Raw genomic sequence first — 144,179 nt, forward strand, 5'->3', positions numbered from 1 at the left:
GACATTCAATCTCAATCTGTGCTAAACCCTTCTTTTTCCAGAACCAGGATTTTCCATTCCCAATCGTTGGTGGCATAGAGGAAAAGGCTGTGAGGAAGATGGAGATGCCTGTCTTAGGTTGCAAGATGTAGCTGGGGGTTTGTCAATTCCCATCTGTTAGAAGTGGGGCAGGTATCATCTGTTAATTGAGCAGTTTTCTTTATCTCTTCTACAACCAATGTCCCCTCTGGGAAATATCTTCTCTTAATGGGCCATTGAGTGTCACTATGACTGATAAAATTTCCATCATCCCATTGTGAGATGCTCTGCCCAGGGGGAGGAGCCAAGCATTCCTACCTGGATATAAGCTCGGCCTTGGAACTCCACAGCCAGCCTTTCCCAATGGATTCTCACAGAAGCAGCTTTCTTATCCCCAGGGAACCCCCCAGGATATCTGGGCCAAGCTCCCCCCCTCACCGGTCACCTGCGTGATGGTGGGGATGAAGATCTCATGGGTGGGGATGTGAATTCGTGGAGTGCTTGACCTCGTAGTTCCTTCTGCTTTCTCTGATCCTCCTTTGTCCCTCATCTTCCTCTTCCTCCCATTCCCTCCCTCCTCCTCCCCCAGCAGCAGCCGCACCCTCAGTGCCCTGTTCCCACAACCCTCGCAGCCTGCGGCAGGAGCTAGGATGGAGCCGGGACAGGTCGGGATGGGCAGCGCGGGGTTCTCGGCTGCTCCCAGCCACTGCGGGTGGGGGGAACCCAGCCTGGGCCAAAGGAGAGGCAAACTGGGAAAACTGGGGGCTGAACATCCAAACTGGGTCTTGCTGGGGACCCTGCCTGGGCGCTGCCAGCCCTTGGGGCTCCACTCAGGAGATCCGGGAGGGGCGAATGCAGAGAGGGCTGGGGGATCCCAGGAGTTTCACCACTGGGAGGGTGTGAGCTGTACTGGGATCATACTGTGATCATATAGGCAGTGACTGGAATTGTACTGGGTTTGTACTGACATCATACTGGGATCATACTGGGAGCAGCTGGACTCCTGCTGGTGGAGACTCTGATCACAATGAGGTGAATGGGATCATAGTGGGATCATACCGGGACTGAGTAGGAGCCTGCTGGGTGCAATTGTGGCCCTGTTGAGGCAAATGGGATATACTGGGAGCAAGTGGGATCATGCCAGGAGCAAGTGGGAGGAACTGGGATCATGCTGGGTGCACACTGGGGGTCATTAGAAGCAACTGGCCTTCCACTGGGATGAACTCAGATTATGCCAGGAGTGACTGGGAATATGCTGGAAGGAACTGGGATATATTGGGAGAGACTGGAACAAAAGTCAGGGTGAAAGGGAGAAACTGGAACCATGTGGGGCACAAGTGGTTCATACTGGCAGCAACTGGGACCACAGTGGGCTCATCCCTGCATCGTACTGGGACTGACTGGATTAACACTGGGAGTTTCTGAGAGTGACTGGGAACACACCATGCACATCATCCCTGGACTGGGGGTGACTGGGAGCAACTGGGAGCACACTGGGAGAAACTGGCATAATCCTGGGACTGACTGGGTTGATCTAGCTGCAGGTAACTGGCACCATCCTGGGAGTGCTTGAAAGTAACTGGGATTATTCTGGGACCATACTGGGAATGCTGGCATGTCACAAAGATCATACTAATACATAAAATTTCAATAGTCAATGCGAATTTTATTTCTAAATCTTTGATTTGAAAGAAGGTGGGCAAGCAGCGCTGGGTGGCTGAGGAGTCACTGCTCCACTCACGGCACACACTACTTACAAATTCAGTAAAGTATATATACTGTTTTTAAGCTTATAAAGCATTTTCCAATGTGCTTGGTTAATAGAAATGAGTAAATATCAGTAAGCTGGAATCAGCAATTTCATCATCTTTCCAGGTGGTTGTTGGCTTCCTGTCCTTCTTGTGCTCGTCTGGAGGGAGGCCCCTTCACCGCTGTCTGCTACAATATTTTGTTAAGCTTTTTATTATATATAAGCATTTAGTCACATTGCAGTCCCTTTAGCTTTACAACAAGTTCCTCTATTCTAAGCACCAGCCATCTTTCTACCTCATCTCTTTACTTTACCATACTTCCCCTATTTCAAAGCTTTATTTGGCTATAGAAGGTTTCAAAACCCTTCTTTGTATCTATCCCAAGGAATGCATCCATTTTCCACACAGCAGATACAAGCATTTGCTGATTCCATTGCAGATTGACACAAATCACAAAAACATTTTTCACAATATTGCTCACCAAATTGACGATGTGGCGATCTGCTTCCCTTTCCCGTAGGGCATGTAGAATGTGCTGCTGGCTTATGGTGTCAAAAGCCTTGGTGATGTCCACAAATACAACACCCAGGGGTTTGTGTTCTCCTTTTGTGACTGAATAATGATTTTCAGGAGTTTCAGGTTTTCAGAGCATCCCACTGCTCTTATAAAGCCTCTTTGCCTTGGATTGAGGGTCAAGCCTTGGTCAGTGTGGCTGTTAAAATCCTGGAGAACAGTCTTAGCAAGATGGAACTGATTGGGATAGGTCTCCAGTTGTTAATTTCCTTAAGGCGATCTGGTTTGGTTTACTTGGGAATCAAAACAGTCCTGCAATCCCTCACTGTTGTGTTGGGTCTGTATAAGTTGGACTGTTCTGTTCCGCCCTATCTTGTAATGGTTCTGCCCTGGTTCTCCCTTCCCTCCCTTGTGCTGCCAGTTATCCCAACTCCTCCCCAGTTGCCTTGGAGATAAATGTACCCTGTCTCAAATCCCTCCCCCGTGCCCTGTCCGTCACTTGGCGCTCCCACCCTTCTCTCTGGAACTCTCTAGAAACATCTAACTAGAGCGTCGAGTGACTGGCTCAGGGGCCGAAGCTCCACCCTCAAGTTATTCCCATTGGTGTTTTCCCTAAGTCAATCTTTGGTATCCCACTCCCCTCTGAAACCCTATTCGTCCAAGGACTGACTCCTCCCCTGTGTCCCTCCCTCCTTATAAGCTATTGCAAGTTCCCCCTCTTCCTCTTTGGTTGTCGGTTTCCCCTGGGACTCAATAAACCTGGATTCACCACGGCTGGAGAGCGCTCTCTTCCTATTTCTGCTGACTGTAGCCATAAGCCAAGCCACGTCCTACCACAAGGTACCGTTACTTTCATAGCACAGAGCGTTTGCCTTAGGTGCTGTCCCAAGCCACGGAGATTGGGATAGTGCCCACCTACTGCTAGCGGTGCTGGAAAGCTGGCCGGGACGTCCGAGAAGGACCATTTTTCTCCAGCTGGACCGCTTTAGTTTTGGCGCCCAACGTTCCCCACTGCCTCTGTGCTGGGGCAGAGATCGATTGGGTTACATTGCACAGGGTATCCAGCAGGACCCTGAGGGGGTGCAATCTATGCACCAATGCCCAGTTTGTAACTATACTCTCAAAAACTGCCTTAGGAGAGTCATAGTCGCTCCTGCCACTTGCCTGCACTTCATTGAATTTCTTCACTTTGACATTCAGAGCACTGGGTAGAAATCCCATTGCATCAACACCCATCTCAGGCCTTTGTGATGCTTTATTTTAATTAAACAGTCTGATTCCCCTGGTTTGCACCAGCTCTAAGCTGGCTGCTGGGTGCTGGCCAAGGCGGGGGACCTGCCTGGGGACCCCCCTGGTGACCTCCCCCGTGTGAACCGCTCAGCAGACGCCTTTTCACAGCAGTTGACAGCAGGACATGGAGCGACAGATACGGCTTGATGGTAGCCAGGTGTTCCACAGCAGCTGGGAGTCTCCCAGCAGCCGGGTACAGCTTGGCAACAGGCACGGGCAGCTCCATAGCAGCCAGGAATGGCTCCTCCGCCAGGCACCCCTTTACAGTGCCAGGGCGCTCTCCTGCCGGGGCCGGGCACTGTCTCGCTGTGGCTGGGCACAGCTGTAGGGGCGCTTTCAGTCACAGCAAAGCACAGAGGTGGTTCCACTGCAGGCTGAGATGGCTACAGGGGCAGCCGCATGGCACAGAGGAGCTGGAATCTCACAGGGGCCAGGCACTGCTTCTGAGATCTCAGCTGGTATGGCAGGCCTGGTGGAGGGGCAGCAAACCCCGCTCCATGGCCAGGCACTGTCCTGCAGGAGCAAGGCATCTCACAGTGGTGGCAGCTGGGTGCCTTGCAGTGGCTGCAGGGGCAAAGTGCCTCGCTGCTGCTACCAAGTGCTGCTTCTGGGGTTCCAGCTGTGGCAGCAGGGCACAGCAGAGTGGCAGAGTGTCTGTTCAATGTGACTCTGCAGCATGACATCTCTCCACCCTCTGGATCAGCAGCAGCGCACTCCATTGACAACCCGTGCTGCTCTTGGGCGGTTGTGGCAGTTTCTGCCAGCAGGGCAGAACAAGGGGCAGCAGAGGGCACAGCAGCAGAGCAGCCAGTGCTTTCAGGAGTCTTGGCAGCCACAGCAGGGCCTGGAGGGGCTGTAGGGTGCTCATTTAACACAGCCAGGCTGCTCGGGGCACCTCCAGCACTGACCCCAGGGACGGCACATTCAACTGACTGTGCCCTCCTGCCTGGGGCAGTGGCACAGCCCCGGGTGACCAGGGGACATCCTGCTGAGCAAACACCTCTGCCAAGGGTGGCAGCACAGTCCTTGGGGGCAGCAGGGCATTCCCTGGGCAGGTCACCCTCACCTGGGGAGGCTCCACGGCTCTGCCTGGTGGCCTCCTGGTGGGCGGTGCCTTCTGCACTCATCCTCTTCCCTCGCTCACCCAGCACAGCATCTGCTCTCCCTGCTGTCTCCCCCAGTGCCCTGCTTTCACCGTTAGCCTTCGTGGAGAGCCAGTGAATGCCCCATCCTTGGAAACATTCCAGCTTGGATGGGCTCTGAGCAAGATAATGGAGTGAAAGATGCCTCTGCCCGCACCCCACAGGAGGCTCTGTGGTGTCAGCTACTGGAGTGGTTGGGGTCTCCTGTAGGATGCAGTTCCCCCAGAGAGCACAGAGAGACCACAAAGCACCACAGCTGGCAAGAACACCCTCCATGGAGATGGGAATATTCTGGATCAACAGGCTCAAGCTGCTGAGTTTTGCCCCCTTGTAGATGGAGACAAGTGTCAGAAATGACTGAGAGCCAGGAGGCCCCACAGTGTCTCTGAGTCCCCTTGGTTCCCTGAGATCACACATTGTCCCAGTGTCCCTTTGGTTCCATGAGGCCCCACAATGTCACAAAGATCCCTGGACACCACAAGGTTCTGGGAGATCCCAATGGATTGTTGGTTCCAACTGGCCTCACTGAGTCACAAGGGCCTCTGGATTCCATGAGACCCCACAGTGTCACAGTGTGCCTTTGGTTCCACAAGCCACAGTGTCACAATGGTTCCTGAGCATCCTTAAGCACCAGAGTCTCAGAGCATCCCCTCAGTTTCATGAACTCCACAGTGTCACAATGTCCCCTTGGTTCCATTTAGTTCTGCAGTGTCACAAGGATTCCTGGAAAGAATGAGGCCCTGAGGTATCACAATGTATGGTTCCATGAAGTCCCAGAGTTTCAGTCTCCTCTTGGTTCCATGGATTCTACAAGACCCTGGAGTGTCACAGGGCCCCTATAGTCCCATTGTCACAATGTGACAATGTCCCCAAGAGGCCCTGCAGTGTGACAATGTCCCCAGGAGGCACTGCAGTGTCACAGAGGAGCAGCACTGGAGTGGGCACAGCACCAGGGGAGGTTTGGCAGTGTTCCCATATCTGTGACACAACAGTGGTGGCAACACCAACGTTCCCCTCTCTATGATACCACAGATGTTCAAGACCGAGCATTGTCCTGTCAGTGACATCCCAGTGGTGGCAACCTCAAAGTTCCCCTGTCTGTGACATGACAGCAGTGGCAATACCAATGTCCCCCTGTCTATGACACCAAAGCAATTGCAATCCCAGCGTTCCCCTCTCTGTGACACCACAGAGGTGGCACCCGCAGCGTTCTCCTCTCTATGACAGCACCACAGTGGCAACCCCTATATTGCCCTCTCAGTGACACCACAGGGGTGGCAGCCCCAAATGCTCCCCTGTAACACCACAGTAGTGACTCCCCCACATTCCCCTCTCTGTGATACCACTGAGTTGGCAGTTCCAACATTGACTTCTGTAGGACACCACAGGGGTAGCAGCCCCAAGATTACCCTATCTTTGAGCTCACAAGGATGGCAGCCCAAACATTCCCCTCTCTATGATACCACAGCGGTGGGAGCCCCAGAAATCCCCTGTCTGTGGAACCCTAGCAGTGTCAGCCCCAACATTTCCCTCTCTGTGACATCATAGTTGTGGCAGCCCCAAGTCCCCCTCTCTGTGACACCACAGCAGTGGAAGGCCCAGATACCCCTGTCTGTGACACCGCAGCTTTGGCAGCCCCAGCATTCTCCTCTCTATGACTCCACAGCAGAGGCAGCCCCAATGTTCTCCTCTCTATGACTCCACAGCAGAGGCAGCCCCAGCATTCTCATGTGTATGATACCACTGTGGTGGCAGCCACAACGTTCCCCTCTCTGTGACACCTCAGTGGTGGCAGCCCCAGTTGCACCTTCTATGACACTACAGCAGCAGCCACCCCAACATTCCCCTCTCCACGACATCAGAGCTGTGGCAGTCCCATTGTCCCAGTCTCTGTGACACCACAGTGGTTGCTGCCCGAACGTACCCCTCTCTGTGACACCACAGCTGTGGCAGCAGCACTAGGACAGAAGCAGCAGCTGTGGAACAGCAGGAGTGCAGGGGAGGAGCAGAGAAGGAGCAGTGGAACATTGGGAAATGAGCAGTGTTGGAGCAGCAGTGGAGCAGTGGTGCAGGAGCTGAGGAACCATGCAGAAACAGCACAGCACAGCTTTTGAGCAGCAGTGGAGTGAGCATGGAAAAGGCGGAACAGTGGTGGCACAGGAGCTACAGCCATGGAACGGTGGTGGCACAGGAGCTACAGACATGGAACAGTGGTGGCACAGGAACTACAGCCATGGAATGGTGGTGGCACAGGAACTACAGCCATGGAAGAGTGGTGGCACAGGAACTACAGCTATGGAAGAGTGGTGGCACAGGAGTTACAGCCATGGAACAGTGGTGACACAGCCCGGCAGCTGTGGAGCGGCGCCTGAGATGCCGCTCAGACACACACCTCAAAATGATTCAATCCCATTGAAAACACCTCAATTTTACCCCAAAATTGACCAATCCATGTCAAAATGCCTTATTCCCACCTAAGAAAAACTCAGTCCCATGACAAATCTACTTGATTCCACAATGTCCAGGGTGAGATGGGGTTGGAAGGAGATTGGGAGAAGTGGCATCCAAACTTGAGGGTGTGGGATTGGGATTGTGTGGGGCTGGATGTGTGGCCTGCATTTTGATAGTAAATAAAACATTCAGAATTACTGATTTCTGTCCCATTAATTTTTTGTCAGTTCCAGTTTGTTTTTCAGAGTGCCACCTTCGCAGCTGATTGCGTTTGTGCCCTTCTTTCTCTCCTGCCTTTCTTTGCCTGCTCTGTTTCTCTCTCAGTGTCTCTCTTGACCCAGGGCAGCTCCCACCAAAGACCCTGCCCTGATTTAATTCCCACTCCAGGAGTTACAACAACCACGGGTGAAGCTATGAAGGCTGGCAGTGAAATGTCACTGTAAGATCTTGCTCCACTTGGCCTTTTTCTCCTTCTTAAGAGCTTTGCCTTCCAGGGCAGGAACATCTTTTCCTGGCTGGAATCTGGAATTCCCGCCCCTGGGAGTGTGTGCCATGGATCCCAGAGGGGCATTCCTGAGGCTCCCAGGGTGCTGCTCCTGCCATGCCTCCCAAGGAGCTGTGCAGGGCCAGGGGACAAGGTCCAGCAGCTCTGTTGGTTCTGCAGTGCCACAACGGCTCCTGGTTCCATGAGTTTCCATACCGCCAACAGCCGTTCCTTGGTTCCCATGATGCCCTGCTGTGTCACCATGGATATTTGGTGTCATGAAGTTCTTCAGTGTCACAATGGCCTTCTTGGATAGGCAGTGCCACCATGGCCCATTGGCTCCATGCAGCCCTGATGGGTCACCATGGACTCTTTGCTTCCATGAGGTTCTGGGGGTGTCTCCATTGTCTCCTTGGACCCACACTGTCACAATGGACCACTGGATCCATGTGGCCCAGCTGTGTCACCATGGCCCCTTGGTTCAATGGGTCACAACTGACTCCTTGCTTCCACGTCACCTCCTCAGTGCCAAAATGGCCCCTTCGTTCCATGAGGAACACAAAAGTTTTGTAGAAACTTTGAAAAATCATGCTTAATACACCTGGGAATATCTGTTTGCATTCAAGAGAGAGGTAAAAGGTGAGGATGGCACCAGTAGCTTCATCTGCAACACAGATCCATGGAAAGGACAGGGATAGAGAATTCAGCTGCAAGACTCAGAGAATTTTGCTCCCAGAGATCATTTATGCTCACACTGTCCCTTGTAGAAGGGTGACATCATTCCAGGCAGCCTGGACTGAGCAGGTGGTTTCTGAGGTGAGTTTGTTTTTCAGGAAACCCACTCAGGCTTTTCCATTTGCTCTGGTTTGAAAGCAAAACCAGAGAGAGATTCAAAGTCAGAAATACAATTTATTAGGAAAAAAATCATGCAACAATACAAAACAAAAAACACTGATAAAGTCAGAATATAACCTGTCACTCTGTTGGTCAGGGTGTTGGTAGCAGTCCTGTTGGAATGGTGGCTGCAGTCCTCCTGGAGTGGCAGATGTGGTAATGCTGGAGCAGCGATCCTGTAGTAGGGTGTAGCCTACCTCTGAAGATCCAGTGGAAAAGGTAGCTGTTGCTCTGGGGAATCCAGTGGAAAGGCAGCTTGTTTTGTCCCAAAACCCAGATAATATCCAGGGGGGCATGCTTAGCTCTTCCCCCCTGGGTGGAGCATCTCACAATGGGCTGATATCATTCTATGAGTCATGAGGTGGTCCATTAAACAGAAATGGCTCCTGGAGGGCATTATCTCTGAGTCATGCAGAAAGGCATTGATGGGTTTATTAACAGGAGATAAGGAATGAAACAATGCCCCTCCTGTTTCAACAGCTCTTGAGGATGGGAATAGAATACATCTTTATATTGTAACCTAGGACATCTCTCACCAATGGAAGGGTGAGACAGAATAACTTCATATTTGGTGTCATTTCATGCTCTGCTGGGAGTTTCCTGAGGGCTGGTAGTGCTGTTGGCTTCAAGAACAGTTTGGGTAATGGCTGTGGGAAGGAGGGCTGGGTAAAAAACCAGAACAGTATTCTTGTATTTACAGTCTTTTGCTACATGTCCAGTTTTCCTGCAGTTATAACAGTTTCCACTGCCTTTATTACATTCTGTATTGTGGGGAAGCACATTTGCTGCAACCAGCATTTCAATTGCACCCTGACTGGTGGTCTTGGCTAGGCTGGAGTCACAGTCTGAGATCGCCTGGCAAATGCAAGCATCAACCATCTGAGCAATGGTCGGCTCAGGGTCAAGGGGGAGGCTGTGAAGAACCTTTCTGCAGTCAATACTGGCATTACAGAAAGCTAATTTGCTAATAAGATAATCCTGGACCTTTTGATCATCTACCTGTTTTTCCAGGGCTTTCATAAGGTGCTTTATGAACTTGATATAGCTCTCATCCAGGCCCTGGTGAATGTAAGTGAAGTCAGTGTGGTGTGTAGAAGCATCAGGTGTTTGGAGGAGGGTGGACCGTGCGGCGCCTTTGAGATCTTCCAGTATTGACTGGGGGATGACTTCAGCCTGATACTGCAGTCTAGTATAGTCTCCTTCCCTGGTAATGTGGTCCATTGTGAGGTGTTGTCGCCCTTCTTCCTGAACATAACCTTTTGGTAACTCATGAACTTTATTTATCCAAACTCCTTTCCAGAAAATAAATTCATCAGATGACAATATAATTTTCATACAGCAGTTTAAATTTTGTGGCACCATTATGTGGGTAGTAAATGGCATGTCCAGCAAATTGTTAAAATAGGGAGAACTCCTCCCATAATCCTTGGCAGCTTTTACTAAGTCCTTCATTTCCCTATGGAGGTAGGGAATCCAAGATTCAGGTGGCAACTGTGCAGTATAAGAAGGGGCCAAAACCTAAATGGGAATCTATTCCCTATGGATTCCCAGGGGCCAAAACCTAAATGGGAATCTATTCCCTATGGATTCCCAGGGTCCAAAACCTAAATGGGAATCTATTCCCTATGGATTCCTCACTCTCAGATAAGCTATCACTCTTTTCCTTTGTAGAGGAGGCAGGTCTGCTGGCAGAGGCGCAGGCCTTTCTGCCGACCGGCAATGCCTGGCGTTGAAGGCCTTTGGTAGCCAAAATGGCTTCCTTCCAGTTGGCCCCATGTCCGGTTCCAGTGATGTGGGAACTGGAAGAGGCTGGACTGGAGAAGGGGCCTGGAAGTGGAGAGGTGCAGCCCGCATTGGGGAGAACCTTTCTGATGATAGGGGAGGGACCCAATGCAGTGGTGGAATTCAACATTAAGGTAGGACCTGACACAGAGGAGGCACCTGGAGCAAAGGCGGGAAATGGGGATGAAGGCGGGAGGGTATCTAAAATGGCGGTCTCTCTGACAGGAGTATTGCCATCTTGTGATTTATAGGAAGGGGGACTAGAACTAGGGAATGAAGGAATGTGGGTGAGGGAATATCTCAAGGCAGCATGGCCACTGCCATCCTGAGGAGAGGACAGAAAAGGAGGGGAGATGGCAGACAGCAGATGGCTTGTCTGTGCCAAAGGGCGGGCTCCATCTCCCATCCTGTTCTCAGGGAACCTGGGTTTGGGAACGTGAAGGGTGGGTTGAATAAACTAGGGCAAAGGGTTGGAACCATGAACTCATTAAATGATCCTATAAATTGAATGAAACAACAGATAAAATTTCGCAACTTTTAAAACCCCTTGTGTTTATAAAATATAAAGATTTTCCCCGAAAGCATCCCAAAATGGTAACTGATAGATAGAATCAACAGAGATATCAGGAAGCTCCTCAAATAACCATGAACAATAATTTTTAAACTCCCTTCAGAAAATTAACTCCCCTCTAAATTTAAAACTCACGAAGACCTAACAAAAGCATCCTTTTCAGCTTGGAATGAGTATTTCCCATAGCTGCCCCCAGTGGAAGAGGAAATGCCCACCCACAGGAACAGAAAATCAAAAGCCCAAAGCCCTGGGAGCTCTCTGCCACTCAGTCACTTGCTCTCAGTCTCACAGGCACAATCTCCAGCCAAAGTGGGGCTTATGGGGCTGTCAGAGAAGCTGGTCCCACGGCTGTTGAGGGGATTGTCAACTTCTTCTTTAGCGACATTAGATAAAACTGGAGTCTCACTTCAGTGTTGTGGCTGACCCGAAGGGGTACAGCTTCCAGTGATGTCTGGCTGGCAGGATCACTGCTGGAGATGCTCACAGGGACCTTAAGGAATCTGGTTCTTCTTCGGGCGCCATGTGTAGCATCATGGCCCTACTGAGGCCCTTGGAGCGTCCAGCACTCATGAGCCCAAACCTCACTGCTGCTTAGAAAGCTGACAGAATGAGCAGGATGGGTCTTCATATGATCTCCAGCAAACTGGGTTTATTGGTACAGGAACAGGCTACACAGCTGAACAGGGTCCAGGGATGAAGACAGGGTGTAGGCTGAGGGATCATGGTCCTATTTGGGGCAGTGAGGGTGGAGCTGAGGGTCAGGGTCCAATGGGTATGGGGGAAAATGGTGCAGAGGAGGGGGTCAGATCTCAGGTCAGCCAATAGGGAAACAAGGGTTGAGGAATACAGCAAACTAGGGGAAATGGAGGGATAGAGAGAGAACACTCTAGGGCCAAACGTGGGCAATAGGAGTTGAACTAGGGTAATTAGGCCAATGGGCCAATGGGGTAACCTAACGTAACATAAATCAGCATGTGTCTGCAAAGATCAATATGAGAAGAAAGCATCTCACCCTAACCTAAAAGCCTATTCCTCTTATCTAGAACCAGTCCTCCATGTCTGGGGCATTGAGACTCTGATGGTAGGCCTCTGGGCCTCCACACATCCTCACAGCTGGCCCAGGGCAGCTCTGGAGGGGTCTTGGTGGCAGCTTGGGCTTGGCACATACTTGAGGAGGGTGTCTGTTTTCAACAGGGAGCTCAGGAGTTTTAGAGTGCTAAAAGAAAAAAAAAAACCCTCTTTGCCTGAGAGCAGCAGTTCTCCAAACTAAGCTGATGCCAGGTGAGTGAGAAGAGACAGGATGGGGTTCGGAAATGTGGAGCAAGGCTCTCCACACTGTGTCAGATCTCAAGACACAGCTTCTCAGAGCAGGCTAGAGCTCCTTTAGCAAAGTCCCGGGGAGAATGTCAGTCTCAGAATTCTGCTAACATTTCTTCTCTAAATAGAACCATACACCCTTAAAACAGGAATGTGGATTTATTAGAAGCTCTTTGAAATATTTCTTCATAACAATAGGAAAAAAACTTCCTAGTGAACTGCACTACAGTAGAGGGAAATCAAGGGAAAACCATGGTTTGTCAGGACTTGCTTGATTCTAATGAGCCCCATGGTGCATTTGGAGCTGAGCCCTTGAATCTCAGGGCCTGAGAGGAGATTGCACAAACCTTTCCAGGAGTCAAAGACAGAAGAAAATCCCAGAGTGTCTCAAAGCATGAATGAATCCCACTGAGGTCCATCCCGAAAACATGGTCCTCATGACTCCTTGGAGGAGAGAATTGGAGGCCAGATGGCACAAAAACCTCTCAGAAGCCTCACTGAGGAAAGGAAATTCCAAAGCACCTTAAAAACCGTTATTACCTCAAAGTATTAATGAGTTCCACTGAGTGTCAATACAAAGCTCTCAAGGGACTCGTTAAAGCAGATAACTGAGGCCATGATTGCACAAATCTCTAACGGAGTCTCTATCAAAAGGGAGACACCAAGTACCTTAAAATAACTGAAGTACCTTGAAGCATTAATGAGCGCCACTGAGGGTTGTTACTGACAAAGCCTCTCCATGGACTAATTACAGCTGATAATTGGAGGCCATGATTGCACAAAGCTCTCAGAGACTGCAAGGCCAAAGCAAAACCCAAAGTCCTTTGTAAAACCTGCAGTCCCTGCAGGGAGCATTCAGGAGCCCCCAGCGCCATTGCTGAGCAAGGCTCCCCAGGGACTCCTTCCAGCAGATTCTTGAGGCCGCTGGGATGTGAGCTAGGGGGGGGATGCTGAGGGCAGGACAAGGGGCTGACAGTGCCCAGCCTGGATGGGGCTGTGCCAGGAGGCTCCAGTGCCTCAGGACAAGGTGTCTCCTCACAGCCCTTGGTGGCACAGACCCTGCTGTGCCCCTGGGCAGCAAGACTTGGCTTCTCTTTGTCCCCAGCTGTCATCAGTGCCTCCAGTTCTCTGCTCTGCCTGGGGCCTGGGGACACTTTCTCAGTCATGTCCCTCAGTGGGACCCATTAAAAGTCAAAGAGATTTTGGAATTGGATTCTGACTCGAAGTTCTTGAGAGGTTTCTTCAGCTCCCTCTCAGGGACTGATGTTCAGGGCATCAGCACAAAGCCCCAGAGGCTCATTACAGTCTTTGTGCTGTGTCTGTGCTGCTGAGCTGGGCTGGGCTCCTGGCCCAGAGGCAGCTCCTGGCAAGGGCAGCACTGCAGAGAGACAGCTCTGCCCAGGAGCAGCTCCAGTGCACAGCCCAGCAGGGCTGGGGCACTGCCTACAACCACCCCAGGCACAGCACAGAGGCACAGAGAGCTTCAATCAGGCAGGGCTGGGAAGGGGCTGAGAAGTGCCTGGGGCAGAATCACTGCCAGCCTCTGGCTGCAGGACAATGCAGCTGCAGCTCCTGGAGTGATTTCCTACAGCTGGAACATCCCAATGCCTACAGACTCTGTGAGTACATCTCTGAGTATTTCTGGTGCAGGGAGGTGAAATGCTCATGAAGCTCTGATATGCTGACGGCTTCTGATCAGTCCCAGAATATTTCCAAGAGAAGGATTTTGATAAAAATGAGGACATTTCCTAAGACTTTGTCTTCAGATTCCTTATACTGGAGAATGACATGGAGGGGGGGATAAATATTAAAGGACGATTATGAATTTTGACAAGTGCCTGAGACATCTGAACTGTTCCTTTTAGTGACCATTAGGTTCACAGGAGATCCCTAATGTGCCTTCAGCCACTCTGCCTATGGTCAGCACCAGCATCACCCTTGCTGGAGTCATCAGGCTCAGTCTGAGCTGTTCTTTCTCCAAGCTGCAAACAGAATCTGCCCCCAGACAGTGCCCTGCAAACAGGCAGGGTTCTGTCAGGCCAGGGAGAGTGCACAGAGATTTGGGGTCTGTGAGTGCTGGCAGGGACAGATCAGGCACAGGGAAACCCCTGCAGGAGGAAAATCTCCAGCAAGCAGAGAGAAGATCAGGCAATGAGAGAAAACAAACCCCAGCAATGCTGTGGCAGGGCAAGTTGAGAGATGTCCACAGGATCCCCTCCAGTGCAGCCTCTCCCTCTGAACAAGCCCCCTCCCTCCTGTGCCCCAGCCAAGCCTCTGCCTCAGGGACGAGGCTCCAAGGCGTGCACAGCCCCTCCTGTGCAGGCAGAGCTGCAGCAGAGCCATGGGGCAGCTCTGCAGCCCCGGGCCCAGTTCCCTCTGCAGAGCACAGGGCTGGGAGCAGCTGCCCAGCCCTGGGGGCTCTGGAGGGGGCACCGCTGGCTCAGGGTGATGCTGTCTCCAGTGCCCGGCTCTGGGCAATGCTGTCAGGGCAGCCAGGGAAGGAGCTGCATCTCCCTTCATCCAATGCCAGCATAAAGACACCTGGAAGTCCCTCTGAGATTTCAGTCCAAGCCGGGAGCTTCAACCCAGCATGCAAACCTGTCCTAGATCATCTCTGAGTGATAAGATCCATGGGGAAAGGCAGAGGTCTTGTGACACTGAAAATGCTGCTGGGTTGGTGAAATGAGCAATGTGAGTCCTTGGCTACAAATGTGGAGCTGGGCTGTGATGGATCCATCTGCTCTCAGCAGTGCCTGGGGGTTTTTAAGAGAAACATGGGACTGTGAATATCCTCCACCTGAGAAAAGTGAAAGCCCAGAGGAACTGCAAACAGAATGAAGTGACAGATCATCTGCCCCCAGTCTCCACTCATTATCTTGCCTCAGGGAAATCACTCTGTTCTACCAGAGGGCAGCAGAAATGCTGAGGGTTTCTGATATCCAAGAATACCAGGAAGTACATGGAAAGAGCTTAAAAAGAAAACATCAGAACTCTTCAACACAAGAGCATGTCTCTGTGTGTTACAAAGGAGGGTGTATGGGAAATTGCTTTGATTTTGGTTACTGGTATCTCCTCTAACCCTTCACTGTCCCTTTCTCCATGAACAGGTGCCCAAGTGCAGCCACAGCAAATGTCCAACAGCAGCTCCATCAGCCACTTCCTCCTGCTGCCATTGGCAGGCACAGGGCAGCTGCAACTCCTGCACTTCTGCCTCTTGCTGGGCATCTCCCTGGCTGCCCTCCTGGGCAACGGCCTCATCGTCAGCGCCGTAGCCTGCGGCCACCACCTGCACACGCCCATGTTCTTCTTCCTGCTCAACCTGGCCCTCACTGACCTGGGCTCCATCTGCACCACTGTCCCCAAAGCCATGCACAATACCCTCTGGGACACCAGGACCATCTCCTACTCTGGATGTGCTGCTCAGTTCTTTTTCTTTTTGTTCTTTATCACAGCAGAGCTTTCATTTCTGACCCTCATGTGGTCCGACAGCTCTGTGTCCATCTGCCAAGCCCTGCACCACAGGACCCTCTGCCCCCTGGGCAGCAGAGCTTGTGCCCACATGGCAGAAGCTGCCTGGGCCAGTGCCTTTCTCAGTGCTCTCATGCACACGGCCAATACATTTTCCCTGCCCCTATGTCATGGCAATGCCCTGAGCCAGTTCTTGTGTGAGATCCCCCAGATCCTCAAGCTCTCCTGCTCACACTCCAGCCTCAGGGAACTTGGGTTCATTGTGCTTAGTCTTTGGTATTTGGTTGTTTTGTGTTCATTGTTTTCTCCTATGTGCAGATCTTCAGGGCAGTGCTGAGCAGGGACAGCACAAAGCCTTTTCCACCTACCTCCCTCCCCTGGCTGTACCTCTGTTTATCAGTACTACAGTATTTGCCTGTTGTTGCAGGCTCCCAGCCAGGTAATAATTAGCATTGACTCCATGATTGCAGAAGGCTGATCCATCGCTTTATTCTACTACATTATATCATATCATACTGTACTTATTAAGAAACTCATCCCCTTTCAGACAGTCCAATACAGCTTTGATCTAATTGATCAATCAATCCAAACACCATGCAGTGGCCAGGCAGAGCTGTCAGCAAAGGAAGGGCCCAGTCAGGTGGGGCAGCCAGGGGATGCCGACAGCCTGCAGGGACAGAGGTGCAGGGCAGGGACTCCGTGGGACAGCCTGGGCTGCACAGGGCACAGGGATGGGCAGCAGCTGCAAGACAGCCCTGCCAGAGCCACCTTGGGCAGCACTTTGGCCATGGCTGCTGGTCCTGGGGCCAGGAGGGGACAAGTGACCCTTGCAGGCCTGGGGCCTCATGGCCTCCTTGTCCCTGCTCAGCAGCCTGGCAGGGGCCACCCCATGCTCCTGCCCCTGGCATTGCACATCCCCACATGCCAGTGCCCATCCCGGGAAGAGCCCTGAGCAAGGAGGGAGGGACAGGATCTGCCTGGCCAGGGGCTGGGGCTCAGGCCTTGGCCCTTTGCATTCCTCAAACACATCCAGGTTTGCTCAGCACCAGAGACACCTTTCCGTTGCTTGTCCCCACCTGTCATCACTGCCTCCAGTGTTCTGCTCTAGCTGGAATCTGGGGACACTTTCTCAGTTGTGTCCCTCACAGAGATCTATTTAAAATCCAAGAAACTTCAGTGTTTCAATAGAACTGAGTTCTTGAGGGTTTTGTGACATCACTGAGGGGGTTGTGACATCACAGAGCTGGCTGTGACATCACAGAGCAGGATATGAGGCTATAGAGTAGAGTCTGCCATCATAGAGGGTGGCTCTGTGGCATCAGAGAGTGGGTTGTGACATCACCCAGTGGCTGTGTTACATCATAGAGCAGGCTGTGACATCAGAGAACAGATTGTGACATCACAGGGTGACTTTGTGTCATCGGTCTTCTGTGATGTCACAGCACTGCTGTATGACATCACAAGGTGACATAGAGTTGGCTCTGCGACACAGCAGGAGGCTGTGTGACATCACAGATATAGCTGTGTGACATCACGGGGACAGTGTGACATCACAGGGCTGTGTGACATCACAGAGATGGTTATGTGACATTACATGTGCTATGTGACATCACAGGGGGCAGTGTGACATCACAGAGATGGCTGTGTGACATCACATGGTCAGTGTGACATCACAGGGTCAGTGTGACATCACGGGGGCTGTGTGAGGTCCCTGGGGAGGTCACTCTGCCCCAGCCCCCCTCACAGTTCCCCCAGAGCAGTCCAACCCTGCTCATGCACAGCGGGGTCCCTGTCTCCCCGGGTCCCCCCGGATCCCCCGGCCCCGCAGCCTCCCCCAGGGGATGTTCCATGAGATCGACCCCAGAGCCTGACACGGGGACAGGGGGCCGAGGCCCTGGGGGTGGGACAGGGACCCCCTGCCAGCGTCCCCGTGTCCCCCAGGGCCAGAGCCTGGGCCAGGGCTCCTTCACCCTGCTACCAACAAGGCCTTGAGAGCGCTGAAAAAATCCCCAGCAAGGGAGCAGCAAAAATCACATTTAATATTAAGGGACAGCAGCACAAAGTTCCTTGGCAAGAGTCACTCTGCTCCTGACTGGACACTTCAGGCACACCAGGGAAACAAAGCAACAACAAAACCAAACAGAGTCCAGGTAATCAAACCAGAAATGAACTGAGAACTGTCCCTGTGTGTGTGACACAAAGACAGTGAGGGCAAGGATAAAATGAATACAGCCTAAAAGCTTAACAGAGCTCAAACTTAACAGGACTTAACTTGTACCTTAATGTTAACTGATACCTTCAAGTTCACAATTTAGCAAAAGAGCAGAGTGTAACAGCATTTAACTTAACTTAAACCTATGACTTTGCAATTTAACAGAGGAAAAACACTTTACAATATTTAACTTAGCTTATAACTTATATTAAAGGTAACAACTTAGTAACTAAGAACTACTCTTAGCAGCATTTAACTTCACTTACAGCTTGTGATTTAACCTTACCTACAAGCCTGACTGGCTCAGCTATGCAAGGCACTCAAACCCCTCAGAGAGCAGCATTTCTGCCACATTTCTGCAGCACAGGCACTTCTGTGTGCACACAGACACAAAGAGTCAGTGCAAGGCACCTGTGAGAAATTCCCCTGAGGGCAGGCAATGCTCCCTGAGGATCCTTTGGCATCTCCCCAGCAAAGGGCAAAGGGCTGAGCCTGGAGGAGTGGGGGGATAGGCCCAGGCTCTGTGGTTGTCCAGGATCCCCGAGTGCAGCAAACGGGAGAGTTCCCAGCTGGGAGAGGCCCCACTCAGAGGGAGTCGCTGGCCCAGGAGAGCTCCAAGGGCTTCTTTTGGAGCAGGGCCCCAAGAGAGGGGCTTCAGTCCCAGCAATGGTTCATCCTGGCTGCACTTGGCATCAACAGCTTTCTTTGGCAGGGTGAGAACAGGGATCTTGTGCCACTGAGGGAATAAAAACAGTTCCCAGGACTGCTGCTAAAGGAACCAGGAGCTGGTTGGGCATCAGCAGTGCCTGGAGCAGACAGTGTTTGTGATGAGCTGCAGAGGAGTTGAGCCCAGGGGCTGTTGGCCAACGCCGAGGCCCAAGGAGCATTTCTCAGCTGGCAGGGCGGCCTGAGAAGGGGAAGGCGGGATAATTCACCCTCTCAGTGAGCTCCCAGTCGCTCCCAGTATTTCCACATCCGTGCTCCAAGTGCTACTCCCAGCCCTGATCCGTGGGGATGGGAATGTCCCGCTCCCTTGCTGGGGCAGGGTCACACCTGAGCCAGGTGTGCAGGGCAGGACCTTGCCCTGACCCCAAGCACTGTCCCAGCTGCAGGATCTGCTTCCCATTGGCCTCTTCCTCCTGCGGCCCCAGCCCAGCTCAATGCTGAACAAAGGGGCTGGGCCGGGGCCATCCCCCAGCAGGGGCTGCTCACCCCCTCTGCCCCCTCCCCAAATTCCCTCTGGGGCAGCAGAGCTGGGGCAGGAGCCCTGTGGGGAGGGACAAGGGGGTGACACTGGCATGCGGGGGTCACACAGGGCCCCGGGGAATCCCCCCTCACTCCCACGGTGCCAGGAACACAAACCCCTCCATGGAGCCCCTGTCCCCCAGCAGTACCTTGTGCGCAGGGTCTGGGGGCAGTTCTGGGGGGTCACGACTGCCCTAAAACCCCCTCCCAGCCCCACAGCCACTCCAGCTCCATCAAACCACCCCACAGATCCCTGCTGTCCCCCACACCCCGAACCACTCTGTGCAATAGAAATGGCCCCAAGATCCATCAAAACTCTTTCCCACCTCTGCCAAGACCCACCCAAGTTCTCTCCAAGCCACACAGCCCTTCCACAACTCCCAAAACTCTCCCACAGACCCCTCCAGAGCCCCCTTAACCCCTTCCCAGCACCACAAATGGAGCCAAGAGCCACCAAAACTCCTTCCAATCCTCTCAGGATCCCCTAAACTCCTTCCCAGCCCCCCGTGGCACTGACCAGGAGATGTTTGTGGACAGGAACATCCACAGGTGAGAGCAGCTCAGGCACTTCAGCAGCGTTTTAGGCACTTCCATCCCTTTGGGCTCTTCCCAGAGGCCTAAAGATGTTAGAGGGAGGACTGCAGAGGGGGATGAGGGATGCCAAGAGTGGGATTTTGGGGACTGGCTGCTCCTCTTGCCTGAGTCCATCTCTAGAATTCACCAGGTGTCTGATGTCCATAAAAACCTCCAGACCACCAGGATTCAGCCACCCTCAAAAAAACCCAAACCACCAAAATTCAGCAAAAAAACACCCACCAAGGAGTTCCCCTCTCTGGTCTCCCTACTTTGCAGTTCAGGGGCTCCCTCCTCTCTGGGCTCCTGCAGCCCCAGTGTGTATTGGTGTCCCCTCTCTCTGGGCTGCTGGGGCAACTCCAGAGGTTCCTTCCCTGGGCTCCCCAGGTGAGTCAGAGGGGCCCAGGGGTGCTGCCTGTGTGGGGTCCCTGTTTCAGCACCCAGGGTACCCAAGGGTGAAAAACGCCAATCACTTGTTTTTAAAATTTTAAAAGTTTAATAATAATAAAATGGTTATAAAAATAGTAATATAATTAGAGCATTAGTAATTTGGACAATTAGGATTTAGGACAATATGAGACAACAAAAACAAAGAGTAACAGACGTCCAGGTACCTTCTTCTGGGCAGCATAAGCCCAAAAAAGGACACACATTAACCGAGGATTAACCCTTAAAAACAATAACCTGTTGCATATTCACACACCTCATACCTGATGCATAAATTCCATTCAAACACAGGATTCTGTCTGGTCAGTATCAGCTTCTTCCTCTGAATCCTGAAGGCGTCTTCAAGCCTGAGGGAGGCAGGAAGCAGTTAGTTTCCTCTGATAAGAGAGCAATAAATTCTCTTTCTCTGAAAGATTTAGGTGTCCTGTGGCTGCCATCTTGCTGCGAGTACCTCATTCCTTTCTTTAAAAAATACCTCACATACACAGTTTCTATTTTAACATTACGTTATAACCTAAACTATATTCAACACACTTAAAAAATCAATTAAAAAATCAATACAGCATAACATCCTAACATAACACATAACATTCGTTTTAATATTTGCAAAGAGCCAATCATAAAATATGCATTCTTCACACCATGGGTGTCCCTTGTCCATGGTGCCACCATCTCCGGGCTCCTGGGCTCCCCCTTATCGGGGTGTCCGACACCGCAGGCTGCAGAGGCTCCCCCAGCTCCGGGGCCCCCTCTCTGCTGTGCCAGCCCCCAGCCTGCCGGGCCCGGGCCATTCCCCTGTGGCTCCGGGCTGACGCTGCAGCGCCTGCCCCGGGCAGCCCGACCCCCCCCAGGGAGGGTCCCCCGCACCCCCGGCCCAGCACCGGGGCTCTGTCAGCATCAAACACCGGGACCCCCAAAATTCTGCCGGGCCAGAGCCACCGAGGGGCGCCCAGCCCTTGGCCTGCTATAGATACAGATTGCAATATTGGCTTTGTGCAAATGTTAACATGGATTTTAGATGGGTGCTGTTAAAATAACTTTGTTATAAAGATACAGTTTTTATTTCTGTTGTTAATTATAAGCTTAGACATAATAGTGATGTAGTTGATATAAGTGTGCTTGTGTTACAGTGCCTGCTTGGATGGGATAACATCCAATGAACATGGGATGAGGACACCTGGTACAGATGTGCCAGCTATCAGCACTCATCCTCTGAAGGCAGTGTGGGCAGCGGCCAAAACTGAAGATGATAAGAAAGGACCAAAACCACAACCAAGGAATACACATGCCCTAAAAAGGTGGAACTGAGGAGGACCCATGCTAAACAGCTCTTGGAATATTTTCTTTGGGAAAAAAGAAAATATTGGAATTTTTTTTCTTTGGGAAAAAAAGTTTACTATGCACAAGTGTCACAGACATCTTTTATGGAAAATCCTTTCCTTAGGATTTTTCCTCCTGAGAAGCTGACAGGCCTCAGGAACAAAATGTAAACATTGCTTATCTGCTGCTGTGGAATACAACAGGTGGATCTGTGATTGGTCTCATGTGGATGTTTCTAAGTAATGGCCAATCACAGTCAGCACGACTCTGTCCGAGCCACAAACCTTTGTTATCATTCCTTCTTTTGCTATTCTTAGCTAGCCTTCTGATGAAATCCTTTCTTCTGTTCTTTTAGTATAGTTTTAATATAATATATGTCATAAAATAATAAATCAAGCCTTCTGAAACATGGAGTCAGATCCTTGTCTCTTCCCTCATCCTTGGACCCCTGTGAACACAGTCACAGTCAGACTAAACAACAAGCTGCAGACTGAGCTCACAGATGCACATTTCACCTCAATCCAAATGGATTTCTCCTCTGGAAAATTCCCCCTCTGCCTCAGAGCCCTCTCCCCAGGCTGGGTCCCAGCCTGGTCTAAGCACTCGACGCCAGCAGTGGGAAAAGCTGCACTGCCAGAGGGATCGGGGGCTGGCCGGGCCTCAGAGTAATTCTAGAGCTAAAGCGTGAGAGACATCAGCGCCGCTCAGATAATACATGCCAGCGCTCATCCCGGGCCCGGCCACCGCCTCCTCCTCCTCCTGCTGCTGCTGCTGGGGCCCTCCCAGCCCGGAGCCACCGTTTCCAGCGCCCAGGGCCGCTCTCTGTGGCTGCAGCCGGGCCCCGCCACTGCAGCCCTTGGCCCGGCGCTGGAGCCGGTGCCGCTGCTGGCAGCAAAACCCCTCCCCGGGCAGAGCCGCCCCGGCCCGGCTCTTTCCGCGGCCCCGGCTCGGCGCCGCCGCCATCGCCCTCAGCGCCCTCGGCCCTCCACCGCCTCGCCGGGCCCGGCCCGGAGCCCTGGGGCCTCAGGGCCCTTCGGGGCACCGCGCTCAGGGCAGCGACCGCTCGGGGCACCGCGGATCTGCCCGGCCCTGCACCAGCCCCGCTCGGGCACCGCAGATCTGCCCGGCCCTGCACCAGCCCCGCTCGGGCACCGCAGATCTGCTCGGCCCTGCACCAGCCCCGCTCGGGCACCGCGGATCTGCCCGGCCCTGCACCAGCCCCACTCCAGCACCGCGGATCGGCCCAGCCCTGCATCAGCCCCGCTCGGGCACCGCGGATCTGCCCTGCCATGCCCGGCCCCGCTCGGGCACCGCGGATCTGCCCGGGCATGCTCGGCCCCGCTCGGGCACCGCGGATCTGCCCGGGCATGCTCGGCCCCGCTCGGGCACCGCAGATCTGCCCAGCCATGCCCGGCCCCGCTCGGGCACCGCGGATCTGCCCGGCCCTGCACCAGCCCCGGGCCCGGCCCGCACCACGCACCCGCTGCCGCCGCCGCTCCGCTGCCAGGGACACGCGGCCGGAACGGGCAGGGCCGGGCCGGCAATGGAACCCGCCCGCAGCCGCCTCCGCCTGCCCCGGCACCAATCAGCGCCTTCCACCCACCGCAATGGGCATTTTGAATAACGTGCGGTTTCTGATTGGCTTTTGGCAGATATTCAAACGAATACTTGATGTGTTACGTTAGAAAGTGATGCTGTATTAGTTTTCTTAAGTAGTGTGTTAAATCTAGTTGTAGGTTGTAACAAAATGTTAAAATAGAAACCATGTTATGTAAGATACTTTTTTTTTTTTAAAGAAAGGACTCACACCAGTCAGCAGCCACAGGACACCTAAATCTTTCAGAGAAATAGAATTTATTGCTCTCTTATCAGAAGAAACGAACTTCTTCCCGCCTCACTCGGGAAGAAGCCGTCAGGATTCAAAGGAAGAAACTAACACTGACCAGACAGAATCCTGTGTTTGAATGGAATTTATGCATCATGTATGAGGTGTGTGAATATGCAACAGGTTATTGTTTTTTAAGGGTTAATCCCTTGTTAACGTGTGTCCTTTATCAGGCTTATTTTGCCCAGAAAAAGGTACCCGGACATGCATAACTCTTTGCTTCTATTGTCTCTTATTGTCCTAATCCAAATTGTCCAATTATTACTCTAATTATATTGCTATTTTTTAACCATTTTATTATCATTCAACTTTTTGAAATTTTAAAAACACGTGATTAGCGTTTTTCACACTTTTTAACACCAATTCTTACATTAAAAGCAGGCATAGCTTTATTTTGTCGCTGGGATCACCCAGCCCCAGCTCTTTCACTCCCCAGCTGGTACCTGTGTCACAGGTGAGCAGGGAGATGATGCTGCCCTCAGGAGCTGGGGCCCAGCACCCAGGTGCAGGTGAGGTGCAGCAGTTCTTTTCAGGGATTCTGAAGGTGAAGGAAAAGGAAGTTTATTTTCTGACTCTAACATTTATAGGTTTTTAAAAGTGACCATGGATTGGAGGCTGAAAGTGCCACCTCTCCAATGACACTGGACAAAGAAACAGTTTAATAAATTTCTTTTCTTCTATAAAAGAATGCAAAACAAATCTCAGGAGCTCATTCCTTCCAGAAAGATTATTGATACTGTTCTAGAAGGCACCTGGGAACAGCATCTCAATCCTGCCCATGTTTTCCCAAAATCGCTCCCTGCAGCAGGAACAGCTGGGTGCAGTTGTCACTGCAGATGTTCAGGCACCCAAAGCAGCTGCAGCTGTTTGTCAGCAGCAGAGCAGATATTCCCTGTGCCATCACCTTTCCATAGGGATACAGAAGCTGGGGTATGTGATCCTGCCTGCTGAACTCCAGGGAAATCCAGATTGCTCATTGGAAAACCCACCTGAACTTTTCTTTTAAATGTGATGGAGAAATGTCTCTGCATCCGGGGGCTACTGTGGTGCTAAATCACCTGAGGAGTGTTGGGGTGTGCAGGAACCCTACAAGTAAGGGATCAATAATCCCTGGACAGAAGCTGGGCTGCTCAGGAGAAATAATCCCTCGACAGAAGCAGGGTAACTCAGGATCAATAATCCCTGAACAGGAGTTGGGCTGCTCAGGATCAATAATCCTGGACAGGAGCTGGGTAGCTCAGGATCAATAATCCCGGGACAGAAGTTGGGCTGCTCAATCATCTGAGGAGTACTGAGGTGTGCAGGAACCCTACAGGTAAGGGATCAATAATCTGTGGAGAGAAATTGGGGTGCTCGGGATCAATAATCCCTGGACAGAAGCTGGGCAGCTCAGGATAAATAATCTCTGGACCGATAATGGGCTGTTTAGAAGAAATAATGCCTGGACAGAAGCTGGGCTGCTCAGTTTTAATATAATATATGTCATAAAATAATAAATCAAGCCTCCTGAAACATGGAGTCAGATTTTCATCTCTTCTTTCACCCTTGGATCCCTGAGAACACAGTCACATACCTCCCTCTCAAATACATCTGCATGCAATTTCACAACAGGTTCATACATATTAGTTCTACTGATTTCCTGTTACATTTCCTGTGAATTTTTCTTTATCAGAAAGAATTCCTGGGGTCATTTTGACCCTGCTTTCCACAGCAGCCTCTCTCTCTGTTTCAGAGTTCAAGGGCCCCCCCTTTATCTCTGTCTTGGGCTGCAGCAGTTTCTTAGAGCACAGGCTTTTGTCAGAACAGGCAGTCAGGCTGTCACAGACATCTCTCCTGAAAAATCCTTTCCTTAGGATTTTTCCTCCTGAGAGGCTGAGAGGCCTCAGGAACAAAATGTAAACATTGACATTATTTGCTGCTGTGGAATGCAACAGGTGGATCTGTGATTGGTCTCATATGGTTGTTTCAAATTAATGGCCAATCACAGTCAGCTGGCTCAGACTCTCTGTCCCAGCCACAAACCTTTGTTATCATTCTTTCCTATTCTATTCTTAGCTAGCCTTCTGATGAAATCCTTTCTTCTGTTCTTTTAGTATAGTTTTAATGTAATATATATCATAAAATAATAAATCAAGCCTTCTGAAACATGGAGTCAGATGTTCTTCTCTTCCCCAATCCAAGAACCCCTGTGAGCACAGTCACAGTGAAGTTCTACCTGTCTGTTATTGTAATCACCAGTCGTTTTAGTTAATCGCTCCTTTTGTATCGGGATGGCCCTGCCTGAGGCTAAATTGATGGCCCTTCTCTCCAAACAGTGAGAGGACGGAATATGGGGGGGGAGGGCATCAGAGAAAATGCAAAATAACCTCGGGACCAGCATGCCATGGGAAGCAACCCCACCAAAACTTACCGAAAAAAACCCAAAAACAACGAGCCAATACAGAATTAAGAGATCAGAGTGATGTCTGGAGGTGAGGAACAAAGTACCCAGCCTGCAGAGATGCTGAGAACCTTTGCTGCCTCTCACCCTGAGCCAAGACCTCAGCTGCCAGGCTGTCACAGCCCAGCTGGGTGATGGCACAGCCGGGATGGACAGAGGGGTCAGGGGTGTTATAAATAAAAAATCTGCCAATTTTTTGGGCAAAAAAGGGTTGCAGAGTGAACCAGTTATACCAGTTGCTGCCAAGGTGAAGTGTCGCAGACATCTTTTCATGAAAAATCCTTTCCTCAGGATTTTTCCTCCTGAGAAGCTTAGAGGCCTCAGGAACAACATGTAAACAATGATTATCTGTTGCTGTGGGATGCAACAGGTGCATCTGTGATTGGTCTCATGTGGTTGTTTCTAATTAATGGCCAATCACAGTCAGCTGGCTCAGACTCTGTCAGAGACACAAACCCTTGTTTTCATTCTTTCCTATTCTATTCTTAGCTAGCCTTGTGATGAAACATTGTCTTCTATCCTTTCAGTATAGTTTTAATGTAATATATATCATAAAATAAAAAATCAAGTCTTCTGAAACATGGAGTCAGATCCTCATCTCTTCCCTCATCCAAGAACCCCTGTGAACACCGTCACAGGTGGGACCCCCAGCTCTGCCCTTTAGTGGACAAAGCTGCACTTTCCTCCTCCTCCGAGTCACCCTGGGAGCAGTTTCGGACCCATCGAGCTTCCCAACCTTGAGCTGATCACTTTTAATAAAGGCATTAAAAAGGAGAAAAAGTCTCCTGCCCTGTTTATTTCACCCGGTGTCACCCACCTACCCAGCCCCAGGGGCCACACAGCGCCTGAGGCGTCCTCCTCCTGTGCCACCCGGTGGGTGACAGGGCCCGTGAAGTAGGGGGCGGCCACCTCACCGGTGGGGACACAGCATCAGCGTCACCACGATGGGTGGTGACCCCTGAATTGAGGGAAGAGGACTGGAAATTGTGTCCTGACCACTGCCAAAATTGTGTGTTGAACCTCAAAATCAGATCCTGATTTCCCAAACTGGGTGCTCAAAACTTCTAAATTGGTTTTGGCCTCAAATTGGCCTTGCAACCCCCCCTCAGGTCCTGTCCCCCTCCCCAGTCATGTCCAAACCCATAAATCAGATCCCAAATCCCCTCAAAGGGGTCCTGTTACGTCCAAACCCTCCACATTGGATCCCAAATCCCCTTAAATTGATCCTGACCATTCCCAAAATTGCGTGTCGAGCCCCAAAACTGGATCCTGATTCCCCAAACCGTGTGCTCAAAACCTCTAAATTGGGTCCTGACCCCTCAAATTGGCCTTGCAACCCCCCACGGCATCCTGTCCCCCTCCAGTTATGTCCAAAAAGCCTCAAAATCAGATCCCAAAGCCCCTCAAATGGGTCCTGCCCCCCCGGTCGGGGTCCCCCCGTACCAAGAGCAGAAGCCGACATCAGCTCCCCACCAGCGTCCATCGCCCGCGCTCAGGGCCCAGCAGGGCCAGGAGCCGGCGAATGGGGGGAGACAGTACCGGGGACACGGGGACCGGTGGGTTCTGCTGTGGCCGGTGGGTCTCGGTCTGTCCTGCTGGCTCCCGGTCCTGCTCCCGGTTCTTCCCGCCGGTGGTTCCGGGCAGTCCCGGGGGCCCGTGCGGGCCCCGGTGCTGCTCGCAGCGTGTCCCGGTCCGGACCGTGTCGCCCTCGGACGGTCCCGGTGTGATCCCGATGCCGCCCTAGTCCCTTCCCGGCAGCCGCCGCCGTTTCCCGGAAGGCGCGCGCGGGAATCCCGGCCTGACACGCCCACGCCTGAAATAGCGCCTGTGATTGGTCAAAGAGGAGGTGACATCATCGGTTGCCAGGCAGAGGGGGCTGGAGCGGGTTGAGAGGCGAAGGAGATGGTGCCCGGAGGGGGCGGGGTCTGGGCGGGGATGGGGGCAGGGCGGGGAGAGGGCGGGGCAGAGTGGGATGGGCGGGGGCTCGAAAGCGAAACCTTAACGGAGCTTTTGGGAGCTGAACTGGGAGCACTGGTGTGGACTGGGGAGTGCCCCAGGCTGGACTGGGAGCCCTGGTGTGAACTGGTGAGTGCCCCAAGCTGGACTGGAGACATTGATGTGGACTGGGGAGCTGAGAGGGCTGAACTGGGAGCACCGTAGTCTAGACTGGGAGCACTGGTGTGGACTGTGGAGAGCCCCAGGCTCGACTGGGAGCACTGCTGGGGACTGGTGAGTGCCCTAAGCTGGACTGGAAACATTGATATGGACTAGAGAATGCCCCAGGCTTGACTAGGAAGTGCCCCAGGCTGAACTGGGAGCACTGGTGTGGGCTGGTGAGTGCCTTGTCTGGACTGGAGAGTGCTCCAGGCTGAACTGGGAGCACTGGTGTGGACTGGCAAGTGCCCCGAGCTGGACTGGGACCACTGGTGTGGACTGGAGAGTGCCCCAGGCTGAATTTGGAGCACTGGTATGGACTGCTGAGCTCAGGGGTCTGAACTGGGAGCACTGGTGTGGACTGCTGAGCTCAGGGGGCCAGACTGGTAGCACCGTAGTCTGAACTGGGAGAACTGGTGTGGACAGGGGAGCGCCCCAGGCTGGACTCAGGAGCGCCCCAGGCTGGACTGGGAACACTGGTGTGGCCTGGGTAGCTGAGAGGGCTGGACTGGGAGCACTGGTGTGGACTGGTGAGTGCCCCAAGCTGGACTGGGAAGTGCCCCAGGCTGAACTGGGAGCACTAGTGTGGACTGCTGAGCTCAGGGGGCCAGACTGGGAGCACTGTAGTCTAGACTGAGAGCACTGGTGTGCACAGGAGAGCGCCCCAGTCCTAACTGGTTTTAACTGGTGTCTCCACAGGCTGTTGCTCATTCCCCGTGAGCCCCACAGAGAGCACTGTCCGTACCGGTCCCACCATGGCGCTGCCACCCGCCACTCTCCTGCCCGGCGTGCTGCTGGTGGCCGACACCCTGGCACTGGTGTTACTGGTGCCGCTGGTGCCGCTGCTGGCGCCGCTGGGCGTGCTGGGCGTGTGGCTCGAGGCTGCCCTGCGCTTGCCCATCCTGGCCGTGGCCACCCGGCTGCCAGCCCCTCGCCGTCCTTCCGGAGCCACCGCGGCCGCCGTCACGGCCGCCGCCACCCCCGCGGTGTTCGGAACCTTCCAGAGCCTCCTGGGGCCGCCTGGGGCCAGCCCGGGGCTGTTGGCGGCCGCGGCGCCTGCCTGGCTCGGGGTCACCCACGCCGCTGCCGCCCTGGCTGTGCTGGCCTGGGCCATGCCGCCGGCTCCCGGCAGCATCTCGGAGACCCCCAGAGGCATCCCCAAGGCTCCTGACAGCGTCCCCAAGGCTCCCGGCAGCGTCCCCGAGACCCCCGGAGGCATCCCCAAGGCTCCTGGCAGCGTCCGGCGCACTCTGGCACTGACCTGGGAGCAGAGGAACGTCCTTGGAGCTGCTGTCCTCTGCCTCGTGCTGGCTGTCGTTGGTGGGTGACTGTCTTGGTTTAGGGCAAATTTGGGAGAAAACCTCCAAAAGGGGCCCCTCCAGAAAGCAAACCCACACAGCCCGTCCCCAAACCAGTTCAGGAAAGATTCCTCAGAGAGAAGTGGAAAGAACCTGTTTATTTAACAGGCAAGGCACACAAAATGAACAATACCAGATGACAACACTCTTTCACCACTCTGAAAAAGATGACAAATTCACAAAGTCTCTCTTGGGGGTGGTCACTCTGTTCTCAGTCCCTCTGGTCCTGGGGCAGCTGCTGCAGCCACAAAGTGCAAACTCTCGGTGTTCCCAGGTCCTGGTCTGGAGCAGGCTCAAGTAGGTCGAAAAAAGGGAAAGGAGAAACAGTCCGGGGAAAAATTCGGACTGCTTAGCTAAACTAAATAATGAGCGGAAACAAAACCAAGAGCGAAGCAGGAGCAAAGCAGAAGCAAGAGAAAAGCAAAAAGCCAAGCAAAAAGCAAAAGCAGCACCATGTACTGCCCTGTGTCTGTGTCCCGCCAGCCATGGGGGAGTGGCTGATAACAAAACCAAAGCAAAACTTTCACTCTTCAGAGCCAGCCTTGAAGGCACAGAACATGATATCCAGCATAAACAGAACACACAGATGGGGATACAAACATCCTAACGTCACCTTAGGACGTTGACATGTGGTGACAGGCGTTGACACCCCCAATTTGGGCTCTGCAGCCCCAAATTGGGAACCCCCCAATCTGGGATACCCCACCAAATTGGATGCTGGCGCCTTAAAATTGAGTGTTGAGCTCCTAAATAGGCGATGACCACCCTAAAATAGAGTGATGACCCTCTTAAATTGTGAGTTGACCCCTTCAGTTGGGTGCTGACCCTGCAAAAATGGGGTGCTCACTTTCCAAATTGGGTTCTGACCCTGCAAACTTGACTGTTGGTCCCCCAAAATTGGGTGCTGACCATCAAACTAATGGTCTGATGCCCAAATATGGATGTTGACCTCTAAGACCTGGGATCTTAAGGTCCTGATCTCCTATGTTTAGGTTCTGATCCATAAAATTGTGTGCTGAACCCCCTCAAAATTGGTACTGACACTTTAAATTGGGTGTAAAATCCCTAAATTTTTCACGAAACCCCCCAAATTGGGTCCTGACTTCTCTAAATTGTCTCCTGCCCAAATTGTGTCCCACCTTTCCAAAATTAGATCCCCGCTCCCCAGACCGGATCCTGCCCCCCACAAATCAGGGTCCCCCTGTGTCAGTGGTCTCACCCGTGGTGACGCAGCCTCGGTGACACCCAGGGGAGATGGCGGGGCCGTACACCACCAGGAAGGTGCTGGATGCCATCGGGAGTGGGGACGGAGTCACCGCCGGAGCTGTCGGGATGGTGGCGGCTGCTGGAGCCACAAGGTGGGTTGGAGCATTCCCAGGGCCTGTCCCCGTGTCCCCAACGTCCCCGATGTCACCGTGTCCCTGTGTCCCCACAGTGTGCTGTTTTCTGGCTGCCGGGGGTCTCTCTTCATGCTGTTGATGGCGCGTCTCCGTCAGAGCCTGAGCCTGCGGCTTTTTTCCCACCTGTTGCACCAAGACCTGGACTTCTTCCAGGAAACACCAGCAGGTAACGGGGTACGGCCCAGCCCAATCCCACCTGACCCATCCCACCTGTTCCATCCCATCCCAGCTAGTCTGTCAACCCAGTCCCATCCCCACCATCCCATTGATCCCATCCCATCCCATTAATCCCATCCCATTGATCCCATTCCATTGATCCCATTCCATTGATCCCATCCCATCCCATTGATTCCATCCCATCCCATTCCCACCATCCCATCCCATTGATTCCATCCCATCCCATCCCTCCCCATCCCATCCCATCCCATCCCATCCCATTCCCACCATCCCATCCCATCGATTCCATCCCATCCCATCCCATCCCATTCCCACCATGCCATCCCATTGATCCCATCCCATCCCATCCCATTGATCCCATCCCATTGATCCCATCCCATCCCATCCCATTCCCACCATCCCATCCCATTGATCCCATCCCATTGATCCCATCCCATCCCATCCCATCCCATCTGTCTGTTATCCCATCCCACGACTCCATCCCCATCATTCCCATTCCCACCATCCCATCCAATTCCATCCTATGCCATCTTCCTGGCTTCATTCTACTCCAGTGTTCCATCCTGTCCCCATCCCACTTTCCCATTCTAGCCACTGTTCTGTCCCCATTATTCTCACTCCCGTGCCTCCACCCTGTTGCGTATCCCCAGCTGCCTCACACCATCCCATCACCCCATCCCACCATTTCCTTTCCCACCATCCCATTTCCCCTGTCCCGCCCCATTCCACCCTGACCATCTCCACAGCCATTCCCATCATCCCATCCCACTGCTCCCCATTACATCATTCCCATCCCAAATGGGATCATCCATGATGGGATCATGGTCTCACCCACCACGATCCCAACCTCTTTTCCCACCCTGCATCTGAGCTCCTGGCTCAGTTTTCCATGGAAGTGCCACGGGTGTGCAGGGCAGCACCGAGTGGAGCCAATCAGCTGCTGCGGAGCCTGGTGATGGCCCTGGTGGTGGGGGGGTTCATGGTGGGGCTGGCACCGGGGCTGGCACTGCTGGCACTGCTGGAGGTGCCCCTTGGAATCGCCACCCGCCGCATCCAGAGCACCCGCAAACAGGTCAGGAGTAGGAGGGAAAGAGTGGGAGGGGACTGAAGAAAGGTGGGAATGGTGGAGCTGGGATGGAGGCTAGGGGAATGGGATGGTGGGGATGGGACGGGATGGGATGGAGAATGGAAAGGAGGACGATGGAGGTGGAAATGGTGGGATGAAAGGGGATGAAGACGAGGGGAATGGGATGATGGGGATGGGATGGAGAATGGAAAGGAGGACGATAAATGGTGGGATGAAAGGGGATAAAGACCAGGGGAGTGAGATGGTGGGAGTGCTGACATGAGGATAGAACAAAATGGTCGAGATGGGACTGGTGTGGATGAGAAGAGAAGGATGAGATAAGGTGGTAGTTATGGGATGAGACAGTGGGGATGGGGATGGTGGGATTAGGAGAATGGATGGGAATGGTGAGGGTGAGAGAGAAGGGCGTGGGATGGCAGGAATGCAATAGTGGGGATGCAGTGGGTGTGGTGGGATGGGATGTGGATGGTGGGTCAGGAAGGTGACCTGGGAAAGTTGGAGATCCCCTGTTGCTGCCACAGGCCCTTCAGCAATCCATGCTGGAAGCATCTGCCCGCACAGCTGCAGGGGTGCAGGAATCTGTTGCCCCCATTGAGACCATCCGAACCTTTTCAGCAGAGGAGGAGGAGGAGGAGCAGCACAGATGTAACCTGGCCAAGGAGCTGAGGCTGAAGGAGCAGATAGAGCTGGAGCTGGCAATCTTCGTCCTTGTCTACAGGGTCAGGGGGGACTGGGAATGGGAACAGCAGAGAATGGGGGATGCCAGGGTCAGGGATGAGGACACTGGGAACGGGAACACTGGGACCAGGAATGGGAAACCAGCGGCTGAGATGGGGGCACTCAGAGTACAATGGGGACACCAGGAATGGGGACAACAGAACAGGGACATTGAGTTCAGGAACAGGCATGGCAGGAGGAATGGGAATGGTGACATTAGAAACAGGATGGGGACACTGGGATAAAGGTTGGGAACATCAGTGTGGTGGTGTTTGCAGGTGCCCAGGATGAGAAAAGAGACAAAATTCTTGACTTCATGTTTCAGAAAGCTGATTTATTATTTTATGATATATATTATATTAAAAGAAAATTATGTACTAAAGAAAGAGAAAGGAGACATTAGAAAGCTAGAAAGGAATGAATAATAAAATCTTGTGACTCACCAGAGAGTCTGACACAGCTGGACCTGTGATTGATCATCAAGTAAAAACAACCACATGAGACCAATCAAAGATGCACCTGCTTCATTCCACAGCAGCAGATCATTATTGTTTACATTTAGTTTCTGAGGCCTCTCAGCTTCTCTGGAGAAAAATCCTGGTGAAAAGATTTTTCAGAAAATATGTCTGTGACACATCAGGATCAGGAATAGGGACATCAAGAGTGAGATGGAGACACCAGAACTGGAATGAGGACACCAGGAACAGAGATGAGGCCACCAGGAACAGAGATAAAGACACAAAGGAGTGGGATGGGGACAGGCAGAATGGGGACACCAAGAGTGGGTTGGGGGCAGATGGAATGGGGACACCAGGAGTGGGTTGGGGGCAGCAATATCCCTGTCCCACCTACAGGTGATCAAACTGGCCATCCAGGTCATGGTGCTCTTCAGGAGCCACCAGCAGCTCCGTGACGGATCCATCACTCCTGGGGTCCTCATCACCTTCCTGCTGTACCAGGACAGAGTTGGTAGCCATATCCAGGTGATCCCATGGAATGCACGTGTTTGTCCATCCGACTGTGCTTCTGTCCATCCCGGTGCCACCCCCTTCCTTCTCCCCAGGTGCTGCTCTATGGCTTCAATGAATTCCTGACCAATGCAGCTGCTGGATAGAGGATCTGGGAATACCTGGATCGGAAACCTGCAGGGAATGTCGGGGGGACGCGGGAGCCCCCTGAGCTTCAGGGCCATGTCACTTTTCAGGTCTCCTTCACATATCCTGGAAATCCAGAGCACCCTGTGCTGAAGGTGGGTCTGGGGGGAGGTGGGGTTTCCCAGGAGTGGGAATTTTGGCATCACCTGCTGTCACAATCCGTCCTTACAAACGGGTTTCTTGATAGTTCATGGATTGATCTCAGGGTGCAAAAAAACCAACACAGCACAGGAGGTTTGCAGTAATAAAACAAATGCAGCTTTATTGAATGACCACAACAAAATGCAATAGAGGGATTAAGGGAGAGAAAAAGATAGAGCTAGAAAAGAGAGAGAGAGAAGGAGGGGGATATAGCTACCAAATGCAGAGACAAAATCCTTTGGTCCAGTCCAGTCGAGGATCCGCCTGTTACGTCGGGGAGATCTCAGGGTTGCAGTCCATCTGGACCCCAATTATACTCTTTTTTGATGGGGGAAGGGGAATGGATTTTGCAACCGAGTCAAAGGTAGTTTATTGTATCTTCAGGGAGGAAAGAATAATGTTTGGAAAAGGGGTACACACAGTCCATGTTCAGCAGTGGGCGTGAGCCATTGTTTTCGTGGTCCACTGCTCACACTTGCAACATCCATCTTGCTTTGGTTAGCTTGCCTCCCCTACACATCACTCCCAGGTTGGGGGTCTCAGTCCCAGTCCTTGGAAAGAGTGTGGGGGGCCTTTTCACATGGGGGTTTCATGTCTTGGTCTTTGATGGAGAGGCTTCTTACATCTCAGTCCGTCTGTCATGGCAGTTGTAAGACGAGTGAGGGGTCTTTTGTGGGGGACCACCCAAAACTCAGGAGAAGTCCAGCCAGGCAAAGAGGGGACAGCTTCCAAGGCTACTGTTGCAAAAAGGCAAGGTGCCCCCTTCTTCTTCTCATTTGGCTCAGTGTAGCATATAGTAAATACACCTGTGGACAACAGCTTAACAATGCTCTCAGGTCTCGGGGCCTTGTTGACATGTGACTTTCTCCTTCAGAACCAGAGATTTTAGACAGTGGGGACTCTTCAGTGGTCCCCCAATGATGATGGTGAGGCAGATGAGGAATATTTCAGACAGACTCTCACACCTGTCCCCATCCCACAGGACGTGAGCTTCGAGGTGCGCTCTGGGGAGGTGACGGCGCTGGCGGGGCCCAATGGCAGCGGGAAGAGCACGGCCATGGCGCTGCTGGAGCGGCTGCGGGATCCTGGCAGCGGGACGGTGCTGCTGGATGGGATCCCGCTGCCAGAGTATGAACACCAGTACCTGCACCGCAAGGTGGGACAGCAGAGACACTGGGAACACTGGGCATGGAATGGGGAAAATGGGGACAGGGGTCAGGGGACAATTGTGATGGTGTTCACAGGGGTTTTTGGATGAGGGAAGAGACAAGGATTTGACTCCATGCTTCAGAAGGCTTGATTTATTATTTTATGATATATATATTACATTAAAAGTATACTAAAGGAACAGAAGAAAAGATTTCATCAGAAGGCTAGCTAAGAATAGAATAGGAAAGAATGATAACAAAGGCTTGTGGCTTGGTTTTCTGTCTGCACCAGCTGGGTTGTGATTTGCCATTAATTACAAACATCCAACATGGGCCCATCACAGATGCACCTGTTGCATTCCACAGTAGCAGATAATCAATGTTTACATTTTGTTCCTGAGGCCTGTCAGCTTCTCAGGAGGAAAAATCCTAAGGAAAGGATTTTCCATAAAAGATGTCTGCAACAAACAATGAAATGGAACTGGGACCACAGGAGCATGGGAGCAGAAATGGGGATACTGGGAAGAGGATGGGGACATCAGGAATAGGGTGGGGACAACAAGAAATGGGATAGGAGCATTGGGAAATGGGATGGGGATGACAGGAATGGGGATGGGAAAAGTGGGAAGTCAGGGGTGGGGACACTGGGGACACAGATGGGGAGAATGGGATCAGGGATGGACACTATGGGGACACCAAGGTGGGATGGGGTCATGGAACAGGGGTTGGGACACCAGGAGCCAAGACAGCGTCATAGGGCTTGGGGCTGGGGCAGGTGGTGCTGGTGGAGCAGGATCCCGTCCTGTTTTCTGGAACGATCCGTGAGAACATCCTGCTGGGGCTGGAGCACTGCAAAGAGTCAGAGCTGCGGGAGGCCGCCACTGCTGCTGGAGCCATGGAGTTCATCCAGGGGCTGGAGCAGGGCTGGGACACTGGTGAGAGCCAGGGGGATGGATGGGGCACCCCTGGGGCACATCCCCCTGATCCCAGGATCCTCTGGCAGTGATGGGAGAGCGGAGTGGGTGGCACATGGTGGGGTGTGCGGGGGATCCCTGAGGTCACATCCCACTGATCCCATGGGATTGCTCACGCAGGTCAGATCCCACTGATCCCATGGGATTGCTCACACAGTGGTGAGGGAGTGTGGGGGGTAGGGGAAAGGGGGGGAACCTCTCGTGCTGGGATCCCACTGATCCCAGGGTCCCCCCGCAGAGGTGGGGGAGTGTGGGGGGTGGGAGCAGAGGGGAGAACTCCAGGGCTGCACCCCACTGATCCCCTGTGGTCGCTCCCACAGAGGTGGGGGAGCACGGGGGGCGGCTGGCGGCGGGGGAGCGGCACCGTGTGGCCCTGGCCCGGGCTCTGCTCCAGTGTCCGGCCGTGCTCATCCTCGACGAGGCGCTGGATGATGGATATGATGGAGCAGTGAGTGGGGTGGGATGGAGGGGGTTGGTGTGGATAGGGGTGCAGTTGGTGAAAATGGGGTATGATGGGATGGCTGGAATGGGATGGTGGGATGAGGTGGTGGCAATAAGGGATAATGATTGGCATGGAGTGGGAATGATGTGATGAAGACAGGGATTGGATGGGGTGGTGTGAGTCAACGAGGTGGAGAAATAGGACAGGATAGTAGGATGGGATAGAGACCAGGGGTGTAGGATGGCAGGAAAGTAGAATCAAAGGATGAAGACAAGGAGATACGATAGGGTGGGGTGGGAATGAAGGGGATGGGAATGCTGGGATGAGGACAGAGATGGAGTGCAATGGGAAGGGTTGGAGTGGTAGGAGTAGGATGGGATGGGACAGTGGGAATGGGGATAGTGTGGGCAGGATGGCATAGTGGGCATGGGGATGGGATGGAGAACAGGGAGATGGGATGGTAAGAACAGGGTGATAGGATTAGGGTGCGACTGAGAGTGGGGTGGGATTGGTTGGTTGGGACTGGGTGGGATCAGGTGGGACAGGGTAGGACTGAGTTGGATGGGCTGGCATGAGGGTTCTCTGATTGGATGGTTTGGCATGAGCGTTCTCTGAGCTGGATGGGTTGGGATGAGCGTTCTCTGAGCTGGATGGGTTGGGATGAGTGTTCTCCTAGCTGGATGGGTTGAGATGAGGGTTCTCTGAGCTGGATGGGTTGGGATGGGAGTTCTCTGAGCTGGATGGTTTGGGATGAGCTGGATGGGTTGGGATGAGTGTTCTCTGAGCTGGATGGGTTGGGATGAGCATTCTCTGAGCTGGATGGGTTGGGATGAGCTGGATGGGTTGGGATGAGCGTTCTCTGAGCTGGATGGGTTGGGATGAGTGTTCTCTGAGCTGGATGGGTTGGGATGAGCTGGATGGGTTGGGATGAGTGTTCTCTGAGCTGGACGGGTTGGGATGAGAGCATTCTCTGGCTGCAGGCACAGCGCTGGGTGCGCACTGTGCTGGTCGTGTCCCACCGGCCGCGGGTGCTGGACGGGGCCGATTGCCTGGTGCTGCTGGAGCGCGGGGCCGTGATGGAGACGGGAACACCAGCGGAGCTGCGGGAATGCCGCGGCGCCTACAGCCGCCTGCTCGTTGGAGGAGGCAGCACCGGGCAGCCCGAGGGCCCCGGGATGGGCAGCGAGAAGGGGGCTGTATCTGGCAGGGAATAAAAGGGAATCAGCCCCAGTGTCCCCATTCCCGGTGTTTGTGTCACCAGCCAGCTCCTGGTGTCCCCAGTCACAGTGTCCTGTGAATCCCTTCTCCCCACATCCTCAGGATCCCAACTCCCTGTGTCCCCCATGTCCCCACTGTGTCCCCCAGGTCTGCCCATTCCCTGGATGTGTGTGTATCCCCTGTATCCACCACGTCCCCATGATCCCTGGTCCCCATGTGTGCTCCTGGACATGGGGCACAGGGTGGGAAATCAATCCCAAGGAATGGATCTGGGCATGGGTGTCACGTCCTCATCTCACTCCTGCTGTGCTCACTCCAAGCTCCTGGTGTCCCCAGTCCTTTCCCAGTGTCCCCATCCCCAGTGTCTTTATCCCAGTTCCCAATGTCCCCTTTTCTATTCCTCATTCCCTGAGAGGAAGTGCTGGGCACTGGAGGATGGGACTGAGATTTATTGCCCAAACCAGGGTATTTATACATGAGAAATAAAACATTTTGAACAACTGTAATTCTTGTGTTTAAAACATGGGAAAACAGGAAGTCAGTCTGTTGGGAAGGGCTGCTGTGTGATGAGTGGGAACAGCAGGATGAGCTCTGCCAGCAATTTGTGGCTTTCTGCAGGGAGAGGGAAGGGGTTGGACCTGCACCATGGATCATTCAGCTGGTGATGAGAGTAAGAGTTGGTGTCACCCTGTCTCTGTCGCCATGGGTTGGATCTGGCTGAAGAGCCCACAGAGAGCAAGGATCCCACCAGATGCTACTGCATCCCTTGTACCCCAATCCTGCTCCACCAACACCACCTGATCTGTTTTGGAATCCCCTCAATCCTGTTCTGGAATCCCACTCCAATGCTGCCCCATCCATCCCACCTGATCCTGCTCTGGAATCCAGCCCAGATACACTTTAGAATTCTACCTGATCCTGATCTGGAATCATGCCCTGGTCTGGAATCCTGCCCTATATCCCTTCTGGAATCCCGCACAGATTCCCCTCTGTACCTGTGGTCACGCAATTGGTTTCTCTGCCTGTTTCTGCAGAATGAGAGGATCCATGAGATTCCAGCATGGATCACACACCAGGATTCACCTGCATGGAGGTGATCCAGAGCTGGATCTGCCTCTGTGTTAGGTGACATGTGGAGGGTGAGGGGCACAGGAGACAGACACCACTCACCCTGATGTTTGTGTGGCAAGAGAGGGTTTTGTTTTCCACTGCCTCCTTTATATAGAGCATTTGAAAGGCCTGGTCTGGATGCTGTCACTGGTTTGAACTCCGCACCCCTTTGGGTCCTGAGCCACTGAGATGCCTGCACGCTTATGAGAGATCAAATTGGCCAAAGCTCTTGTCACTGAGCCCAGGGGCTGGCAAGGTGACACCAACATCTCACCCTTTCTTTTCTATAAATTTTGATTTGCATTATAGCTGCAGCATTTATGTCCAGGAACTGCTAGGGGAGAGCTCAGGTAAATATGCCCCAGGCATTAGGCTTATAGGTTACAGATTGCAACTTATTTGTAAAAACAACAAACCATTTAAGCCTTGAAGAAAATAAAACAGTCTGTAACAACAAGAATCATTCAACCCTTATTAAAGAAAGAAAAGCAAACACAAAAACTAGGAAACAATCTGTAGACAAGGAAAACAGTTTGTAAACAGGGGAATAATTTGTAAACAGATGAATCTTTATGTGAACTGCAGTCCCAGATTTCCATGAGGTTGTCACCAATCACTGATCACACGGCTCTGTGTCTGCTGAGGGTTTATCAGGAGGTGCTGTCAGGATGCAGTGCAGGCTGGATGCATCTGGCAGGTACCCAATGTGTCCCACTGTCTGTTGGAACACATGAATGTCCCCAAGCCCAGGTAATGAGATCCCAGGGACCCCCCCATGTATTGGTAAGGAGGTCTCGTGCCATTCCCTTGGATTTGGGCAGCTGAACATCACACGATTGCATTGATAAGAAGTGATTTAGCATAACTGGGTTCTGGGATTTTCCTAAGACTGTTAAGTGATTTAATGTGTATAGAGCTTTAGCTATTCTACTTTGTGGGGTCTCACCACATACCTCCCTTTTGTTTATTAACTATACCTTTTCAGGCACCATGTGCTCTTTCCACTATTGCTTGTCCAGCTGGTAAATGAGGGATGCTGGTTTGGTGTGATACACCCCAGAGCTGTAGAAATTGCCTGGTTTCCTGGGAAGTGTAGCAGGCCCTTTATCAGTTTTGATGGTTTGAGGACTGCCCAAGGCTGCAAAAGCTGATTGCCAGTGTACCATGGCACCCAGTCCCCTTTTCCCAGTGTGTACTGTAGCCCATATTGCTGAGGAAAAGGTGCCAATTGAGACACGGGTGTGTTTTAAATGGCCAAAATCAGGGATGTGTGTGACATCAATTTGCCAGATTTGCAAAGCACACAGTCCATGAGGGTTCACTCTTATCTGCAATGGTGCAGCGTGACCTTGACAGCACAGATGCTAACAATATTACAAACCTCTGTGTTTGACAGCTGAAATTGCTGTTGTAAAGCTCAAGCATCTTGGTGGAAAAAACTGTGCAATGCCTTTGTTTGTGGAAGCACATCTGGCTGTGGTGCTGAATGGGTACCAGAAAAAGGTACCTGGACCGTCTGTAACTCTTTGTTTTTATTGTCTCATATTGTCCTAAATCCTAATTGTCCAAATTTTTATTACTCTAGTAATATTGCTATTTTTATAACCATTTTATTACTATTAAACTTCTAAAGTTTTGAAAAACAAGTGATTGGCGTTTTTCACGCAGTGTCTGACACAACATCCCACGGACAGGGAGGTCACAGGATGTATAAAACGCCAATCCTGTCACTGCTGTGTCCCAGCGCTGCACCGAGGACATCCCCCAGCGTGATGGCCATGTCATCCCCAAGGGTATGACAGGGTGTCCCCAGTGTCACCACCCACCCTCATCTGCTGTCCCTAAAGTGGCCATTCCCATCCCACCAGGGGTCATCTGCCTGATGAGCATCTACGGGACCCACCACAGCCCAGACCTCTGGCCCGAGCCTGAGGTAGGGCCACCCTATGAGGTGTCCCTTGAGGAAGCAAAGGGAGTCGACCATATCCTAACTGATCAGCATCGAACTCCGATTTATTGATCTAGCTTACACTCTTTTATAGTGGTGTTAATTAAGCTTATACATATTACAAAACCCGAGCACATCATTGGTTGCAGATTACACACCAACCCCTCTTTGTTGCCAATACCTGTGGTCTTCTTGTTGAGACTAATACTTGTTTTTCTTATCCTGTTATTAACTTGTTATTAACTGTTCTCAAGGCCTCCATGTTTTCCACCATGTTTTTTCTCATCACTTCCTCAAGGACATGGTGTTTACTGTTGTTAAGGGAAAAGCCTGAGAACTTGCTGCGTACAGCTGCCTTTTATTTTTTAACCAGCTGTATATGTTCATGGCCTTTTTTCCTTCAAGCCACGTCTGAGCAAAATTCTCCAACAAATTCCCCGTTTTTCTTTTTTGCGCAAGGAGGTTAGTCTGCCAGGTTTTTTCTATCATTCTACTGACCATATTTTGAATATAATTAAAAATACAAGGTAAAATAAGCAGAAGCATTAAAAGCACATCTAATATCTCTACAGCATATGTCACAAGGTTCCTCAGTCACAGTCCAAGCAATGGCTTTTACCCCAAAGGGTTAAAACCACCCCCAACTGAGCCATAATGTCTTCCTTATCAGGCATTGCACGGTAGGTGGTAATTGGACCAGTGAAAAGGAAAGCTGTTAGCTGTTTTTCATTCATGCGAACCCAGAGAGGAGGCGAACGGCTAGGGCTAATACTGCTGGAATCGACTCCAGTGTCCAACAAGCCTGAAAATGATCCTTTCTGTCCTTGAAATTCCACTTCCACCCTTTTCTTGGGTGTCTCAGAAAGGTTCAAAGCCAGTAAGGTAAGTCCTCCGGTGGATTCAAAACCATTTTCCCCCCTCTCTTGTCCTTTCACAGTCTGTAGTCCCTTAGTCATTTGGCTCAAGTGGCACCAGCTGAGCAATTCTCAGTCCTTTGTTAATTTGGAGTGGTGGGAAAAGAGTATGCACCATAACATATAGTCCACATCAATGACGCCAGGCAAAACAAATAATCCCAACGCAGATTAACAATAGGTCCGTGAATCCCTGTCGGGATCTTCCGTGGGTGCAGGGTCATCAGCATAACTTCTACGGCGGCTGCCGGTTCCAAGCCGAGGCTCCCTGTGGTGTCGGGTTGGAGACAGGAGAGGGTGCTGACGCTGCAGCGACAACTTCTGTTGGTGCGTGGTCACTGCAGTTCTGGCACCAACTAGGCGTTGAAGGCAGTGCTGCTGATGTTTGAAGAGGTCCAAGAGCAGATAACACCTGATTTTGAGAGGTCTTTGCCTGTTCTTGTAAGCCTAGCCCTAACTGTGCTATGCATTCATTTACAAGCCCTTGCCAATGAGCATTGAATAACAATTGCTGAGGCTGAGTAAAGATCAATTTATCTATCTCATGACAATCATTCACCAAAAGAAGAAGACTGGCATCAAAAATATAATCTAACATCTGTTTGGCTGGCTCACTTTTCACTCCAAACTGACTAACAGTAGACCTCAGCTGAGACAGCAATTTCCAATCAAGAGCTGTAATAGTAGCCTGCATGCCCCCTCCCTCTTGCGGATTGAATACAACAGGACAAGCCAGCTGGGTAGCAGCACTGATAAGCTCCCCATCCCCCTTTTTAATAGCGTCTCTGGCAAGCGCAGCCCAGGCCAATCTCCGCTCCCTTGCAATAGCCCCCGCTAGGTCATTTTCCGCCCCAGGGATCGGCTCATTGATTTTCGGGAGATTATCGGGTGGTCTTGGCCATAGTTTGTGTTGTTCAGGGGGTGTGGAAGCCTCAGAAGTGCTCTGTGTAGCCTGGCTTAAAGCAGAAGAGGGCGGCGAAGCAGGTAATAAGACCGTCCTCATTGCAGGGGCTACTGGTAATCCCCTATCCTGATCGTATCCCCTGTCCTGGTCGTAATCTTTATTACACCCATCAGCGGCGCTAGCCTGCTGGGCAGCCTCTTTCTCAGCCTGAAACTGCAGTAATTCATTGCGAATGACCCGCCATAATTTACCTAACTTCTTGGCAGTTTTATTGCCCTCTAAAGTAGCCTCCCATAATAAATCACGGAATTTACGCCACTCCGTTAACTCGTGAACTGTATGGGGCTTAATAAAAATTCCCCTATCGTAGCCATAAGCCAAAAGCCCTGGTAAATCCTTTTGCAAATCTATCCCCTTAACCTGCCTTTTTTGTAAAAAGGCAGTAAATAAATCATATGCTGCTTGCCTTTTCATACCTAAAATCGTCAGTGCTGTTGCAGCCTCTTCAAGGTCCGTGCAGCACGTATCAGTCGGGCTCGCCTGTACGACACCCGAGGCACGAGGCGTCTCAGCTTCTTTTTTATCCGCTTTTTTTTTCTGTTCTCCGCATTTTCTGCCGTCCCGCCTGCTTCTCAGGACCTGAGCGTGTCTTCACTCCTCCGTGGTGCGTTGCTGTATCACGATCGGGTGTCACCATTTGAGGAAGCGAAGGGAGTCGACCACATCCTAATTGATCAGCATCGAACTCCGATTTATTGATCTAGCTTACACTCTTTTATAGTGGTGTTAATTAAGCTTATACATATTACAAAACCCGAGCTCATCATTGGTTGTAGATTACACACCAACTCCTCTTTGTTGCCAATACCTGTGGTTTTCTTGTTGAGACTAATACTTGTTTTTCTTATCCTGTTATTGACTTGTTATTAACTGTTCTCAGGGCCTCCATGTATCCCTGCCACCACAGTGGTGACAGCTGTGTCCCCTCAGTGTGACTGTGTCAGTGTCACCCCAGGTGTTCAATCCTCTGAGGCTGTCCGGAGAACAGTAAGGGACAGTCCCCGCCGTCCTTCATCCCCTTCTCTGCTGGCCCCAGGTATGTGCTGGAGTGGGGACAGGAGTGTCCCCAAGTGCCACCCCTGTCCCTGGCTGGGTTCACAGTGGGATGACAGTGACAGTGGGGACGTGGTGGCAGGAACTGCATCGGGCAGAGCTTTGCCATGGCTGAGATGAAGGTGGTAGTGGCATTGACACTGTCCCAGTTGGTGCTGCGGAGGGACAACGTGACGTCACCCCCGTGCCGCCAGCCCGAGCTGATCCTGCGTGCCAAGGATGGGCTCTGGCTGCTGCTGGAGCCACTGGTGGGAGTGGCCTGAGTGACACGGGTCACCAGGACATGGGGACATCCCACAAGGCGGGTGTCACATCCAGGGGAAGAGCAGGGAATAAATGGTAGCATGAAAGGGACAGTATCATGGTGGTGGTGGGGATGTGTTGTCCTTGGCCATGGGACACCTCATGGCATGGACATGTCAACCCATGGACTTGTCCCCTAGGCCACTTGTGTCGCCATCCATGGCCATGTCCCCCATGTCCTCATCCATGGCCATAGAGCCCCATGTCGCCATCTCTATCTGTGACACCCCCCCATGCCCAATATCGCCATCCACAGCCATGTTCACATCCATGTCCTTGTCCCCATCCCCATCTCCAACATGTCCCCACCCATGTCCCACAATGTCACCATCCGTGTGATATTTAAATGTCTTTATATTTACCCCAATGTTGGGTGAAGGGCAAAGAAAAATGAGAGAAAATAAAGGCCAAAATAAAAGCATTTACGTGTCCATGCTGGCTGAGGATCCATGTGCTTGGGTGGGTAGAAATGACCTGTTTTAAAAGAGGGATTTCCACTCCATTGTCTCCAAAATCCTGGTTTTTTGCCCCAGTCCATCACCATTTGGCTGTGGAAGATGCTGGTGGGCCAGACAGAATTAGAATCATGGAATGATTCAGGTTGGAAAAGACCTCCAACACCATTTGGAATTCCTGGATGCCACCCGAAGCAATGATTGGATGCCAAAGGTCAGACTTTTTGGTGTCAAAAGTAAAAAAAATGTCCTGTCCCCTATGAAATTCTGATGTCAGTTTGCATCCCAATGGATTTTTCTCTGGCTGTGTCCAAGTGCCCAAGGGAAGCCAGGAAGATGTGGAGACCACCAGCCAGGTGTCTTCCCAACATGGATCACCAGGACCATGGATGACCAAGTCTCTGCCCAGCGAGGGTCACTGTGGACCATCCAGTGGGGGTCCCCAACGGGGGATGGAGTTGAAGCAGCGCTCAAAGCTCTTCCTGTCACTGTAGGACACAAAACAACACGAGCGCACACACTGCTGCTCTCAAGGGGGAGAAAAGGGAAGTTTATTTTCTGACTCCAACATTTAGAGTTTTCTAAAAGTGACTGGATTGGAGGGTGAAAGTGCCACCTCTCCAATGACACTGGACAAACCAACAGTCCATCAAATTTTTCTTCTAAAAAAGAATGCAAAACAATAAGTTATTTACAGAAAGTGTGTGAGAAAGTTTGCTACAAGAATGTAAACATCAGAAGGCTTAGAAAATCATAAAAAAATCAAGGCGACACTCTTCCTGCACACAGGGCACTTGTAGGGCATCCCTTACTGCTGCCTCCCTTGGTGTTGGGTCACAGCAGAGTTCTGGGAGAAGCTCTTCCCACACTTAGGACACTGTCAGGGCCTCTCCCCAGTGTGGATCTGCTGGTGGGTGACAAAGGTGGAGTTTTTCTTAAAGCCCTTCCTGCAGTCAGGGCAGCAGAAGGGCCTCTATTCTGTGTGAATCTGCTGATGCCTGAGGAGACAGTATTGGCTCTGAAAAACCTCTCCCCACACTCAGAACACTCATAGGGCCTGTCCCCAGCGCAGATCCTCTGGTGGGCAATCAGGCTGGAGTTCTAGCTGAAGCTCTTCCCACATTCTCCACACTTGTAAGGCCTCTCCCTGGAGTGGATCCTCTGGTACAGAATCAGCCCACTGCTCCTTCTGAAGCTCTTCCCACATTCCCTGCACTTGTAGGGCCTCTCCCCAGTGTGGATCCTCTGGTGGGCATTCAGATGGCAGCTCTGCCTAAAGCTTTTCCCACATTCCCTGCACTTGTAGGGCCTCTCCCCAGTGTGGATCCTCTGGTGGGCATTCAGATGGCAGCTCTGCCTAAAGCTTTTCCTACATTCCCTGCACTTGTAGGGCCTCTCCCCAGTGTGGATCCTCTGGTGCATAATCAGGCTGGAGTTCTCGATGAAACTCTTCCCACACACTGAGCACGTGTAGGGGCATTCCCCAGTGTGCACTGTCTGGTGGATGATCAGGCGAGAGCTGTCACGGAAGCCGTTCCCACATTCTCCACACACAAAGGGTCGTATCCCAGTGTGGATCATCTGGTGGAGTTTCAGGCTGGAGCTCCTCCTGAAGCCTTTCCCACATTCTCCACATTGATAGGGCCGTTCATTGGTGTGGATCCTCTGGTGGATGATCAGGTGGGAGCTGAACCTGAAGCTCTTCCCACATTCCCCACACTCATGGGGCGTTCCCCGGTGTGCATCCTCTAGTGGATGATCAGGTGGTAGCTCGTGGGGAAACTCTTCCCACATTCCAAGCACTGGTGGGGCTTCTTGCCATCATCAAGCTGCTCATAGACCACCACCTCAGAGCTCTGGCCAGAGCTCCACCTGCCTTCCTGGCACAGGCTGGGTCCTTCCTCCTCAGAGCATCCTGGGCTGGGTTTGCAGCCCCTCCTCCTGTGGGATCTCCAGGGCTTTTCCTCCCCATTGCACTCCTGTGCCCTGTAGCCTCTCAAAGTGGCCTCTGCCACGATGTTCTGCCATGGGGATTTGCCCTCCCTGGTCTCCATCCTCAGCTCCTGCTCTGGGGGAGGAAGGACAAAGAGAGGATGAGATTTGCATCTGTGCCACAGGGAAGGGGAAGGAGATCCCCCCAGTGCATCCCTGGCTGGACAGCATCAGCAGCATCAGTCCTGCAGCCGGGGGCCGTGTTGGGCTGGGAGATGGAGCCGGAGAGAGGGGGAAAGGGGAAGCAATGTCCTCCTCACCTGCCTGGGTGTCCTGGGGCATCTTCGGCTTCCTCGCAGCCTTCTTCTCTATCCAGATAAGGTTTGGGAATGGGAAATCCTGGTTTGCGGAAAAAACAAGATGTGAGTGCATTGCCTTCGAAGGTCCCACTGATCAAGTCCATCTCTAGAAGTCACCGGGTGGCCAGAAATATCTTCAAAATCAAGGAGTCCAAAAACCCCTCCCAGGAGTTCTCTGTTTCCAGTGTCCTCACTTTGGGGTTATGGGGTCCCTATTCTCAGAGCTGCTGGGGGGCCCATGGGTCCTGGGAATTCCCTCTCTCCTGGGTCCTGCTTACACAGCCTGAGGGTCTTTTGTGGGTCCCAGGGATAATGGGCAAATTTATGATGCTCATATCCCCATTTGTCTGAAATAAGCTTTGCACCTTTAAGGCTGGTTCTGAGAACAAAGATGGAGGAAGAAGAAGCATGGAGTTTGTTTTCAGAACCTCTCTCACTCCTCCACATTCCGGCTCCTCTGTTGTCTGTGGACGGACAGACAGCGGGACAGAGCCCTCCTTTGCTTTTAGTTAGTTTTAGCTAGCAGAGGAAGAGAAGTTCCCTGGACTGTGATTTTTGGTTTTCCTTTTCTTTGGACCTGTCTAAACCTGCTCTGTACTGAACACCCAGAAGAGCACCAGGTGCTCACACCTGTGCCCCACCGGGGCTGGGCCACAGCATTTCCAGCACCAGAGAGACTCATAAGAGACTCATAAGAGACTGATAAGAGACTGAGCAAGCCAAGCTACAACCCACAGAGGGACTTTGTGAGTTTGTCATCTCTTGGAGCAGCAAGCAGTTTTATTGTTTAATACTGTTAATTTTTGGGGTTGGTGAGTGCTTTGCCTGTTAAATAAACAGTTTTTTCCACTTCTCTCAAAGGAAATACTTTTCCAGAATCAGTTGGATGAGGGGCCGCTTGACTTTGGTCTTCTACAGGAAACACCTTTAGAGGTTTTTCTCCCAAAACTGCCCTAAACCAGGACATTAGCTTTGAAGGTCCCACTGGCCAAGTCCATCTCTAGAAGTCACTGGGTGTCTGGTGGCCACAAATACCTCCAAAAACCAGGAATTCCAAAAACACTCTTCTAGGAGTTGCCCATTTCCAGTGTCCTGACTTTGAGGTTATGTGGGTCCCTCTTCTCAGAGCTCTGCTCTGGGGGGTCTCGGGCTTTCCCCCCTCTCCCAGGTCCTGCTCAGGCATGCTGAGGGGGTTTTGGAGGTCTCAGAGCTCATCCTCCCCTGATTCTGTGGAAATTGTTTTTGTGATTCATGTCAATTGGCAATGGAATCAGCAAATCCTTCTATCCGCTGTGTCCAAAAGAGACACAAAGAAAAGTTTTGAAACTTTATGACCAAATAGCCAAACAAAGCATCAAAATCAAAGAAGTATAGTAGAGCAAAAGAGATGAGGTAGCAAGATGACTGATGCTTAGAATAAAATAGAGGAAGTTGGGGTAAAGCTAAGAGATATTGCAAAAAAGCAATTAAAATCTTATGTATAATAAAAAACTTGATGCACTTGACAAAATCATGTAGCAGACATCAGTCTAAGACCTCCCTCCAGACAACCACAACAAGGATAGAAATCAATGACCACCTGGAAAGATCATGAAATTGGTGCTCCCAGCTTTTTGATATTTGCTAATTTGGACTAACCAAGCACATTGGAAAATGCTTTTTAGGCTTAAAAACAGTATATATACTTTACCAAACTGTGTGTGCTGTGAGTGGAGCAGTGACTCTCCGGCCACCCAGCGCTGCTTGCTTGCATTAAAATAAAAGGTATAGAAGTAAAATTTGGATTGGCTATTGAAATTTTATATCAGGTGTTCCAGGGTCCCCTTTCTCCAGCATCCCTCCACTCCAGCCACTCAGCGCTTCCCCTGCTCCCCTTTGCACTCCTAAGAGATCCAAAAATATCCCCTCATCAAATGAATTAAAAACACCTCTCTCAGCGACACTGAAACATATTTGGGACTCGACTCCTGTGAAAAACGCCAATCACTTCTTTTTAAAATTTTAAAAGTTTAATAGTAATAAAATGATTATAAAAATAGTAATACAACTTGAGTAATAATAATTTGGACAATTTGAATTAGGACAATACGATACAACAAACAGAAAGAGTTATGGACGTCCGGGTACCTTTTTCTGGGCAGCACAAGCCCAGAAAAGGACTCCCGCTAACAAAGGATTAACCCTTAAAAACAATAGCATGTTGCATATTCATACACCTCATACATGATGCATAAATTCCATTCAAACACAGGATTCTGTCTGGTCACCATCAACTTCTTCCTTCCAATCCTAACAGCCCCTTCGAGGCAAGATTCTGGCTGGTCAGTGTCAGCTTCTTCCTTCTAATCCTAACAGTGCCTTAGAGGCAGGGAGAAGTCCATTTCTTCTGGTAAGAGAGCAATAAATTATTTTCTCTGAAAGATTTAGGTGTCCTGTGGCTGCTATCTGGTGCAAGTGCCTCATTCCTTTCTTTAAAAAAAACCCAATAACATAATTCTTATTTTAACTACAAGAGTTACCTTTTAATTACAAGACTACATTTATTATTAAAATGTTAATACAGCACTATTAATCAATACATCAAAATGCATATGGTAAAAGTGAAAAATGCATGCATTTTATGATTGGCTTTTCGCAAATATTAACATGAATATTATATGTGTTGTGTTAGAAAGTAATGCTGTATTAATTCTCTTAAGTACCATGTTAAATATAGTTTTAGGTTATAAAAATTGTTAAAATAGAAACAATGCTATGTCGGATACTTTTTTAAAGAAAGGACTTGCAGCAAGACAGCAGCCACAGGACACCTAAATTTTTCAGAGAAAGAGAATTTATTGCTCTCTTATCAGAAGAAACGAACTTCTTCCTGCCTCAAAGGGGCTGTTAGGATTGGAAGGAAGAAGTTGACCATGACCAGACAGAATCCTGTGTTTGAAAGGAATTTATGCATCATCTATGAGGTGTATGAATATGCAATGGCCTATTGTTTTTAAGGGTTAATCCTCTGTTAGCGGGATCCTTTTTCGGGCTCGTGCTGCCCAGAAAAAGGTACCCGGACATCCATAACTCTTTGTATTTCTTGTCTCATATTGTCCTAATTGAAATTGTCCAAATTATTATTACTCTAAATGTCTTACTATTTTAAGAACCTTTTTGTTACTTATAAACTTTTAAAATTTTAAAAACAAGTGATTGGCGTTTTTCACACACCATAAGCACATGTACCTTTGGTTAAAACAATCCTTGCTTATTTCGAATACAATACCTGCTTGTAAGCCTTAAAACACAATACAGAGCTCCATTCTTAAGCTTTAACCTTCCTAATATCTTGCTAGATAAACTTTCTGCAGCTTAGAGAGCTATTCAGACAAGCATTAATACACAGGCCAATGTTCTATTTGCCTTTGCTTTTTCTACAGTTTAAATAATTTTTCTGCTGACCAATCTCATGGCTGCTGCTTTAGCTCCAATCACAGTTCTGCTGTCTCTTGCAGCTTTCCCAAACCCCTCTGATTTTATGGATTCCCACAGTAAATATCTGCATAGAGCCATATAATATACACTTTTCACAACTCCGGAATCGGCAAGGTCCAAACCCCAGCAAAATCCCCCTCTCCCCCCCAAAAACCCTCCCGGAGCTGCCGCTTCCCCTCGGCGCTCACCTGCGGGACGCGGGGCAATGCGATGCTGCCGGGCCCAGCCGAGCTGCGGGCTCGCCGTGGAACCCCGCAACGCTCCTTCCCCGGCTGCTGCTCCTCCTCGGGCTGCTCCCTCCGTGCTGCTCCTGTTCCTGCTCCTCCCCTTCCCCTCTCCCTCCCCTTCCTCCCGCTCCAAGGCCGGATCCCCCTTTCGCACCCCCTCTGCCCCACGGCCGCAGCAGCGCCGGCTCTGGGGTGTTGGGGGACATGAAACAGGAAAGCCTTACAAATATGATTGTCTGGCAAAAGATTTTGAGAATATGGAAACTATAAGCGAGATTGAAATGAAAGCAAGCTTTGAGATCCCTTAGTTACTGAACAACGGGAAAACAACGCTGTGGCCGCTGAAAGTAATCCCCTTTTGATGAAACAATTCCTTCTGCTTGCAGGCAGGTCCCAGGGTCAGAGCAGCCCCTACTGAAGGGGTCCAAAGAGGAGTTTTTAGGGTTTAAAATGTAGCACAGGATGGTAATGTAGTGATTCTTATAGGCGGTATGGAAATGCTATAGGATTTGTATATTGTACTAGATTGTTTAAGTGAGAATCAGAATATTCAACACAGAAGAAGATTTACTGTATTGTAACGGGAACTTCACTCTCTTAGCTCTTACCTCTCTTACTCTTGCTCTTACCTCTTGTCTCAGCTCTTGCCTTTGATGCTCTTACCCCTTTTACTCTCCTATGCTTTTACTCTCTTACCCTGTCATCCTCTCTACCCCTCTCTTCTCTTGGGCCTGCTCTGAGCTGTGGCTGCAGCTCCAAGCAGGGCCCTGCACCCAGGCCCTTTGCAATAAACCCCAAATCCCAGCAGAGCCCTGCACACAGGCCCTCTGCAATAAACCCCAAATCCCAGCAGGGCCGTGCACCCAGGCCCTCTGCAATAAACCCCAAATCCCAGCAGGGCCCTGCACCCAGGCCCTCTGCAATAAACCCCAAATGCCAGCAGGGCCCCTGCACCCAGGCCCTCTGCAATAAACCCCAAATCCCAGCAGGGCCCTGCACCCAGGCCCTCTGCAATAAACCCCAAGTTCCACGACCTGGCTGCAGTGATCTCTCATCTCCGTCCGTCCTGACCGTGCCACCCCCATCAATCCTACACTGGGGCAGGGGGAGAAACCCTCAGAGCCCCCAGTGATGGGCAGGGGGCTCAGGGCTCGGGGATTAAGATGTACTTGTAGTTTTCTTGTTATGTCTAGGCTCTGAAGCAGGGTTTGTCATTGTTGTGAAACCAAGATTTGTCAGGACCCAGGACATCCCTCTGGCTGTCTGGAGCAGCCAAGACCCGTGCCAGGGGGCTCAGAGACCCTGGCACAGAGCCCAAAATGCCTCTGTGGTTTTGATTATGACCCATGGAGCAAATTACCAATCTGGTATGAAGATCAGCAAGCCACAACACTTTAGGTAGCATATTAGTGAAGTTATTACGGGATGGAAAAGTAGATTTTAGGGTTTTTGGTATGGGGGTTCAGGAGGCAAGATGGAGGGAACTAGGTGTGTCCAGCTTTCTCTTTCTTCTTCTTGGCCTCCATCTTCTGCTGTGATGTTGGCACTTACAGATTGGTTTAGAGTAGAAGCTCACTGTCTAACGTAGGTGATAGGTAAGTAATTGTAAACATTGTATATGTAGTTTTTAGTATAAAGACATAACACTGCCCTGGGGGAGGCAGAGTGCCTGGAACTGTCCTGCTGGAGGGACCTCGGCAAAGCAGGAGAATATATTTTATAGATAAGATAAAATAAACATCCTTGAGACTGAGAAATGAAGAGCCCTGACTCCTTCTTCAAGCACCAGGCTGGGAAAAGAGACTTTGGAACTATTCTCAGGGTCACTCTGACCAGCCAGAGATCCTGACAAAGATTAATCAAGGATTAATACTGAAATAGATGTTCTAATCTATCCTTGCACTTCTGCTGGTCCCTAGGAAGGCTGGTTGGTGATTTCTGTCTGTGTTCAAATATTTAAAGCAACAACAAATAGTCCCATACTTGATATTTCAGGTGAACAATTTAATGGCATCCTAACATTGTTTACACAATCTTATAACATGCATATTTTACTCCTTGTGAAGCTGAAATTTTTTAAATACAAAAAATTCTACTGAAATTTTAGAAATTTTGAAACCATTTTAACATACAGAAAATAAAACAGTCTAAAAAGACCGGTCTAACAGCCATTAAAATGCAGGAAAAAGCAAGAGGACTTCAGGTAAAAGAACATTCATTTAACAGCTACATTTCTTCCACTAAGTATTTATGTGTTAAGAAAAACAGAGCAAATTTAAAAGAACAGAAGTTCTTTAAAACCAGAATTTCTAATGCCAGAAACAGCTTTGAAACAACTTTCTATGTAGTTCTGTTTATTTCAAAATTTAATATTTGGCCAATTTTTGTTACAACATTTTGAAGTATTAAACACACTCAGTATGACAGAAAAATGCAACAAAGCACTAACTCTGAGAGAAAAACAACCCTGCAAGCAATGCCAGGGCACTGGGTATTTCTGCATTTTAAGCAAAGAGCTTTACAGCAACTTTAGTTTTCCTTTTCCTGTCCATTTTGGAGAGCGTAGCCCAGCCCGCCTGGCGCATTCTCCTCATGGTTTTGAGTTTCAGAGCAGAGCCTGGAGATTTCACACTGCATGGAGCTGGGCTCTAGGAAGGAAAATAAGGCCATCCTTTAGTTTCTGTAAACAATCTGATTAACTGCTTGGTTTAATCTTAGGAAAGGCTAACATACCTTTTTTGGTGCTGTGGAGTGTAATTGTGAAGCATGTGGATAATCCTTGTACAAATTTTTAAACGTTTCTTCTTCCGAGACTATGCTCTAATAAATGAAAAGTTAAAAGTTAAATTAAAAGTTACTTAGTCACACTATATTAAAAATACTTTTTCTTTCCCCCTAAGGATATTAAACTCTGAAAAAGAAAAATTAAGATGTCATTATGAGGCAGTTCAATCAAACATTATAACAGTTCAATAAAAAGAATGTTAATTATGTACATGCAATGACAATTCCAGAAAGAACCAATAAATTAAAAATATACAGATAAATATTGGCTTGAATGTGGAAGCCCAAACTCTTTATTTCCATTCTCAGCCCCAGCAGTGAGCACAAAGAGCTGCTCAGCACATGATTTGTTCTCTGGCTCTTACCAGGAGGTCAGTGTGCTCAGAGCTGTCTGACTGAGTGTCCAGCTGCACAAGCACTTTCTGCTTTTTCCTGCTGCTCTGCCCTGCAGGCAGGTTTGTGCTTCTTCCACTCTGCATTTTATCCACTGGAGGAGTCTTTATAACATATGTCTGGGAAAGAAAATGTTTCTAGTTTTAGATTATATTTTATGGGCTAAGTGTGGAATCTAAAGCCAAACACAGGACCCAGTTTACAGTCTGAGTGCCCAAGAATTCACCTGACAGAAATGGTGGAACTCTGATCTTTCCATCCAAACATGGAGCAAAGACCCAAACAAAGTGGGTAGGGGTGGAAATATAATATTTTATATTATTTTTGTTGCCAAATGAGGAGAATGAAGGGGAAGCTATGGAAGAGCTGAGTTTCATGGTACATTGTATTTAAGTTCTCCATGCTTATCTGCAGAAATTCAGGCTATTCTGAACTGTAGCCACTGCATTGGACTCTATCAAACATCAAAGAAAATGGGAACAAACAAAACTGCAGGAAAAGGCTTTCAGAGAAAGATTGATAGCTACATCAAGATTGGTGTTATTTAAAATAGTCTTTTCACTAGAAGTGAAACTGAGAAGCATTGAATAGTCCAGTGCAGTCCTTTTTTTGACAGATAACATCAAAATGGTGCTGGATTCCATTGTTCCAATATGAAAACCACAAGTGAACTCCTGGCAGGGAAGAAGGGTGAGCTCTGCAGTCAGGACTACTTTGATACTTGGACCATTTTTACAGCTGTATCAGCTTTTTTCTCTTCCATAGAGGAAAAGTGCCTTTAAAAATGGACACTTTTAAGACTAAGTGAAACAATTCTAGAGACAGAAAAAAATCAACAACTGAGCAAGAAAAATTACACACTGGGAGCCCTTCCAGAAACTGCTGGCTAATATCTCCATGGAATGGTGTGACCCTTTAAAATCCCTTCTTGTCCCAGGGGGGAAAAAAATCATCTACAGAGAAGTAAGAAATACAGGCAGAAAAATGCAACAAGAAAAATTCATGGTTAGGAGTTATAAAATATCAGTGTTGGACTGCCCAAGGAGCTTCCTGTACTGAAGGAGGCATTTTTAATTATTATTTTTATTTTTTTAATGTTAGGAATATAATTTGGAGACCTTCTATTTTTTACATGAATAGATTCACTGTATAGATCTAAACAAGGTTTAGGAATCCCAGGAACATAAATTTTTACTTTCTATAATTTAAAATTTTAAGTCAAAAGCATTCCAATGTCTTTTGCTGAATGCAAATAAATTCTCATGGCACTTCAATTGATTCTTACACATATAACACTACCAAATTCTAAAAGCAATTAAAAAGTTAAAGTTACCTTGTGCTTCTTTTCACTTTCCGGAATCTTACTGCCAGAGTGCTCTTTTACAAGATTCTCCTACAAAAGAGTTTTGTGACAGCAAGGAAATATTGATTTGAATTCAGTTGTTAAAAATCTTCTTGGTGTGATTACAGAGCACAGTCTATAATCACAGACTGTACAAAGTTCACACAAAAATATGACCAGATTTAGCACAACCTCAGCATTTAAAAGTCACTGAAAAATCCTACAGTTTAGGGAACTTTTTTGCTTAACTAGTTAAAATTAACTAAAATAAAGAAGAGTTTTGTTTTGTTGTTTGTTTATTTATATATAATCTATAATCACAGACTGTTACAAAGTTCACACAAATCTATGACCAGATTTAGCACAACCCCAGCATTCCAAAGTCACTGTTTTTCTGTTCAGTTTCATTTCTTACCCAACTCCTCCCACAGCACAAGCCCAGGCCACACCTCTCACCCCCACTGCTCAGTGAATAAAAAACTCCACCTTTTCTTCCATTTCTGCTCTCAGCTGTTCCTTAAGGGAGGACAGTTCCCTTTTCAAACATGACAGCTCATCTTCCTACCAACCATTAAATAAAGAACAGGGTTAACTATGCACAGCCCAGAAAAAGGAAAACAGTCCCAAGTGAGACAGTAATTAACAGGGACACTCATTAGATACACAAGATAATTCTATTTGCTTTTCAGCACTATACTTGAAGCTTTGTTTTAGCTTGTTTAACAACGACTGAAGCACTGTAAGAAACAGGTACTTGATCAGAAGTGTTCAAGGTAATACCTTAAAACCCTTGGGAGAAGAGGGGTGAGGGGGCACAATCTAAATATTTAAAACAAAAGTTTCCTATTCAAAGTGGGGAGTCAGAACATGACACACTATCTGGAAGAGCAGACACAAGCACTCTGCCACTCCAATTTATTTTTAGAAACATTTTGAGTTTTTAGCGCCCAGAATAAGATCTGTTGCAGCAGGTTGGGTGGGACTGCTACTGGTAAAAATTCAAACCACACTGGAAAAGTTCTCAGAGAATGTCTCTGGTGGGAAAGACCCCAGAGCACAGCAGGAAAAGGAATTCTCTAAGCAAACTGAAAAAAGATTTTGAGAAGTCACAAACTGACTGAAGATCACATCTTTTGTCTCTCTGTGCTGTGGGTGGGCAAGAGGGAGGGATTGGGAAAAAAGGTGTTTTAAAGGTTTATTTTAATTCTCATTACTCACTTTTAATTCTATTAGTAATAATTTTTTGGATACCACTTAAGTTTGAATCTGCTTTACCCTCAAAGTGTTTTTCTCCTAATCTTTATCTCAACTTGAATTTTTCTTTCCCCTCCTCTTCTCAACTACAGCACAGAAAAATGAGTGAATTTTTTTTTGTGTGTGCCTGCACTTAGCCAGTATAAAACCCCTACACAAGGACATCAGCCCCTTCACTGAATTACTGACCATTGGAAAGTGCTCCTTACCAGGGCTCATTCTGATGAGAACTGCTTTTGCTGTTTCATTTTATATACTTTTAACTCTGCATCTTTTTCTTCAACCATTTTATCATATTCATTCTGTGGTAAAAAAACCAAACCAACAACAAACTCAAAACATGTGACTAAATGTTACAATTACAGAGTTATCCAGTCTTAAAACATCATTTTTCAAACCAGGCTCTTAAGATTCATAAAGAAAAGGTTCATTGATGCTTCTGCAGAAACTGTAAAACAGGAAATGCTCAATTCAAGTATTATTTTGTGGACTGGCAGAGAGTGCTTTATTTCTGTGCAGCAATATGTGCTCAGCACTAAGAGCCAGCTGGGCAATCTTTATTAATGTATCTGCTAAAGATATTGCAAAATAGAGGAATAGAAAGGTAAACTAAAATGTGTCAGGCTAAACTGCTGACAGTCACTAAGTAATCTCAGAGAAAGAACCAAACTGATACTGAAAAATATTCACATGGTATCAAAGGAAGCCTGAATTGAAAAAAATCTAAAAATCCCAGAAGTTTAGATGAATGGAATTTATCTGCCCATAGGAATGTGTTCATAATCTTCAAATGAATGTGATTTTAGATGATGCAAAGTCCAGCATGTGTTCAGCTTCCTTTTCCCGGACTCAGGCCTGTTTCTGCTTTTGAAAGGTCATTAACGTGGTGTCACAAGTTATAAACATGGTATTGACATGGTATCACACATTGCAAACCACAGCAAGCAGGAAAATCTCTGACCTTGTGCTTTTCCATCAGTGCCATCATCTCAGTTATCTTGTGCTGACATCTGGCATTAGTTTCTCTCTGTATCATTGCAGTTTCATCACAAAGCAACCTCATATTTTCTACCTGTCAGTAATGAATTGCATTTCATTCATCAACATAACAATACATTTCTTTTAAATCTTAATTTCTTCTTCCCCCTGTGGGTGCAAAGTTTGCAGTCCCACTTGGGCTTTATTTGCTTTTAAGATCCCTTTCAAATCCCTCATCTTTTCTGCAGATTGTTAAAATGGGCAAGATCAAAGGTACAGCCATGGCAGGCAAGCTCACTGCAAACCAAAATGCCATTTCAAGCACTCTGCCCTAACATTTCTTAGCATTGCCATAAAAAAAGTGTGGGCAGAAAAATTCTAATGTGGGAGAAGTTATAATCTAATTTAACTGTGCTGACTTTATACCAAAGGTGGAATTTCTTTGAACTACATCTTGAAAGAAAGAAGTTTTAATGGAGTTCTTATTTTCAAAGACACATTCAAGTACTTCAACTTCAGCACCTAATGTACTAAAGCTTTGCTCACAAGGATTCACAACAAGTTCCATTTATGTTGAAAAGACTGAAATATGAGCAAGGATCCTGCCAATAAAGCTTCATAAAAACATTTTAAATTTAAAAAAATAAATTGCATAAAAATTAACACCTCTCACCTCTTCACAAAGTTTATTTTCATTTACTTTTCTTGTTTCTATGTCTTTTTGATAGATGTCAACTTCTTCCTTATGTTGCTTGTTCATATTTTCCATCTCTAACTGCAATTTATTCACCTTTGGAGAAAGCAGAATTGCTGCTGTTATTTGTTTAGGAATTACTATGTTAATGATTTTTTCTTACCTCTTATTTTTGAGCACAAACACTGTTACTTTTCAGGTATATGATTCAAGTGTTTCCTATTTAAAGTTCAGCTTTTTTTTTAATAAAGAGTTGAACTTTTGCCTGAAGTGAGTTAGAAAATACTCAAAGGAACAATGGCAACAGCAGAGTGGGGAAGACTGCCCTAAGCAGTCACCTGAAATGCTGTGAATGCCTTGGAAAAAAACCAAATACAGATGGAGATTTTATTCCCTCTCTTGTAAATCTGTATCAGATTTTCACAGGTTTTATGGTACATTTTCCTCTCAGCTGTGCATTTTGATTACAGTTTTTCCCTTTTAAGTTTATCATATGAATATCCTCAAAAAAGTCCACTTTTCTTCAAGTGCATTACCCAAAGCTGGACACAATATTCCCAAATATTCCCATCAGAGGGATTGCCACTGCAGAACACATTTAAAGAACAGCCTAAAAAGAGTAATATGCTTATATATATATATATATTTCTTTTAAATGCTTTTCTGTTACAATGAGGTTGCTGAGCCCTGTTCAGTCCACTATCAACAAAAGAAAAAAAAGGAACAGATTGGAAACATCATTAATTGCAATGTGAATCCATCTCTTAAATGTCCAATAGTCAGTGCCCAATGATTACAAATGGAAGCATCTTCTAAAAACTATGAGCTCATTCCTGCAAAGTCTGTATTCCAGATCCAAAAACCAGTTCAGAATGTATTTAACAAGTATTATCATTATTTACACTGGAAGTTAAAAACACTCACCTCATCTTCTACATGATGTTATTTAAACCTACCTTCCCTTCATAAGTATTGCTTTTCTTGCTTTCTGCAGTCATTTTCTTTTTCAGCACCTTATTCTGTTGAAATAAAACAAAACAAACACTGTACCTTAATAAGTTCCTAGAATTATGTCATGGTTTAACTGCATCAAGAAATTCCAGCTTTCATCAGGCAAATAACTCTCTGTTGTGCAGCTCAGGTTCCAGAATAATTCTTAAAACAAATGAACATTCAGCTAATTTCTGTGATAATTACTGTTTCTTCATGACCTTAAGAAAGGCTCCTCCTGAGCAGCAGCAGGGAATAACAAATGAGGTGCAGAATGGGAATTAAAACTAAGATGCTGCTGGCAGAAGGTGTGAAGATGTCATGACCAAAAATACAAGTTATTTATTTTTACAGTGAAGTTACTACAGTTTGTGCCAGTGTAGAATTTTTTTATCCTAGTGGAACTGAGATACTCATACAAGTACATAAATAACACTATGCACTAAATGAAAAAGAGTAGAAGTTTATTAAAGATATTATTTTTGCAATTGTTTTTTTCAAATTAAGGCTCATTTAACAAATCAAGTGATCCCTAAGATGACTCCCTAATTTGCTCAGGGTTAGGATAAGAAAGGAGAATTTTTAAATTACATAGGTGTATCTAAAGACATCACAGCAGACACAAACCTGCTGAAAAGGCAACCCAAAGTATGATGTGTTTATGTATTTGTGAAATTAAAATCTCTACACACCTCTTGCTGCAACTCTTCAATGCATTTGGTTTTATTTTCCACCTGTTTCTTTAAATTATTCATCTGAAAGAGATATTTCAGACATGAATTAGTAAGTTCTACAAATGACTCCCTATGTGAGCAATTCCTGAAAATGTTCTCAAACCTGCACTTGCACCAGTCTGGTTTGTTCCAATGGGACTGAAACACCAGCTGACATGTTAGAGTAATCAGAGTTTTAGCCATAAAGTACCACAAGACGTTAATTTATAGCAGTGAACCAGTTCCTTAGTGGTTATAGAGTTAAGAAGGAAGAAGAAAAAAAAAACAAAACCAGGATCTTCACAATTTAAAAAATGCACTTGTATGAAGTTCCCTACATCCATGAAAAAAATGAATTTTCCCAGTTATTTTCTAGAATCTTCAATGGCTTTTCCTTTCTTGAAATTTAATTTTCAATACTCTTAACCTGAAATTGCAATTGTAGATCTTTGACTTTTACAATGAAATTCTGAAATCCATTCTAAAGCTAAAAACCCCAGGTTGCTTTGAACCAATAGAAAGAAAGTAAAAATGCTTGAATATATTTAAGCTAAAACTCACACTACATATTATAAGCTAATCCAGAGCCCATCCATCACTGAGTGAGTATATGAAAAAACAGAAAAGCAGGTTCTCTGTTTGTCTGAAAACAAACAAATCTTTAAGATGTTTCACTCTTTTAGAGTGAACATCCCAGTGACTGTGCTTGTCTTTTGAAATACCAGGGCTCACATGTGGACACACCATGGCACAGCTGGCAGCAGCTGGGAAAGAAGAAACCTCTGGCAGAGATCACATCCCCCAGGCAGAGACTTGCAGAAAAAACCCCACCAAAGATTTTACATTGAATGCTGTCCTACAGGTTCTGTAAGATATTTTCATGACACATGACATACATTTTCTTCTCTTTCATCCAGTGTACTTTTCATCTCTTCACCTGTCTTTGCCATTTTCTCCTTCAAAGACTCCAGTTCATTTCTAAGTGCCAAATTAACAAGCATTAGTAAATATTTACTTAATGTCTTTAACTTATTTTCAGTACTTCTAACAAACCCATATTTTATTTTCTAAAAAGAGCTGCCAATGTTGATGGGAACTTCATAAGCTGCTCAATGAAAATGTTCTTAAAATGCAGCCACATGCCCAGTAAGTCGATATGTGAACTGTCCATACTTCTTGTAAGTAGGAAAAGATGTTCCAGGAACCCAAGGAAGATACATCCTGACCTGGACTATTGCAATGCAGCTGTGAAACATGGGAGCTGCCTGTCTATTGAACTGGGGATACAGAGAGTAACTCTGATCCAGTTTTGCCTTGTCACATTTAATCCATAACCTTCAGCTTCCATTTGAATTTCCTTCACACCTGAGATGTCTAATGCAAAACAAGACAGCTCCTACTATGGAATACAAAATGATGGCAAACATTGTTCCTGCAGCAATTGGTATTTCTAATCTGAGAAAATTTCTACTTGGCCAACAGCAATTCTGAATAGTTTCTGTTTAGCTATGTAATCTAGAAAAACATTAATCAAAAAATCCCAGAAAGCAGCATTTGAACACAACTATTTGAGTCTACTTCCTTTAACAATATAAGTTATTAATATTTGGTTTTGCTTGCCTTAGCTGGCTATTTGCCTCTTCTAGGATTTCAACTAACTGCTTTGTGTTTTCTTCTTTTTTCTTACTATCCTAAATAAAGACCCATGTGTCAGCAAAGAAATAAAATTCAAAGTGACTTCTTGAACAATTCAAAGACATCCAAAGCACACTGACCTGCCTTGTTCAGAAGTGTAAATACTCTTCCTTTCCAACTCAAACACAAAAAATTGCTCAGGTACTCTACAGACCCAAATCATGTTGCAGCTCATCGTCTAATTTGTAAAACCGAGTAATTTGTCAAATTGAGTATTGTCCATTGAAGGAAGCTGGAAGTTTACAACTTGCGTCTTGTTGTTCTTGCAGCTTCTGGAGTTCTGCAGCCACAGCATTTTCCTCTTGTGCTGTTTGTTCTTTCTCTAGTGAAAGCTTACTGAGATACACTGTTAGTTGTTCATTCTTTAACCTAATTTCAAACAAATGGCCAAGAGGAATAAGAAGATGCATTTTGAAATTTCCTTTTAAATTAAACATACGCATTATCAAGTGTTATTCCATGCTGAAAGAAGTCCAGGTCTTTATCTACAAATATAAGCTTTGCAGCAGAGTCAGAGAGATGTAAAAAGGTGACAGAAGAAGGAAAGAGAATCAGAGTCAACTTTTATATAAATATAATGGTTAGTGAAGGTGATGTAGTTCAAAGCAAGATTAACAATGAATTCAGAAACTTTCTCTTCCTGTTAAATAAGTCAGAGAGATATGGAACAACTACATATGCCATAGAATGCATACAAATAGAGAAAATGGAATTTAGAAATGTAAGTATATAATTAATGTCACATATGAAGCCATTCATTACAATGAACAGTAGTTTCTGAGAAAGAAAAGAATTAAAAGATCTGAGGAATAAAAGAATTAAAAGACACTCTATCAAGGGAAACACAGAAGTTAATAAATAACCTAAAATACATTGTTTGGGAAAACTTTGATTAGATAAGTTAATAAATAATCTAAAATATACTCACAAAAGAAACTTTGGAATTAGAATATTTGAAGAAGCGAAAGTAGAAGCCAAAAAGTTAAGGTGACCTGCCAAGCCGTCAGAATCAAGCCAAGTGCAACAGTGATTTCTGCCAAGTCATGGAAAAACATGCCAAGGATGACAGGAAGATGCCCAAATTAGGAGAAGCTTAAAATTTAACTAAGGAAGACCAAGAGTTCCTGGAAAACCCCGCCTATACTCCTGCCTGCTTATTAATATGCATATAATAAATGATGTAATCCTTGTTCAAAATTGTATAAAAACCTGCTTTTGCTGTACCTGATTTAGAAATCCACTTGGTGATTTCTCCAACGCGTTGTCAATAAATACCTCCTGCCTATAGACCTCAAATCTAGTCTCTGGGCAGCTTATTATCGCCTTTTGGGGCAAAATTCGGCATCATTTTTGGCGACCGCGGCAGGACGGAAAGGGTCCTCCCGAGCCTTGGCTCGGGGGGGACCGGGATCTCTTCGGGGCCCTTGACGGAATTCTGTCAGAAGGGATCCCCATCCCCCAGCCAACGCGCAACGGTGGACAAGAACTTTCTGCATCTCCTGCTCCAAATTAAGAGGTATTTATCTTTGCTTAAGGGTTTTATGGTAAAGCGCTTTATTGGGAAACGAGGGTCAGACGTGACCGCTCGAAGGGAAGCCGGGGGACGCCCTGGTAAAGAATCCCAGTTGTGTTAGAGGTACGGTAATAGTAACGCAGGTTAGAGTCCTGCTGTGAGGAATATTTGTTTTTCGTAACGCAGGTTAGAGTCCTGCTGAAAGGAGTATTTGTTTTTCGTTTATCTTGGTATCTTTGGAAAGAATATTTGTTTTTCGTTTATCTTGGTACCTTTGGTTTGTTCTTATTATGTGGGAAACCGTTTTAACATTGTGTTTAATGTTATAATACTGTGAATTAAGGGTCAAGAACTGAAATTGTTCTCTGAGACCGGAAGAGAGGTCGGTCGGTTTGTGGTATTTTTGTGTCTGCTCTATGTGTCTGTTGCAAAATCTTACAGGAGGCGTCTTGTCACTCTTCATGTAATAGACACACGTCTCAATCCCGGGAAGAAATTTGTCACCCCCTGCAATTGTTACGGTGCTTTGCGATTGCATGAATCTGGCAAACCGGTATCTCACGGTCTGTAGGCGACCTCTCGTGACCCTACCTGGTAAACAATCTGTTCTGATATAGACCATAAGGTAGGAACTATTTCATAAAGGTGTGTGGGTGAGAGTGAATGAGACGCAGCATCGCTGCGAAGCGAGAGGGAGTCCCACTCCGCATTTCCTGTTCTTCGCGAGAAGCCAGGTCGGAAACGGACAAAGCGATTGGAAATTGTGTGTATGAAGTGTTAAAATCAATTGGCATACAGTATTTGCGAGAAAGAGACTGTTCCGGTTAAACAGAAAACACAGACACAGGAAATAGCAATGGGAGGTCAACAGAGTAAGGACGTAAATATGAAAACCCCCTTAGGATGTATCCTAAAGCACTGGAAGGACTTGGGAGGGATTCCAGGGGGAAACATAAGTAAAAAGACACTCCTTAAATATTGCACACAGTGGTGGCCATTGTATAAGTTAGATGACAATGAGAAATGGCCACCGGAGGGAACAACTAATTATAACACTATTTTACAACTGATGCTTTTCCTCCGTTGACTTAATAAATGGGATGAAGTGATGTATGCTGACATGTTCTTTATGTAGCACCTCAGGACCCCCTAGTACTAGCTCTAGAAAAAGATAAGAAAGGTTCAAAGCCTAAAGAACGTTGCTGTGATGCATGTAGCATTGGGGAACAATGTCTTAAGTTAACAAGAAGGGATAGTGGAAAGGAGAGTGAAATAAGCCTGTGGGAATACCATCCATTCGCCCCAGGATGGGAAGGGCCCCCTTCCCAGGCCAAAAGAGGAACAAGGGGATCTTAGCCCATTAAAGGAACCGGAATGATGGTGGAAATCTAAGTTTGGGCACAGCCCTCAGAAGTTAGACAACAGTTGGGGAGAAGGTAGCCCATCGAAATCGGGGATTGAAAAGAGGGAAAGCAGCCCGCAGGGACCAGATAGTCCACAGGGGTCGGGGAACTACAGGGATGCTGACAGCCCACCTAGACTAGAAGTTGGGAGGGAAGAAGCCAGTCCACATGGAGCTGAGAGCCGAGGGGAGACACGCAGCCTGCCCGAACTAAGTCCATGTAGGGCTAGTAGCACACCTAAGAATGGAAGTTTAAGGAAATCAGGTACCTGTAGAATGGAAACTAGCACACCGAGGACTAGAGACAAAAGTAGCTCACTGGGAGGCGAAGTCTCTGAGTCGAAATATAGTGAGAAGAATGACAATGAGGCATACGAAAGTGAGGCAGAGAACAACTCACAGAAGCTGAATATAGTAATCCAGATAGAGGATAAGAGAGACGGAAGGGGAACGGAAGATGAGGAGGACAGTAACCCGGAACAGGACAGGCGTCGGCAGATGCGGGAAGAAAGGCGACAGATGCAGAGCGAGAGGCGGTTGGACTGTGTAAACCATGCTAGGGGAGTAGTAGGAAAAGAGTTGACAGAAATTGAAAGTGAAGATGAAGAACAGGGAAAGGGAAAGAGAAAAGAGAAGAGAAAGAATAGGGAAGACACTGAGGCACAGGAAGAAGATCCCGGGGAGGGGATCAGTCACTCGTATTATACCAGATCTGTGGCACAGAGGGAAGCGAAGCAAAGAGAGGAAGGTAACCATACGATAGCTCCTCTCCGACAAAATTATGCCAATGGTAGGGGAAAGGACTAGGGTAAAGGTGCCGTTCTCCACGAGTGACTTGAACAATTGGAGGGATGAGGCAAGGAACTTCAGGAGGAATCCAGAGGGAGTAGCGAAGAGGTTTGAATTAATGGCGAAGAATTTAGATATTGATTGGGAAGACATAGAGGTGATGCTTTCAGAATTGACAGATACCGAAAGGGAACTCGTATTGGAAACAGGAAAACGACATGCTCAAGTATTATCAGGGAGACTAGAAGATAATTTCCCCAGCAGTAAACCAGAATGGGACCCGGGCAACGAAGAGCACTATCGGCGGCTGGTACAGTATAGAAAACTGATAGCGATGGGCTTGCGTAATGCGATCCCTAAGGCTATCAATTGGTCGATGCTATATAACATCAGGCAGGGAAAGGATGAGACCCCATCAGAGTTTTTGGATAGACTTAGGGCAGCCATGAGACAGTATACACCCCTGGACCCAGCAACGGAAGAAGGGAAGCAACACCTGTTAGGATTAATGATGGGACAGAGTAATCCAGACATCAGGAAGAAATTACAAAAGCTCGAACATCCAGCAAATATAAACCTGGAGGCATTGCTGAATGAGGCATGGAAGGTGTATAATAATAGGGAAATAGAGGAAAAGGAAAGGGAAGATAAGAGGCTAGCTCGAATAGTGGCTGTAGCAGTAGGAGCTCAAAATACAAACCATTTGGGGCCTGACACCAGGGGTAGGGGTAGAGGCTACCCAGTGAGAGGGGGAGGGAGGTTCCAACCCCACCCAGTTAGAATAGGGCCAAACCAGTGTGCCTATTGCTTCCAAACGGGACACTGGAAACATGAGTGTCCCCAATTAAGAGAAAGATCAATGGACACTACTACTATCGCACATCAGGGCAGTGAATGAGGGGGACCGGTGGGCCGTACCCTAGCAGACCCACTGGTTAAAATGGAGCTAGGGGAAGGTAAAAAGGAATTGGATTTTTGATTGATACAGGAGCAACATTTTCGGTTTTAAATCAAGAATTGGTACCTAAGAGTGATGAATTTGTACAAGTTGTGGGAGCAACAGGCCAACCAGAAAAAGCTTACTTTTGAAACCTATTAAATACAAAATTGGGAAACAAATGGGAATTCACCAGTTTCTGTATTTGCCACATTCACCAAAGCCTCTACTAGGAAGAGACTTACTGGAGAACTTGGGAGACATTATAAAATTCAACAAAGACAAATTGGAATTTCAAGTAAGTGAAGAGCAACTGATTACAGCCTTAAGCCTAACAATCAGTTGTATAGAACCGAAGCCTGAAGGCCACAATATTGAGCGTATCCTGAGTGAAACATATCCATTAGTATGGGCTACCGATATACCTGGGAGATCAAAACAAGCAACACCTATCATTATTGAACTTATACCTGGAGCGAGGCCGGTAGTTAGGAAACAATACCCACTGAGGTTAGAAGATAGAAAGGGAATTGAGCCCATAATCAAAAGGTTTTTAGAATTAGGTTTATTGATAGAATGTGAATCAGATTTTAATACCCCAATTCTGCCAGTAAAGAAACCTAATGGAGCTTATAGATTAGTCCAAGACCTGAGGGCAGTAAATGAGATAACCAAGACGCTACATCCGGTAGTTGCTAACCCTTACACACTCTTAACTAAATTAAAAGGTAATTTGACATGGTTCACAGTGTTAGATTTAGAAGACGCATTCTTCTGCCTTCCTTTAGCTCCGGAGAGCCAAAAGATCTTTGCGTTTGAATGGGAATCTGCAGTTAGCCAAAGAATTAGAACAGTGGGAAAGGCCGCTGGGAGATGGTACTCTTTTGCAACATGTAGACGACCTCCTAATAGCAACAGAAACAGAAGAAGAGTGCATTAAATGGACTATTTCCCTGTTAAACTTTCTGGGTTTAAGTGGATATCGAGTTTCTCAACAGAAAGCACAGCTGGTGCAAGAAGAAGTGGTGTATCTGGGATATGAAGTTTCCAGAGGACAGCGATCCCTGGGAGCAGCCAGGAAAGAAGCCATCTGCCAAACGCCTAAACCAGAGACGGTGAGAGATTTGCGCGCCTTCCTAGGGATGACTGGTTGGTGTCGGCTATGGATCTATCAATATGGAATACTCGCCAAACCACTCTATGACTTACTGAAGGAAAGTAAGGGTGTTCTAGTTTGGACTCCCGAGGCAAAGGGAGCCTATAAGAGACTGAAACAGGAACTCATGAGAGCACCAGCCTTGGGTCTTCCAGACGTGACAAAACCATTCTGGCTGTTTTCTCATGAGCGACAAGGAATGGCCCTAGGAGTCCTAGCACAACAGTTAGGACCACATAAAAGGGCTGTGGCCTACTTCTCCAAACAATTGGATGAAGTGAGTAAAGGATGGCCTGGCTGCCTGAGTGTAGTGGCCGCAGTGATAATCAACATTGAAGAGGCCAGAAAGCTCACGCTGGGCCAGAAAATGACTGTGTTAGTGGCTCACACTGTGTTTGCTGTGTTAGAGCAGAAAGGGAATCACTGGCTGTCACCTTCCAGATTCCTAAAGTATCAAGCTGTTTTGGCTGAGTCAGATGATGTTACTATTCAGGTAACTAACGTTGTGAACCCAGCTTCATTCCTAGAAGGGAAAACCTCAGCAGAACCCATCGAGCACGATTGCCTGGAAACGATCGAAGCCGTTTACTCCAGTCGCCCGGATCTCAAAGAAGAGCCATTCGAAGATGCAGACGATTGGTTCTCGGATGGTAGCAGCTTCGTAAAACAAGGAATAAGAATGGCTGGTTATGCAGTAACTACCACAGAAAAGGTAATCGAGTCAAACCCTTTGCCTGCAGGGACCTCAGCCCAGAAGGCAGAATTGATAGCTCTGACTCGAGCCCTAGAATTGGCAGAGAACATGCGAATAAATATTTGGATAGACTCCAAGTATGCCTTCTCCGTTGTTCACGCTCATGGAGCCATCTGGAAAGAAAGAGGACTGTTGACTACTCAAAGGAAAACAGTCAAACATGCAGAGGAGATTCTACGATTGCTAGAAGCAGTCCAACTCCCAGCACAAGTGGCCATAATGCATTGTAAAGGACATCTAAAAGGTAACACTATTCCAGAAGTTGGGAGTAGAAAGGCAGATGCAGAAGCTAAATTAGCTGCTGCAAGGACCGGAAAGGTAAATATAGCAGCTCTGATACCAGGAGAGCTGGATGTAAACCTCCAACCAAACTATCAGGAATCAAGATCATAGATGGATTCAAAGGAATAAAGGTAAACTGTTAGACAGTGGATGGGGACAATTAGAGACAGGACAGTTGGTAATACCAGGGAACCTAATGTGGCAGATTGTAAAGACGGAGCATGAAAAGGCCCATTGGGGTCTAGATCCACTTTACCAATATTTGCAAGCCAGGATAGCAGGACCGAAATTATTTATCACCATAAAACGTGTCACATCCCAGTGTGAGCGATGCTTGAAGAACAACCCGAATACAGGGACTAAGATACACCAGGGAGCAATAAACCGAGGTAAATTTCCAGGTGAGGTATGGCAAATTGATTTTTCCGAACTCCCAAGAAAAGGGGGGTTTCGGTACTTGTTGGTATTAACTGATACATTTTCTGGGTGGCCTGAAGCATTCCCTTGCAGGACAAATAAGGAAAGAGAGGTGACTAAAGTATTGTTGAATGAAATTATTCCACGGTTTGGAGTACCGAAGAGCATATCTTCGGATAGGGGCACACATTTCTGTGCAAAAGTAGTGAGAGCAATAAGCAAAGCATTACAAATTAAATGGCAATTACACACACCTTACCGTCCACAGGCCAGTGGGTGGCCTTGTGGGCGAAACCCGTTTTTGATGCAGCCTTGGCACCCTACGGAAGAGGGACAGGGAGCGACTGAAGAAGAAACTGCCCCTAGTCCTACGACCACTGCTGCTACAGCTGAAGGGACACTCAAGAGGGTTAGACAGAGCTCTGATACGTCACTATCAAACGGCCCAGGATTTGAATGATTTTATTGACTCATTATCAACTTTTCGTTTAACAAGTCCGGCAAAGGCACCTTGCCTTGATTGTTATGATCCACATTGTGCTGCCTGGATAGCTTAACATTGTGGAGGTTGTGATAACACTTTTTGGATAGAACAATCATTATTATGGGATTTATGGTGTCATACTTGTGAGCACGAGCACACGTGGGGTAGAAGCTGGGAAAATGAATTAAGGAGAGACGGGGCAAAATGCATATGCAGCTTTAAATCTTTATGAGTCTCCCGAACAGAAAATTCTTGCTTATTGTCGTTGGAAAGTACAATGTGTTGTGAATAGAATTAAGGTTCAAAGTAAATCGCGTATAGTTTCTGTAAGGTGTAGAAAATTAGTACCTTTAACACAGCGTTCAATTGTAGGGCCCTTCAGGGGAAATCCTGAAAAGGCATTAGATCATTGTATTGGAAAATTGCAAAAATTGAGTTTGCAAGTGACGGGACCAGTAAAGTTAGGAGCAGCAAAACTGAAAATAGATAAGAAAAAGAAGGCAAGAAAAGGAACGACTTCATCTAAATAAGGTTATTAGTAATTGTTAATTAGTTCCCTATGATTAGGACAATTTCACGTCTAAGGGACCCTGCCTTGTGGGACGCTGTTGCTCCATGGGACCCTGCTTCGTGGCATGCTATAGGTGTTGAAGAACAAGAACAACGATTACGAAGTAAGATACATGTTGCCTTAAAGAAGGAGCTTGAATTGGTAGCCGCATATAGTAAGAAAGCCGAAGAGGCTATACAGTCACCACCATTGAATTGGTTATATTGGATTGAAGAACCAGACTTTTATACTGGCCCTTACTTACATTCACTTCCTTGTTATGTTTGTAAAAGGGATGTTGATAAGTGCTATGCTTGGATAGCTCTGCATTGTGCTGATTGTAATCAGATTTACTGGTACTCACAAAGATCAATAGGATTTTTATGGTGTAGACCTTGTTTTGGAAGATGGATTCGATATTCTTCCTGGTATAGAGCTCTTGAGCATAGTACTGGTCTACCAGGAAGGTCAGGATTACAACTTTATGAGAGTACAGAACAAGTGGCCATAGCATATATGAGGTGGAAATTACAGCAAGTACTTAGAGAGCTTGAAATTACTACATCCTCCCGCATTATAGCAGCTCGCTGTAAAGCTGATTTGCCTTTAAACTTACCTCACGCTATACCTGTAAGCAAAGATGCAGATTTGGAATTAGACCAGTGCATTCAAAAATTGACACAGCCTTATAATAGACATTCTAACAAACCAGGGAAAAGACAACAAAGAAAGGAAAAACAGAGAAGGCAGAAAGAAAAATAAAGCTTGTTCCTATTATACTGCTCAATGCTGTATACTACTCAACAGCTACACAGGTCTTCAACTACTAAGAATCATAATGAAAAGGACCCAAATGTTTTGGGCTATGGTACGAGCGTACCAGCGCCCTATAGGATTAGAATTTGATGAAAGAATTCGTAAGTTATAAGAAAAGGGGGGAATGAAGCCATTCATTACAATGAACAGTAGTTTCTGAGAAAGAAAAGAATTAAAAGATCTGAGGAATAAAAGAATTAAAAGACACTCTATCAAGGGAAACACAGAAGTTAATAAATAACCTAAAATACATTGTTTGGGAAAACTTTGATTAGATAAGTTAATAAATAATCTAAAATACACTCACAAAAGAAACTTTGGAATTAGAATATTTGAAGAAGCGAAAGTAGAAGCCAAAAAGTTAAGGTGACCTGCCAAGCCGTCAGAATCAAGCCAAGTGCAACAGTGATTTCTGCCAAGTCATGGAAAAATATGCCAAGGATGACAGGAAAATGCCCAAATTAGGAGAAGTTTAAAATTTAACTAAGGAAGACCAAGAGTTCCTGGAAAACCCCGCCTATACTCCTGCCTGCTTATTAATATGCATATAATAAATGATGTAATCCTTGTTCAAAATTGTATAAAAACCTGCTTTTGCTGTACCTGATTTAGAAATCCACTTGGTGATTTCTCCAACGCGTTGTCAATAAATACCTCCTGCCTATAGACCTCAAATCTAGTCTCTGGGCAGCTTATTATCGCCTTTTGGGGCAAAATTCGGCATCACATATATGGTTCAAAACTTTCATTAGAAAACAATCATAGTTCATTTCACTGTGGATTAAAGCAACTTCTATATTACACCAAAACTAATTCAATATTATATTTTCAAAATGGTCATACCCCTCTTGTTCAAGATCTGTTTTCAGAGTCACAAGCTGCTTTAAATAATCTTGTTCCTTCTCAGCTGTACTTGTCAGCTGTGCTTTCAAATCCTGGAATTCTTTCTGCAAAATGAAAAGGAAGAGTTCTGAGTATCCATGTGCAAACTCCAACTGCTGGAGGTTATCAGACGTGAGCTAAGAGCACAAGGCTTTCAGAAGAACCAAACAACATCCATGTCATGGATTATCCAGATTGGATCTTTCCAATCTCTGCTGGGATCTGGAAGTGGTGTGAGATAGTGAACTGCGACACCAGTGCTGTTCATGTCTGTCCCCTGCTGTGAGTTTCATTACCTGGGCTGCAAAATTAGGGTGGGACCCTGCTCTGGGTGCTGTTTCTTATGTATAAACTTGTATCCAAGTCATGATGTGCAACTTCACTATTTCTAAAAACATGTTACTATTGCCTTGCTTCAGACCTCTCTCATTTGGAGAGCATTTTCATTTCTCTCTCCACATTTTTCTCTCTCTGCATATTTTCTACAGTAGCCTCAAGATTCTTCTTCAGTAAAAGTCCTCCAATTTGCCCATTTTAGAAAATGAGTGAAACTCAGTTCAGAACACTCAATGCACAGATTATAACAACAAGCAGACACAGTAAAATGCACACCTGATTTCACACTCTCTTAACTTTAGTTGATATGGATTCTTGTTAGGTTTGTAAAGTTAAATCATAATGAAAATAAACCTCTGTTAAGAGTGTATTTCATATAGCTTAGATTTCTGTGACAGAAAATGGGCCTGTGTCACAGCACAGCAGGGTTCACAGAGGGAGTGGCATTTATATCCAGAGGGAGTGGCATTTGAATGGGCATGAACAAAGAAGGAAATAACCAAACACCTTGAGAAGGAAAACCAAAAGCACAGGAGACAAGAAAAACCAAAAGCACAGGAGACAAGAAAAAACAGAGGCAATAAAGAAGTTCTTCAAAGAAAACACTGAAATTGTGTGTGAGAAAGTTTAGTAGAAATGTTAAGGTTGACTAGATGGAGTTTATTTATGGCATTTAAGATACAAAGCAAGAGGAATTTCATATGAAGAGCAAATGCCATGAGATTAATAAAATGAATATTTACCAGAGTTTCTGACAGCTCTTCAAGTTGCACCTCTTTATCACATTTTACTTTAGTCATCTCTTCTACAGCACATGGAATGTAAAATTAATGGAACAGGAATAATTTTTCATATTTAGCAGGCAGTATAAAACATTTCCCCTTTTGCAATACCCAGTTCTCAAAACTTGTTGGATTAAGTTAAGAAACTGAAAAGCTAATTTATGACTTAATCTAAATGTAGACTTGAAAAAATGATTCAGACATTAGCAAATCTATATCTGAAGAGAAACTAAATATTTATCTTAAATAAAATTTAGAGCCTATTATGTTGTTCACAATTATAACTTCAAATAAACCATGGACTGTAAGACTGGAGTATTCTCCAAGTACTGATGCACCTGCATTGTTCCAGAAAAAAAAATCTGAACTGCTGAAGGTATCAGATGGATATGCTGAGAAAGGAAACCAGTTGTTACTAACTTCCAGATGGTTTCTATGTGCACATCCACAATTCTGGTATTTTTTGCAAGTTCTCAACAGCAAGGCAGAGCTCTTACTCTGGGGACTAAGGAGCACATCCCTAGAAACCACAGGGTATCAAACTGATGATATTTAAAGACAACCCCTGCCAGCATCATTCCACTTCCAGCATGAGGAGGGTCACAGAAGCCTCCATGGGAGGGTTTTATCTCTGCTGCACAAGTCACTCCTGGCACCTGCAGTGCTGCTGCTCTGAGCTGCAAACCAAAATTAGCTCCAGAGGAATTCATGCATGAATGGTCTGACTATTGGAGCTGTGCACAGCACTGCCCTTTGGCTGCTGCCAGCACCAATGACCCCCAAAGAAAAGGGATCAGCTGAGTAAAAATAAATCCAGGCATTCCTGACAGGTACAGGTACTGTAAAATCATTTCCCAACTACCAGAGACAGTCCATTTCCAGACAACAGCAGAAAACATTTTTATTACTGCCTAGCTCATTTTCTGCCTTTGTACAAGCCTTACCCAGTTCAGCAGATTTATTCTGGAGCTCCAAGGTAAGCAGCTTTGAATCATCTTCAGATTTCTTTAATCTAAGAAAATGGTAAATTAAAAATCCCAAATATGGAGTACAAAGCACTGCATTTGAAACTTACAGGACAATAAGACAAAGTCTTACCACAAGCACTTTATGAATATTTACCTTTCAACAGGCAGATATCTGCCTGCAACACATATCAAATTTCATTTTTACAACCTCAGAACAGCAGACATAAAAGTAAACAAATATATACCTACAGAAATCTGTATTTCTTAAAGACAGAATTATGAAAGTTGGAGGGGGCATACATTTACTTTTTATACAGCATCAACTATCACAAACAAAAAAAATACATTAAATACTCTGCATTTAGACCACTGTGGGGAAAAAACCTCCAAATTTCAGCTTCATTTCCAATTATTCTTGGTTTTGTCATAGACTGCAACCTGTAAGATCACTCTTGGAATTTAAACTCTTTAATTTACCTATTTTGCTCTTCTTGCAGCAAGCTTTTCAAATTGGCAACAGAAGTCTCAAACTCCTCTGTCAGGGCTGCAAGCAAAGCCTTCATTTTTTACATTCTTCCTCCTGCTCTTCCTTTTCTCCAGTAACCTGAATTAATGTTTTCACTGTAGTATGGAATTCAGTTTCCAAGTTCTTTTGAATAACCTTCAAAACATGATATCATTTCTAAACATGTTTTGCAACAAACAGCTACAGCTGTTTCATGTCTAAAGTATCCATAATTATTTATGCAAATACTCATCTAGTCTATTTCTACTGTAAAACTATAAGCAAGAGGTACCTCTGCCTTTTGCAATGAAATTTTAGCCTCTTCCAGCTCTGCCCTCAAATGTTCTTTACTGCCCTGGGATTCCTTTAACATTTCTTCCTTATGTACTAAACAAAAAAAGATGTTTATATTTTAAAAATAGAATATTTACTAAAAAATGCTGACAAAAATGGAAAATTACATACATTTAAAGAATTTAACAAAGACCAACAGTACTGACATCAAATACTATCAAATAATACATGAAATTTGAATACAGATGGCTTAAAAATGCTGAAAATCAAGTTCTGAAAAGTAAGTTTCCTCAGTGACATCTGCCTGACTAAATTTGCAAAACTGAAGCAACCCTTTTTTCCCCTTGCAATTTTCAAAAGCTCTCACTGCTTGACTCACCCTAAAAACTGCCTTGCCAGTCCTGTACCCACATGAGCAGCTCCTGTTCCAAACAAAAATAAGGCCTTCAAGGCCCCAAAATTCTGCTGCCAACCAGCAACAGAATAAGACTATCATGGCCCTGTTTCCTGTGCTTCTATAAACAATTACATATAATAAATAAACAATCATAAACAATTACATTTAAATTCAATAAACAATTACATTTAAACAGTGTAGGCAGAACTCTTACATTTTGCTTCCATTAAGTCAGCAATCTTATTTTGTGACATCTGCAGCTGAGCCTTGATGTCTTTTATGACATCATCTTTTTCATCTCTCTGTATGGTAAGAGCTGAAATCTAGAAAAATGCAAGAAATATCATCATGAAGTCTGGAAAAGGGACAGATATTAATTTTCATTTGTACCCAGGTATGATAAGCAGACATTTTGCTGTCATTCAAGTTAATTAGATAGATAGATAGATAGATAGATAGATAGATATAGATAGATAGACAGACAGATAGAAAATATTTGCTAGATATAATCTTAGCTAAATATTGATCAAGTCACATTACTCTAAACAAAAAAGTTCTCAATTCAAAATCAAACCATGAATTCCAGTAGACTAAAGGTACTGAAACATCACTAAACCCAGAAAGACTTCTTGGCTCTTGCATTGCCCCTTTAGTCCCAAATAAAGCTCTACATATTGGATGGAAAATGAGCAAACCTGCTTTTCCTTTTGACTGACTTCCAGTTTGCATTCTTTTTCAAACTTGTCCACTTTTTCTGCTTCTTCTTTTACTTTGGAAACACAGTAACATCCATAGTTAACATTCTAGCTGAAATATACTCCAAGTTCAATACAACTTCCAGTTTAAGATTGCTTGGAATTGTACAGCTGTACCATTTGTTTCCCAAGAGTAATTGTTGAGGCAATGTTTGATTTTATAATCAAAATACAAACAGAAAAGAGCATGTGAAAATGAAACAGGAACATAGCAGGCTATACATACAGGGAGAGAGCATTTAGCTAAAGTTTCTGTAGCTATACACTAGTGCATTATCATTTAATTAAACAAACTATGGGAAATAAGTATTGATCTCTAGAATGTACTTCACAGACAAAACTTCAATTTTGAGTGACTGTTTGAAAAATAAAGTTCCAGATTTGGCCCAGTGGAACAGCAACAGAAGGGGCCAGGCAGTGACCAAAGGCAGCATGAATAAAAGAAGGGTCCCAGTGTCTCAGTGTGAGCTGCTCACCATTCCAGCACTTCACATCCTGCTGCCCTGACACTGCATGTGTAACACAAGCTATGAGGTACTAAACTGAGCAACTGAGCCAGCTGCATAAACTCAATAAACAGAATTCTCACATTTGAAACTCATTTCCAATCTGTCGTTCTCTGCTTGCACATGAAGCTCTTCAAATGCCACTGTCATTCTCTAAAAACAAAATTTAATATTTGAAGTTCAATACTGGAAACCCTGGAACTTCTCAAGGGGCTGCTGCCCGCCTCAGCCATTCTGAGGAACCAGCAGGGAGGTGAAACAGAGCCCAAAGAGAAGCCAGAAGCTGTGGCAGTGACCCAGCACTAAGCACACATCACACAGATCACAGGGATCTACATCCCACACACTGCTGCACCTTCTCCATTGAATGTGTTTGATAGAACACAAAAATAATTCTTGAAAAGGGATTGAAAACCCAACTTCCTGCTCACACATGACATGATACCCACACATGATGGATACAAACAGTATCCCAAAAAAAACATGGAACTCGGCTCAGCTCACATAACTCACATTCCTTTCATCAAGCTTGGTCACTTACTTCTATGTTGCAGTGAAGTTCCTCATACAATTGTATTGTTGCTTCCTTTTCCTGTTCATCTATCAAAGCAAGAATATATGAGAAAGTTTTTCTTTTGAACAAGAATGCCAGCTGTCCAAGTCATTGTATTTAATCAGCATAATGAATTAAAAAAGGAATTATCAGCTCCATTCTTATTAAAGAAGTCATTATGAAACATTGTGCAAAAGTTACAGAATCTAGGGAAAATGTGTATTTCATTGAAACATTAAGCAAGCTCAGCTTTTAAATTTCCTTCCTAAGATATTTTTTTTCTGTGACAAGTGTAATTCTGGATCACTTTATGTGACCATATTAATTATTATAGTATCAATGCTGTTGAATAATAATGTATCAAACCTGTTAGTATTTATAAACTGTAATCTAGGGTTTAGCACTGAATTTCTTCCTATCCGCAGATACCTATAACCACAGAGCTGTCATTATAAAATTGCAACACTCCATGTCCATATTTTCCTTCTTTCCTTTCACTTTTGTAATTGATACTATTTTTTCCTAAGAAAACAATTAAAAAGAGAACAGTAAAAGAAACAGCTATCAAAAAAGAACAGTACAACTATATACAAGTGTTTCTAGAATTAAGGCTAAAAAGAAACAGACACTTAAGTATCCAGGATCAAGTTAGTAAAATTCTAATTATTATAATAACGATTCTAAATTGCATATGAAGTAGGATTTCCAATCAAGAACATATTTTAAAACCTCAAGGCTTTAAACTTCATGAAGTTATCCAGCTGTCTTGGCTTGTTCAGTTTCATGAGAAGAATTCCAGTTACTCATTATACCTTGGGGTTAAGACCTTTTTTCCCCACAAAAGTGTGATGGCTGAAAACAGGAAATGTCAGCTCTGGAAATTTGTTCCAGAGTGCTGGGGATTTAGAGTAGATTCTACTGCCTAAAACCAGGCATGAAGTGTCACTTCTTATGTCTGAATATATTCCCAGAGTGTGGCTGGGACTGCAAAGCTTCAATGGGCTGAGCAGCCTTGGGGAGCCCTGCCCTGCTCTGCAGTGGCTGCCAGTGCCAGTCGGGGCTGTGGGCACTGCCTCAAACCTGGAGCACTGTTTGGGCACCCAAAGAGCTCCCAGGCTGGCAACCTTGCAGCAAACAATTTCACTGCCTTCAAAAGCCCTCTGCATTTAGCACTACAAAACACAAGTCTGTTAGACCTGGGGCTTCACTTCCAATTTTGTGAGCCACTTAAAATTCACTTCTCATTCTGAGAGCCACATCCAGTCAATCTCAACTGGAGAACTTCTCTGAACAGCACAAGAAATTTCTTCTTCTTTCTTCTGTTTGTGAATTTAGAGCAAGCCAGAAGCACTTTTACTCTGATAAATAAAAACTAAAAAAGCATTTACATTTGCTGGTCTTCTCTGTGAAGCGAGTGCAAGTTTCCTTGAGCAGATTACACAGATGCCTCGAAGCAGCAGCTCTAAGGGAGGGAAAAATATCATGTTTGCACAGGAGTGCACAGTGCTTTGTGTACCTAAGGAGTAACAATGGAAATGACCTTCAAAATTTAACAGCTACATAAAACTGCCCACATGGAAACTGATTATTTCCACCACAAAAATATATACTTGGTTCTATTACTTACTCTTTCAAGAGATCTTTATTTTCACATATCTCATCTTCCAGTTTCAAATGAAGTTTTTCATTTTCAAACTGATTTCATAGGGAACAAATGCAAAAAGACACTGTTATTGAAAAATCTATTAGAAATGCACTTTGGCTTCTCAAATTCCTCATGAAAAAGTAATTTGGGGCATCAGTAGACAGAAGTCTGTTTTATCTGGTATTACATGCTGAGTCATCTTTTGCATGAAAGATGCAATTATTAATGAACAATAATTTACCAGCAAAAGAGACACTTACAGGTATATTCTTCATACCCACCCTCACACAGGACAGGTGCCTGCAACTTCTCAAAATAATCATTTTCTCAAGGCACAAACCAAACTGCAACAGTCTTTAATATTTAACTGTATCAATAATAGTGTCAGACTGAAGCACTGAACTTCATCTATTCAATGTACACTACACAATACTGGCCTGCAGTTCTTGAATGGCTTTATTCTGTGCTTCAATAATCTTTCTATTCTCTTGGAGTTTTCTTTCTTTCTGGTTTAGTTCTGATTCCACAGTCAGTTTCCACTGCTTGATCTTCTCAGCCTCTTTGTAGAGTTTTGAGAACAATTCATTCATTTTTTCTGGATTCTATTAAAACAGGTTCCACAATTTAATCTCAAATACTATCTAATTAAGACTGTTGTAGTTAACATATTTATCTCTTAGAAACATCACAAGAGTAATATTTTTTCCACAGATGGTGATATAACCTTAGATATGATCAGGAGCCCAAGTTTAAATCTTTCTGCATGCTCTATGTATGTATCAAAAGGCATTACAGAGCACATAGGAGAAACAAATACAATGAAATATCCCAAACCCCCTTCAGACATCACCAAATCGATGGGCTTAAAGACATGGATAACTGCAGGCCAGCAAAATCAATAAAAGTTTTGCCAGAATTATCAGTGAAGACAAAATTCCTTCTAGCAGGTTCTTCACCCCATTTCTGTCCTCTCCTTCTGACAGACACTGCTGAGTTAAGTAAAGGCAGCTTCAGAGACTTTGCCCAGGAGTACCTGTGATATTGCCATGAACACACACGAATCACAGAATCACAGAATAATGAGGTTGGAAGAGACCTCTCAGATCATCAAGTCCAACCTATGCCCTAACACCTCAGCTATAGCACCAAGTGCCATGTCCAGTCTTTTTTTAAACACATCCAGAGATGGTGATTCTACCACCTCCCTGGGAAGAGCATTCCAGTGCTTTATTATTCTTTTGGTGAAAATTTTTTTCCTAATATCCAACCTATCCCTCCCCTGATGTAGCTTGAGACTGTGTCCTCTGGTTCTGTTAGTGCTGTCCTGTGGAAGAGACCGACCCCACCTGGCTCCAACCTCCCTGCAGGAAGCTGTAGAGAGCAACAAGGTCACCCCTGAGCCTCCTCTTCTCCAGGCTAAACAGCCCCAGCTCCTTCAAACGTTCCTCACAGGGCTTGTGTTCCAAATCCCTCAGCAGCCTTGCTGCCCTCCTCTGGATGTGCTCCAGCATCTCAACGTGCTTCCTAAACTGAGGGGCCAGAGCTGGACACAGCACTCAAGGTGCAGCCTCAGCAGTGCCCAGTACAGGGGCAGAATGAGCTCCCTGCTCCTGCTGGCCACACCATTCCTGATCCAGGCCAGGAGCCATTGGCCTTCTTGGCCACCAGGGCACACTGCTGGCTCATGTTCAACCGGCTGTCACCAGCACCCCCAGGGCCCTTTCTGCCTGAGCACTGTCCAGACACACTGTCCCCAGCTTGGAACGTTGTCGGGGATTTTTGTGGCCCAAATATGGAACTCAGCACTTGGACTGATTAAACTTCATGCTGCTGGACTCTGCCCATCCATCCAACTGATCTAAGTCTCTCTGCAGAGCCCTCCTTCCTTCCAAGAGATCAACACAAGCTCCCAGCTTAGTGTCCTCTGCAAATTTACTGATGAATTGATGCCCTCATCCATGTCGTCTATAAAAATATGAAACAGAACTGGTCCCAGTACAGCCCTGAGGGACAGCACTGGTGCCTGGCTGCCAGCTGGATGCAGCACCATTCACCATCACTCTCTGGGCCCATCCAGCCAGTTCTGAGCCCAGCACAGAGTGCTCCTGTCCCAGCCTTGCTGGAGCCCAGACACATAACACCCACAGCCTTTCCTGCATGCACCAGGTGGTCACCTGTTCACAGAAGGAGCCCAGGATGGTCAGACATGACCCACCCTTGGTAAAGCCCTGCTGGCTGGGTCTGATAGCCTGGCCATGCTGTGAGTGCTGTGTGATAGCACTCAGTGTGAACTGCTCCATTATCTCACCTGCTACTGAGGCCAGGCTGAGTGGCCTGGAATTACCAGGATCCTCCTTCCTACCTTTTTTGTATATGAGTGTCACACTGGCCAGTGTCCAATCACCTGGAACCTCACAGTGAGCCACAACTCCTCATAAATGATGGAGAGAGGCTTGGCAAGCTCATCTGCCAGCTCCCTTATCACCCTGGCATGGATCCCATCTGGACCCAGGGATTTATAAATATCCAAGTGTCCCAGCAGTTCTCTGCTCACACACAGAGCAGGAAGGAAAACTACCACCCTTGTGCCCTTAGGACACCTTGAAAGTGCCCTACAAGCAGGGCTGGCCCAGTGGTCGAGGCAGGGAGAGCAACACACGAGCCCCAAGGGCCCTCTGGTTCACTTACAACAGCCCCAAACACCATCCTTGTTCTGGTTGCACCACAGTTTTGTTACAGTCCTGATGGTACTTTAATAGCTTAGGATTAAAAAAGGCTAAAAAGTTGTCAGGGATCTGAAAATCAGCAGGGAGGCCACAAGAAATGTGTTTTATTTTGTGGTAGCAAACAGTGTTTTGTAGCTGCAAAGTACAGAAGCTATTGCAAAAAAATGAGCTGTACTGAGTTGTGCTAAAGCAGAGATCTGCTGGTAAAGACATTGTGAAAAGAATCCAGTGCTTGAGGAAACCACTGAATTCATTGTTTTACAGATAAAATAAAGCCAGACAAGGCAATTAGGATAATCTACTTCAGTTTTCCAAAGAATACTCTGACTTCAACCCTTCTGCCCCTCAACAGAATATTCAGAAGCAGTTCCACAAGGATACTTAAGTGTTTAAATCTTATTCTAATTAAAGCTCTTAGACTACACAGGCACTTCAAATAAAGAAAAAACAACAACAATATTGCAATCACCCTAATTTTTAAAGATTTGTTTCTAAGCATGTTCACTAAATCACAAAAATCTCCTCTAAGTGATTCAGCTTTCAACAGGAGACAGAAAACATTATTCCCTTTTGACTACTTCCTTTAGCCCTGAAATATCTACTGAATAATGCTTTAGGCACTGTTTGGGAACAAATTCAAAAGACCCCAAGGAATGAGATGTGCAGAGTTGATACTTAGCTGACCTCTTCATCTACTTCAGAGCAAAGTTTCACTTCCTGTGAAATTGTATCTGAAACATGAAGAGATTTTGATCAATGTATTTCTAAAAAAAGTAACAGTGAAACTGTATTTAACAGTTACAGGTATGAAACTGTGAGACAGCTCATGAAAACTAAAACTTGACAATATATAAAAACCTAAAGAAGGTGCATGGCAAATATTCCAATCGTACCTGAATCAGTGATTTCGCCACGGCTCGACACATGAAATGGCAGCTTAAAGTCATCATCTGAGCATCTCTTAAAACCCTGCACAAATTTAAAGATTAGTTTCTTATGGGTAGATTTGCAAAGAAAGAATTATAAAATCCAGGAAAAAAATCCCTACAGTTGATGTGAAAATAGAATTTGTCATTAATAAAACAGCTGCCTACAATTTTCAAAGCCCAAGGTATTGGTAACGGCTTTGGAACTCACTTCTTACTTCCCAGTGGTTTATCAAACTGTTGGTGTCCTGCAGTTTGATTTATAGACTGTGGCCAAAGGGGAGCTTTCAATGCAGGGAACTCAGCAGCTCCTGCCTGCTGTGCCCAATGCAAGGGGCAGGTGTGTGTGTGCTCCAGCCCGGGGCAAGGGGCAGGTGTGTGTGTGTGCTCCTGCTCGGGGCTCTGCCGGGGCACTCCCCGGGCCCAGCACTGTCCCCGTGTCCCCGGGGAAGGGCCCCTGCGCTTTCCCTCCGTCCCCTCCTCAGCCGCGGCCTCCAGAGCAGCGCAGCCCGAGGGGGCGGCAGGGGGGCGGGGGGGTGGTATGGGCCGCCCTCAGCGGCCCCGCGGCCGAGCGCTCACCTGGGATCTACCCGCAGACACCTGCCCAACGCTCAGGCGCGGCGGCATGAACAATTTAAAGCGGTTTTCCTTCTCCATGGCTCCGATAAAAGGGCGGCCGGGGCTGCCCCGGCTCCCGGCGGCCGCTGAGGGCGGGCGCGAAGGGCGGGAAGCGGCAGCGGCCCCTCAGCGCGGGAGAGCTCTGAGGGGAAGGGGGGGGTCCCGCCTGTGCAGGGAATAACTGGGGGAGCCCAGTCCTCCTGTGGGAAAAATGCGTATTTTATGATTGACTTTTCGCAAATATTAATCCAAATTACCCAAATTATTATTACTCTAATTATATTGCTATTTTTATAACCATTTTATTACTTTTAAAATTTTAAAAAACAAGTGATTGGTATTTTTCACATCCTGTAACCCCCCCCGTTTTGTAAATGGCTCCCCAAGAAACATCGGTACGTGGGATATTGTGTGCTGGGCACTGTGTGAAAAACACCAATCACTTGTTTTTAAAATTCTCAAAGTTTAATAGTAATTAAATTGTTATAAAAAGAGTAATATAATTTGGCTAATAAAAATTTGGACAATTAAGTTTTAGGACAATATGAGACAATAAGAACAAAGAGTTATGGATGTCCAAGTACCTTTTCCTGGGCAAAATAAGCCCAAAAAAGGACACAGGTTAACAGAGGATTAACCCTTAAAAACAATAACCTGTTGCATATTCATACACCTCATACATGATGCATAAATTCCATTCAAACACAGCATTCTGTCTGGTCAGTGTCAGCTTCTCCCTCTGAATCCTGACAGCGCCTTCATGGCTGAGCAGGCAGGAAGAAGTTTGTTTGTTCTGATAAGAGAGCAATAAATTCTCTTTCTCTGAAAGATTTACGTGTCCTGTGGCTGCCATCTCGCTGCGAGTCCTCTCTTTAAAAAAGTATCTCACATAGCATGGTTTCTATTTTAACATTATGTTATACCATAAAGCTAGATTTAAGACACTACGTAAGAAAATTAGTACAGCATAACTTTCTAACACAACACATATAATATTCATGTTAATATTTGTGAAAAGCCAGTCATACAATATGCATTTTTCACACAGGTGATGCAGGCCCTGGAGGCATCTCCTGAAGCTGGCACAGCCCCAGCAGATGGCATGGGTGAGGAGGGGACTGCTGGGGGGCAGTTTGGAATAACTTTGCTGTCCTAAGGTGACATTATGATGCTTGTATCCCCAGTTGTCTGTTCTGTTTATGCTGGATATTATGTTCTGTGCCTTCAAGGCTGGCTCTGAAGAGTGAAGTTTTGTTTTGGTTTTATTATCAGCTGCTCCCCCACGGCTGGTGGGACAAACAGACAGGGCAGTACATGATGCTGCTTTTGCTTTTTGCTTGGCTTTTTGCTTTGCTCTTGCTTCTGCTTTTTGCTTCTGCTCATTAGTTAGTTTAGCTAAGCAGTCTGAATTTTTCCCCGGACTGTTTCTCCTTTCCCGTTTTTGGAACCACTCAAACCTGCTCCGGACGGGGACCTGGGAACACTGAGAGTTTGCACTTTGTGGCTGCAGCAGCTGCCACAGCACCGGAGGGACTGATAACAGAGCGACCACGCCCAAGAGAGACTTTCTGAATTTGTCATGTTTTTCAGAGTGGTGAAAGAGTGGTGTCATCCAGTATTGTTCATTTTGTGTGCTAGGGGGTGCTTTGCCTGTTAAATAAACAGGTTCTTTCCACTTCTCTACAAGGAATCCTTCCCAACCCAGTTGGGGGGAGGCGCCGTGTGGGTTTTCTCCCAAATTTGGAGGGGCCCCTTTGGAGGTTTTCTCCCAAATTTGCCCTAAACCAGGACAAAATTTGGTGCCCAACACGTGGGGCTTGAGAGAGAGTCGAAAAAACCTGGGTCTGAGTGCATTTTGGTTGCCATTACTCTGTGTTGGTATAAAGCAGTTAATGGCCATGTTTTTTGAATTCATAATGTCTCTTGGGGTGAAGGCTTGCATGCATTTCTGGTCCCTAGGTGCAGAGGATCATTAACGGGACATCACGCCATGATCAATATGATCAAGTGAAACCAATTTATTACAAAAAGCAAGCCATATTTATACTGTTCTCTATTGTTCACACCTCAAGCTAATACATGATTGGTTAAATCCTTTTTACGCATGCATTTTGACATTTCAGTTAATTTTAGTTAGTCTTTCTTCTTCATGCATCTCACTGCAGTTTTCTTGTCTGCCTTTGCATCCAGAACCATCTGCTGCTGAGCATGTTCTTCTTCTTTGATGTCCTTTGAGGGCATAGTGACCTTACTCAGTTTCTATGAAGGCTGGATTGTGCACATGTTGCATATGTCCATTGTCCTGCAAAAAACCCTCAACACTCCTCCCACTGCTTTCTGGTCATTCAAGTGCCCTTCAGCTGACTGGTTTCATGCTTTGAGCTTCAGGGAATTGCCCAATCTTTCTGAAGCTCAAATAAATATCATATTAGTCAACATCTTAATTGTTTTTATATCTCACAGAATTGCCTTTTCTTTTGTCTTTGTCTAAAACTGTTACTGTACGGAAATCTCTGGGGGATGGTGGACATGTCAGATGGTGCTGGGACATCCCAGAGCACTTGGGCCTTGTCTCTGCACAGGAGAGCTCTTCATCCCCTTTCTCTCTTTTCCTCCTTCTGGGCATGGAGGGAGCTCCTGACTTCAGCATGTGACTCGTGTGTGCAAAGAGCAAATCTGGGCAGAATTGGGGCAGGGAGGGTTTGGGGAGACCTTGGGATCTGTGCTGGGCACAGAAGGTGTTTTCCATTGCTCTGAGGCTGTCTGCTGTGGAAAGTGGATTTAATATCCAGCAGAGGGATGACTTTTGCATTTGATGGAACTGTGCCTTCTCTTGGGTTTGTTGGCTTAAAAGATACAGAGAAGCACACACACAGCTAACAACTCCCGGGTTCCAGCAGTGTTCAGATAGAAATTCCAAGAGGAGGTAGGGTCAAGATGTGTGCTTGCCTTGTGATCAGCCTTAAATACCCCTTGGACTTCCTGGGCCCTTCCCCCAGGTGGGACTTGGGGTCATTTGGTCCCTCAGGAGCTGGGCTGGGGCTGCAGAGGTGGCTGTGGAGCATTGCCTGTGCTGTGCCAGGGACTGGCAGCCACTGCTGGGCTGGGATAGAGGCTCTGGGGGGATTGGGGTCACAGCGCAGGGCAGGGCTGGGCTTACAGGGCAGGACAAGGCTGGACCTGCCCCTTCCTCCCTCGCACACAAAATGTTTAGAGCCAACAATCTCCTCCAGTCTGTCACAACAGGGAATGCTGGAAGTGAAATCCCAATTGTGGCCATGGGCACCTGGATTAGAAGGACAGTTCTTCTCAATAGGAAGGAAAGCACAGAGCTCCAAGGTTTGGAAAGCAGGTGAGAGCCTCAGTAGGCCAAGGCCAGCCAGACTTGTCAGGAATGGCAGATTTGTTACAGGGCTTGCAAGGGTTTTTCAGGGTGAAGAAAGAGACGAGAATGTTGACCTCATGTTCAGAAGGCTTGATTTATTATTTTATGATATATATTACATTATTACCATACTAAAAGGAATAGAAGGAAAAGTTCTCAGAATGCTAGCTAAGCTAAGAATAGAAAAGGAATGAATAACAAAGATCTGTGTCTCAGCAGAGACAGAGACCCAGCTCTGCCGTGAGTGGTCAGTAAATCCAAACATCCACATGAGACCAATCACGGATCCACCTGTTGCATTCCACAGCAGCAGATAACCATTGTTTACATTTTGTTGCTGAGGCCACAGCTTCTCAGAAGGGAGAAAAATCCTAAAGAAAGGATTTTTATGAAAAGATGTCTGTGACATATCACCCTTTTTTATTTAAGTAAATTAGAATGAAAAGTGTCATTTTCTCTGCTGGGCACATGCAGAGGAAAGAACAAACACCTGACAGGTTATCTGTTGCCAATCAAAACCTCACTCAAGTGCTGGTGTGGAATAAACAGGGAATTTCTTCACCTGTAGAACATACAATTCTATCAAATCACTAAAACAATCTTACAATATAAGAAAATGCAAAAAACAATGCAAAGAGAGTCCAAGTCCAAACAGCTGAGTTTCAGGAAAAAGTCCACGGACTGAAGATGTTCCTCTTGGACATATCTGAAAGTCCCTTTTGGTCCTGAAACAGGCTTGCTGCAGAAAAGTTCATCAATAGTTATAAATGTTCATTGACAGTCACAAAACAATTTCAAACAATTTTGAGACTTCTGGAATGTCCTCGCCACAGCCCTTTATTGAACACTTTTGGGCTGAAGCCAAGTTTTTGGCCCTTCAATGCTTCAGAGCTGCTGCCAGCTATTTCAATCCTTTTTATTTAATTAAATATATATTTTTTTAATCAGAAAAAGCAGCAGCAGACCAGCCAGAGAAAGGCCCTGGGGGGCCCTGGCCCATGGACGGACCAGGAACCCCAGATCTGGCCCACAAAAGGCAGGCCAGGACCGGTAGGGGAAAGCAAAACCCCCAAACCCATCAGGAGGCCGGGCAGTGGCCCAGGCCCAGGGATCTGGGCCCAACAGCCCAGGCCCAACCAGCCAGGCAGGCTCTGCATTCCCACAGGCCTGCACTCTGCTGCCAGTACAATGGCAGAACGGGTGGTGAGATGCTTCCTTTCCCCTAAATCACCAAGGCATGCCAGAAGCGAGGGAATAGAAGCAGCCCCAAGCGCCCTCATCTCGGGTCTAGGAATGTTTCTTCCCCACAGCAAGCAAGCCATGATCGCTTCCCTCTGTGCCCTCTGCCTCTGCAATGCAAATGCAACAGGTGTGTCTCCCATCTGCCTCACGGCACCACCCCCTCTGGGCTGGGGACCAAAGGCAGAACTCTCGGGACCCACCTGCCCCTCGCCGCTGGGGCGCACGATGGGCGGCAGAGATTCGCACCCCCCAAGGGAAAGCAACTGACCAACCACCCCCCAAACCACCGACAATGCTGATTTTGAATGCCGGCAGACGGGCTGCCCCCCCCACCAGCTGTCGGGCCATGCCTCCTCCCCGGAAGGAGAGACTGACGCCCTCTTCCCCTGTCCCAGCTTCCCCCGCAGGGGCGGCCGCGGGACAGCGCGAAAGACTCAGGGGGGAAATCACGCTGGGTGTAGGAGCCGCCGTGGCAGCTGCTGCTGGGAGCGGCGGGACCGCAGGCTGCTCTGCCTCTGCGGGAGAGCCTGCCGGGCACGGCGCGGGGTCGGCAGCATCTTCTGCCGGCTCTGGGATCGGCTGCGGAGACGGCAAGGGCGGAGAGGGGGCTGGTGGAGGCGGCGAGGCCGGTGAAGGGGCGGGCAGGACCACCTGGGGAGGCGGCCGCGGGGCGGGTCCCGGCGGTGCTCACGGGGCTGGCTGGGGCAGTGCTCGTGGTGCCGGCCGGGGTGGCGCTGCCCACTCTTCATCCCCTGGAGAGAGAGAAGCGGGGGGAGAACGACCGCTCCATCTGACCATGCTCCGAAGATGCAGAGAAAAAACTTTGGCTCCGATTGAAACTTCCCCCCCCCGCCAGGATGCAGGGGGGCTGGGAAGGAGCGGATCGTCTCCCCCCTCCAGAGGGTCTTCTCCTGCTAGAGACGGGGGAAATGGGGCTTGCCCGTTGCAGTTAGCAATCCAGGGGAAAATAACTGCTCTCCGTTTCAAGATAGAAAAGAGTACACAGAAGACTGGGTAAACGCGGGGGTGTCCCCAAACCACGGTCCCAAACGAATTGGAAAAGGGATTCTGAAATAAACAGGGCCAGGAGACTTCTTCTCCTTTTTCAATGCCTTTATTAAAAGTGATCAGCTCAGGATTGGGTGGCTCGACGGGTCTGCAGTCTCCGTCGTCTCTCCCAAAGCGACTCAGAGCAGGAGGATATGCGCAGCTCTGTCCGCAAGGGGCAGAGCTGGGGATCACGTCCTCGTGGGAGCCTTTAGGGCCTGCTGATCCCGTCAGATGGTACCTTTGCCGGCTCAGTCAGCCTCGTCTCACCGCCGGGGTCGTCTCTCTTGGTCAGGGCGAGAGGCTCTGAAGGTGTTTTGCATCTCTGCAGGTTCAGCATTCGGCTCTTCACGTCTAGACATCACTCCAGTCTCTCAACTCTTAGGTGGCTCGTTGTTTTGGGGTTTTCTCCGTACACCGGGGGACCCATGCTGCATTGTGGTCTTGGAGTCACTTTGCATAGCCCCCCCCACCTTCTACTGTTCGGGAAGGTTCCCACCCTTCTGGGAAAGGTACAACTTAGCCTCGGGCGAGGCTCTGCTGATACAAAAGGAGCGATTAGCCACAACGACTCGTGATTACAATAACAAAACACGAAGAACTTCAGCAGCTACCCGTGGTCTGGCTGCTTTTTGTAACTTTTTTCTCACAAAAAAAATATTACCCGAATTTTGTTCATAACAGATTCCATGCACTCCCATACAAACATATCAAGTGCATACAGCACATCCGTGAAAAAACTCATGGAAATGTGTCTCCAACAGGCAAAATCCATCCTCTTCATCCCATTTGTGCCAGAGGGCAATAAGATTCTCCTCTGAAGGGGAGAATTGAACCTTGGCCCTGGTGGGAATGCCCCACCACTTTTGCAGCAATAACCTGTGAAGGTCAGGATCATCAGGAAGGGAAAAGCCAACAGTACCTTTTGAAAGAGTCCAGCATGCTCTGGCCAGCTCCATGGCGCTGCTGCTCTTTCCAAACATCTTCCTGGAGGCTTTTCAGAAGGTTCTCTTTGTGGTCAGCCTTGGCTGTGAACTCTGTCCAAATCTGGATCTTCAGTTCTTCAGCTCCTGGCTAGAATCCACTTCTGTGGTCACTTGTGAAGCAACCATCAATGCCACACATTCGGGGTTTACCCAGTGTAGCAATTGCTCCTCTGGGGTGGAGCAATTGATGGTTTTGTCCTCCTCATTCACTCGGGGTTCACCAATTGTCACAGGGCTTGCAAGGGTTGCAGGGTGAGAGAGAGGCGAGAATGTTGACCTCATGTTCAGAAGGCTTGATTTATTATTTTATGATATATATTACATTATTACCATACTAAAAGGAATAGAAGGAAAAGTTCTCAGAATGCTAGCTAAGCTAAGAATAGAAAAGGAATGAATAACAAAGATCTGTGTCTCAGCAGAGACAGAGACCCAGCTCTGCCGTGAGTGGTCAGTAAATCCAAACATCCACATGAGACCAATCACGGATCCACCTGTTGTACTCCACAGCAGCAGATAACCATTGTTTACATTTTGTTGCTGAGGCCACAGCTTCTCAGAAGGGAGAAAAATCCTAAAGAAAGGATTTTTATGAAAAGATGTCAGTGACACATTTAAACTGGCTGAGTTAGATAGACTGGATTAAATTACATAAATTAGAGAAATCAATTAGACAATTCAGCCAGTTAAACCAGTTACCCCAGCTAAAGGTGCCAGGCCCTGGGGGACTTTGCCCCGGATTCACCACCAGGAAGTTGGTTCTATTTAACCACTGGGCAGTTGTAATTTAGGATTTTTCCAGCCAGGGGAGGGATTTGCCTGCCCCAGGACATTCCCAGCACCAGTGGAGACCCAGAAGGTGCTCAGAGGGGGAGACCACAGGGAAATTTGGGGGCTGGGGTGGAGATACTGGATCCAGGGTCTACCTGGATCCAAGGAGACCAAGGTGGAGATTCTGGATCCAAGGAGTGCTGAGGAGAGCCCGGGACTGAGGAAATCCCAGAGCTGAGGAGAAGATTTCAGTGCTGAGGAGACCCTGGATCCAAAGAGACACCCAATCTAAGAGGATTCCAAATCCAAAGCGATTGTGGATCCAAGAAATTTCCAGAGACAGGAACAAGATTCCAGAGCTGAGAAGATTCTGAATCCAAGGAGACCCCAGAGCTGAGAAAATTCTGTCTCCAAGGCCAAGATCCCAGAGCTGACGAAACCCCAGACTGGAGGAGTAGATTCTGTCCCCCTGGAGCAGCCAATCGCGTGCCAAGATGTGGAATTTCCTGGAGAGGACTGTGGAGATCCAGATATCCAACAGCACCCAGAATGTCGCCCTGGAGAACCCCAGGTGAGGGGAAGGTGCAGGAGAGCCCCTGGGGTGCAGGGTGTGTGGTGGTTTTAGTTTGAAATTGGGTGGAAACACCAATTTTGTGTTGTGGTTTAGGTTTGCTAATTTAAGATTTTTTTAATTTGAATTTTTTTTTGCTGATGTACTAAAGAATGTGGTACGTTTGGTGTTGGCTGATTACTGATACACTTACTTTTTGTTGTGAGATAGGTTTAGGAGAAAGGTAAAGCAGGTTTAAAACTTCAAGAGGGTACAAAGAAAATTTTATTAAAAGTAATTAGAAGGAAAAAAGTAGTAAGAACTAAAACAAACCTTTTAGAACACTTTTCTTCTTCTCACAACTTTTCTTCCTCACTGATAATGTAAAGAAATTACACTTAAGATTTTTAGTTAGATTATAATTTTTAAAGTAGTTTTTCTTTAGTTTATTGAGGGAGAGAAGTCTTTTTTGTTAAGGTTATGGAGACTTTTTTATAAGAGACAAAGGAAACAGGTTTTTTGTGGTTCTTAATTTGTTACAAACAGCAGTTGTTTGGGGAATTTTGCTATGATGAAGTTTTTCTTATTGTTATAAGCATTTTTATAGCTTGTTGATGGGTTATGTTGATTTAGGGGGTATTGTTTTAAAGATGTGTTGTTTCAAGGTGAAAATTCTCTTTATTGTCTATTTTTAAAATTATTTTTATTTTTAGGGATAGAGATTTTCTTTTTTTTTTCCGAAGCATAGGACTACGCTTTTTTTCTGTTTAACTTTTTCTAGGATTACAGCTATTTTAGCATTTGTTTATTTTAGTATGGAGGCTTTTTTTTGCTATCAACTTTATACACTTTTATCTCTTTATAGCTTTATGTGCTATAAGGAAAAACAGTCTTTTCTCTATAGCTTATAAGAGGATTTTAGCTCTAAAAAGCAAATAATTTCTTTTTCTTCCTTTTTGGGACTTCTACACCAGCTTTGATGTCTTTATGCTGTTCTTTTACATGTTTGTATTTTGGGGTTTTTTTCTCATTTGAGAGAGGATTGAGGCACTGGAAGGGTTAACATTACATTGAATTTGACTCCATGTCCTCAGAAGGCTGATTTATTATTTTATGATATTATATTCTATTATCTCAGAATCTCTGCTGATCACAGTGACCCCAAGATGTGTCAGAAAGTCTCTTTTCCCAGCCCGGTAGTAGAAGAAGGAGTCAGAACTCTTATATTCTTGTTCTTAAGGTTGTTTATTGGTTTTTTATCTATATTTTTTTTTTTACTCACCGAGGTCTGTCTGGCAGGTTGGGTTGAGGCACATTGCCCGTCCTTGGGGTGGTGTTATCTTTTTATGCTAAAAGCTACATGTACAATATTTACAATAACTTCTAAATGCTTATCACCTATGTTAGACAGTGAGTTTTTACTCTAAACCAATCTAAAAATGCCAACAACACTTAAAAGATGGAGGAAGAAGGGAAGGAAGGGAGGGAGGAAGGAAGGAAGGAAGGGAGGGAGGGAGGAAGGAAGGAAGGGAGGAAGGGAGGAACGAAGGACAAGGCACACTTAAATTCTTGTATCTTGGGACTTCAAGCCCTCATTCTAAAAATCTATTTTTCACCCCATGACAAACTAACTATTATTCTACTTAAACTCTCTTGACTTGTAATCCTTCATATAAAGGCTGGTAATTGTTTTGTCCAAGGGCTAAATCAAAGGCACAGGGGTCTTGGGCTCTGTGCCAAGGGCTCTGAGCCCTCCAGGCAGGGGCTGGAGCCCTCCAGGGCAGCCAGAGGAATTTCCTGGGTTCCCTCAATATTATATTAAAATAAATTATATACTAAAACTACACTAAAGAAAGAGAAAGGATACATCAGAAGGCTGGAAAAGAATGAATAATAAAACTCGTGACTGACCAGAGTCCCGACCCAGCTGGACATTAATTAAAAACAATTCACATGCTGGGTAATCAATTCTCCAAATCACATTCCAAAGCAGCAAAACAGGGAGAAGCTGAGGCTTCCCAGGAGAAGAAATCCTGGCAAAGGGATTTTCCATAAAATATCACAGTGACGCTGTTTGGCTTGGTTTGGCTGAGATGGGGGTTGAGGTTGGGGTTTGCTGCTTTTTTGTTGATTGGAAAGGAAAGAGAGAGTTTTGGGGGTTTTTGGTTTTTAACATGTGTGCTTCACAGAGTTGTTCCCAGCTTCTCAGTGGTTCAGCAGCCCGTTAGTTACACAAAAAGCTTTGCATCACTTCCCTGAATTTTCCTCCCATTCCAAACCGGGACAGGGTGGTGTCGCAGACATATTTTATGAAAAATCTTTTCATTAAGATTTTTTCTCTTGAGAAGTTGAGAGACTTCAAAAACTAAATGTAAACAATAATTATTTGCTATTGTAGAATGCAGCAAGTGCATCTTTGTTTGGCTTCATGTAGTTGTTTTTAATTAATAGCTAATCACGGTCCAGCTGTCTCAGACTCTCTAGTCAGTCACAAGATTTTATTATCATTCTATCCTTTTCTATTCTTTCCTAGCTTTCTGATGAAATCTTTTCTCCTATTCTTTTAGTAAGTTTTAATATATCATTTTCTTTTGATATAATATATATAATAAAATAATAAATTTGCTGCTGTAGAATGCAACAAGTGCATCTTTGATTGGTCTCATGTAGTTGTTTTTAATTAATGGCTAATCACAGTCCAGGTGTCTCAGACAAGATTTTATTATCATTCTATCCTTTTCTATTTTCTGCCAACTTTCTGATAAAATCTTTTCTTCTATCCTTTTAGTAAGTTTTAATATATCATTTTCTTTTAATATATATCATAAAATAATAAATCAGCCTTCTGAAACATAAAGTCAGCATTCTTATGTCTTCCCTTGTCCTGAGACCCCTGTAAACACCACCACAGGGTGGGGTCATCATCGCACGATGGGAGCATCTCCTAGGGCTTGATCCATCTCATACTTGTCCACCAGTGCTCCCAGCACCTCCCAGCAGTGCCCCCATCACCTCCCAGTGCCCCCAGCACCTCCCAGTAATGCCCCCATCACCTCCCAGCACTTCCCAGTAATGCCCTCATCACCTCCCATCACCTCCCAGCACCTCCCAGCAGTACCCCCAGCACCTCCCAGTGCTGGTGAGACTGTCTCCTGCTGGTTCCACCACCCGCCACTTGCTCCACGATGATCTCCTGGTGTGTGACCGTGTTCACAGGGGCCCAAGAATGAGGGAAGAGATGAGGATCTGACTCCATGTTTCAGAAGGCTTGATTTATTATTTTATGATATATAATATATTAAAACTATACTAAAAGAATAGAAGAAAGGATTTCATTAGAAGGCTAGCTAAGAATAGAAAAAGAAAGAATGAATAACAAAAGGTTCTGTCTCAGAAAGAGAGTCTGAGCCAGTTGACTGTGATTGGCCATTACTTAGAAACAACCACATGAGACCAATCACAGATGCACCTGCTGCATCCCACAGCAGCAGATAACCATTATTTACATTTTGTTCCTGAGGCCTCTCAGGAACATTTTACATTTTGTTCCTTCTCAAGAGGAAAAATCCCAAAGAAAGGGTTTTTCATTAAAAAAATGTCTGTGGCACTGGGGGTCTCACCGTGCTCCCCTGATGGCACAGCCCCGTTTCTCCTCCCCAGGACCTACTTCTACAGCGGGCACAGCTCCGTCCCCCCCAGCCCCTCTGTGTCCCCAGGCTCCTCTGACACCTGCCAGCTCTCCAGCCCCCTGTTCCACGGCTGTTGTGGAGTCCTGGTCTATGAGGCCACCACCCTCACCATGGCCATCTTCTTCTCCAACCCCCTGGACTACAACCCCTTTGCCATGGAGCTGGGCCTGGAGCTGTCCCTGCTCAAAGCTCACCTGGGCAGCTTGGAGGACACCTACAGCCACATGTCCCAGATGAGGACGTCCTTCACCACCACCGGGAGCACTGCGTGCTGCCACGTCACCCTGGACACCTGCCAGGAGCCCGTCCAGGTGAGTGTTGGCCACGCCAAGGTGAGGCCACCATGTCCAACACACGGAGGTCCATTATCAGGGTGGTTCTACAGGAGCACGAGTGCTCTGGGAAGGAAGCTGGAGAGAGGCTTCCATGCTATGTGACAGCAAAGGAATTAATTTAGTTTTTACTGGGCTTGTGAACAGAGAAACCAGGCACACAAAAACTGCTTTTCCCAGTTCTTCCCAAAGAAGAGTTGGAAGAGAAGAAGAAAACATCCGGCTTGAGAATGTAGAAATAGACAAAACAAACAAAACAAGGACTGAATCTGGGCTTTATGGTAATGGGTAATTTGTACAATGTAAATTGCTTACTTGTAAAATCGTGTGTACACAAATGGTTAGGAGTTTCCTTTGTGTGACCTCAGGCCTGAATAAATTATGCCTTTTTAAACAAAATCAGTGTTAAGGAGGCTTGTTCCAACAATATGGAGCTTTTGTGGCAGCCAGAAGATTGGTCTAGAGCTTCAATGAATCTACAGATCTCCAGCCAGCACTGAGGAATTTTCAGGGAGCTGAAGTGCACCCTGATCCCCAGCATCTTTCAACTGCCCGGGCACATGCCATGGGGCAGGCCAGGCTCCCCCGCCTCACTGGGGCTCTGGGGGGCCCGGCAGTGTTTCCTGGATGTGCCCCAGTGCCACAGCTCACCTGGGACACTTGGATTCAGGGCAGCACTGAGGGCAAAGTTCCTCATTCAGGCACACTTGCTTGGATGCTGAGATCCACATGGCAATGTCCCTTGGCTCCCCCTCAGCATGCTCAAGGGCATCAAGCAGCTCTCCTGCCTCTCTTGGCCTTTCAGGCTCTGCACCTGTACCCCATGCTTGCAGCAGGTGATTCAGGTGACAGGAGACTTTGGCACAATTGAGCACGCAAAGAAAACAACAGGTCTACCCCGGCTCCAGCAGGACAACAGGTCTACCCAGAATCTGGAGGGGCAACAGGTCTAACCTGGCTCCATAGGGACAACAGGTCTACCCTAGCTCCAGCGGGACACCAAGGCTACCCCGGCTCCAGAGGGACAATAGGTCTACCCTGGCTCTGGGGGGACAACAGATCTTACCTGGCTCCAGCGGGACAACAGGTCTACCCCGGCTCCGGGCCACCGGGGGTCAGCCTTGCCCCCTGGTGGCGCGCGCCGGCCAGGGACAACAGGTCTACCTCGCTCCGGCGGACTTGGTCCAATTTCGGTGGGTGCCAGGTAGACCTGTTGTCGCAGCCAGCTGCGGAAGTTCACCAAGGGGGGCACGAAAGAGCCCATCTGGAGAGGCCGAGAGAGAAGGGCCAAAGAGGATCCTGAGAGGCTGAGAGAGAAGGGCCAAAGACCATCCCAGAGCCGCTCACTGGCCAAGGCCAGGCGGACACAGAAGCTGCCAGCGTGTCTCACTCCAGCCCGGCTTCTGCCGGCCCATTCGCAAGCGGTGGCAGCCCCCCTGGGCACTGCTGTCGGCCGAGGCGGCGGCACCTCGTCCCTTTTCTGCCCGCCCTTAAGCCGGGGAGCCGCCTTGGCGGGCACAATTGTTCAGGGCCAGAGCCCACCCACGGTGCCCACCCGCCCTAGGACGGACCCGCTCAGGAGCGCCGCTCCTGCTTGGCACCACAGGGCCGGACGGATGCGGTGCCGCCTCTCCCCCGGTGCGGACCGCATGATCCTGGGGCACCGGCGCTAAATCATTCCTAGACCACCTGATTCTGCCGCAGGCTTTTGGACGGAGCACAGCAGCTCCCTCGCTGCCATCTATTGACAATCAGCCCTCCACACAAGCTTTTCTCGCTCTCTCTCGTAACAGCGGCAGGCCCGCTGCTCCGGCCTGCAGGCGCGCTCCTCCTCCTCCTCCTCCTGCTCCGAGGTCTCTCTCGGTGGGCCGGGGCCGACAGGGGCCCAGCGCGGTCCTGCCTTGGCGCTCTCCTCCGCGCGGCTCCCAGACCTGACCCAAGGGCCGGGGCTTGGCCGCGCAGCCGGCGGCGGCTCTGCCATTGCCGGGAGCGCGATGCGAGGGAGCCCGTTTGCTGCCTTCTGCGGTCGCGGCGGTAGACTAGTTATCCCTCCGGAGCCCGGATAGACCTGGTGTCCCTATGGAGCCAGGGTAGATCTGTTATATAGCAGGGTTTTTGGTGGACCTGTTGTCCCTCTAGATTTGGGGTAGACCTGTTATCACTACGGATTTGGGGTAGATTTATTGTCCCCCCAGAGCTGAGGTAGACCTGTTGTCCTTTTGGAGCCCAGGTAGACTTGTTGTCCCTCTAGATTTGGAGTAGACCTGTTGTCCCCCCATAGCCATGGTAGACCTGTTGTCCCCCCAGAGCTTGGGTAGACCGGTTGTCCCTCTGCATTTGGGGTAGACCTGTTGTGCCACTGGTTCGGGGGGAGGTAAGGGGAGGGTCAGGACACTGCAAACCATCTCTGATCACAGCTCAGCCCTTCGTTTCTCTCTTCCTAGGCAAAAGCCATTCTTTGCCAACTCTTCACAAGCACTGTTTCCTCTCTGTGAGGACACAACTGGCATGGAGAACATCAAGGCAGAGGGAACAATGACCAGAACCAATTCAATCTCAGTCAAGTGTCTTTTAGCCTAAAACTGGAAAAGGAAAGATGTGTTAAGCCTAAACATCTTGCTCTCTTGACACTTCTCCTGAGTTCATGGGAAGGACAGCAGGTGCTGGATTCAGCTGCCCACCCAAAAATCTCTTCTGAGACCAGAGCTAAGCTGGGGTGTGCAACCATGGAGCCCCAGGAGGGCCCAGCTGTGCTGCACAGCAGAGCTGCCTCAGCCATGGGTTGTTGCTGATTGCAGTGAGAGATGTTTTTCAGGTTGATGAGGCAAGTGCCTTCTCCTTGCAGGGGCTTCAGTGTCCTGCAGGAATTGTGGAGTGGAATCTTAAGGCTCATTGCAGTTTGTGCCTGTTTAGGACTCATTTGTGTTCATTGTTTTCTCCTGTGTGCAGATCTTCAGGGCTGTGCTGAGGATCCCCTCTGAGCAGGGACAGCACAAAGCCTTTTCCACCTGCCTCCCTCACCTGCCCGTGCTCTCCCTGTTCCTCAGCACTGTCATGTTTGCTCACCTGAAGGCCCCCTCGATCTCCTCCCCATCCCTGGATCTGACCCTGCCAGTTCTGCACTCAGTGGTGCCTCCAGCCCTGAACGCCCTCATCTACAGCCTGAGGAATCAGGAGCTCAAGGCTGCAGTGTGGACACTGATGACTGGATGCTTTCAGGGACATTAAACTGCTGGCCAATTTCTGCAAATCACTTGTAATCTTTGATACTTTTTGTTAGTTTCATTTTGGAGGTTCTTTTTCTTTGTTTTAGTTTTTTCATATTGGCCACAAAGAAAAGCCACTCCTTGTGCCATTTCTCATTTTGTTTCTCTCCACCTTCCCTGTGGCCACACACTGTGTCAATGAGGGGCTGCACTCTTGGCAGCTTTAAATGAACTAAAGGATCTCCCAGCAAAGTTTTCACTGAAGATCCCCCTTTTGTTGCCTTCTCTGGAGCTGCAGCAGCAATGTCTGTGTGCAGAGCTGGGGGCAGATCAGTGCTGGCCCAGCAGCTGTGCCCAGCGGCAGCAGCACTTGGTGTTGCCAGTGCTGCTGCTGTGGCCCTGCCCCACTGCCCTGGTGGCCCTGGTGTTGTTTTAGGGCCTGAGTGCTCTCAGGGCCGGGCGCAGCCCTGGGGGTGGCAGTGCCAGGGCTGCAGCAGGGACAGGCCATGGGCACTGCTGGGGCAGCGCTGACGCCTCTGGCCAGGCCCTGGGGGCTCCAGGCTCCTTGACCAGGCTCTCTCAAGAACACACCCAGGCCAATGCTCAGCACAGAAACCCCCGTGAGCAGCCCAAGGGTGGCCGTGGGCAGGCTGGGGGCAAACAGCATGGCTGGGGCTCTGCAAGGGCCCTGGGCAGATGGGAATGTTATGTTTGCCCAATTATCCCATAAAAAACCCAAACAATATTTAAGGTAGCAGCAATTTTAATTGAATACTTTAGAAAATATATATAAAGAGGGATAATTTAGTTCAAATACTAGCGCATAAGCAAGAGATACCGCGGGGTACGGAGTGCAGGGTTCAATGACCCTTGCCACTTCACGTACAAGCTTGCCAAGTGAAAATCCCCCCTTATATGCCATGTGTCAATTCCATCTCCTCCTATTTTTGGTTCGTCACTTTTCTGTCTCTGCCTTCATTACCACCCTTATCACGCGTGCGCCACCACTTGGTTTGGTGGTCGCACAAGTCTTTGGGGATCATCACTGATGAAGGCCCTGTAGTCTTCTTCGTTGTCCTTTAATTCACCTTTGGGTTACACATGCGCACCAAGCCAGTACAATGTAAGCCAAGACTAACGTATCTACATATCAAGGCAATAAATCCCTTATAATTAGCATCTTCTTGGACCCAACCAGGTTCTTTGGTCATTTTTAGCAACTGTATCTTCAGCTTCTTTCCTGTGGTCCTTGAGAACATATGCTGAGAAAGGGGGGGGGGGGGGGGGGGGGTGGTGTGGAGCCCCTCCTTTCCCTCTCTTCTTTGGCATTACAACTTTTTAACATATTTTATTATTTCCAGATATTAGTTACTGTAGCAATATTGATTACTGTTTCAATTTTTATCAGCACGAATCATATCTATTTACCACAAATCCCCCATTTCTCTTTTTGATCATTGATTTGTGCTGTATTTAAAAAGCTGTGCCCTGATAACCTTTATATTCTTCAAAATTTTTAATTTCAATTTCTCGTTGTCTCCTTTCAGCTTCAAACTTTTCCAGCATTTCTGCTGCTGCCTCTAATTTTTCACACTATTTTTCAAATTTGGTCAACATTTCTTGGGCTATTTCAATCTCTTTAGGTCCTTGTTCTTTTACCTGGGTCGATTTAGTTGTTAGGACCATTATAGATTTTGGTTTTCCTTTTTCTGCTGATTCTGAATCTAGTGACATTGTTGTAATCTGCATCCCCTGAATCACTGAATAAATTAACCTAATAAAACACAAAATTATACAAGGCAGAAACAGAAGTCCCACAATTGAGCATAACAACATGAACTCTAACTTTTTTCTCCCAACACTTCTAAAGAGGTTACTCCACCAATCTACTTTCAAGATTGAATTCCACTTCTGTACTGACACATGAGCCACCCTTTTAATTTCCTCTGCAAGTTCTGTGATAGCTTCCCCATAATCATCAATTTCTACACAGCACTCAAATTCATTAAGTCTCCCACAAACTCCTTCTTTTTTTACTAACAGATACTCTAGGGCAATTTTGTTTTGGTACACAAACACCCGCATTTGTGTATATTGCCTGGCCAACATTTTTAAGGCACCAGAGGTGTGATTTTACACTACCTCCACTACTGCTTGGAGCCTTATTAATCGATTCAACAGGTAAATTGGGGTTCTCTATTCCCATAACCCATCCTGAGCCCATGTTGCTGGGTCATAATTTGCTATAATTTGTTTTGCAAGCCATTCGTCCTCCTCCCATTTTTGATTCCCTCCTGCTGTTGGAAAATTTAAATTAAAATCCCTTTTGTTCCACTGCAGGGTTTCATACAGTGGAATTCCTAGCACATTCCTCCTAGACCTTAGTAAAACAAAGAAGGAGGGTTGTATTCCCCCCAAAGTACAGGTTCCTCCCCATTTTTGAGGTAACTCACTGTATGCTCGTTGCCCACAAATCCAATATATCCCATCTGAGGCTTTCAATTTCTTATCAGTTTTCTCCAGTTGTTCCCAATAAGACCTCAGGCTGTCGATGGATTGATAAGGGTTAGCTCCAGGACTTTTGTACCAGCATAAATTAATCTGTTCATCCCATTCACAATTCATTTCTTTTATTGGTCCCCAATATCCAGCGGGGTTTTCTGGTTGCCAGATTTTTAAACGATTATCCATATTAATCACCAATGTGGATTTACAAGGAGTTTGCCCTACTATTTTATTAAATTTCTTTCCTTCTCGAGTTATACAAATAATTCCAATTACTTGATGGCTTAAAATCTATCCTTCAGGTCTCTTCAATGTTCCAGAAATTTGCGTTTGGTTCCACTTTAAAAATTGCTCTGGAGCTAAGCTCTCACCTTTCCATAGCCATCTTTCAGCTATTTTTAGACCTCCACAAATCCAACATTTGGATAATTCCAATTCTGTAGCAATCTCTTGCATCAATCTCACAAACAGATTCTTATTCAAGGCTGGCAAATCCCAATCTTTGTAATACTGTTTTAGCTGTTTATACAATTCAGCCAATTTTGTTGACTTTTTTCTCCTGTTCTTTCCTCCATTTTCCTTTGTTTCTTTTTCTTCTTTTATTTTCTCTTTCCATTTTTCTCTTAGTGCCCGGTTTCCCATGCCTATACTTGGATCTTTTCCATTATCATTTCTTTTAAAATAAACGAATCTTTCATATTGAGGACAAATTTGATCACCATGGGGATAAGGAACTCGTCCATTATATCCCAAATTTTTCTCTATCCAATACATCTTTCCTTCCTTAATACAAACATCTGTAACACTGCTGCAATTGTAGCAGGCAGAACTAACATACAGGTGTGTCACAAACACAGATTCCATCTTGTCCTTAATCCACACAGAGTGATTGCAATAGTCACAAATGTTGAAAGTGCTGGGACTTGGTTTTTGCTCTGATTGCTTTTTCATTGCCGAAACTCTGTCCAGTGTAGCTCTCTGGCTTTGGCCAACCGTCCAGGGTACCAGAATGATCACAGTGAAAATAATCCTTAGGAAATCTACCTTTCTACCTTTCTCAAGGCCCCTTGGGTTGCAACCAAGGGCCGAGATGCCAGTCTTCTCGGTAGCAAAGGTAATATCCCGGGATCTAGTCACCGGTGCTTTTGGTTTCCTTGGTACCCATAGCCCCACAGAGTTTGCTTGTCTCCTTTTAAATGCCATTTCCCAGTTTTAGCTGGTTAAAAAGAAATAATTAAAATGAAAAATAATTAAAATTAAAAGAACAGGGAAAAAGATGAAGCCGGAATACCATAAACCTGTATTTTCCAAAATTTCAGGGATGTGCCAACCACAATAAGATTTTTCTAATTATTTTCTGCTTCAAGGGCGGGGAGTTTATTAAATCGCCGTCTCCAATAGGCAAACTCGCAGCACCAATATGCCCCTGGAATGTGCCTATTATGTGGTATATAAACTTCTTCTCCACAACAACTATCAATTTTGAGACACTGGAATATAATATTATGAGTTGCTCCTTCTCTTATTTGTGCTATAGCCAATATAGCAAGAACCAATTGATCTAAGTTCCCTATTAATCCAGTTGCTGCTGGAAGGGTCCTGTCTCCCAATCTCAAAGGTATCCAAAAAAATCACTAGCAATGTGTTCTATAATTAGCTGACTAAATAGATAACCATAGCAAAGCAAGCAAATCAATTGTCTCTCCTTCTCTCTTAGTTACTTTCCACCATGAGTTAAAGCAGAGTGTGCAAACAATACATATCCATGGATGACACCCTAAACCATGTTTACCGCACTCCCAACATTTTACTTGTCTCTGAGCTCTTTTAACAACAGGTGTTATCAATCTCAGTTTCTAAAATTGCAGTTCTGTAATCAATTCTAATAATGTTTCTGGTGGGTGACCCTGGAGGAGATCTTCGATCTTTTTAGGCTGTTCCCACCGATTCAGAAAGTCTTTTATTCTTTTTCCACCGCTGTTCTTCTGCCTCTGAGCTCAAGGGAATTGCGGTCTGCAGCCACTCCAGGATGCTTAGTTCCTTCTTAATAAATCAGGGTTAATATAAATCAACTTAAATCCCACCATATTAGCACATTCTTGGAATTTCATGTTCCAACAATACTTTAGCTACCGTTTGAACTGTAGCCCAAGCTGCTGGAAATGCTTTAACCCACTGAGTTAATTGGTCTATTATAATTAACAATTATTTCACCAACCCACTTTAAGCAAGTCTACAAAATCAACCTGGATCTTTTGAAATGGCCTGTAGGCTGTTTTGCATCCTCCAGAGGGAGGGCTTCTTAACACCTTCTTATTTACCTTTTAACAGGTAAGACACCCCTGGGTAATTTGCTTTCCAATTTCAAATATCCTTATACACCCATAAAATTTTAAAAAGTGATCACAAAAGGCCCTTGTTTCCCAGTCTGTCTGTCTATGCAAGTTATCTAAAATCTAATGTGCCACTGGTTTTTGGCATTATAATCCTGCCATCAGGAAAAACTCACTTTCCCTCCTTAAATGTTACTCCTAATTTCCTTATAGCTGCCAGTTTTGCTAGTGGAAGGGAAAGTATCTCCTGCTGAATTTCTATTTTTTTTTTTTTTTTGTAAGGTCACTGTTGGAGATGAAGGGGAGACGACCATCCTTTAATGCATCGAACTCCAATTTTATTGATCAATCAATCACCTTAAATAACAAAGTTAACGAACTTCATGCATATTCTGTAATCCAATTTCATGATAGGCTAACAGAGAAACTTCTAACCACTCCTCTTGTTTTAGAATACCTACAATTGTTTATTAAAAACAGAACCAGTGTTCCCAAAACTTCTTCATCAGTTCTCAGGGTGCCAGCTTTTCCCAGAGACAGTGTTCTTCTTGTTATGGGAAGACAGCCTGAGAACTTTATTGTTTATAAAGAGAGTCTAATTGTTTATAGAAATCAGAAGGCTGAGAACTGTTAGAAACTGCTTTACTTTTCTCTTCTACTTTTCTCTCAATTGTATGTCTCATGGCCTCTTTCTTTAAGCCATTCCTGAAAAACTCTCCAACAGGTCACGATTTCAGTATGTCCCTTTCTTAAGGTCGCTCTTTTTGCTTTTCCATCAGCCAAATTATTTCTCTGACTCTAATATCCCTCCCTCTCTGGTGTTCCTTTACATAAACTACTATTTTCTTTGAGCCTTTTAAAGCTTCAAGTATCTAAATTATCAATTCCCTGTGTATTAACCCTTTCCTTTAAGTGTTTATAAGTCCCCTTCTTTTCTTCCAAATTTTTCTAAAAACATATACTACACTAAAAGCATATTTGGAGTCTGTATAAATAGTCCCTTCTTGCCCTTTTAGTATTAATAATGCATAGAGTAATACATAAAATTCACAGGCTTGTGCTGACCAGGAGGGACTAAGAGGACCAGACTCCTTCACCCTAAACTTTTTCCCACTTCACCTGAATGCCAACCCGTGTCATTAATTTCTAGATTATCTTCTTCAGTTAAAGAATAAATTTTAAGTTTTCCTTCACAGGGTTTTATCTGTAAATTTAAGGCTATTATTAGATCTCTGCCTAACATATTATTCTCGGCCTCTGGTATCAACAATAAATCATTTACTCCAAATTTGTCATCTGTTTCAATTTGCACTCCTTTTATTACAGGAACAGGGAAAGCCTCTCCCGTAATTCCAATTACTGAAACTCGCTCACTACTTATCTCACATCCCTGGGCTAATTTTGTCACTGTCGACCGAGAAACTCCTGTATTTACTAAAAATACAAATTCTTCTCTCTGAGGACCTACTCTTAGCTTTATTATCAAGGCCTCTTCTGGGTATAATTCGGTCCTCTTTGTTAAGCAAAACTCTTGCCCTCTCTGATTCTCCTGAGAAGTTTTCTCATCTTGCTGTTTCTTTCTGCAATTTTTTTGCAGGTGCCCCTTTTTATGACAATAAAAACAGGTGGGTCCCGCACCCTTCCAAGTGGGGCAAGAATTTTTTTTAAGTGTCTTTTCTTGTGGCGGGAAAAATGCACAGGTCTTGTGTTCCTAAAAATAGATCCTGACATCCACTGTTTGTTTTTCCCTGCAGATTTTTCTGTATTCAAAGCTGCCTGCATTTCTTGAAATGCTGCCACCAAAATTCTGGCATCTGCTTTCTGCTTTTTCTCATTTCTCTTTACAAACACCCTTAGTGCTTCTCTCAGTAACTCTTGCAGTCCCCTGTCCTGCCAATCTTCTAATTTTTCCAGCTTTTTCCTAATGTCACTGCAAGACCCGGTAAAAACTGGATTTTTGACAGAACCTGTCCTACTGCAGTATCAGTATCTATACCTGAATATAATTGCAAGTCTCCTTTTAATCTTTTTAACCATTCTGCTGGCAACTCATTTTTTTTTTTCTGATGCTCACTCAAAACTTTTTCTATATTATATCCTTTAGGCACTGCCCTATGAATTTTTTGATTTTCTTCCCTTCGGGATTCCCATTCATCCCAAAACCGCATTAACTTCCCTAGTGGGCTGTCCTGAGGAATGCTCCCCCCCTGAGAACCCCCCTCATGGTTCTCAGATACCTCAAACCACTGCGAATTTTTCACACAATCCACAGCCCCTGGGTCAAGGAACTTACTTTTTCCCTGACCTATTACAGTGACCTGATGAGGTCTCCAGGGTGAGAGAAGGATGAGAATCTTGTTTCATGATCAGAAGGCTAGATTTATTGATATATGATATATAATACATTATTACTATACTAGAAACAATAAGGAGAGAAGTTGCAGAGGCTGCTCAGCTAAGAATAGAATAGAAAAGAATGAATAACAAAGTTCTGTGTCCAGGGAATCTTTCCCCGAGCTTGCTCCTGTGATTGGCCCTTAATTGTACACATGGAACATGAACCAATCACAGGTGCATCCTATTGCATTTCACAGCAGCTGATAATCATTGTTTACATTCTCTTTCTGGGGCCTCAGCTTCCCAGAAGATGAACAAATCCCAAAAAAAAGGATATCTATGAAAAAATGTCTGTGACATCTCACCTTTCTAAATTGTATAAATTAAAAAGAAAAATGCTGATGTGAAATGAACAGGAAATTTCTTCACCTGTAAAATATACAATACTAACAAATCATTAAAACAATCCTACAATCTAAGAAAATGCAAAAAACAATGCAAAGAAAATTCAAGTCCAAGCAGCTGAGTTTCAGGAACAGTCCATGAGCTGAAGTTGTTTCTCTTGGAATATCTGAGAGTCCTTTTCGGTCCTGAAACAGACTTCTGCAAAAGTCCCATCAATAGTTATCACAAACCATTGACAGTCTTACAACAATTTCAAACAATTTGAACAATTTTGTAATGTCCTTTTCTGGCCCTTCAATGCTTCAGTGCTTCAGAGCTGCTGCCCGCTATTTTCAATCTTTTTTATTTAATTTTAATTTTTTTTTTTGATCGAAAAGGAAAAGAGCAGCAGCCGAGCAGAGCAGTGCCAGAGAAGGAAAAGGCCCTGGGGGCCCTGGCACATGATGGACCAGGAACCCCAAAACTGGCCCACAAAGGGGGGCCAGGACCAGTAGGAGAAACCACAAGTCCCAGAAACATCAGGAGGCCAAACCCATGACACAGGCTCTGCATTCCCACAGGCCTGCACCCTGCCGCCAGTACAATGGCAGCACGGGTGGTGACACGCTTCCTTTTCCCAAAACCAGTGAGGCATGCCAGCAGTGAGGGAACAGAAGCCTTCCCCAGAAATCCCATCTGGGGTCTGGAGATGTTTGTTCCCCACAGCAAACCAGCTATGGTCTCCTCCATCTGTGCCCTCTTCCCCTGCAATGCAAATGCATCAGGTGTATCTTCCATCCGCCCCATGGCATCACTCCCACTGGGCTGGGGACCAAAGGCAGAACTCTCGGGACCCACCTGCCCCCTGCCACTAGGGCGCAAGAGATGCGGCAGAGATGGCAGCCTCCATGGGACAATCCCCAAAAAACCACCTCCCAACCCGCCGAGAATGCTGATCTGGAAAGCAGGCAGACGCACTGCCCCCACAGTCAGCTGGCGAGCACCCCCCGCTCCACGGAAGGGGAGGCCAGCTGCCGGGGCCACTGCTACAGAAGCAACCGGACCGGGATGGTCCGAGCTCAAACAAGCCGCTGGTTCCAGGGCAGTCTCTGACGCTGACACGGAGGACAGAGTCTCTGATAGCGGCAGAACTGCTGGGGCAGTCGGTGCGAGCGGCGGCGGGGGGGCCTGAACCGGGGAGGGAATCACGCTGGATGTAGGAGCGGCCGCGGGCTGCTCCGAGGTTCCCGCAGGTTCGGCGCCGTCTCCAGCACCATCCTGAACAGGAACTGTCTCGGCTTGAGGCGGCGGGGAGGCCGGTGGAAGTGGCGGGGGGGCCGAAGGGGCTGGAGAGAACAACTCCGCTGAGCTGGAAGCTGGAGACGTGTCGTCGTCACCTAGCAACTCAGCAGGCATAGGAAGTGGTGTCTCTGCATTCTCAGACGCAGGCGGGGAAGCCGGTGGAGCCATGGGCAGGACCGCCTGGAGAGGCGGAGACGGGATCGTGCGGAGTGGCGGCCGCGCTGGCAAGGCGGGTCTTGGCGGCGGACGCGGGGTGGCAGGGCCGGGGGGCCTTTGGGACCGGTGCCACCCCCATCTCTGAGCGGGGCGGGGTCCGAGAGGCCGGCTGTGGCAGGCCCGTCCACTTCCATCCCCCTGCGGGGGAGAAGAGGGGGAAGAGAGCAGTCCATCTGCGCAGGCTCAGGAGAAAGAGTAAAAAAAACTTCTTCGCGCGGCGAAGTTTCACCCCCCCCCCGCGCTGCGAAGCAGGGGGGGCCGGGAAGCAGAATCTCATCCCCCACCGGGTCTTCTCCTGCTGGGGACGGTGGAAACGGGGCCTGCCCATAGCAGTTAGAAATCCATGGAAAAACAGCTGCTCTCCGTTTCAAAACTGGGAAGAGCTTCCTAAATGCTGGGTAGACAGGAGGGAGAACGCACCCCTGGCCCCAAACAAATTGGAAAATGGAATCCATGCACTCCCACACGAAAACATCCAAAGTGTATAGGACATCAGTAAAGAACCCAAAAAGCTTTGCCCATCGAAAGAACTCATAGAGATCTGTTTTTGACAAAAAGAATCCGTCCTCTTCACCCCATCTTTGCCAGAGGGCAATAAGGTTCTCCTCTGAAGGAGAGAACTGAGCCTCTTCCTCCAAGGCATGTGTCCTCCATACGAATAGCCACAAACTACGAAGGGCTGATTCATCAGGAAGGGAAAAGCCCACAGTACCTTTTGAAAGAGTCCAGCATGCTCTGGCTCACTCCATGGTTCTGCTGCTCTTTCCGAACATCTCCTGGAGGGTTTTCAGGTTCTCTTTGTGGTCAGCCTTGGCTGTGAACTCTGTCCAAATCAGGATCTTCAGTTCTTCAGCTCCTGGCTTGAATCCACTTCTGTGGTCGCTTCAAAGCCACCATCAAATGCTACACATACAGGATTTTACCCAGTGCAGCAATTTGCTCCTCTGGTCTTATCAAATTAATTTTTGCTCTGACACGAGGGGTCACCAAATATTACAGCGGCCTGATGAGGTCTCCAGGGTGAGAGAAGGATGAGAATCTTGTTTCATGATCAGAAGGCTAGATTTATTGATATATGATATATAATACATTATTACTATACTAGAAAGAATAAGGAGAGAAGTTGCAGAGGCTGCTCAGCTAAGAATAGTATAGAAAAGAATGAATAACAAAGTTCTGTGTCCAGGGAATCTTTCCTCGAGCTTGCTCCTGTGATTGGCCCTTAATTGTACACATGGAACATGAACCAATCACAGGTGCATCCTATTGCATTTCACAGCAGCTGATAATCATTGTTTACATTCTCTTTCTGGGGCCTCAGCTTCCCAGAAGATGAAAAAATCCCAAAGAAAGGATTTCTATGAAAAAATGTCTGCGACACTGACCCATTTCTGGCAGCAACAAACTAAGAAATCCCCGGTACCAGGAGAGTCTTAGTTTCCCACACTCACCTTGTGGCTCAACTTCCTCACTTACTACTCTGTCACACTGCCTTTTCAATCTACCTGTTCCACTCCTATGTCTCCTTCTGCAATCTACTTGTTCCACTCCTCTCTCCCTCTTTCTCAATTTTTAGCCCTGTCCTCTCACCATCTAGTCACATACTAAATTGTCTGCTACCAACCCCTCCAAGGAAATTGAACCTATTCATTCACTCTCTCAGTCTCCCTACTGAGTCAATCCCTCCTGCCCAAGGACCTTCCTACAAGTGCCTGGACCAGGGATCCCCTTCTTCTCCCTGGGTCAAACCCTCCCGGGGTCCCCACTCATTCACTTTTCTTTCACTTCCCTCCTTTTCCGGCCGGTCTCCTCATGAAGAACGCGAAAACGCAGTACTGGGAGGTCCCACTCACTTCGGGGGTCTGGGACTGCCCAGCCCCCGTCTCAGACACTCCACACACACTCACACACACATACAGCCACCCCCTGACCCAAAACCTCGTGATACTCACAGCCTCCTTTTCTCACGAGGGTCTTCGTGCACAAAGCAGTTTTCTATGGGTACTCTCTCTCCTATAAGCCGGCACTCTGATGGGAGCCTCTCCTGCGCGCTTCCAATAACTAATTTGCTTATGCGTTATTGTAAAAAGAACTCTCTTTTCCCAAGGGAGAATGGTGTAGCCTTGGGACCACTTAAAAGTCTGGTGGGGAGCTCCTTCCCAGAAGCTATCCACCTCCCCAGAGTTAAAAGAGTTCCCGGGTTTCGGGACCAAAATTGTTATGTTTGCCCAATTATCCCATCATAAAAAAAACCCCCAAACAATATTTAAGGTAGCAACAATTTTAATTGAATAGTTTAGAAAATATATAAATAAGGGATAATTTGGTTCGAATAATAGCACATAACCAAAAACAACCGCGGGGTACGGAGTGCAGGGTTCAATGACCCTTGCCACTTCACGTACAAGCTTGCCAAGTGAAAATCCCCCCTTATATGCCATGTGTCAATTCCATCTCCTCCTATTTTTGGTTCGTCACTTTTCTGTCTCCGCCCTCCTCACCACCTTTACCACGCATGCACCACCACTCGGTTTGGTGGTCGCACAAGTCTTTGGGGATCGTCACTGATGAAGGCCCTGTAGTCTTCTTCGTTGTCCTTTAATTCACCTTTGGGTTACACATGCGCACCAAGCCAGTACAATGTAAGCCAAGACTAACGTATCACTGCATCTACATATCAAAGCAATAAATCCCTTATAATTAGCATTTTCTTGGACCCAACCAGGTTCTTGGTCATTTTTAGCAACTGTATCTTCAGCTTCTTTCCTGTGGTCCTTGAGAACATCTGCTGGGAAGGGGGGGGTAGGTGGAGCCCCTCCTTTCCCTCTCTTCTTTGGCATTACAACTTTTAACTATTAACTGTTTTATTATTCTCAAATATTAATTACTGTATCAATATTGATTACTGTTTCAATTTTTATCAGCACGAATCATACCTATTTATCACATTAATTTGTTCTAAAACATTACCCCACTAGCTAGATTTTAACATTGTCTTCTGAGTTTTGGACTGGTACTTGAGTTATTATATGCATATATATTTTTCTTCTTTGATTTCTTTTGCTTTTGCTAGAATGACTTTCCTGTGGTCATCAATTTTCAACAATCTGATATCTTGATCTTTCCACAAACATCCCCTTCTTTGGCCAATAAATAGTCTAAAGCCAACCTATTCTAATACCCTACAGTTTTTGTTTGGCTTAGCTGACTTAGTATTAACTCTAATGCTTGGGCAGCGTTATTTGCTATCATTTCTATAACTGCTTGGAGTCTTGTAATACGATTCAACAGATAATTTGGAGTCAATACAGAGTTAGATTGCTGTGCTGGTTTTAGCTTTTCATTTATTATTTGTTTTTTTACTAAATCTTGAACCGTACCTTCAAGATTAAATTTAAAACAGATCTATCTCTCTCCTTTTGGACATTCAATTCCAAATCTATTACCACTTTTTCTCTTTTTCTTAAGTTTTTTGTAATCTAATAATTTACTCCGTTTTGCCTACAGGTTCTTAATTTGGATGGGTTATAACAGTGGCTGTTGACATAGGTGTGTGTAATAAAGGAGGAACTTTGGTTTCTTTCTATGTGATACTTTCTGTAGCATTTGACACAATCTTGCTGGTATCCCGAAAGGGAAAGACAACAAATGAGTGCCAGAAACGGGAATAACAGAGGTGCAGTATGGCTTATACTCCCACCTCCCATGCCTGTGAGGTTGCAACCCACAGGAGGTTTATTTGATCTTCTCGGTGGCGAATACAGTGGCCAATCTGGTCTTGCCCTCTATTTTCTTGTTACTTTCTCTTAACTAATCTCTAGGCAAATTGTTTTTGACACCTTTTAACTGTGGTCTCTTACCCTTCCTCAGGTATCTCTCATTCAACAGGCACTAATGATTCCCATCCACAAAACTAAGTTATTACTTTAACACTTTTTTGCAATAAGAGCATCAGTTTTGTCAACTACAATACTAATTACTCTCACAATTTAAGCATTTACTTATAACCCAGCTAGCATGTCCAGTATTGGAAAGAATCAAATAAAGTTTACTAACGGAAATGGCAATTCCCTTTCTCCCTTGTGCAATTCTCAGGCTAAGGTCAGAATACAAAAAAAAAACCAGTCTTGATCTTTCTATCTGAAGTATTCCTTCCCCAAGGAGATGTTTTATTCAGGCAGTGCTTGAAACCAGTGATATAAGCGTTATCTTATTTCTTAATTCAGTGTTATTCTTTGTACATTTCTCAGATCATTTGGGTTTTCCCAAACTATTACCACTTAGTCCCCATTGGAAAGTCAGTTCAGTATCACTCGGTTTAAATGTGATAGTCCATTCTTCAGGTTCCTTCACAAGTCCTTTGATTCTGCTGGCATGAATTCACCTTCTTTCTGTGATTCTGATTGTTGCTTCAGTAGTACCTGGAAAGGATTTCTTAATAGCATAGTAATAAAAGAAAGATAATACTGCATTAACTCTTACTATTCGCTTTCTTTCTAAACTTTCTGGGTTTAGCTAAAAGCTTTTTCTACAGCCACCTCTTCTTCTAAAGGAAAAAAAACCTTCTCGTTAACAGTAAACAAAACACACAAAAGAAAAAAACAAAAAAACCTTCTTACTTAAGAAAAACAAACCGCTTTGTGAGGTTTGGAGAGTCAGCAATCTCTGCTTTGATTTTATCTTTTAGTGCTAGTCCCCCTCCCCCTCTCTTCACGGCCTTGCTATCAGTGCCGTTCTTGGCCTTACCCCCGGTGCTGCCTCTGGGCTGCAGGGCTGGAGCAGGGGAGAACAGCCCCGGGCATGGGGACCCTGGGGGCTGCCCTGGGTCTCTTTTACCCTCTCTCTCTCTTCTCTCCTTTTCTCTTTCCTTCTCTCTCTCGGCCTACTTCCCGGGCCGACGCTGCCATCCTGGACTCGGGACCCCGACAGTCTGGGAGCCTCCCCCCCCCCGGCAGCTCTGCCACGGAGCCAGCCCGCTCCTGGCCGGCAAACCTGTGTCCTCTGCTGCCAGCACCGCCGCGGGTCACCTGCATGGATCGGTCCCCGCCACAGCCCCCGAGACCCCGCCGATCGTAGGGAGCGCTCAGACACCTCCCAGCCTTGACAACTCCAAACCTGGCGTCCCCAGGTGCTCCTGACATTCTTTTTCTTTCTCTAGGCAACTTATCCTCTTTTCTCTTCAAGGAGGGCCCGTTCTGCTAAGGCCTTTCTGGACTCCAGTGTGGCATTGAATAACCTCTTAACAACCATGTGTTAAGATACTTCTCTGCCTTTCATGCAAAAAACTTTCATTCACACTTCTGCTCTCTTCTAGCACTAAGATGTCATCACTTCACATTCTAACATCTCAGAGTTTCTCAACTACTTCTCTACTTCAACTTCTCTCTTTCTTCTCTCTCAATTGGAACCTTAATGGGGTCGATATTTAATCTTCCCTTATTTCTTTCTCCAGCCCAAACTTCTTTGTTGATTTTTTTTTCATCTTCTTGGCTTAATTTCAAAACTCTAGCTGTCATTTTCCTTTTTTCTGATATAACTCTTATTCTTAATTGCACTTGTAAGACTCTTCCTAATAAATTGCTACCTGCCCCTGGGACTAATAACACATCTCCCATCTAAATTTTAGTTTCTTCTCTCAATTACTACATCTTTAATGATTAGAAATGTAAAACTTTCTCTTTTTGCTCTTGTTACTTTCTCTATATGTTTGTTCACACTATAACCTTTTGGAACATTTAACAGGCGAGTTCTCTCTGCCCCTGTGTCCATTACAAATTCCAATTCTTTTCTTGGGGACTCATGTTTAAAGTTATCACAGGCTCCTGAGGGTATTTGTTCCCCCCCCAAAAAATTAGAGCTTATGACTTTTTTTTTTTTTACGTGCTCATTTCTTAAAGATTTTCAGATCTTTTGCTTACTTAGGACCATTTCCCTTTTTCTCTCAAGTTTGTTTATCTATTTAGTTGGAGTTTCTTCTTTCCCCTCTAAAAGCTGGCTCTCAAAAATCTTTTGTTTTCGCATTTCACCTTTGATATGCTGTCTTATTTATTCTCTTGGTTATGTATTTACGATAACTATTCATGTGTTTACTCCCCTCTTCATTATTTTAACTCTACTCAGGAGGTACAGTTGGCATTTTGTCTTCTCTGGGGGTCCCCACAGATTATCTTTTTCCTAAGTTTTTATTTCAGTTGCTCTGATTGATTGCCTTTCTTCTTGAGAAAAATATTATTTTCATTACCAACTGCATCTTTTCTCAAGTATAAATGTTTGGACCTAAAAATTGGTCTATTTGTTCAGCTATGCTTATGGGATCTTCTAAATATCTTTTTTATTTATTTCTTAAAATTTCAGACCTCAGACGAAGTCAAAGGAGCATTTACAACCTCTGATCCGTCTGCTCTTATGAGAACCTTTCGTAATGGAAATAGACCAATCTCTTTATCTCATCCTTTTTGGATTTTTATCTTCTATAGCCTTTCTCCCGTATTTTTAGGAAGAATCAGGAGAGGGCTTTCTTTTAACTGAACTTTTAGTGTCTCGATAAAGTGATTCTTTTAGAGTTCCCCTGAGCAGCTGGAGCTGTGGTTACCAAGGGAACGGAGCTCAGGGCAGGACGGGGAGACTCGGCGCAGCTCAGGGTCTCGGTCCTCCAAAGGCGGGGTCTGCAGCCGCGATCGCCCGAGGGGCTGTTCCGGTGCAGACCGAGCTGGAGCGTGGATAGCCCCCACATGGCTGATGGTGGCTGATCTGGCCGAGACAAAGCAGCCGACTGACCCTGGCTGCAGCGGCGGGAGCCGACAGAGTCAGGGCAGCCGGGGATGGGACAGATGGGACTCTCTTTCGGTGCGGTCAGCGCGGTAACCACAGTGCACACGGCAGGACAGACCCCCACCCCCGGCACGAACTGCGGAGCGGCCGCGGGCCAGGGGGCCCGGACTGAGGCAGACGGACTGTGCCGGAGCCGGCACAGGGGCTGGGAGGGCTGGTGCGAACGAGGGGGGGAACGAACGGGAATGGATGAGGTAATTTGTTCTCAGCTTTATACTTTCCCCGTTTTGTTTTTATTGCCTTTCAAAACTGTTATTTTCTTACAGCCTCCCCCCTCCCCATCATGTGGTATACTTTTTTTCTTCTGGATTAATCGGTTTTTACAAATAAATCCAGAGCTTAACTTAAATCTAAACTTCTGCTTGGATGCTTTGAAATGGTCGATGAGCTAACTCACGACCTTCTCATATTGTTTTTCTCATCACCCTTTTATTTATCTTTTGGCAAATAATACATGTTTCATGTTATGAACAAAAATTCGGTTAATTTTTTTTTTGTGATAAAAAGTTACAAAAAGGCAGCCAGATCACTGGCCCTGTCCAAGTTCTGCGTGTTTTGTTATTGTAATCACGGGTCGTTGTGGCTAATTGCTCCTTTTGTATCAGCAGAGCCTTAGCCCGAGGCTAAGTTGTACCTTTCTCAGAGTAGTGAAGACACCTGAGAAGGTCGGGGGGATTATGCAAAGTGACTCCAAGACCAGAATGCAGTGTGGGCCCCCCCGCTGTACTGAGAAGACCCCAAAAACAACGAGCCAAATAAGAGTTGAGAGACTGGAGTGATGTCTGGATGTGAGGAGTGGAGCGCTGGGCCTGCAGAGGTACTGGAAACCTTTATTGTTCCTCACCCTGTCTTCGAGATCCCCTGGGCCAGGTCTGGGAGGGAGCGAGACGCGGACCAAAGGAACATCTGGCGGGGATTACCACGCCCTAAAGGCTCCCACGAGGGCTGGATCCCCCAGCTCTGCCCCTAGTGGACAGAGCTGTGCATATCCTCTTCCTCTGAGTCGCCCTGAGAGACGACGGGACGCTGCAGACCCGTTCGGCCGCCCGATCCTGAGCTGATCACTTTTATTAAGGGCATTAAAAAGGAGAAAAAGTCTCCTGGCCCTGTTTATTTCATTTCAGGTACTTGTTTTTCTACTCTTAAAGTCGCAGTGCACCCATAGTTCTTTTAAAAAAATGATTACACAAAGCCTGAGTATCCCACTGGACTTTTTGATACATGTCCTCTGCTATTCTTTAGTAAGGGTTTTATTATCTAGTTGTCTTCCATCAAGAAGTTTCTATTTCCCCAATTTATCTTGTTCGCCACCTATCTTGTTTTAATTCCCTTTCTTTTGCTTCTCTAAACTTTGGAATTTCCAATTTTTCTTCATTTGGAGTTAATATTAACTCAGCTCTATTTTCTGCTGCATTTTTAGCTTCTTGATCTGCCAATTGTTTTTTCTTATTTCTGGGTTTTACCTTTTGGTGTCTTTTAATATGTATTGCTATCTCTGTTAGGTAATTTTAATGCCTCTAAAACCTCGAAAATAAGTTTCTCATGTACTAATCTTTTTCTTCTTTAATTAAGTAATCTCCCTTTTTAAATTTTTCTTAAGGTATGTGCTACTCTAAAGGCATACCTTGAATCAATATATAACTCCTTTCTTTAGTGTTAAATTTTCTAATGCTCTTTTTAAGTATATCATTCACAAGTTTGCATGTTTTTTCTCATCAACTTCTGCATACCTTGTATTTTGCAAGGAGTTGTATTTCTGTTTGTTAACATAACTCCCAAAGTGCTGCTATCTTGGGGTATTTCTGTTGGTAATTTTTTTCTCCTGCTTTTCTTTCCTGTATCCACCTTACTGGATTTCTTTCTCATTTTTCAATATTCTATCTATTCGTCCCCTGCTTCCGTTTTTCACTTTTTACTAACAACTTAAATACCACTTTTCTTTCAACTACTTACACCTAAAAATCTTTTTTTCTCACACTGCTTTTCAATACAATCCACCTCCCTCCAAGGAGATATGGTGAGGCTTAAAATGCACAATTGACATTACCTATACTTTCATTCGTCTACATTCACTCACTTTTATTTCTCATTCACTTTCACACATTCTTTCACACTGTCAAGACACAAAGGGGATCCTTATTGCTAGAAAATCACAGGTCTTTGTGGCCCCCTCTTTCGCTTTGGGGTTTACCTCCAGGTCTCAGTGTCACCAGGCCCCCTAGAAGGGCCCTGACTCTGGCTGCCTCTGGTCTCCGTTCCCCTGTGAGGCTGTCTGCGTGTCTTTCACACTCTTCAGCTATGGCCCCTCACACACCCAGGGAACACTGGCTTGGTGCATAGGTCACTCACTCCTCTTCGGCCCAGAAGCCCCCACCTACCCGGGAGCTACAGCCTCGTGTGCACGTCACTCACTCCTCTTTCCGCTGCCTCCCCCTTCCCACCTGCCCGGGAAGTTGAGGCTGACTTTGTGTGGGTCTCACTCTCACACACCACAAAACAACAATAAGGTACCTTTTACTTTCACATCACCTATTACAAGTTTAGGTGTTACTGGCGAGTCCCCGTGCTATTGGATTTCACTCAACCCAGCTGTGTTATCCAACCCCAAATGCTCTTGGGCAATTTTTCTCTCAATCCTGCCATGTTGTCCAACCCCAGATGCTCTTGGGTAATTTTCCTTCAGTCCTGCCGTGTTGTCCAACCCCAGATGCTCTTGCGTATTTTTCCCTCAATCCAGCTGTGTTGTTCAACCCCAGATGGTCTTGGGCATTTTCTGTCCCTCAACCCAGTGGTGTGGTATAACTACAGATGCTCTTGGGCATTTAATTTGTCTTGCTGTGTTGTCCAACCCTGGATGTTCTTGGGCAGTTTTTTATTCCTCAATCTAGCTGTGTTGTCCAACCCCGGATTCTGTTGGGCAAAATTTTCATCTCCTAATCTGGCTGTGTTGTCCCACCCTGAGTGTTCTTGGGCATATCCTCACTCCGACAGAATTCGGCTCAACCCTGCTCTTGGATGCTCTTGGAATATAAATCCCTCAACCCAGCAGGTTTTAGGGGCCCTTCCTGTCCTGTTTCCTAGTGGATTGGGCTAGGAAACATTGCTCCCTACCTCCGAGGGGTCCAACCCCTCCCTGAGACCCAGTGCCAGTTACCCCAGGGGATTCTTTCACTCTCTTACCACTTGCTTCATCTCTTTACTGGCCGCTTTTCTCACGAAAAGACGAAAATGCAGCATGGGAGATTCGTCACTCACTTGGCAGGTCTGGGACAACCAGCCTGCCTCTCATTCACACATATTCATCCCGCCGTATCTGCCCCCCTGAGAAATACTTACCAATCCTTTTTCCTTCCCGGGTTCTTCGTGCGCACTACTACTCTTAGGTGGCCAATTACCGCGGTTGTAGGGAGCCTTTTCCCCTTCTCTTTGTTTTATTGCCTCCTTTTGTCCACAGATCATCACCTGCGTCTGTCCATCGCTTCAGGGGAAACAGAGCGAGGCTGCCAAATAGGGCAGGGCGCACCTTCCCTACTCTGACTCTCCTAAAACACCGGCGGCGAGGTGTTAGCAACCATCCTCTGCTACCAAAATTGTGAAAAACACCAATCACATGTTTTCAAAATTTTTAAAATAATAAAATAGTTAAAAAGAATAGTAACACAATTAGAGTAATAACAATTTGGACAAATTGAATTAGGACAATATGAGACAATCAAAACAAAGAGTTACAGATGTCTGGGTACCTTTTTCTGGGCATCACGAGCCCGTAAAAGGACCCCTGCTAACAAAGGATTAACCCTTAAGAACAATAGCCTGTTGCATTTTCATACACTTCATGCATGATGCATAAATTCCGCTCAAACAGAGGATTACGTCTGGTCTTCATCAGCTTCTCCCCTCTAATCCTAACAGCGCCTTCGAGGCAGGAAGAAGTTTGTTTCTTCTGATAAGAAGGCAACAAATTCTTTTTCTCTGAAAGATCTAGGTGTCCTGTGGCTGCTATCTTGCTGCAAGCCCTTTCTGTTAAACAAAGCATCTCCCATAGCATAATTTCTATTTTAATAATTTTTATAACCTAAAACTATATTTAACACAGTACTTAAGAAAATTAACACAGCATTGCTTTCTAACACAACGCATATAATATTCATTTTAATATTTGTGAAAAGCCAATCATAAAATACATGTATTTTTCACAAGGCGTTTTGGATTTTAGGTGTTTTGTTGGGGTTGTGGGGGGTTTTTTGGGGGGGGGATTTATTGAAATTTTTGGGGAGTTTTTTTAAATTTTGGTGAGTTCCACTGGGAGTTGGTGGGATTCTCTGGGGGTTTTGAGGTTTTCTTGTATTTTTGGGGGATTTTGTTGGGTTTTAGTGGAATTTTAGGGGGGCTTTGGGGCATTCCCTGAGTTTGGGGAAGGGCTGGGAAGCACCAAAATCTCCTTAAAAACCATGGAAGTCCCAGTAAAACCCACTAAAACCCAATTTAGTCTCTCAAAATCCCATTACAACACCCTAGAATCCCGATAAAAGCCCACAAAATCTCTTGAAATCCCAATCACCCCAAAAATCCTGATTAAACTCTGCAAATCCCCCCAAAAATGTCCCCAAAATCATAAAAAGTCACACAAAATCTCCCCCAAGATCCAAAGAAATCCTAGCAACACTCAAAAAACCACACAAATCTCCCCAAATCCCACCAAAAATCCTAAAAACCCCCAAATCCCTAATGAGTCCTGCTAAATGCCACCACAGTTCCAATAAAATGCCCCAAAATCAACTAAAAATCCAAATAAAACCCCCAGAACTTCTGAGAGTCCCAAAAACCCCCAACAAAATCCCAATAAAACCCCCAAAATTTAAAAAAGCCCCCAAAAATTTTAATAAACCCCAAAAAGCCCCAGAAATACTCCCCCTCAAAATGCCAGTCAAATCCCCCAAAATCCAAACCCCCCAAAATCCACAAAACCAGCCACTCCCAGTCAATCCCAGCATGATTCCAATCGCTCTCAATGAAATCCCAGGGTAACCCAGTATGGACTCAGCTGCTCTCACTGTGATCCCAGTGTGATCCCAGCATAATTCCAGATGCTCCCAGTTCCTCCCATTATGATCCCAGTTGCTCCAAGAATAGTCCTAGTCCCTCCCAGCAGGGTCCCAGTTGTGCCCAGTTGCCTCCAGGGTAGATTCAGTTTTCCCAAGCATTGTCCCAGTTGAGCCCAGCATGATCCCAGCTGTTCCCAGTGTGGTTCCAGTGCCCCCAGTATGGTTAGAGACACTCCCAGTATGTTTTATTTACCTCAGAATGATCCCAGTCTTTCCCAGTTACTCCCAGTTTCCTCTAACATAATCCCAGTTTCTATCTGTTGCTCAAGAGTGGCCCCAGTTGCTCCCAGTATGATCCCAGTTACAGTCTCAGTACTCTCAGCATGGTTGCAGTACCTTCCAGCTGTTCCCAGTTGCTCCCAGTGTGTCACATTTTCCTCCCAACATGGGCCCAGTAGCTCCCAGTAAGCCCCAGTCAGGTTCCATTCACACCCAGTATAATCCCAGTATGAGTGTAGCTACTCCCAGTATGATCCCAGTCACTTGCAGTCTCATCCCAGTTGCTCCCAGTCACTCCCACGCTGATGCCAGTGCCCCCAGTGTGATCCCAGTTGCTCCCAGCATGGGCCCAGATGTTCCCAGTGTGCTTCCATCACTCCCCTATGGTTACAGACACTCCCAGTATGGTCCCAGTTAAACCCAGTTGCCCCTGCTGTAGTCCCAGTCACTCCCCATATGATCCCAGTCCCCCCAGTATGGTCCCACTCACTCCCAGTTGCCCCCAGTGTGGTCCCAGTTCTCCCCAGCATAGTCCCAGTTGTTGCCAGTGTGGTTCCAGTCCCCCCAGTATGGCAACAGACACTCCCAGTATATCCCAGTTGCCCCCAGCATGTCTGTAGTCATTTCCAGGCACTGCCAGTGGCTGCAGTAAGGTGTTAGTTCTCCCAGTATGATCCCCCAGTCATGCCCAGTATATCCCAGTTGCCTCCAGCAGGCATCCAGTCCTTCCCAGTTCCTCCAGTTTGCTTGCAGCATGATCCCAGTTTCTCTCAGCTGCTCCCAGTAGCCCAAAGTGTGATCCCAGTTGCTCTCTTTCAACCCCAATAGGATCCCAGTAAGCTCTAGTTTGATCCCAGTCACATGCCAGCCCTCCCAGCATGGTCCCAGTATAATCCCAGTTGCTTCCAGTCTCTCCCAGTATGGTCCCAGCTGCTTCCAGCATGGTTCCAGTTGCTTCCTAGATCGGCCCAGTCAGTCCCAGTGTGATGCCATTTGCTCCCAGCATGCTCCCAGTTGCCCCCAGCCAGGCCCAGTATGGGGGATGATGTGCAGGGTGTGTTCCCAGTCACTCTCAGATACTCCCAGTATTAGTCCAGTCTGTCCCAGTATGATGCAAAGATGAGCCCAGTGTGCTTCCAGTCCCTGGCAGTATGAACCAGTTGTGCTCCACATGGTTCCAATTGCTCTCTTCCCCCCCTCACTTTTGTTTCAGTCCCTCCCACTATGTCCCAGTGTAGCCCAGTTCCCTCCAGCATGTTCCCAGTCACTCCCAGTTGGTTTTTTTGGGGAGATGTTTGGAGAATGAAGAAGTCCAAGGCTGAGTGGAAAAGGCCCTGTGGGGGGACATCGGGGGGTGCCAGTGGCAGTTGCTGGCAGAGGCAGCCTGGAGGAACAGAGCCCTGTGTCCCCCAGGAGCCCAAAGTGGGGAGCCCAGAGAGGGGGGAGCGCCGCCATTGGCAGGAGCCTCAAGAGCCTGGAGAGGGGCAGGGGGGACTCCTTGGAGCCACGGCAGCCCAGAGCAGAGAATGAGGGGAGAAGGGAGCCCGGGAGCCCAAACAGCCCCGGCATCCCAAAATGGGGGGAGCAAAGAGGCGGGAGCTTTTGGCATTGCTGGGACTGCCAGTAGCCTGGGCAGGGTGAGCACCGAGGAGAAGGGGGACCCCCAATGCAAGCGTGACCCCCAGCAGCTGGGACAGGGTGAATCCCTGAACACCACAGGGGAGGGACCAGGGACAGGGAACTCCTGGGACACTTTTCTAGGGCTGAATCTTGGTGTTTAAGAGATTTTTGTGAAGCACAGATGGCCGGTGACTTGTAGAGATGGACTTGGGCGGAGGGACCTTGAAACTCAATGTGTATTGGGGCTGGTGAAACAGGCTTTCCTGTTTCATAAATATGATAAATATGATTGTGTGGCAAAAATTTTGAGAATATAGAAACTGTTAGCAAGATTGGAATGAAAGCAAGCTTTTAGAGACCTTAGTTATGGAACAAATGGAAAACAATGGTGTGGCCTGAGTGAGGGCAATCCCCTTCTGATGAAACAATTCCCACTGCTTGGAGACAGGTCCAGGGGTCAGAGCAGACCCTACTAGCTCAGCAGAAGGTGTCCAAACAGTACTTTTTAAGACTTAAAATATAATACAGTCTGGTGATGTAATGATTCTTTCAGGCTGTATGTAAATGCTATAGGATTTATATCTTGTACTAGATTGGTTAGTGAGAAATAGAATATTCAACACAGAAGAAGATTTATTGTCTTGTAACGGGAACCTCACTCTCTTACGCTTTTTCTCTCTTACCCTTTTGCTCTCTTACCCTTTTTACTCTCTTACCTTTTTTACTCCCTTACGCTCTTCCCCTCTCACTCTCTCACCCTCTCATCCTCTCTGCCCCTCTCTTCTCTCGGGCCTGCTCCGAGCTGTGGCTGGCAGCTCCAAGCAGGGCCCTGCACCCACGCCCTTTGCAATAAACCGCAAGTTCCACGACCTGGCTTCAGAGATCTCTCGTCTCTGTCCGTCCCAACCGTCCTACCCCCCGACGCTCCTACAAACGTGCTCATCCCTTGTTTTCCCCAAACCAGGATTTGCCATTGCCAAGCCCTGGGAGGCTGCGAGGAAGAGGAAGATGCCCCAGGACACTGATGCAGGTGAGGAGGAAGTCAGTGCCCCTTTCCCCTCTGTGCTGCTCCATCTGCCAGCCCAGCACGGCCCCAGCTGCAGCACAGCCCTGGGGGGATCTCCTTGCCCTTGCCTGTGGCACGGAGGCAAATCCCATCCTGTGCTTGTCCTTCCTCCCCCAGAGCAAGAGCTGAGCATGGAGAGCAGGGAGGACAAATGCCCGCGGCAGAACCTGGTGGAAGAGGCCGTTTTGAGCGGCTCCACGGCACAGGAAGCCAACGGGGAGGAAAAGCCCCAGAGATGCCACACGAGGAGGGGCTGCAAACTCAGCTGGCGGGGATCTGACGGGGAAAGAGCCAGCCTGGGCTGGGAAGGTGGCCGGAGATCAAGCCAGAGCTCGGAGCTGGTGCTCTGTGAGCAGGTCCATGATGGGGAGAAGCCCCACACGTGCAGGGAGTGTGGGAAGAGCTTCAGGAGGAACTGCAACCTGATCAGGCACCAGAGGACCCACACTGGGGAACGGCCCTACACGTGTGGGGAGTGTGGGAAGAGCTTCAGCGAGAGCTCCACCCTGATCACACACCAGAGGACCCACACTGGGGAATGGCCCTATGAGTGTGATAAATGCAGGAAGAGTTTTCTGACCAGCTCACATCTTGTCTGGCACTATCAGAGTCACACATAGGAGAGGCCCTTCTGTCGTGGGGTGACAGCCTTTATCCCAATATCGTGTGTTGTGTCTGGCAGCTGTGCCTTTTCTCTCTCTCTCTCTCTCTCCCCCCCCCGGCCGTCTTGCCGCGGTGGGGCGGGGAGGGAGGAGTGAGTGTGACCGGGGCACTGGGGCTTTGGGCTTTTTGGCTGCTGCCTTGCCGCTGCTTGCTTGCTTGCTTGCTTGCTTGCTCCTGCCTTGGCCCCTAGCTGATAGCTGTTTTCTTTGCTGCTTTTTGCTTTCTGCGCTGTTTTTTTTCCTTTTCTTTCGTTCCCTCTTTCTTACCCTCCCCTGAAGATACTGGACCGGCTCCGGACCTGACCTGGGATGTCCGGGACCCCCGGAGTCTGCGAGAGAAGCTCAACGCCCTCCACAACACTGCCTGGTTTCTTTTCTTTTCTTGTGTTGGGGAGTGTTCTTTTGTTACTTGTCAATAAATAGGTTTTGTTTTCCACTTTGCTCCTCCGAGAAACTCCTTCCCGAACCTGGTATTGGGGGAGGGGTGGTTGGAGGTTTGTTTTTTTTGGGGGCTCCCTTTTGGAGATTTCCCCTAATTTGTCCTAAACCAGGACAATATATTTTTTGGTGCATTGGCCGGGAAAATCGGAGGCCAAAGACTGTGGAAAAAAACCCTATAATATTTTGGTTGTGGTTGTTTTGTGGGCATATTGGTAATTCATAATGTCATTTGGGGTGGAAGCTTGCCGGTATTTCTGGTCCCTAGGGGTTTTTGAAGTTTTAATATCTTTGTGGTCCCTAGGGTTATTTCCTTACCCAGAAATAGCTCTGGTGTTGTCCCTAATAAGTAGCTCTTGTAAGCGGGGGGCACTAACCAGAATAGTTATTGGGCTGGTCTTATGTGTGATGATTTGTCGGAGGTTTATAAAAATGCTGGACTTTGTTTCAGGAATGTATGTGTTGTTGTTATGGCTGTGTACTCAGTTTGTTTGGGGAGAGGAAGGGGAAGGGGCTTCTCAGCTTTTGTCTTCCTTCTTCTCCCCCAAATTGTTGACATCTCTATTAGAAAATATTGAATTTCCCCTGAGTTTAAAAGAAACCATCTTTCTGCCATTTAATTTATTAAGCCTTTTCTATACTGTCTGGAGTGTATATAAAATGAAAGCTGAGTTTTCTAGAGGGGTTAGAGAGACTCCTGATTCAGGAGTAAAACAAAGCAGGAAAAATCTTGACTGGAGTGGGAAATGGGAGGATATGGGCCAGACTTTAAAGGAATTTTCTGATCCTATAGACTGGGACTTTCCATCTGATCAAATTCAGAACCCAGTCAAGGTGGCAAAGTATTTGAGGGAGAAGTGCCATGGTAATACTAAGGAGGAAAGGATTACTGCAGTGAGCTGGGCCTTGGCGTTTGTTTACCGTACTCTGCTAGATACTGTGGAGCAGCAGATAGCAGAAAGGGAACAGGGAGATAAGTTAGTCACTATCCCAGTGACCCAGGCTGCAGCTAACATCCCAGGCTCCAGGCTAGCAGCTGAATCAGACAATAGGCCTCAACCCATGGCTGTTGCAGCTAATACAAGAGGTGGAAAGTGTAAAGGCAAGACCGATCGAAAGGTGGAGGATGATGATGCAGGAGAAGGACCCTCACCAAAATCAGAGGCCACATCAACGGGCACAGATTCTGGAGCTAATATTGACTCCTTTTCTCTGAAGGACCTCAGAGGCCTGAGAAAGGATTACAGACGACAACCTGACGAATCTATAATTAGTTGGTTAGTCTGCCTTTGGGATGCCGCAGGGGAGGTTACGATTTTGGATGGTACTGAAGCGAGGCATTTGGGATCCCTGTCACATGATCCTGTCGTCGATCAAGGTATGATGAGCAGGGCTAGCCCTCACAGCCTCTGGGAACGGGTCCTGGAGAGTGTAGCACAAAGATACTTATGTGCAGATGATCTCTATATACAGCAGACACGGTGGAAGACCATAGAACAGGGGATCCAACGCCTGAGAGAGATGGCGGTGGCAGAGCTCATTTTCTCAGATGATATAACAACTAGGAATCCAGACCTGGTACCATGCACACCTGTAATGTGGAGGAAACTTGTGCGACTTGGGCCACCTGAATACGCTTCTGCCCTAGCAATAATGAAGCAGGATGATACATATGAGACTGTGCTCGATATGGCGAAGAAGCTTCGAGCGTATGCAGATGCTGTGCATGGCCCAACTCATGCTAGAATTGCAGCAGTGGAAACCTGACTGCAGAAACTAGAGGACAAAATAGAGGAGAATCATAAGAAACTCCAGGAAGAGATTAAGGAGGACCTTATTCAAATCTCGGCTGTGCAAATTAGAGGCCCTGGTATCCAACGCTGGCGCTCCTTTGATGGGGAGAGAAGGTACACCCCACGGGCTGAGTTATGGGTCTTTCTGCGTGAGTCTGGAGAAGACATGAGGAGATGGGATGGAAAACCCACCGCTGCTTTGGCACAACGGGTGCGTGATTTGAAGGAAAGAGGAATTATCATCAAAAAGAGAGCAGCTCCGGTTGCTCATAGCCGAGATGTTAAGTATGATGATGATGATGACATGTCCGATCCCCTTGAAGGAACTTCTAAGGCATACGCCCAAGGAAAGAAGGACAATCGGGCTTAGAGGGGCCCTGCCTCCAGCCAGGAAGAGGCATGGGAAAACCGGGTTTTTTGGAAGGTGTGGATCAGATGGCCTGGCACATCAGAGCCACAAGACTATGAAGCATTGGTTGACACTGGATCACAGTGTACCTTAATGCCATCGGAACACGTGGGGACAGAACCTGTTTCCATTGCTGGAGTGACGGGGGGATCACAACAGTTGACTTTGTTGGAAGCTGAGGTGAGCTTGACTGGGAAGGAGTGGCAGGAACATCCGATTGTGACTGGTCCAGAGGCTCCGTGTATTTTGGGCATAGACTTCCTCTGGAATGGCTATTACAAAGATCCTAACGGATCCAGGTGGGCTTTTGGAATAGCTGCAGTGGAGATAGAGGGTATTAAACAATTGAATACCTTGTCTGGACTATCAGAGAACCCATCTGCAGTAGGACTCTTGAAGGTAGAGGAGCAACGAGTGCCAATTGCCACCTCAACAGTGCGCCGCAGGCAGTACTGGACGAATCGAGATGCCGTGATCCCCATCCACAAGATGATCCGAGAGCTGGAGAGCCAAGGGGTGGTCAGTAAAACCCACTCACCCTTTAACAGCCCTATCTGGCCCGTGCGAAAATCTGACGGAGAATGGAGATTGACTGTGGACTATGGTGCCTTGAATGAAGTGACTCCACCACTGAGTGCGGCTGTACCGGACATACTGGAACTGCAGTACGAGCTGGAGTCCAAGGCAGCAAAGTGGTACACGACCATTGATATTGCTAACGCGTTTTTCTCCATCCCTCTGGCAGCAGAATGCAGGCCTCAGTTTGCTTTTACATGGAGGGGAGTGCAGTATACCTGGAACCGACTGCCTCAGGGGTGGAAACACAGTCCTACCATCTGTCGTGGACTGATCCAGGCTGCACTAGAAGAGGGTGAGGCTCCAGAACATTTCCAATATATTGATGATATCATTGTTTGGGGGAACACGGCAATAGAAGTGTTCAAGAAAGGAGAGAAGATCATTCATATTCTCCTGAAAGCCGGATTTGCCATTAAGAAGAGCAAAGTCAAGGGACCTGCCCGAGAAATTCAGTTCTTGGGGGTGAAGTGGCAAGACGGACGGCGTCAGATTCCTGTGGATGTTATTCACAAAATCACTGCTATGTCCCCACCAACTGATAAGAAGGAAACACAAGCTTTCTTAGGTGCTATAGGTTTCTGGAGGATGCACATCCCTGAGTATAGTCAGATTGTGAGATCCCTTTATCTGGTTACCCGCAAGAAGAACGACTTCCACTGGGGCCCTGAGCAGCAGCAAGCTTTCGTCCAGATCAAGCAGGAGATCGCTCATGCTGTAGCCCTTGGTCCAGTCAGGACGGGACCAGATGTGAAGAACGTGCTCTACTCTGCAGCCGGGAGCCATGGTCTGTCCTGGAGCCTTTGGCAAAAGCTGCCTGGCGAGACCCAAGGCCGACCATTGGGATTTTGGAGTCGGAGCTACGGGGGGTCTGAAGATAACTATACTCCAACAGAAAAGGAAATCTTGGCCGCCTATGAAGGAGTCCAAGCCGCCTCGGAGCTGATTGGTACAGAGGCACAACTCCTTCTGGCACCCCGACTACCGGTGCTGGGATGGATGTTCAGAGGAAAGGTTCCCTCTACCCACCATGCCACCAGTGCTACTTGGAGTAAGTGGATTGCCCTCATTACGCAGCGCGCTCGAATTGGGAAGTTAAATCGCCCTGGGATTCTGGAAATAATTACGAATTGGCCCAAAGGTGAAAGCTTTAGTGTCACGGATGAGGAACAAGAGCCAGTGACCCGGGTTGAGGAAGCTCCACCATACAATCAGTTGCCAGCAGAAGAAACACGTTACGCTCTATTCACCGATGGTTCTTGTCGCGTCATAGGGATGAAACGGAGGTGGAAAGCAGCTGTATGGAGTCCCACTCGACGGGTTGCCGAGGCTACTGAAGGAGAGGGTGAATCCAGTCAATTTGCTGAAATCAAAGCTATTCAACTGGCCCTAGGTATTGCAGAGAGAGAGAGGTGGCCAAGGCTCTATTTGTATACCAATTCTTGGATGGTAGCCAACGCTCTATGGGGATGGCTGAAGAGATGGAAAGAGGTGAACTGGCAGCGCAGAGGAAAACCAATTTGGGCTGCGGAAGAGTGGAAAGATATCGCTACTTAGTTAGAGAAGTTACCTGTGAAGGTTCGCCATGTAGATGCCCATGTCCCCAGAAGTAGAGCTAATGAAGAGCAGCAAAACAACCAGCAAGTACATCAGGCTGCAAAGATAGGGGAGTTGAAGATAGATCTAAACTGGGAGCATAAGGGAGAGTTATTCTTAGCACGATGGGCCCATGATGCCTCAGGCCACCAGGGTAGAGATGCCACCTATAAGTGGGCACGAGACCAAGGGGTGGATCTAACCATGGACAGTATCTCTCAGGTTATTCGTGACTGTGAGACGTGCGCTGCCATTAAGCAGGCCAAACGGGTGAAGCCCCTCTGGTATGGGGGGCGGTGGTCTAAGTACAAATACGGGGAGGCCTGGCAGATTGATTACATCACACTGCCTCAAAACTGCCAAGGCAAGCGCTATGTACTAACCATGGTAGAAGCCACCACGGGATGGTTGGAAACCTACCCTGTGTCTCATGCTACAGCCCGTAACACTATCTTGGGCCTTGAAAAGCAGGTCCTTTGGAGGCACGGTACTCCCGAGAGAATTGAGTCGGATAATGGAACTCATTTTAAAAACAATCTTATTAATACTTGGGCTAGGGAACATGGCATCGAGTGGGTATACCATATCCCCTATCATGCACCAGCTGCAGGGAAAGTGGAAAGGTACAATGGATTGTTAAAAACCACCTTAAAAGCATTGGGTGGGGGGTCTTTAAAAAACTGGGAGCAGCATTTGGCAAAGGCTACCTGGTTAGTTAACACTCGAGGTTCCACCAACCGAGCGGGTCCTGCTCAGTCTGAGCTCCTTAATATAGTAGATGGGGATAAAGCCCCAGTGGCCCATGTCAGAGGTTTGTTGGGAAAGACAGTATGGATCAACCCTGCCTCGAGTACAGACAAACCCATCCGTGGGATTGTCTTTGCTCAAGGACCAGGTTATACATGGTGGATAATGCAGAAAGATGGAACAACACGGTGTGTACCTCAGGGAGACCTGATTGTGGGATGAGACTCATATATGAATGTCATTGTTTGTTGAATGTGAGACAGAAGGAGACTGTAAGTGCCAAAGGTCTGAGCAAGTAAGATGAGAGGAATGCGTAAGTGTCAAAGGTGTGAGTAAGTGAAATGAAAGTTTTTTTTATTGTATGTTCACGATATGGGATAAGGGGTGGAGTGTCATGGTGTGACAGCCTTTATCCCAATATCGTGTGTTGTGTCTGGCAGCTGTGCCTTTTCTCTCTCTCTCTCTCTCTCCCCCCCCGGCCGTCTTGCCGCGGCGGGGCGGGGAGGGAGGAGTGAGTGTGACCGGGGCACTGGGGCTTTGGGCTTTTTGGCTGCTGCCTTGCCGCTGCTTGCTTGCTTGCTTGCTTGCTTGCTCCTGCCTTGGCCCCTAGCTGATAGCTGTTTTCTTTGCTGCTTTTTGCTTTCTGCGCTGTTTTTTTTCCTTTTCTTTCGTTCCCTCTTTCTTACCCTCCCCTGAAGATACTGGACCGGCTCCGGACCTGACCTGGGATGTCCGGGACCCCCGGAGTCTGCGAGAGAAGCTCAACGCCCTCCACAACACTGCCTGGTTTCTTTTCTTTTCTTGTGTTGGGGAGTGTTCTTTTGTTACTTGTCAATAAACAGGTTTTGTTTTCCACTTTGCTCCTCCGAGAAACTCCTTCCCGAACCTGGTATTGGGGGAGGGGTGGTTGGGGGTTTGTTTTTTTTGGGGGCTCCCTTTTGGAGATTTCCCCTAATTTGTCCTAAACCAGGACACCTTCCAATGTCCCACCTGTGGGAAGGGATTCCAGCGCAACTCCACCCTCGTGAAGCACCAGCACATCCACACCGGGGAACGGCCCTACAAATGTGTGGAATGTGGGAAGAGCTTTGGACACAAAGGGAACCTGATTCAGCATCAGAGGATCCACACTGGGGAACGGCCCTACGAGTGTGGGGAATGTGGGAAGAGCTTCAGGTGGAAGTCTGACCTGATCACGCACCAGAGGACCCACACTGGGGAGAGGCCCTACAAGTGTGATAAATGCAGGAAGAGTTTTGTGACCAGCTCCCATCTCGTCCGGCACTATCAGAGTCACACAGAGGAGAGGCCCTTCCAATGCCCCGACTGTTGGAAGGGATTCCAATGCAACTCCCACCTCATCAGACACCAGCACATCCACACTGGGGAGGAGCCCTATGAGTGTGATAAATGCAGGAAGAGGTTTAAGACGAGCTCCAGTCTCCTCCTGCACTATCGGATTCACACAGAGAAGAGGCCCTTCTGCTGCCCTGACTGTGGGAAGGGATTCAAGCACAACTCCATCCTTGTCAAGCACCATCGCATCCATACTGGGGAGAGGCCCTACGAGTGTCCCCAATGTGGGAAGAGCTTCTCCACGAGCTCTACCTTGAATCAACACCAACGGAGGCACCGGTAAGGGAAGTCCTGCGAGTGCCCTGAGTGCGGGCAGAGCTTCGTGCGCTGCTCCTGCTCCATCCCCGACTGGAGGAACCACATTGGGCACAGTCCTGGTGACCCACATTCCCTGTGATCCATTTTGGGAACACACCTGTCTGCTTCTCCTATTGGTTTGGCCTTAATTTTCTTCTGCTTCATCTTCATCCCTTAAAAAGTGCCAAAACAGAGTTAAATGAATGAAATTGAACAAAGATATCTAAAGTCCCACCATTTCACAGGTGTTTGAGGGGGAATTTAGGATTTGGGGACACATTCTGTGTGGAGTGCCCCTGTTGCTAAGAGGCAGGAATTTGATCTCCCCCTTCTTGTGTTGCTAAGAACTCCTCCCTTGACCCAAACCTGAAGTCCACCCCTGGGATACCCTATAAAAACCCCACAGCCCTGCCTTTGCCCTGTCTTTTGGGGGTCAGAAATGGATTCTGGAGCTTTCTGGAACCCAGACCCGTCTCATTTGTTCCTGGCACTGGCAGCTGCAGCCTCCCTGGACACCATGAACTCTGGAGAATGGAGGCAGCCAGTGAGGACAGGTCCTGGATTGCAAAATCAGTATGTGTTCTGTTTGCCATCTGTCAGAGGTGGGGCAGTTATCTTCTGTTCATTGGGCAGTTTATCTCTTCCACAACCAATCCTTTCCCCAACAGATATCCTCTGATAATGGACGGGCCATTAATTATTAATTATCTGCTGTTAATGGGCCATTGAGTGTCCCGGCATGGCTGATAAAATGACATTATGCCATTGGGTGATGCTCCACCCAGGGGGAGGAGCCAAGCATTCCTACCTGGATAGACTCTGAGGTTTGGAACACCATAGCAACCTTTTTCCACTGGATTGCCAGAGGAGCAGCTATCTCCTCTACTGGATTCCCAGAGGAAGACCAGGCCCATCTGCAGCATCCCTGGACCTTCAGAGGAAAACTGCACTGTTCTCCAGGGTCCCTGCTCCAACAGAACCATCCCTGGCACTGCAGGAGGGCTGCAGCCACCATGGAATGGGACTGTGCCACCACCCTGACCCACAGGGTGTCAGGTCCTGTTCTGACTCTGTCAGTGGCTTTTTTTCTTTGTACTACTGCATTTGCATTTTTAATTTTTCCTAAAAGGAACTGTTATTCCTGCTCCCATATCTTTGCCTGAGAGCTCCTTAATTTCAAAATTATAACAATTTAGAGGGAGGGGGTTTGCATTTTCCATTCCAGGGGAGGCTCCTGCCTTCCTTAGCAGACACCTGGCTTTTCAAACCCAGACAAAAACAAAGTTACTTTAACACCACAGATATAAAATCCATTTTAATATCTGCAAAAAGCCAATATTATGTGTCCATAACAATAAACCTCTTGCTGAGTGATGGTAGATGTCAAAGTAACTTTGTTCTAAAGATGTACCTTTTATTTCTTAATTAAGCTTAGTGAAAGATACATGCTGATGACAGACGGTGTCAAATGCCTTAGCAGGAGTAACTATGACTCTCTTAAGATGAGGGCATAGTTACTAACTGGGCTTAGCCGCGGAAGTCGCACCTCCTCGTGGTCCCGCCGGATGCCCTTGTGGTAACCAAGTCGACTTCTGCCCCAGTGTGAGTGAGGGCATTTACCAGCCCTCCCTATTGTTGGGCTCGCCACCCAATGATAGTATCACGATTTGCTGAAACAAAGAGTCTGCTGCAGCTTGTTCGCTGTTGCACAGTGCCTTGTCCACGGGCCGTTACTGTTGGATAAAATTTGGTAGCTCGAGAGAGGGTCGACTACTAACTATTTCTACCCTCACTTGGATTGGTCACTTTTTTAATTTACCGGACTGACATAATGGTGCAATCTCTAGCTTTGCGTTACATCTCTACTGCCACTCAGACTGAACCATTAGATCTAAGGGTCATCGATGCCATAGTACCATCTGTGCCCTCTCTGCCCAGGGAAGAGGGTTTCAATCTTGTAAGTCTAGAGTTTGTTAATTCCGGAATTGTTAAGGGAGATGGTATACATCAGGCAGATGTCTGGGAGTTTTTGGGGCAACTCCCTGAGCCATATGAGATCTCCCCTATGGGGCTGGCCCAGGAAGAGGCTGTGAGTGCAGAGGGAAGTATCGAACAGCCCAGAACATCTGAGGCTGAAAGTAGGAGTGGGGATACTGAAGAGCCCAAAACACCTGAGGCTCCTTACGGGTCCATAGCTATTGGTACTACGCCAAAAACACCGGTCGTGTCCATGCCGGACAAACAGCCATCTTGTCCTCAGTGTGAGACCCGGTTTACTAGGATGTTGGGGCTGATTGATAATCTTAAAAGGGTGCACGGGCAGAGAAAGATCATCTTCAGATGTGCGAAGTGTGGTAAACAAAATCTAAAATACCACAGTATCTCCTGTCACATCCTGCTTTGTAAGGGTATGGTGTGTGTGGCTCCCACAGGTGAGTGGGTCTGTGAGGTGTACCATCGAGGGTTTGCTACCAAGATTGGCCTGGGTCAGCACAAGAGGATAAGACATCCTCTTGTGTGGAATGTGGAATGGATTATTGCTTCCCATCCCAAAGAGTCACCGGCCCGAGGGGCCCACAAACGGGTATGGACTGAAGAGGAAGAGGCTCTCCTGGTACAACTGGTGGACAAGTACACCGGTAAAAGGAACATCAATCAACTCATAGCGGAGCATATTCCAACGAAGACAGCAAAGCAGATAAGCGATAAAAGGCGCCGTCTAGTGAAAGGTCCCTCCGTAGAAGACCATGAAGGCCTAGTAGGCGCCATGGGGATTGAACATCCATCCGAGTCTGCTAAATTGCTGAAAGAGGGACAGTTAAAGCTCCAATACCGTGAGATGATCAAAGCGGGATTATCAGTTGGAAAGTTCACCGTGTATCGGGAGGCCTTTGAGAAAATTCTTGATGGGCAAGATCTAGGTTGAGTGATGAATGGCGTATCTAACGAGTTTCTCGATATTCTGGGGGAGCCTAGCCAGAGCAAATCTATCTGTAAGGGTCGAAAAAAGCAGGCACCCCGTGGCGAAAAAACATCCAAAACTACACCAAATTGGATGTGTAAAAGAGCTATCAAGAGGGGCAAATTCTTGTGATTTCAGTTGTTGTTCAAGTCACATAGAAGGCGCCTCGCGCGTATCATCTTGGACAGCACGGAACCCATTCAGTGCCAGGTACCATCAAGCGTTGTCCACGATCACTTTAAGAATAGATGGGATACATCTGGTACATTTGGTGGCCTTTTAGGTTTCCCTCCTTATAAGGAGGCAAACAATGTGGTGTTTGAGGCCCTAATTATGGAGAAAGAGGTTGATAAGAAATTGAAAGAGATGTGTAAAACCTCCGCTCCCGGGCCAGATGGGATCACTCTGGGTCAAATTATTGCAAAAGACCCAAGGTTTTCCTGGTTGACCGAGATCTTCAACCTCTGGCTTCTTACCGGTACAATTCCAGATGCGCTGCAGGACTGCAGGACAGTCTTGATACCCAAGTCTTCAGATGTAGAGAAGCTTGGTGATATCAATAACTGGAGGTCTATCACTATTGGTTCAATGGTGATTAGGCTATTTTCCAGGATCGCCACGGCGAGGCTGTCCAAAGCATGTTCCATTAACCCCCGGCAACGGGGTTTCATTTGCGCATCAGGTTGTGCTGAAAACCTCAAGTTGCTACAACTTGTGGTAAAAACAGCAAAACGAGAGCACAAACATCTGGGGGTAGTGTTCGTGGACATTGCTAAGGCATTTGACACCGTGTGTCATCAGCATGTATTTGAGGGTCTGGTCCAGAGAGGTGTGGATCCACACGTGATTGAGTTAGCGAGGGAAATGTATCGCGATGTCAGGACATACATTTCCGTTGGAAGGGGAAGGACAGATCCCATATACATTCGCTCAGGTGTCAAACAAGGCGACCCTATGTCACCTCTGCTGTTTAATTTAGCGATGGACCCCCTTCTATGTAAACTTGAACGTGAAGGTGAAGGTTTCCATCATGGGGGTTGGAAAACCACGGCCATGACGTTTGCCGATGACCTAGTGCTGCTGAGTGATTCCTGGGAAGGCATGTGTCGTAATATCAAAATTTTGGAGGCCTTTTGTAATCTTACTGGCCTCAGTACGAAGGGTGAAAAATGTCACGGCTTTTACATCAAGCCGACAAGGGACTCGTATACTCTCAATGATTGTCCCGTGTGGGTAATTAATGGATCCCCTCTTAACATGATCGACCCAGGTTGCTCAGAAAGATATCTTGGCACATGGGTTGACCCCTGGACTGGCTTCGCAGACCCTAGATTATCAGAGAAGCTCACAGATTGGCTCCATCGAATTGGTCGTTCGCCTTTAAAACCCCTTCAGAAAGTCGATATACTCAGGACTTACACTATTCCGAGACTGATATATCTGGCTGACCATACTGAAGTCAAGGTGGGCCTCCTCGAATCCCTTGACCAACTGATTCGTAATACGGTCAAGGAATGGCTTCATCTTCTGCAAAGTACGTGTGATGTGATCTTGTACTTGAGTTTCAAAGATGGTGGTTTAGGTCTCATCAGATTGGTGGCGCTTATTCCAAGTATACAGGCGAGAAGACTGCATAGATTGGCTCAGTCTTCGGATGAGACTCTTGTGAATTATTTGAAGGAAATCCATCTAGAACGGTTATTTGAAAGTTTGTGGTTAAAAGCAGGGGGGACACAAGAGTCCGTCCCATCAATTTGGGAGCCTCTACCAGTGGTAGAGTTGGGGGGTGATGATGAAGCCCGGCTGGAATGGGAAGCACCCGCTCCTAAAATTTGTTATCCAAAACCGTGTAATTGGAGGAAACTAGAATTTCAAAAATGGATCCACCTGGTCTCCCAGGGTCATGGAATTGAAAATTTTGAAAATGATGAGATCAGTAACGCCTGGATAAGGCGGTTTGGGGGCATACCTCACCGTAAATTAATTACGGCCCTACAATTAAGAGCTAATGTCTACCCGACAAGGGAATTCCTGGCTAGGGGTAGACAAGAGAATGTTGTTCAATCTTGCCGACATTGTGGAGCTAGATATGAGACCGTAACCCACATTGTCGGGAACTGCGCCATCACTCAGGAAGCCAGGATTAAGAGACATAACGCCATCTGTGAAACTCTTAGCGAAGAGGCTAAGAGGGAGTGTTGGGCAGTGTTTGAAGAACCACACATCAGGGATGAGGCAAATGAATTGTTTAAACTGGATTTGATCTTTGTTAAAGGATCAAAGGCAGTCGTGGTTGATGTGACAGTGAGGTACGAGCACTCCGATATCTCATTGAGTGAAGCCGCCTCGGAAAAGGCCAAAAAATATCAGCGCCTTCATAAGCAGATCGAACAATTGACAAATGCAAAGGAAATTGAATATGTTGGCTTCCCTATGGGAGCCCGTGGTAAATGGTTCGGCAAGAATACTGAGTTGCTGACCGCCCTTGGTCTCTCTAAAACGAGGCTAGAGAGAACCGTGCGGGCCCTAGCATCCAAAGTACTCTTCGCCTCCGTTGATATTGTACATATATTTGTAAGCAAAGCTAGATCGATTGTATCTGTAAATGCATTGTAAATAAACAAGGCCCCTTCCCTTGGCTGGGTCCGCTGGACAGTGGAATCGGTTTTGGGTGGGAGGGGTTCATCCCTCATAACCGCGTCTAGCCCATATTTGGGTTACAAGTTCCGATCTGGACATCAGGTGGATGGGCCACCTTACTTAACCCGGAAAAGGAACATATACAATTTGATGAGGGCATAGTTACTAACTGGGCATAGCTGTGGAAGTCGCACCTCCTTGTGGTCCCACCGGCTACCCTCGTGGTAACTGAGTCGACTTCTGCCCCAGTGTGAGAGAGGGCGCATATCAGCCCTCCCTGTCGTTGGACTCGCCACCCAACGATAGTTTCACGAATCGCTGAAACAAAATGTTGGCACAGTTAGTTCACTGTTGCACAGAGCCTTGTCCACGGGGTGTTGTTGGACACAGTTGGTAGCTTGAGAGAGGGTCGGCTGCTAACTACTTCTACCCTCACTTGGACTTGTCATTTTATTGCTTACCAGACTGACAAAATCGTACAATCACTGGCTTTACGTTTGATCTGGACTACCACTCAGACTGACCCATTAGATCTAAGGGTCACAGCCAAATTACCATCTATGCTCTTTGTGCCCAGGGAAGAGGGATTCAATCTTGTAAGTTTGGAGTTTTTTAACTCCAGAATTGTTAAAGAAGGTGGCGTACATCATGTGGATGTTTGGGAGGGTTTGGAGGAACTCCCTGAGCCCTATGAGATCTCCCCTATGGGGATGGCCCAGGATGAGGCTGAGATGCGGTGGGAGGTACCAAAGAAGCCAAAACACCTGAGGCTGAGAGCGCGATGGGAGGTACTCAAGAGCCCAAAACACCTGAGGCTCCTCACGGGTCTGAAGGTGATGGTACAATGCCAAGACCACCTGTCATGTCCATGCCTGACAAACAACCATCTTCGTCCTCATTGTGACACCCGGTTTACAAGGATGTTGGGGCTGATTGACCATCTCAAAAGGGCGCACGGGCAGAGAAAGATCATTTTCAGGTCTTCAAAATGTGGTAAACAAAATCTAAAATACCACAGTATCTCCTGTCACATCCCACGTTGCAAGGGCGTGGTGTGTGTGGCTCCCACTGGCGAATGGGTCTGTGAGGTGTGCCAACGTGGATTTGCTACTAAGATTGGCCTGGGTCAACACAAGAGGATAAGACATCATCTTGTGCGAAATGTGGAGCGGATTGTTGCTTCCCATGCCAAAGAGTCATCGGCCTGAGGGGCCCACAAAATGGGTATGGACTGAGGAGGAAGAGGCTCTTCTGGTACAATTGGTGGACAAGTTTGCCAGTAAGAGGAATATCAACCAACTTATAGTGAAGCATATTCCAACTAAAATGGCAAAGCAGATTAGTGATAAAAGGCACCTTCTAGTGAGAGGTCCGTTTGTAAAATATCATGAAGGACTAATAGGTGCCACTGGGATTGAACATCTTCCCGAGTCTGCTAAGTTGCCCAAGGAGGGACAGTTAAAGCTCCAATACCGTGAGGTGATCAAAGCATGATTATTGGTTGGCAAATTCACCGTGTATCGGGAGGTGTCGGATTTGGGGCCGTTTAGATGGTCTGGAAAAAGCCCAAAGATGGCCTTGGGCCGCCCAGGTTCGAAAGGACGAGAAGAAACTTCAGATCTGTTCTCGGTCTCGGTGTTTATTAATTGCTTATCTAAAAGATTTTCTCTTGGCCTGACAGAGTTCTGCTCAGCAGTCAGCCATGGGCACACACACTGAGAGCCCCTGGGGCGGCCACCTATCTTTATACTCAGAGTTACGTATACAATATTTATCATTTTTCTCCAATACCCTCTACCCTTATTAACCAGTGTTCCCCTAGTAAAGTCCAATCCCGGAGTGCCAACATCACTACAGAAAATGGAGGCCTAGAAAAGAAGAAGAAGGAGAAGGGCACGCCCCAATTCCTCCATCTTACCTCTCTAGACCCCCCTGTACAGAAATCCTAAACCCTGTATCTCACACTCCAATTAACTTATCCCTTCACCATTCACCACAGTTCTGAGAGGCTGAGATCCCACATCTCCCCCTTCTGTTTGCACCAAAAGACCTTTTTCGCTTTTATGTGAAAACCCCCCAAAGTCCTTAGTTTCTTTTTATTTCTCTTCCGGGTCGTTTTTCGCAGTCTGAGTCTCGACTTCTGTCTGAGTACTCGTCTCTTTGTTTCTTGGATCAGCGTTCTCGTGTTCTCGCGTTCAGAATGGCTTCACGTGCCGCGCCGACACCCACTTCAGACCTCGATCTGTGGAGATACAAGCGAAACCCTTGCCCCAAGTGATTAGTTTGAAAGGACCCTCTATTTGTCCTGTCTCTGGGTTTCTGATCAAAACTAAAGGATTTTCCCTTAGCTTTGCCTGTGTGTTGTTTAGAAAATGTCTCACGATCAGTGGATCAGGTTTCGAGGATGAGCTATTTAGGAAATTCAGCACATACAGCGCCTTATTTAATTTCATGTGAGGTGTTGCCTCTGGCTCACTCCTTCTCTGTCTGTCCAGAAGGGATTTTAGGGTGTGATGTGTTCTCTCAATGATTGCCTGACCTGTGGGTGAATGCGGAATACCAAACGTGTGTCTGACACCCCATCTTTTCAGGAATCTGTCAAGCACCCTGCCTGTGTACGTTGGACCATTATCTGTTTTTATCTCCTGAGGCACACCTAATGCTGCAAATGCCTGCAGAAAATGTCGGCAAGCATGGTCTGCTGTTTCCCCAGCATGTGCTGAAGCAAAGACTGCACCTGAGAATGTATCTACAGAAACATGAACGTTTTTGAGCCTCCCAAAAGATGGGTATTTTGTGACATCAGCTTGCCACAACTGAAGACTTTGCAGCCCCCGCGGATTGATGGCCCCGGTAGAAGAAGGTGGCTGCACAAGCTGACAGTCTGGACAAGCACTAATGATCTCCCTCGCATCTGTAGCACTGTCCACCTTGGGGTTTGTTCTTTTTCTGCATTGCCGCAAGAACTTTGTTGACGTTTTCGTCCTGTTGATGGAGTAATTTCTCAAACATCTTCTCCAATGTCTTGTCCTCTGATTGCCCTTCTGAGCGTCCCTTTAGCTGTTTCTCCCATTCCTCTTTTAATTCGTTCTTTACAATCGCTGCGACGTGCTGAGGCGTCCCCACCTTGCTGCATGCCTCCACCATCTCTGCCAAGGATGGCCGTCCTGGCATGGTGCTATCACCCGTTGACAATCCGGGTTGGCATTGCCGAAGGCTAAATTCTCCAAGAGAGGCCTCTTCACTTCTTCTGTTGTCACCTGTTGATCCACGGCTTGCGTGAGTCAGTCGATGAATGACATGAATGGCTCTGTGGGACCTTGCCTGATGCAAGAGAACGGAACATCCGGAGCTCCTGTTGGCGTAATTTGTATGATTGCCAATCGCGCTGCTTCTTTGATGTCGTTTAACACTCTTCGTGGAAGCCCCACTGCTTGTTCCCCTGGATTGTCATCTGGAGGATCCCCTGCTAATTGCCCTTCTGTGAGGTTCGCATTTGGCCCACCTTGATATCTGTTCCGCAACTCAGCAAGATATTTTCTCCACCTTTTTTCCCAGATAAGACTCTGTGTGTCAGTGAGGATCATTGCCACAATACTTCGAATATCATATGGTGTGAGATCATACATAGAGAATGTCCCTCTTAATAGCTGTTTGAAGTATTGTGAGTTCAGCCCAAAAGTTTGAGCTGCCTTCCCTAAGTCTTTGAGTGTCTCATGACCCATCCTTTCCCACCTTGGATTCTGTCCCTGGGCATCATATGTCACTGGCATTGTCAAATCCCCTGATCCCGGGAATAAATGCTTTTCCTTTTCCAATGCTTTTCTGATTTGCCTCCAATCCATTGTCTTCACCGGCTCTTGAAACCGCTCTTCGTCAGACTCCATTGGGATTTGCATGAATAATGGTGTTGTGGACGTCATCGGTGATTCATGGTGTCTCATTTTTCGCCTTGAGGTTTTTGGCCTTGCTCCTAAATCCGAAAAGGAAACTCGAGGATCCTGTTGATATTTCTTCTTTACTGTATCGAATGAATGCAAGAAGCCTTTTGCTGCTTCTGCTGCTGATAGCATCCATGTTGGGACACCTTCTGATGCTGTGATCCTTATGACATCTTCCCCTTGTAGCTGTTCTTCATCTGAGCTTTCATCATCTTCATGAAATTCCGAAGTGGATGGATAATCCCTTTGTCGTGTTAACATTGTCTTCTTTGAGGTGCTTTTCTTTTTATATATTGTTGGAAAAAATTGCTGCATTGTTGCAGTCTCGCCACAAGATGGCGCTGTGGCTCCGCCGAGCCGACCCGGCATGTCGTGCACTTCTGCCCTCCTGCCACTAGGTGGCGCTGTCACCGGCCTCCCTGGCTCGGATGACGGAGCAAGCTCGACTGCCCCACTTCCTCTTCCGGCTCGGCGTCTCCCGTGAAGGGAAGGGCCTGGGACTCCGAGGGTTTGAACCAAAGGCACCAGGTCTGGAGACGGTGTGGAGCCCCGGGACGTAGAATCCCTAACACGGCCCCTGCTCACCCGAGACGTCACAGGGGACCGGGCTCGGTGCCGCCCGCGCCCTACTTTCTGCGCATGCGTGCTCTCTGAGCCGCTCCCTGTTTCTCCCAAGCTGACGTCATCCTCTCCCCCCCGTTTCACCTCCGAGGTCCCCGCCCCTCGGTCTGTCCCTGAGTCCACCTCCTCCTCCTCTGACGTTGTGTTCACCTCTCCCTCTGGCACCCCAGCTCGCGCCGCTATCCGAGCCGATTTCCGCACCGGGTCTGACGTCACAACCGCGCGCCTCCTGCGTCTCACCATGGTGGCCCTCTGAGGCTGCACATTTACCCCTAGTCCGCCTCCCGCGTTCGCCGCCCCCGCGCTGGTATGTGGGTCTGCGCCCCGGTTTTTGCGAATTTCGCCCTCCGCGCGCGTCTCCTCATCTTCACCCGCGCTGCCTGCGTTTGCCGCCGCCGCCGCTTCGCCGCTTTCGCCGCAAACAAGCGCCCCCCCCGATCCCTTATCTTCCTGCTCCCCCCCTTCCGCTCCTGACTCCTCTACACTCTCTGGAGTTTCAGGACGCTTTTGGGGTATTTTGTATTTTTTGATCGGGGGGTTTAATATTTTTTCCTGCTCTCTTTTTTCGAGAGCCCTTTCCCCCTGGCTTTTTAAAGCCAGAGCTAATTTTTTCCCGGAGCTCCGCTGCTCCGCCCCCTCCTCTGAGGGTACCGCAGCTTCTCGCTGCTTTTCCAGTCTTTTAGACTGCACTGAGATACCTTGTAACATGATTCTTGCCGGTGAGAGTAGCTTTAACGCTGTCTCATCTTTTTTCGTTGCTAAAATATATAAATGCCAATTTATTTCTTGCCAAAACCCCACTTCGAACAACAGACATGTCTCCGCAAGTGGATAATTGAGCCTTGCCCATAGTAACAACTGCTTTAATTCTTTCTTTGGGATCCCTTCTGTATATAATTCTGCTACACTTTGTAAGGTGGATAAGATTTCCCGTTGTTCCTGGGAGAGTGTGGCCCCCATGATCTTATTTTGGCCTTCTTACCGAATCTGTCGTCAGAGTGGTCTGAAGGCTCCCGTTCTCCGTCCAGCAGATCACGAGAGATGGATCCAGAGGCGCCTTTCTGGTCCCAGTCCAGGCCGCTCTGCTACAAACTGTCTTCGGCAGAAGCTGAGAGATGGAATTCTCAGTGACTGCTGATTTTTGCAGTTCCTCCTGGCCGGTTTTTTCTTTTTCTTCTTTTTTTTTCTTCAGGCTTCTCTCCTCAGGAGTTGTCAGTGCTGTCCTCTTGGCTCTTCAGCTCTTCAGGGCTTTTCCCCCCCCGAAAGGTTTGGTGGGAGATAGCCCACGCAGCAGACGCCACTTGTCGGATTTGGGGCCGTTTAGATGGTCTGGAAAAAGCCCAAAGATGGCCTTGGGCCGCCCAGGTTCGAAAGGACGAGAAGAAACTTCAGATCTGTTCTCGGTCTCGGTGTTTATTAATTGCTTATCTAAAAGATTTTCTCTTGGCCTGACAGAGTTCTGCTCAGCAGTCAGCCATGGGCACACACACTGAGAGCCCCTGGGGCGGTAACTTATCTTTATACTCGGAGTTACGTATACAATATTTATCATTTTTCTCCAATACCCTCTACCCTTATTAACCAGTGTTCCCCTAGTAAGGTCCAATCCCGGAGTGCCAACATCACCACAGAAAATGGAGGCCTAGAGAAGAAGAAGAAGGAGAAGGGCACGCCCCAATTCCTCCATCTTACCTCTCTAGACCCCCCTGTACAGAAATCTTAAACCCTGTATCTCACACTCCAATTAACTTATCCCTTCACCATTCACCACAGTTCTGAGAGGCTGAGATCCCACAGGGAGGCCTTCAAGAAAATTCTTGATGGGCAAGATCCAGGTCAGGTGGTGAATGATGTGTATAATGAGTTTCTCGGTATTCTGGGGGAGCCTAGCCAAAGTAAATCTATCTTTAAGGGTCGAAAGAAGCAGGCATCCCATGGCCAAAAAGCATCCAAAACTCCATCAAATTGGATGCACAAAAGAGCTATTAAGAGGGGAAAATTCTTGAGATTCCAACTGTTGTACGAGTTACATAGAAGGCGCCTCGCGCGTGTCTTCCTGGACGGCATAGAAGCCTCTCAGTGCCAATTACCATCAAGTGTTGTCCACCATCACTTAAGGAGTAGGTGGGATACATCTGGTATATTTGGTGGCCTACTGAAATTCCCTCCATATAAGGAGGCGGATAACACCACATTCGAGGCCCTAATTACTAAAAAAGAGATTGATAAGAACATGAGAGAGATGTGTAAAACCTCCGCTCCCGGGCCAGATGGGATCACTTTGGGTCAGATTATTGCAAAAGACCTGAAGTTTTTCCGGTTGACTGAGATGTTCAACCTCTGGCTTATCACCGGTACTGTTCCAGATGCGCTGTGGGACTGCAGGACAGTCTTGATACCCAAGTCTTCGGATGCAGAGAAGCTTGGTGATATCAATTACTGGAGGCCTATCACTATTGGTTCAGTGGTGATTAGGCTGTTTTCCAGGATCGCTACTGCGAGGCTGTCCAAAGCATGTCCCATCAACCCCCGGCAACGTGGTTTCATTTGCGCATCAGGTTGTGCCGAAAACCTCAAGTTGCTACAGCTTGTGGTGAAAACAGCGAAGCGAGAGCATGAACATTTGGGGGTTGTGTTCATGGACATTGCTAAGGCAATGTGTTAAGAGAGTTATAGTTACTCCCGCCGTTTACCCGCCCTTCATTGACTTTCTTCACTTTGACATTCAGAGCACTGGGCAGAAATCACATCGCGTCAACACCTGCCTTGGGCCTTTGCAATGCTTTGTTTTAATTAAACAGTCGGATTCCCCTGGTTTGCAACAGTTCTAAGCCGGCTGCTAGGCGCCGACTGAGGCGGGGGGCCGGCCCGGGGACCCCCCCCGGGGACCCTACTCGGCACGAACCGCTCGGCTGGGCGTGGCTGCACATGTGCCGGCTGTGCGCTGCGGGAAGCCCGCCAGCGGTAACAATGACAGTGGCCGCCGCTGGGTCGCCGGCTGTGGCAAGGCGGAGGGCGGGCGGAGCGGGGGGCAGGCGGCGCCCGTTGCAGCTGGGGCCATCCACGGGAAGGGCCCGGCGCGTGTCCAGAGTCACCACTGCACGTGCGCATGCCCGGCGCCCGGGGGGGCCACGCGGAACGCACTCATCCGCGCGCGGCGCCTCGTCCAGGCACGGCGCGCATCCAGCCACGGCACATGCCCAGCCCCGCTCCGCGCCCCAGCCTGACCGACCCAGCCCTTAGAGCCAATCCTTATCCCGAAGTTACGGATCCGGCTTGCCGACTTCCCTTACCTACATTGTTCCAACATGCCAGAGGCTGTTCACCTTGGAGACCTGCTGCGTATATGGGTACGGCCTGGCACGAGACATACACCCTCTCCCCTGGATTTTCACGGGCCAGCGAGAGCTCACCGGACGCCACCGGAACGGCGACGCTTTCCAAGGTGCAGGACCCTCTCTCGGGGCGAACCCATTCCAGGGCACCCGGCTCTTCACAAAGAAAAGAGAACTCTCCCCAGGGCTCCCGCCGGCTTCTCCAGGATCAGTTGCGTCACCGCACTGGGCGCCTCATGGCACCCGTCTCCACCACTCTGGATTCGGGGATCTGAACCCGACTCCCTTTCGATCGGCTGAGGACAACGGAGGCCATCGCCCACCATTTCGGAACGGCGCTCACCTATCGCTTAGGACCGACTGACCCACGTTCAACTGCTGTTCACATGGAACCCTGCTCCACTTTGGCCGTCAAAGCTCTCGTTTGAATATTTGCTACTACCACCAAGATCTGCACCTGTGGCAGCTCCACCCGGGCCCACGCCCCAGGCTTCGAGGCGCACCGCAGCAGCCCTACTCGTCGTGGCCTAGCCCCCGCGGGCATCGCACTGCCGGCGACGGCCAGGTATGGGCCTGACGCTCCAGCGCCATCCATTTTCAGGGCTAGTTGATTCGGCAGGTGAGTTGTTACACACTCCTTAGCGGATTCCGACTTCCATGGCCACCGTCCTGCTGTCTAGATCAACCAACACCTTTTCTGAGCTCTGATGGGCGTCGGCATTGGGCGCCTTAACCCAGCGTTCGGTTCATCTTGCAGCGTCAGTTCTGCTTACCAGAAGTGGCCCATTGAGCACTCGCATTCCATGGTGCAGCTCCACGCCAGCGAGCTGGCCCCCTTACTCATTGAAAGTTTGAGAACAGGTTGAGATCGTTTCAGCCTCAAGACCTCTAATCATTCGCTTTACCGGGTAAAACTGCCCATTGCCGAGTGCCAGCTATCCTGAGGGAAACTTCGGAGGGAACCAGCTACTAGATGGTTCGATTAGTCTTTCGCCCCTAGACCCAGGTCGGACGACCGATTTGCACATCAGGACTGCTACGGACCTCAACCAGAGTTTCCTCTGGCTTTGCCGTGCCCAGGCATAGTTCACCATCTTTCGGGTCCTAGCACGGACGCTCACTCTCCACCTCCCCGGCCCCGCGAGGGGGCGGCGGGCGAGACGGGCCGGTGGTGCCCCCGGGGCTGCCCGGCGCGACACGCGTCCCGGGATCCCACCTCAGCTGGGGCACGCCGGCCCTCACCTTCATTGCGCCGCGGGCTTTCGACAACGGCCCCTGACTTGCGCACGTGCTAGACTCCTTGGTCTGTGTTTCAAGACAGGTTGGGTG

At 47.4% G+C, this 144,179-nt stretch overlaps 1 non-coding gene and 1 pseudogene across 1 annotated transcript; one reads left to right on the plus strand and one right to left on the minus strand.

The window, feature by feature from the left end:
• Positions 1-22,132: 22,132 nt before the first annotated feature.
• On the minus strand, positions 22,133-22,215 carry LOC128937730 (small nucleolar RNA SNORD45). Its single transcript, XR_008483080.1, has one exon. It is a non-coding gene; the product is annotated as a small nucleolar RNA SNORD45 (small nucleolar RNA).
• A 6,497-nt stretch (positions 22,216-28,712) lies between these two features.
• On the plus strand, positions 28,713-87,772 carry LOC128937681 (antigen peptide transporter 2-like; annotated as a pseudogene).
• The last annotated feature ends 56,407 nt before the right edge of the window (positions 87,773-144,179 follow it).

Source organism: Melozone crissalis, unplaced genomic scaffold, assembly GCF_028551555.1.
Source record: "Melozone crissalis strain CALT ecotype California unplaced genomic scaffold, PUWL_Pcris_2 ptg000021l_1, whole genome shotgun sequence".
NCBI classification, from domain to species: Eukaryota; Metazoa; Chordata; class Aves; order Passeriformes; family Passerellidae; genus Melozone; species Melozone crissalis.